The 144,179-nt window shown below is 35.1% G+C and overlaps 2 protein-coding genes across 5 annotated transcripts; one reads left to right on the top strand and one right to left on the bottom strand.

Annotated features, from left to right (window-relative positions):
• The first annotated feature begins 9,127 nt into the window (after positions 1-9,127).
• Positions 9,128-102,741, top strand: LOC145694666 (zinc finger and BTB domain-containing protein 41-like). Of its 4 annotated transcripts, none has more exons than XM_081771139.1 (3): positions 9,128-12,102; positions 31,263-32,112; positions 101,157-102,741. In XM_081771139.1, the coding sequence occupies exons 1-2, from the start codon at positions 12,032-12,034 to the stop codon at positions 32,059-32,061; spliced, it is 870 nt and encodes a 289-aa protein (XP_081627265.1). In that variant the 5' UTR covers positions 9,128-12,031; the 3' UTR covers positions 32,062-32,112; positions 101,157-102,741. The 4 variants fall into 4 exon arrangements, 3 of the variants coding, with proteins under 3 accessions (XP_081627265.1, XP_081627264.1, XP_081627263.1); XR_014133036.1 differs by lacking the exon at positions 101,157-102,741 and adding an exon at positions 45,202-46,304 and having other exon boundaries at positions 9,129-12,757; XM_081771138.1 differs by lacking the exon at positions 101,157-102,741 and adding an exon at positions 45,202-46,304 and having other exon boundaries at positions 9,129-12,102; positions 31,263-33,507.
• On the bottom strand, positions 67,091-67,651 carry LOC145660813 (uncharacterized). Its single transcript, XM_081726231.1, has one exon. It carries the CDS (start codon positions 67,649-67,651, stop codon positions 67,091-67,093), a length of 561 nt encoding a protein of 186 aa, XP_081582357.1.
• Positions 102,742-144,179: the final 41,438 nt, after the last annotated feature.

The following is a 144,179-nucleotide window of genomic DNA, read 5'->3' on the forward strand; positions in this document are numbered from 1 at the left end:
TTTTTTTTTTTTCATGAATGTTTATTCTATATTAGGGTACTTCAAAACCACAATTATTATTATTATTATTATTATTATTATTATTATTATTATTATTATTATTATTATTATTATTATTTTACAACATCCCATGGCGACACAGCGGGTAACGCCATTTTACGTTTCTTTCGATTTTAGGCGTTTACGTTGTTTTGAATCAACATCTATTTGTCCTACCAAATTGAAAATTGTTGGACGTTTCCAACTCGAGCAGAGCTAAAACTTTGATCTCTTAACATTTTTGGCTGAAACAATTGAAAGAGGTGAAATCAGAGTCTACAGTAGCAACACTTTTGGACATTGAAAACATTTGGGAAGAGGAAACAATTGACGTAGCGGTCTGAATTTGTGGGTGCATGTAGTCCGTTGTCATAAGTAAATACGCAAAAATTTTCAGACATGTAGCTGCTTCCAAACGCCTGAAAAAAGTCTTGAAGTTCGAGAATTAGGCCAATTTATCATTTCACTGTCCAATATCTCCAATGGACCTGGAAAAAAAGTTCTGAAATTTTGGGAATAGTTAGTCCTTTAGTATACCATAACCACTACAAAGCGCGTTTTGTGTTTTTGTGCAGAATGTGGGTCAAAGTATTAAGTAATGACGTCATACTCTAGGAGGTGTTTTGTTCATGAATTCAACTGGAAATTAGTTGTGAAGTAAAATAAAGTAGGATGAATCGTTAGTCCAGTCAAGGTTCTCAAGCTCGTTCCTATCCTCTAGTTGTAACACTGTCTTATCACAACCACAGCAGCACTGGTGAAGAATGCTACTATACGCAGAAGGCGAGGAAAGTCAAAATGCACACTTGACAAAAAAGTCCGTAAGTACTCCTTGCTCTTGCTGCTTGCTAAATGAATGATATTCAATCATGTTTATTCTTGTCTTAATTGTCAAATCATGCAGAAGACTGTTGTCCTTTCGTTTAATCTACATTCCCAAGTCAGTGAACACTTATCCGCTGTAAACAGTGACTGCGGAAACAGTGTCCAAAAGTGATCCTACTGTAGACTCTGATTTCACCTCTTTCAATTGTTTCAGCCAAAAATGTTAAGAGATCAAAGTTTTAGCTCTGCTCGAGTTGGAAACGTCCAACAATTTTCAATTTGGTAGGACAAATAGATGTTGATTCAAAACAACGTAAACGCCTAAAATCGAAAGAAACGTAAAATGTCGTCAGCCGCTGTGTCGCCTTGGGATGTTGTAAAAAAAATAATTAATTGTGGTTTTGAAGTACCCTGTATAGGGAAAACATTTATGAAAAAATTAGATTTTTTCGAAAAGGTCGAGCGGTAATTTTTCTTCTTTCTCGATCACTTCGCATGGATTGATCCTGTTATAGTAAGTATATATTTCAAATTTTAATCTTTGCTTTATATATATATATATATATATATATATAAAGTCTTGATCAGTTTCAGAATTAAAATAAGTATTTATACATTACTCAAAATAAAAGACTGCTATATGCAACCACACAAGGACGACATTTTTAAAATCAAATAGCATCACAGTTACTTTCCGTAATTAAAATGAATGGTTTTACTGTAATATGCTAACGTATTTCAAATGTATTAAAGGTATAATAAATAGGAATAATCAGAACTTTTGATAGTGTGAAAGTAATTAAAGCTAATCTGCCTTTTATTATAACATTTTTACGTTTTATTGAGTTTTCAGCATTTTAAAAGAAATATGAAGTTATTTCAGTTGAAAAAATACAGATAACATTTTATAATATATGACAATTGAAGGGGAAAAAATAATTATATAGGGTTTGCCTTGGTACATCTAATATATACTTCTGTGATGTTGTTCCTTGGATTTTGCCCTCGTAACTACAACCATTTTATACATGAGTTGTGATCTGCATACAAACACGCTAGAAGTTAAGTTTTTCGGTGCTACATTTCCCTAAACATTTCCTCCTCGAATAGAATTCCCTATCTCCAAAGATTAGATAGAATGGGAATTCCCGTTCTGCCTAAAGATAAGATCATTTAAAAGATTTTCCACAAAGTCCTGGAGGGCTTTAGGGAGCGCAAAAATGAATCTTTTTAATATTGCAGCCCTCTAGTTGGGGGAGTGTAAGGAATTTCTTTCCGCGAGGGTGTCTGAAAATTTTTGGGCGGTAATGGTGGGGTGTTAGGGGGTGTAGATAAATCACTGGTAGGAAATCATAATATTAGGCTTTCAACTAATATTGCAGAAAAACGAAACATTTGTCAGTTGAAAGGTTTTCAGTAATTAATTTTGGCGGTACAGTTTGTGAACTCAAACTAATAAGTACTTTTCGCGATGTAATTAAAACAATGAACTAATTGTATGGATGAATTCCTAAAATACTTCAAATAATTGTAGCTTCTTTATATTGTGCTTAATTAAATGTTTAATTACAATTTATGTGTAATTTAAGTACTTCATATTTTGGCTAGTGTGGACTGTGTGGTGGACAAACACCGTGCTTGTGGGCTTTCTCGGGGTTCTCCCGTTTCTTCCCACTTTCTTCATTCCACCATTTTATTCATTTCTTATCATCACCGTCTCCTTTAGCCTAACCGGCATAACCGTGGGACGTAAAACTCGAAGATTTCATTTCATTTTTTTCATATTTTGGCTTTATTATGGTTCTAATTGAAGGCATGAAAATGACAACCAGATAAAGACCAATTTCTCAAAAATGAGATTTTCATATATTCGAAATCTATGTTCAGTGGTCTATCAGTGAGTGTGAAAACAAGAGTTGCATGCTTACCCATTCCCCCACCAGAGAGCTTTTAAACTTAACCGTTTTTTCGTTGACAATGAGAACCAGACAAAGACCGGATCTATCTGGTTTTCGTTCTCAGTTTCTGAATAAATATGTTCTGGCTAGCACTACCATTTTGTGCGTAGTTGCTTTCAGACGAACACGAGTATTGTAGTCCTCGTACCACAAGTACTGCGTTATGATGAAACTAAGCAGCGATAGTTTTGTGGACGATTCAGATGCCTATCCAGATTTTATTTCAAGTGAATGTGATGATCGTGATGTGATACATATACAGCGAAAAAAAAAAAAAAACGTAAGAAAAATGTGAAAAAGTGGAAGCAGAACGTTCGCAAACGTAATCTTAATAGCAGGACACCATATATATCTAAGAAAGGAAAGCCGATGGCAGGACGTGTTTCCAAAGACTGTTCTTGTAAGAATAAGTGCACTCAATAGTTTTCCAGTTCAGCAAAGGATAAGATACTACAAGACTTTAATAATCTGAATGATAAAGTATTGCAAGATACATACCTGTCAGCGCTAATACGATTCTGTGAGATTCAGCGAAGGCGTCCTGACCTCATATTGAAGAGACGGGGTAATCCATCACAAAAGGAGTTTGTAATTCAAGAGAAGAGAAATGTGCCATTTAAATATTATGTAAACGTAGATGGCAAAGAACACCAAGTTTGTAAGAGTGGCTTTTGTAGTTTACATGGCATCAAAAAAAAGTAGGGTTGAAAGGCTTGCCTTATACATAAAGGTCGGTAGCACGTCTCCGATGGATATGAGAGGTAAATATGAGGGTTCCAGGGATAATAAAAAGCCAGAGAATGTTGTGCGTCAAGTAATAGACCACATCAAATCTTTTCCTACCAGGAAATCATACTATTCTCGAAAGAGAAAATGTTTACAACCGGACCTTACTGTTAAAAAAAAAAAAAAAAAAAAAAAAAAAAAAAGCATGAACTTTACTTGGACAAACGTGAACCAGAGGTTTTCCAAAATATTTCTCAAGGGACAAATGTAAGCCAGAAATTCCGTACGAATATTATAATAATGTTTTTAACACCACATTCAATTTAGCTTTTGGTAAACCTCGCAGTGATGTGTGTCCTACTTGTGACGAATTAAAAGTCAAAATTGATAGTACAATAGATGAGGATAAAATGAACTTGCAGTGTGAAAGAGAGGTGCATTTGTTAAAAGCACAAAAATTCTACGATGACTTGAAAGAAAAAAACAAGCAAGGCCAGGAAGATCCATCAGTCGATGTTTTATGTTTAGACTATCAGCAGAACTTCTGTCTCCCTGTTCTACCTGTTGGAGAAATATTCTATAATAGACAAATATGGATTTATAACCAGTGCATTTATTCCACCAAGACAGGAACATAAAAAATGTACATGTATGATGAAACAGTCGCAAAAAAGAGAGCAAATTAAACTATATCTTTCCTTAATCATTACATTGAAAATTTCGTGGACCTTAGTGTAAAAACTCTGTACATTTTTACAGACAACTGTGGAGGACAAAAGAAAAACTTAACTCTTGTCCAGTATTTGTCCTTACTTGCTACTATTAAGAAATTTGAATATATTGTTCATCACTATCCAGAACGGGGACACTCGTTTCTCCCATGTGACAGACAGTTTACACAGATTGAAAAACTCAGACTTCAAAAAGAGTATGTATATATACCGGAGGAATGGTATTTACTTGTTCAGATAGCATCCAAAAAGTTTCGCGTCATAAAAGTTCAGCAAAACATGGTCAAGGACTTTCATAATTTCTTGTCACCTTGGTTCGTTAGGAACATAAGGAATGCGGACAAGGCGTTCAAAATCTCTACTTACAAGGTTTTCCAGTATGAAGGCAAAAACATTTACGTATCCCACGGACACTCTCCGGAAATATAATATGATTGTTTTATCGGAGTCAAGAAGATTGCAGACATTAGTGAAGTAAACCTGAGCAATGCACCTCGAGCTTACTTCAACTCACTTCCAATTAGCGCAAATTGTGTTCCAAATATGTTCCAGACATTTATAAAGGATGGTATGCCAATCTTCACTGTGTAGAAATGTAAAATAACACGAGTGAAACTGATACAGATATGAACAAGTAGCAGACATTTTCAGTGAGTGTGAAAAACAGATATCTCCATTTGCATTTTTGTATTTCTGTAATAATGATCCGTAATAATAAAAAATAAAGATCTTTTTATTGTTAACTACAAGTATATTGTACAGTTAAGAGTTCCACTTAATTCCAACCATGTTGTAGCAATTATATTGGATATACGTAAGTATTCTTTGGTCTTTACCTTGTTATCACTCTCACTGAGTTAATATTTTTATCTGGTTTTGTTTTCTACGTCTCTTGTAAAATTAGCATTTTGGTCTTTATCTGGTTGTCATTTTCATGCCTTCAATTCTTTTTCAAATGTTAGTATAATTTCAATAGGAGAGCAATGTATTTCGTGTTTGCTTATTAGGCTGACTTTCTGAAGACTTCTTTTGTCTATTCCAAAATTTCCAACAGACCAAAATTATAAAATAAAATTTCACAAGATAAAAGCTGGAAATTACTTATTATATCATCATTAAAATGCGCGATTACATCATCTTTATTAGCGTCAAACAACGAATACTACATTAGTTGTACGCGACTCCTCACATGTTTCCAGGAGAAATATGTAATTCCGACAAGTCAGCCGTGAGTAAAAATTTTATGACCTTTACTTACGAATTGTGTATTTTCAGGCCTGAACTTACTAAAGTTTTCATCCTTATGCCTTGCCTCACTGCTCGCTAACGATTAATCGTCTTGGTCTCAAAATGAAAACTTATTCTTTAAAGTATTGGAGTGTTTGACACGGGAGACGCTAGTTCGGATTCTATTTTAAGTTGTATGACCACGTCTCGTAAACCCCCGCTGCTGAAAGGGACATTAAATTTCAATCCAATCAGTCCTAACACTAACATACATGGTAAGAGTTTTTTGGGGTGTTCGAAATGATGTTCTGTAAACTTCAATCTGGCTATGGCTCTAAATGCAAACACCATCTGCTGAGAACTTGCAGTGACCGTATTCTGAAAAATGCCTTTTCTTTTCTGGACAGGATCAATATTGCACAAATGTTAATATTTCTGCGTTTTAGAATGTTAATTTACATCAGACCAGTAAGTAATATCTTTGCTGTGAATCTAAAAGTATTATACCAATATTAATTAATTAATTAATTTTTATTTATTTATTATGTTTTTATATAAACATTCTCTAACAATGTATTAATATAACACAAGATCATGCGTAGATGTCTGCGTATAAATTTGGTAGATACACGATTTAAATTGGTAACCTGTCAGTCTTTGGTCGATAGACATCGAAATTTCAGGAGGCCCGTTTCCAGGCCTTGACAGGAATCACTTCCTTGATACATAAACCTATAGGTATTCAACTTTAACAATTATGAGACTGTGAATAATCCAGGAGGTTCATTTCCAGATCTTGGCAGAAATTCTCCTTTTAAAATATTTACCTAGTCCATATATTTCTGTTTTTACTAGCACATAACACATAAACGTACACAATTTATGATGCAAATCTTTCCTATATTTATAATTACAGTAGTTGGTTCTGCACAGAAGCTTTCGGTTGTGCGTGATCTTCAGTCCACTAAGTTCTCTTAGATGATATTTTAGTCGAATATTGTCCTAATTAAAATACCTCAGTGATTGACACTCTAAACTCTTTGAATGAATCTTTTTAACCAAATATTTTCTTAAACACTATGCTTTTTAACGCCTTATTTCCATTTAGGAATGTTTTTTCTTTTTGACCTTTTTTTTTTTGAATCTATACATATTGTTTCTTTAATTTCGTTTGTAGTATTATTACAAAGTTTTGGAGCAAAAAAAGAATTAGGTTTTGTGATATTGTTTTGTTTACTCTTACTGTTTCAGATTTTTTTGGAGTTATTTTTCTCTTTCCATATCAGTATGTTATTTTATTCCACTGTTTTTCATATTTTTCTACGTATAAAAGTATAGTTTTTGCATATAATTTTTCAACGGTTAAAACTGTAAATTCTGTATACAGAGTGTTTCAAAACAACACCGACAACGTTTGCGAGGTGATTCATGACACCAAGATAAGACAAAAAGTATAGACCAACATTGGTGCACAAATGCTTCCTTTCGGAGTTATATGCTGCCGAAAACATTAAAAAATGAACTTTAAAGGTCCATAGCTCCAAAACTATGGGACTAACGTAGTCGGGTCGACATAACTTAGGAACTAGCATGTGCCCTATCCAAATATCCAAGTTTCAGAATCCTGCGTTTCTTGCGCATCAATTTTTATGGAGGTAGTTGGTGAGTACTGCAAATTATTTGCCTGTAGCCAAACTCCCTCTATAAAAATTGTTGTGTGAGTACCTTAGGATTGCGGGCGCACTTATTAGTTCCTAAGTGGAGTCTTGAACCGACTACGGTAACTCCTATAGTTTTGGAGCTAGACCTTTAAAGTTCATTTTTTCATGTTATCGGCAGCATATAACTCCGAAAGGAAGCATTTGTGCACGCAGGTTCGTTTATACTTGTCTTATCTTGGTGTCAGGAATCACCTCCCAAACGTTGTCGGTGTTGTTTTGAAACATCCTTTATAGGTCTTCCAATTTGTTTTCTTTATTTTTATTTAAACAAATTCTTATTATATTATTTTGCTGAATTTGTAATGGTTTCATATGCGTTTCATAGGCATGTCCCAACTTAAGATACAATATTGTAGACTTGTAGAGTATTCTGAATAAGAGCGTAACACATAAAGCTATCACATTTTTACAGCATGAAATCAAGACTAATGAAAAGAAAACAAGTCTATATATGTCGCTATTTATTGACCTTTACAAATTTTATATTTTTTTATTATCTGGGAGTATTTTGGACTCAATCGCCATAAAATTTTTGTGGGATTTGTCCCTCCGTATCTTTCGTTTTTTTATTTTAGTTTTTAACACTCATTATACACGATAAGTACCATTTATAACGACACATAGTAGAGGGAGAGTAGAGAAGAAGTAAAATGGCTAAATTGTTATTTTGCACTGTTATAATTATAAATCTTAATTTCATTCCTTGATTCTTCAAATGTTGCAAATAATTCATGTCCCTTTCTTAGGTTATCTTCCTCTCCTCTTCGCACAAAAAGAGTTTAATTAATCTTTAAGGTCCTTTCCACTTGCCCTGTTCCGGCCTGAGTCATACACATCTAAAGGCTATAAAACATATTCAATTAAACTTTCGGGTAGAGCCTACTTTGACAGTACCATTCCGATATTTGCTTAGTGGGACATTAACAACTTGGGTGACTGGTAGCTGGATCGAACCTATGATGTGGTACGCGAACGTCCCTTTTGTAGCAGCTAATTTGAACTCCTTTTCACCGAAACTCTCACTTCCAAAAAACGCTGTCAGGGAAGAGTAGGACACTATCACAAACATTTTTGTGCTTTATACTGTTCACATGATGTTTAATGTCTAACCATCCGCCATGAATAATATTGAATGTGAAGAACATCTGTTAGAGGGTACGTCAGTATCAGAAATAGTTCTCTTCAGAAATGGATATTTTTTTCTGGAGGACATCGTTAAAAACACACTTTCGTTTTCTACCATTACTGACACGTCAAATAACTCGGCAATTGTAAGATCCCGATAATTGTCCTACATATCACAGCACGGGTAAATGATAAAACACAGAGAAAAAAAAAGTAGCTCGTTCACAGCGCGAGGCTTCCAATAAAAAGGATGAATTAATTGCCATGGCAGTTATTCCTTTGTTTGCAGTCTTTAAAAAAGTCGGGACACGAGTTAAAAAGAAAGGACTGTCCTGGCTAAATCGGGATGTCTGGCAGCCTTAGTAATACACCATACGTAAAACCTTTAATTTTAAACAGCCTCTTAATCGTACAGATTTATACACTAATTTTCTTAAATTCTTTTGTTACATGTTGAATAATCGATGTCTACTTTCAGTGTTCGTCAATTTTTACAGGTAAATAATTCTGATTCGTAACTTCATTAATTGCATTACAGTAACAATGTATAATATTAACACAATTATAATATCTTAAAAACAAAGTTTTGAGGTTGGCCAATCATTCTTGTTAAATTTGAAACCAAATAATTTTGTTCAAACTATTGATTTACCTTATTTAATGTTATTTTCGGTTTAGTATAAGTTTTTTCTCATTTTTTACCCATAATAGTTATTGTGGTATCATCCGCAAATAATTGAATATAGCCATCGATTTTCAAATTGTACAAATCATTTAGATAAATTATAAACCATGGATACTGATACTGGAAATACTTGGATTATACTGGATTTTAATTTTGATACTGGAAATAATACTGGAACTTTGATCTACATACTGGAAAAGTCATGAAATACACAAATATCATTCTTTATAATCTACCCTGGATTTTTGAACTCCAAAAGTCAAGGGTAATAACAGTCGTTGCATTAAAACTAGAATAGAATAATTACGATTATTTACACAAGTTATAATATAACTTAATAATACATTTAGATAATACAAATAATGCTCTTGGCTCACTGTATCAGCCCTCCGAGCAGGATGTCTACGGGCCTGAAAGTCATGAATTGGAGTTGTCTGTTAAAGGATGCTTAAAGTCGTGAATTTGAGTTTCAGGTCATGAAAAAAGTGATTTTATAGAACAACAATACTTATGTAATATAGTACAGTTACTGAAATAATAAATTGTGATTTTCCCCAATGTTCCGGCGTTAAGACGTGACGCCACATCTCTTGGGGTTGCAGATAGTCACCAACTTCTCCTTTTCTACTAATTCTGCTTTTTTCCTCGTTTCCCCCAATACTTCACGTATAATAATAATGAATACTTTGTATTATATGCAATGCTTCAAGCACAGTATACAGGGCTGCAAACTAGTCAGTAAAGTCAGTAAAAGTATGCCCAATGATGGGAAACTGAGAGCCAGTTTTAATGCTTTGTATGGATGTGGCATATTGCTTATGTAAAGATTTCAGCTCTTTCATAGGCAGCTACATACACATAACAGCACCACTCTTCTTTAATTTCATTTGAAATTTTTTGTTGCAGGTCGCATTAATTATTGATTTTTGAAGAAATATTTTGTGAAGTCAACGAAGTGTTTGTTGAAAGTTTCAGATAGAGTTTCAGTTTTCACAGCTGCTCGGTGGGGAGAAGGTAGCTAATTTTAAAACCAATTAATTATTTGATATATTATAGCCTACTTCATATTTTAAATGAGGATTTGATGTCAGTAATGTCCGGTATTAAGTCAGTAAATTTTACCCGACAGCTAGTTTTCAGCCCTGAGTATATTATATATATAATACATCCATTATTATTTATTTATGTGTGATTATTACCGTTGCACATATCTTTTGAGAGAGAATGAGGAAAATAAGAGGAGAGACTTATTTAAAAACTGAGCGATGGGACTGAACAATAAATTCAGATTTGAATTTTCTTCAGAGGTTGGAAAATGATAAGTATAAAGGGTATTGCTCTTTTGTTTGAACAGTTTTGATATTAGCAACACGAGAGTGTCTTCAGTTCGATCTCATGCCAGAGGCAAAAAGCATATTGAAAGAGTAAATTCTTCAAGTTCGAGCAAAAATACTGTTTCATATGGTATTTGCCAAGGAAGAAACTACAAACTGTTTTTGTGAATGCTGTTCCATCAATTACAAGCTCTGTTCCAGTGAAAGCTGAACTTTGTGAAGTGCGAACTTCAGTTGTAAATAACGCACATACTTGTTTTATTGATAACAAGACCACAACATTCAGTACTTGTATTATGAAATCACTACTTGTATTACAAGTAGTCTTAATAATTTTATTATCAAAGATGAAGTTATTACTGCAAAAATATTGTGGGCTGTTAATCAAGTTATGACCCATTCTTCTGGTAGAAGTTTTGGCATTTGTAGTGATGTTTTTAAAGTGATGTTTCCCGACAGCGAAATTGCGATAAAGTTCAAGATAAACTTGGATACCTAGTTACATATGGACATATTTCCAAAAAGAATTGGCAAACGTTTTTAAAATAGGGTCCTTTCTTCATCAACATAAAATAGGTATGTTGATGAAGAAAGAAAAAAAAAAAACATTAGAAAACTTTGTAAGCATAAAAAGTTTTGTAAGAAATGACGTGCTCACAGCACAGTTGGCATTCATGCGTTCTATTTCTCTTGAACTAGAACAGTATCTCCCCAAATATCAGAGTAATGATCCTCTTCTCCTTTTATGTTCACTGATCTGAGTACTATGCTTCGACACGTGTTGGGAAGAATTATAGAGAATCAGATTTTGGAATCGGCAAATACTAGTAAGAAACTTCTCTCAATTTGAAGAATACAGTAAACCTGAAGACCTTCCGTGCTGTTGACATTGGATTTACATCCTCAGCAGCTTTAAAAGGTAAGGTAATAAAAGATGGGAAAGTTCTTCAGTTCCATGGAGACTGCAGAAAATTCCTTGTTGATATATACAAGAAGATTTTTGTCAAAAGCCCTCTTGCTTTCAAGTGTGTTAGAGGTGCCAGCTACTTCAATCCTGCAATTATGAACAATTCGTCTATTAAGACTTATAGGGTACCTGCTGCACTAGATGTTCTTGTTAAGGTAAATCAATTTGTAACAACCCGTTTAACCGGTTGTTTACATTGCTGCTGTTGATGATAAAGTTGGCCCCCGTATAGTGCTACTGTACCAGTCATGTTGTTCTATTCTCGTTTTATGTTGTTATAGTGTTTGGTAATTATAATTTGTTTTCTTTGTTGCTGGTATGGAGGCATGTCCGTAATATTGGTACAGATGAGATATATCTATTCAACCTAATTTATGATATGAAACACATACCAAAATTTTAATCCAAAAGCGAATATTTCTCTCAAGTCGGTTACTATAGATTTAGTTTAAGTTACGGCATGATGCGTAAGAGTTTTTATTCCTATCGTATACGATATTCTTAAAACGAGCTTAATATCTAATTAAACCTAATTATTTAAAATTTATATTACCTTGCTTATAAACCTACAACTTCCGCTTCGTTGCAGTATGTGCCATTCTTTTGTTAATAGTAGAGGGGTAGTTCTTGCTATTACAGCAAGAGGGCGTTTGAATCGCTATTTGGTGCATACGTAATGCTGGTTTTTGTAAAATGGCATCTAAAAGGGTGATGAAATTTCTTGTTGCTCCGGCAACAAGTAAACATCGACAAGGAGAGAATAGGTGAGTTCTCAATTTTATGCTATACGTTATTTTCAGTAATTAGAAAATTAAATTTAATATATAAAATTACGGTTTAGGCGGCTAGGTTCCTGTACTGCGATATAATTGTTATAAAATTGTCTTAGTTTATAGTCGAGTATATGATATTGAAAACGCGTTTATCAAGGCCTGGTTCCGAGAGAGGGAAGACGCAGCTAATTCTAATGTACTAGTGTGGTTAGACGGTGGCCGTGTCAGTGCTCCAAAAATTTTAGAAATTTCGTAACAAAACATTTATTTCGGACTATAACCTTGGTGAAATCATTGTTTAGACCCAACCTAGTTTACTGTTTTTGAAAAGAAAAAAAAGAAAGAAAAAAAAAAGAGCTTGACTTAAAATTAGTAGATAACCTTCTTTCGGCAGAAGGCCACCGAATATCACCTCCGCCATTATTATAATTATAAAGTAATGAGGCAGGAGGTATATTTGTCGAAATCCGTTGCTTCGGACTACGAGAGCTACTTTCTATAAATCATAGAACGTCAAACTGGTGGCTGAAGAAAGGGAATCCGATGTTTCAATTCAGAGGTTGGACGAATCATAGCCTCTCCTGCATAATCCAAGATTGAGGGAGCCAGTTTGTGTAAACTTCTAGCGAAAGGCGTTGGAGAAGTGGTAATATCAAAATTTCCTTTCTAATTCTAGACAGTATGGTAACTTATGGAATGAAAATCTTCGCAACCAATATGTGCAGATAAGTAAGGGTGCGTCACGCGTCTTCGTAGCTCACCACATTTTTGTCCACTCCTAAGTATATTTGATAAAATCGAAATGTAATCGAATCATTAAACGTGCTACTTTTAATATGTCCGTTTGGTAAAATTGTCTTGTGAAAGTGTGTGTTTTTATTATGTCATAGATTAGGTTGACTTGGTAGAATTTTACTTTGACCGTTCCTATGAATATGTTTTATCTCATTGTAGTTTAGGTATAATTTTACTGTGACCATGTCCCTGAATATGTTTTGTCTCGTTGTAGTTTAGGTACAGTTTTACTTTGACCGTGCCTATGAATATGTTAGTTCGGTATAAAAATTTTCTGTTCGTGATTGCTGAATCGGTTGTATAGGGGATAACGAACTCATATGCGGCATTACTTTAATTCTTACGTGCTTATGTGTATTGTAATATGTTAAGTCGATCCAGGGTAATATTTAAACAGTAAATTTTTAGTGTTTTCTTTTTGGTTATAATATTGTAAATTTTGTCTTGTGTTAGGTTAGATCAATTCGGTTACTCACATATTTCGTAGGTTAGGTTGATTCGTCTTGAATTTTATTTCGATCGCATTAACGCATATTTGTCATGTCGCAGGTTAATATAGGTTAATCTAATGTAACTCAACTTGCCACTCTTCAACTAAAACTATCTATACATATAGGATAGACTGATATTCGTTATGTGGATCCATCACTTTTAATAACGAATTGTGAAGCTGAAATGTTAAAAGTTTTGAGAATGACGTTCTGGTATCATTGACGATATGTAGACCCTGTCACATAGATGTAGTTTTTTTTTCTTTTTTTTTCTTTTCATTGATCATTTGTAAATATTTCATCTTCGCTCCATTAATAGTAGTGCTCGTAGTAGTAGATGTGTTGCTTAACTGATGCATAGGCAAGAGTAGCTTGGTATATGCTACTTACTTACATTCGAATTGAAATGAAAGTATAATAGTAGTGGTACATGCTTATGTCTGTTGTTATATTCGAAATATGAATGACAGGAGTAGTTGTCGGTTAAATCGAACGAACGTCAATTTAATAATAATTTTGTAAAGAAGTAGAGAGGATGGATCACTGATATGTCTGTGTTAATTTTTTTCTTTCCTTGATTTATCATGATTTAACGTGTACTAATGAAGAGTGCTGAAATTTTGAGAATCCAGACAAGAATCTTGTGCTATAATAATGTAACAGCATAATCACATAAAAATATATACTTGAAATACTGCGACATAGGCAAATATTCGGAATAACAATGACTTTGATATTAATTATATATATATTTATTGATTGCTGAATAGAAATTCGAATGTAAAATTTTATTTTTAACTAAGGTTTGACTTTTGGATAAAGGAAAAAAAAAAAATGAAGAGAGACAATTTGTGTCATTCAGCTCCGGACTGATTGTAAGTGCAAACTTCATTATTTCGAATGTCCTCTGTTAAACGAATATTCTTGCTACTTTTTCAAAAAGTTAATATTTGTTACTGTGTAATTATTTATTGATTGGCAAGAATAAATAGTTACAATAATCTGGCTTTATAACTTCGAATAACTGCTCTTAGATTTAAATCCATACAGCTCTAAATGTACATATGTAGGTTTATATATATATATATATATATATATATATATATATATATATATATATATATATATACATAGTGTGAAGTTGTAGTTCAGTAACAGCGTTAGAATTTTCACTCTTGGTTTTGCCGTTGAAACAAGAACTTGAAATCTTTTGATATCTTCCGTTGCGCATATGAATCAAATATTCTATTATAAATTTTGTTAGGTTAAATTAGCCCTAGTAGATAATAATTTCATTTCTGATAAATGTAAATGTATGATACATTTTATAGGTTAGGGACAGTTAGGAAAATCTAAAGCTTATACAACCTGATATTTTTTTTTTTTTACTATACTCTGAAATTGGTATAGCTATAAATTGTCTAGTATGGAACTGATATTGCAAACCGAGACTACTTAGGGCCCTATTAGAGTAGGCCACTGGTTGCGCAACTGGTCGAGCAACCAGTGGACAGAACATGTGGCGGGACATTGAAATATATAGAGCCTATTACACTAGGGCAACTAGTGGTGCCACCAACAAATCGGTGGACGGTTGGTTGCGAGCTCAGCAACTGCCCGGGAACCACTAGTGGCACGGAACACACTTGGGTCATTGTTCTTAACGTAGCGTATTACACTAGGCCACTGATGGTGCCACAGTAGCAGGTTCAAAAGTTGTTTGATCATCGGCGCTCGCTCTGTGACTTATAAGACCGCAATATGTTGTCACTTTTGTAGTGTTTTTTGATTAGAGAGAAATGGCAAGTGACAATGAAGGTGGTGACGGAAATGTAAGGAAGAAAACCAGAGAAGACAAAATGCAGGAATTAGGCAAACTGATAGTCCTTTGAAGTTCTAGTACCTATTTTTAGGTACTGAAGGAGTGTCTTCATTATTCGATTAACCCGCGATCAGTCGTGCCTTATGGAGCAACGCCATCAGTCGCATGTATAGTTTTTCTAACGCACCATTTTACCTTTAATATATTAAGATACTAATTCTGGGCACAGACGTTTTCAGCATTTGTGAAGTGTTGTAGACAGATTGCACAGAAACAACAAAATAGGAGTAGGGGAGGTATTTTAAATGTAACTTCAGTGAAAATAAAGAGAAGTAAAAGTTACAGCGAAAAATGTATTATGGTTAGATTTTTTTCTAACGGCGGGACCAATCGCGGGTTAAAAGAGAACCAATAAAGCTTTTTATTACATTTTTCGTTTGCTTTTTCGATTCTAGAGGCATTGCAAAACACGTTACGTATGGTTTCACGCCTTTCTGCGTCGAGACATAAGAGATGATGATGTCTTAACTTTAATAAAAATACTTTTTGTTAGGCCTGTTTTTATTATTTTTTGGCGGGCTTACTTTGGCACCTACTAGATTGAAATTTTGCACAAACATTCAGTCCACCAAGTAGCATCTATTGGATTTCTTTTAAGATCTCAGTGTTAACGCAGGAGGGTTAAGAGGCGCAAAAATGTAAAGAAAAGGGATATTTAACCAAAAGCTCCACTTTTTCGCGACTTTCCCGCCTCAGGTACATGATGGTGACATGTAAATGATGTAATTTGAAAGGATGTTCTATTCTAAAGAAAATGAGCTCCAAAACATGATCCTAGGATAAATAGGCATGTCTCAGGAAAATTTTACCTGAGGTCAGGGTCTTTTGCGGTAATCTTGGGCATTGTGAGGATTATTGGTAAATATTTTTTCCGCCCTTATTCAAGATAGAAGCTTGAAATTTTGTACACACATTTAGTATACACCTTGGTATTTTAAAGTTAATACTCAGGTGTCTGCGTTAACACGGAGTACAGAGGGCTCAAAATTTAGAATTTTTTCCCAGAGAAAAATCCCGATTTCTCTCAAAATTTCCCACCTCATGGACATGATATGGAAATGTGAATGGTACCGTTTAACCCTAGATTAGGCACGTGGGTGACAGGTCCCCCCAGTGATTTTTGTCTCAAATTTGCATCACTGTGTTTTGGTATTCTGAGTTGTGCCTTTCAGTAGCTGAAGGTTAATTATTGATGTTTATTGTGGTGGCAGTAGTACACTTCTCTTTCCCGTCTACAGTTTGTAAGAAATAAATTCTCTCTGCAACAGCGTATTTGGGTGACAATTGTCAACCGCTCGCCTATATACGTAACGAGTAAAATGTCAGAACGCCGGAAGACAAAGAAAACACAAGATAAGAATGTTGCCCTGCAGTGGCTTGAGGAGAAAGAGGAAAAGTCGGATGTATGTTATGATGAGAGTGATTATGGAATTTATCACGTAATTAAGTGCAAGTGATCACAACACTGAATAGGAACAAAATGATCCATGGTGATATTTTTTGATCTTATAAAGATATGTGCAATTAATGTACTTTGCATCCTGAAATTCAATACAAGTTCACCTCGATTGTCACAAAGAAGTTGTTTTGGAGGATACCACCTGGAAAATGATGAAATTTAAACTTATTTTTAAAAACCCGAAATTTTAAAGGGGTAGACAATAAAGTGAACACTAAGGATTTTATTTGTAGTTATCCGGACAAAGATAGTCGAATAGTATGTAAGATAGACTTTTATCTTACCTTGACATCAATATTGGGTGTACGTACACTTTCTTCTTTTTTCGCCCTCTCTTTTTTATCAAGAGGGCAATGAGAAGCATGCTCTCACTCACTGAAGGCATTTTCTCATGAAAATATTTGTCTTGTTTTGGTTGCACCATTGGTGGACGATACGCAAGAGTTTGGTGGCGCCACCAGTTGCGCAACCAGTGGGCTTATGTAATAGGGCCCTTAGGTTTCTCATCAAAGGAAAAAGTAGTGAAGTGTCTCAACAACTTTCATCCAAAAACTGATCGATTAAACTGTAATCGACTATAATCTAGTCGGGTCGCTGTTCGGGTACCATTTATTTGTAATCAGAGTCTAGTCTCTGTTCGGGCAGCCAGGGAGTATTTTCTTTAGACCTGGACTTAATGATGAGGTGGGCTTTAGGCGCCGAGAGGTTCGGATGTCTCGTCTGGGAAACCTCACGGACGATCAGACGGTCATCCAGGCCATAACGCACGCAAACATCACTCATACACACAAGGAAAACACACTGGATAAATGACACTATACTTATTTATTAGAATACTATTAAAAAGAAAATAGACAAGAGAAACGATCGCAACACCTAACACTGAATATATATAATTATTTCCTTTATTAAAATCACACATTACTTTTTCACTATACTGTAGCCCTTTATCATTTTGATATATATATATATATATATATATATATATATATATATATATATATATATATATATATATATATATAGACGGAAGATTATAATTGAAATTTCACTATAAATGCTTTTCTCACACCATTGACGCACTTGGGGAATTAGCACTGGGGGAAGTGTTGCCGGGATAATCCCACGTAGTAACCTGGTTGCTGCTCCAAACAGTCCTGAAGAGTCGACATGAATCTTCAGCAAAATCATTTAGTCTCCAAAGTGGAATGCTAATGTTGGAGGGCGCGTTTATAACTTTACGCACTAGGTATATGAACCTGGGACTTATTAATTGGCTAACTCTAACTCACTCTATGGCCTATGGAACCCGGGGGTTTAATGCCGCGTTCACAAAAGCTCTCCACTGTCTTCTATCCTTAGCTAACTGCATCCAGTTTATACTTTGTATTCCAACTTATGCGAGATCCATCTTAATATTGTCCTCCCATTTGCGCCTAGGTCTTCCTAATGGTCGTTTTCCGATTGGTCTTCCAGTCAAGACTTTGAAAGCGTTTCTACTTTCTTCCATTCTAGCTACATGACCCGCCCACTCAAGCATCCTAGACTTCACGACCCTAACAATGTTGGGTGAACCATATAAATTATGTATTTCCTCGTTATGAAGTTTCCGCCATTCCCCATTCCCGTTCGTCTTGGGTCCGAATATTCGTCTCAGGATCTTTTTCTCAAATACATTCAGTTTATGTTCTTCCCTCAGAGTAAGTGACCATGTTTCGCACCCATACAGAACAACAGGCATGATTATCGTTTTATATATTTTAAGCTTCAAATTCCTCGACAGAATTCGCGACGACAAGAGATTTTGAACCGAATAGTAACATGAATTTCCTGCTTTTAGTCGACATTTAATTTCTCCGTGAATATGATTTTCCTCTGTTAATATTGATCCTAGATATTTCAAACTATCCACTTTATCAAAAGTATTATTTAATATTTTAACGCATCCATAATTTGCTGTATTCCGGTCCCGCCGCACTTCCATGTATTTAGTTTTCTCTGCATTTACTTCTAAACCCATGTCCCTGCAAGCGTTTAATAAGATCTCTGCATTTCTTTCTATTGTTCTCCTATCATCCCCTATTAAATTTATATCATCAGCATATGCCATAACCTGGTGAATACCGTTCAACTGTAGGCCCTGGTTGCTATCTTTGATTTTCCTTATAGCGTATTCCAGAACGAAGTTAAATAATAATGACGACAACGCATCTCCTTGCTTCAGGCCATTTTCGACGTGAAAGCTCGTAGACAAAATTTTTCTACCCGGACTTTACTTTGGGATTCATTTAGACATATCTTAATTAATCTAATTAGCTCTCTCGGTACTCTAAGTTCTGTAAGAACGTTGTATAATGTTTCTCTCCGAATCGAGTCGTACGCCTTTCTAAAATCAATAAATAGTTGATGTACCGGGGTATTGTATTCCCACTTTTTTTCGAGTATTTGGCGAATGGTAAATATTTATTTGGTCGATAGTTGATCGATTTCGTCTGAATCCGCGCTGATAATCTCCAATAATTTCATCTGCGTATGGGGTCAGTCTTGCTAATAAAATATTTGAAAGGATTTTATAGGATGTTGACAGAAGAGAAATGCCTCGATAATTATTACAATCAGTTTTGTCGCCTTTCTTGTGAATTGGAACCATGATTGATTCTTTTCACTCTTGTGGCAATTCTTCCTTGTTCGAGATAAGAAGAATGAGTTTGTGTATCTTGTTCCACAATTTTTCGCCTCCAGCTAAAATTAACTCAGCCGGAATTTCATCTACACCCTGAGATTTGTGTTTCTTTAGTTTCTTTATAGCGGTTTCTACTTCTATTCGGCTGGGTTCTGGAATATACAGTTCTGCGGTGTGTATCTCCTTCTCTCCACGCACACTAGTTTTTGGTTGCGTGTTAAGCAAATCGTCAAAGAAATATTTCCATCTATTTAAGATGCTATCCGTGTCAGTGAGAACTGTACCGTCAGATTTCTTTAATATATAAGCACGAGGTTGATAGCCTTTCTTAAATTCGTTGATTCCCTTATACATGTCCAAGATCTTTTTATTTTTACTATTATCTTCAAGTTCCTTTAGCTTTCAGAAAATCGCGTTTCTTTGTTCTAAAAGTTTTGGAAGTTTCCCGCCTGATATCTGCGAAATTTTGTGTAGTTATTTCATTCGGGTTTTGTAGCCAGCGTAATTTTGCCTGTTTTCTCTTCTCTGCTAGTTTTATGCATTCCTGGTCGAACCATGGTTTGTTCCTACGTATTTCCGCGTGTCCCAATTTTTCTTTTGCTGAAATTTTAATGCTATCTCTAATTTCAATCCAGGTATCCTCAACACTAGTGCACTCCGAATCTTCTAAAGCCGAGAATCTATTCGAAACTTCAATCTGGTATTTCTCTCTTACCTGGCTCTCTTCTAATTTCTTTAAATTGAATCTCTCCGTTTTCGGACAATGAATATTACCTTTATTCAACGATAACCTCTCTCGTATTATCGCTGCTACCAGGTAGTGGTCAGTGTCACAATCAGCCCCTCTAAACGATCGGACATCAATTATGCTAGATTGCCTTCTTCTATCTACTAAAACGTGATCAATTTGATTATGTGTTTTCCCGTCTGGTGATGTCTAAGTGTATTTATGAACGTCGCGATGTGGGAATTTTGTACTCTTCACGATTAGGTTTTTTAATGTTGCAAAGTTCACGAGTCTAACACCGTTGTCATTACTTTCCTTATGCAGGCTTTCCCTATAATCGGTTTGAAAATATCCTCTCGTCCTACCTTCGCTTTGAAATCCCCTAATAAAATTTTAATATGGTATCGCGGGAGTTGGTCAAATATCCGTTCCACTTCTTCGTAAAAACTGTCTTTTATATCGTCATCCTTATCTTCAGTTGGGGCATGTACATTTAAAACAATAATATCACACCACCGTCCCTTAAGAGTAATAAAAGAAAGCCTGTCAGTAACAAATTCAACCCGTTTAATTGCTGGTAATATACGTTTATGAACGAAAAACCCTGTTCCTGACTGGTGATTTTTATTTCCTTTCCCGTAAAAGAACGTAAATTTTCCGGAATTCATAGATCCATTTCCTTTCCACTTAACTTCCTGAACCCCTACTACTTCCATCCTGTATTTCTCTAACTCACTCGTTACGGATTTTAACGCGCCTGCCCTATAAAGACTCCTAATATTCCATGTTCCAAATCTCATGTCCATTTTCTTTTGCTGATGTCGTGCCAAGTTATCAGTCCTTGTCCGAGGCTTTTGTGAATATTTCTGAACAAGTGCTTTTTTTTTTTTTTTTTTTTTTTTTTTTTTTTTTTTTTTTTACAGGATGAGGTTGTTAGCCCTACCCAAACCCCCAAGCTGGAGGACCATTCCTAGTCGGCTATCCGCGACTGCTTATTCCGTATATTCGCAGCTAACCTCTATATCTAGAAGCGTCTCCTCGATCCGCAACCTGAGGACGCGCCATGCCGTGGTTGGTGCTAGTAATAAAAACAACGCCCTTCACCGGCTAATAGCTTATGTCCCTTAGCAGAATGTTATACTTGATGCTTGACGCGACGTGCGTGGTTGCTGCCTTGAAACCTGGAATAACACTCCCGGAACGCAAAGGTTCAAGATACGAGCTGCAATGGTTTATGGATCAATGTTGGCAGTTCATTCTCAAAAACACTCAGGTTAAATCACCTGAGTGTAGATACATGCAAATAGAATACAAAAAAAATGTTAATTTTAGTCTCGACTGGCCACGACGCGCGAGACATTGCGATAACTCGAGCGTGTGAACGTACATATAACAAAATGCTAAAGCGATATGGCTGGCGACGATCAGACTTGGCCACCTTGTCTACTCTGATCTGCTCCAATCTACTGCAATATTTCCATGAACGATTAAAGAAAGCACTTAATTCAGTTCCAAATAACTGTAGAATATATACTGTGCATATTAATAAGTCAGGGAGAAACACTGAGAAGGTTCGTTGCTTACTGAAACGTTCTCACCACAAAGCAATGTTTTAAATATATATATGGAAAAACGATAAAACACTTCTTTGTCCAGTTGCGTGGGAAAGAAGCAATTCCCACCGAAGAAAAAACTTATTGGCGTCGCAGAATAAAGTATAAATCGAAAAAATAATCACTGTCTATACGAAATATATAGAGCGTCAACAAAAAATACTTCTCTAACCTGGTGGCGGTTATAGGACTATTTCTATGGACCGCCTATTTCCAACGCAATATTTCCAAAGAAGTGCTCCAGTTCACACAAAAAGTACTGGTTTTGTTTCACGGCAACGCTGCTACTAAAATAGGTTTTCCCATAAACAAAGAATGCCTAGTAAACAATTTTCATAAAAATAGCTTGATTGCACAGCGTGTGGTGTATAATGCAGTATATGCAGCTTGTGTGGTATTAGGTGTTAGTGTTTCGAAGATGATGATCAATGCGTCCAAAAATACATCAACATTGAGAAATGAAGCTTTAGAAGAGAATCTGAAGAGTGTAGATAACAATGCAGCCAAAAGAAAGTTAGCAGCAGAAGAAATAGAATTGAATTAGAATTAGAATTGAAGGAACGATGTGCTAAGGAAGAAACAGGAGAACTGAAAAAAATACTTTCTTAAATGCGAGTACCTTTTCAGTGTAAGGTATAATTATTGGGAATTAAAAATTAATAATTCACGAATTTGTTTTAAAATGTATACTGTAAACTATATATCACAGTACATAAAGTTTTGTATTACATACTTTATAAAGTACTATGTACAGGCTAATAATGTACTAGTTTCTTCTGTGTTGCGTATAAAAGTGGTTGATTTCATATATGTCTGCGTATGACTTATTATTTTGAGCAAGATTTTACTTAGAATAAGCCTGGTACAGAATATTTTATGTAAAACTGGTTATTTGTCAACAAATACTTTTTTTTTTTTGTAATTGTTTTAATAGCCTTAGAAACAATGTTGTATTCATTGAGATTGTAAATTTTTCCAAAGCAAGAGTTTTATACATTTGTAATTAGACATTTAAAACAATGGGTGGTGAGGGGAGTGGGAAGCCCTTTAAAAATCTTCAAAAATAATTTGTATTTCAAAAAATCAAGGCAAACTAAATTTATTACAAATAAGGTATTCTTTTGATGGTAAAACAATTACAAACTTGAAATAATCAAATGTGTGATTATTCGTAAAGAACTGTAAAAAATCATTGTATTAGGTACTGGAATTTTGCTGATAGCTATACTGAATATACTGGAATTTTGAAAGTGAAACTCAGTAGACAAAATTAGGCTTAATATTGTTCTTTGTTTTACTTCATACCTAACTTTTATAAATTCACTCGTGAAATTTCCAATTTTGACAACTTGAAATATGTTACTTAAGTAACTATAGATAACCCCAAGGAAATGGGCGGGTTGCGCGCCGAACAAAAAGTGGACGTAGGGAGCAACAGCCAACGAGCATCCTACACACTTGAGACATTAACATTTGTCTCGCTCAATTACTGTCAAGATTTCATGTTTCGTGCGCGTTTTGAAGTTTGGTACATTTAGATTACTTCATATTTTAATTTCTGTGATTTGTGATGCTTGTGCCTTTCATTTGTATTTACTTTATTTCCATTAATGTGTAAGTATTAATGTTTTTTGTTTAGTGTTACTTGAAATACATTATGGATTAACTTCCCGGTCTATCAACTGAGTGTGTAACGCTTAATAAATAAATAAATAAACCTGATCATCGAGAATTCTCGAAGAAAATTGTAGACAATGTTTACGATTTTTTGAAGAAGTTACCTGACGAAAATGTAAGAAGAAATATTGATTGGTGAATATGTCAAGAACTGGCTGCTAAAGCCTGTTCAACGAATAAATTGTGAAATTATACTTAATGGACACTTTCATTCTATTAAGAAAAGAAAATGCAAGTCGAACAAACCCCGCTACAGAGCGAACGATGACTATGAAAGGATGTCGTGACACGAACTGTTCTCGAAGTGTACGATAGAAGTGAGTTTCCTACCGCAGACAAGCTTCGTATTCGCCTTAACAAAAGATAAATTTTTCAGGGTCGTTGGCATCTATATACCGAGTATTGCACAAGTTGAGGTTTAGGTATAAGAAATGCAACGATGGTCGACGTTTCCTAATGGAAAGAAGTGATATTGTGGCACACAAGGCTAGTTTTCTTTTCAAGATCTTCGTCAAAATCAAGACACAAGACCAAGGATTTATTTAGACGAGACATGGATTAACCAGAAACATACCAAAGCTTACATTTCGCCAACAAGTGACAGCATAGGTGGACTTAAAGTCCCAGGTGGAAAAGGTGGTGGGCTAGTTATTAGTCACGCTGGAGGAGCTAAATTTGGATTCATTGATATTTGTAAATTGGTTTCTAGGAGCAGAAAGGGAGGTAATGGAGATCACCACAGCGTGATGAACAAGACAATATTTAAGGCGTAGTTTTTTTCAACTATTGAATAGTCTAGAAGAGGGTTGTGTAATTATAATAGACAATTCAAAATACCATTCAGCGTTAACTGAAAAAAATCCTTACACCTCAGCTAACGAACCAGAGATCATCCAGTGGCTAAAAACACGAAGCATTTCCCACTTAGGTAGAGAAACAAAGGCCGAGCTATTGTTAAAAAAGCATATGAGCTCGACGGAATCGCTCTCCAGCATGGTTACGAAGTTATCAGACTCCTTTCCTTCCACTGTCAATACAACCCTGTTGAGCTGATCTGGGCAAAAGTGAATGGAGAAATAGCTGAGCGTTAAAAGACATTTAAATTAGCTGACATACAGAGGTTAACTTAAGACGTTTTGGATTCGATGAGAAGATCTATTAGGAGAAACGCGTAGCCCCTGCGGAAAAGCTGCAAGAGAACGATTATCTACGTGAATGTTCAAGGGATAGGATTCTTCATCCAGTTGTTATCAACTTGAATGAAGATAGCAATAACGATGATGACAGCTCCTCTTACTTTGACCATGGAGAAAACGAGATAAGTGACTTTGAGGTTGAAGAATTTGGTTAGTTTAACTTTTAATATTTTAAAATTCTTTGTTTTGAATTCCTTCGTTAAAGTGGACTACGCAGTGTTCACGGTGTGTTACCAAAAGAAAGATGAAAAACTTTCGTCAGAATGACCGATCCGGAGTTTAAACTGAAGACCAATGAATTGCAAGCCAAACAGTCTTCTGCGCTCGATTATTCAACACATTTGCACTGATAGTGTAATGCCGCAAATTATCTCATCACCTATGTGAACCTGAATAAAGTTCTTTCTTTGGAGATAAGAAAAAAATAACGAATACCTTTTTAATTTATGCAAGGTTTGAATATGAAATGTCACTGTACACTTAGATGTATATAATGTTGAAGCTTGGTTACAACAGAGCGTGGGCTTTAAGCTGTGGCTCGCTAATGTGTTGTTGTCTACTTATTCCTCCAACAGGAGGGGGAAGAAAGTGACACATGAGAAGGGAGGATTGACAACAGCAAGCTGTATGGTGCGTGGTCCCTGGTTCGATCCCAGCTCGCGCCGTGTGGACTTTGTGGTGGACAAACACCGTGCTCGTAGGTTTTCTCGGGGTTCTACCGTTGCCTTCCACTTTCTTCATTCCACCCTTTCACTCATCTCTCATCATTACTGTCTCCTTTAGCCTAACCGGCATACGCGTGGGACGTAAAACTGAGATTTCATTTTTTCACTAGTGCTATTTTCAGATTTTCGGGCAAAGTGCCTGTTTTTAAATTCATTATATATATATATATATATATATATATATATATATATATATATATATATATATATATATATATATACACTACCGGCTAAGAGTGCGACCGATAACTGGTATTCAACGAAGTCATCTTTGGCCTTCGGAAAATGGCGAAGTTTAATGGCAGTAACGGGTCATCATGAACTAACTTTATGCTTCCCCCAAAATCGAACTTCTGCAATTCAAAGTGTAGATTTAAGAAATGTGCAAAAAGGAACTTTTGTTACATACATATATGTATGATATGATCTCGAGTGCGTAGCAGAGTGGTGCGTAGCAGAAATATTATGAATAAATCATGAATTACGTGAAGTTGACGTGCTGTTTATGCTTCCACATGGACCTTCAGCATTTGTGATTATCGACAATGTGCTACGCAGGGGCGGATCCAGTACGGACTTCTGGAAGGGGCTGGTGGTGGTAGTAATACTGCTACTTAGAGCTACTTTTAAGAGCTCCAAACTCTGAGATCGGTTTTATTTATATAGAAAATAAAAGTTTCTTCCCTCTAGATCCACTCCTGGACGAGTTGTAAGTGAGCCAACACCTATTGGAGCACCTGCACGCTTACATGCTATTATCGAAGAAGACACCAACCAAGCAAATGATTGGTCCATGTGAAGAAAGAAAAAAAAGTGAAATTTTTTTTCCGAAGACCAATTTAAGTGAGTGAACTTGAAATATGTGCGTTTCGTAATCGTTATTTCCACCTCACATTGTTTCAGTTTAAGAAAACGGAGGAGTAGGGGGAGGCTCATTTTACGTTTTCAGAAAGCCTCCTTGATCAAAATAATAAAAAAAAAAAGTCTAGAAAATATTTTATTCTTCATTTAATGAATGTGAACCACAAACATCATCAAATAATTGCCCTTTTATTGTTCGCAGTGTTGCTAACTGTGACATCAAAGTTAACGAAACTTCCCTAACTTTAAAAGGCTGCAGTTAATTCATGAAGCATTGGTCAAGAATGGTATTTGGTGTGTTTATTATTCATATAAAGCTGAACCATCTGACAAAATTTCAAATTTTAAAAGATGGTGTTTTCGAGAAAATGGCGCCCAAAATTGGCGATTTTTCAAAATTTTACAATTTCTCGAATTTTTTGCGACAAAATGGTTGCACACAGAAGCGATACAATTTTTTCCCGGAAAGCTGGTAGCTTCGTCTTACGAACCGCGAAAACCGTAAAATTCGTACCGGAAGTGCTCAAAAAAAAAAAAATCGCGAAGTTCGACTTTTCAGATAAATTGACGTCCATTTGTTAATTTATGTACAAAAAAGATGCGCATGCGCAAACCAAACTATAATAAAATATAATTTATTTATATCCCTATGTACATACTGTACCGTAAGTCAGAAATTAAAATATTAAAGAAATCAAAATCAAAATAAATTGTATCAAATCATAAACTAAAGGAACAGTAAATTCTTAAATCAAATTAAGAGTGCAATTAAACGAATGATTGCAATCTCTTATTGTCACAAATGACAATATTTTATTGATGAAACAACTGACTTACAATTGGTAGTATTGTGGATATTTTTGTAACAATATAAATTATTTAACAGTGAGCTTCCAAGAGTACTGAATTCATGACCAGACATAGTATGTCAGATTAATTGTATAACAGATCATTATAATTTTTCTCAATGCTTAACCAAACGGAAATAAGCTAAATATTTAAACATTCAGATCTGCCTGTCACTTTCAGAGACCTCCTAATTTCATGTCACATGCAAAATAGACAGTTAAAGTTCTCTGTAGTCATACTTTACCTCATTGCATATTTCGCTTGGTCTTGACCGGACAATGGTCTTTCTTGCGGCATTTGTAATTTCGTATAGACCATTCCATTGCGATTCTGGATACAGGACCCAGAATGCAGAATGCAGAATGCCTTTTTTAGTTGCAAACTTGGTCATTTTATATGGACTATTGTCCTTGTTTGCCTTAATTATTTTTCCTTTTAACTTTGCCAAAAGCCAACATAAAAATTTACAAAATCTTAGGAAAGTCCTAATTACATTTCCTGACAAAATATTGTTGTTATCTAATGATGTACAAGTAAGTATTTTTGAATTTTAATTTACCCTGAGGTTTGCTTTCATCTTTTTCGTGATTTTATCCGAATTGTTAATTACTACTGACAAGCAATGTTATTTGACTACAGGTGATTCTTGACTATTTTGCTTCTGCTTCCAACGATTTCTTGATTACAAGTACTGCCCTTGTGATTTTAAAAATAATGTTATGCGCGTATCCAAAAGCTGAAATATTACAAAAACTTCGTTCCATTTTCACCTACCAAATTGCCATCATAATTTTTTTTATGAAAAAATGATTTTTTAAAATTCTTAGTTCTTAGTTTCATTACATTACCCCACCAACTGGAAGAAAAATTTCCGAACAGTACCTTTAGTGTATGTCATTAGTTTTTAAATTCTTAGTTCGAATAAACATTGAATAAACTGACAAACACTAAACACTGTGAAAAACACTTGGGGGTGAACATAATGTCCACTTGAATGATTGTGGTCTCACTTCAAACACTGGGAGGTGAAAAACGGGGTATTCTAATTGTCCTCATCGTGGCCATCGATAAACGAAGAATGTCCCTAGTCACTCCACAGAGATCGAAGTGAAGACTGAATGAAATGGTAGATGATGTGAACTGCAACTGGGCCTCTGTAAATGCAGTCGCTGAGAGCTGCGACTGACAGTAGGCAACCGATAGTGGTTCCTATAGATGGTCCTCTTCTTGATATGTACTCATGGCCGTAGTGAAGGATGATGAACAGCTACGCATTTGGTGTGACATCTGGGCGTCACGTTTTGCTGGGAGCTGCGAGTTAACGATGTCCTGGCCAAACCAAGGATCCTTGATGACGGATGAAAAACAGCTTGACGTCTCGGTATAGCATCTAATAAAAATTCATTAAAGCTAGGCGGGTTTTCTAGTTGGGTAGACAAATATTTTTTGGCGTATAAATAATGCAAGAGAGATTCCGAGGGTTCCTGAACCCTAGACCTATATGTTTCTGTGGCTGATATAGGTAAGTTGTTAGGACCAAATTGTTTTAAAAATTTGTCTTTAAGTTCTGTCCAGGACAAAGCGTCTAACCCGGCAGTGGTTTGGTACCAGTACAAGGGTACATCTGCTAGACACAACGAAAAAATATTTTTCATCCTATCTTCAGACCAACCAGATATTTTCGCTGTGCGTTCGAAATTAGTTATAAACAAGTCTGCCCTCTCTAAAGGTGTGCCCGCAAATATTGTAAGAGAGTTGGGGTTAACCGAAACGGATGCGGAGCCTAACGTGACAGAGGCTGAAGGTTGGGAAACTGTATGGGAAGGAGTATGAACTACAGGTTCTGAGGTTATAGAATGGGGTGTCGTGCTGTTAGCGTGCAGGTTAATGGAGGTAGCAGGAAGAGTCGTCAAAGACTGCGGGGCTACTACGTGACCGTTTATGTCCATAGTTTGCTCAAGACTACGTGTAATTGGCATTATAGGGAACTAGAATACACTCAAAAATATATTGGGGAACCAAAAACAAAAAAAAAAAAAACAAAAAAAAATAATAATAATAATAATAATTATAGCAAATGCACTGAAAAAACTATACCACTATTGAAAAAACGTCCAAAAGGAAGATAAGAAAAAAAATAAGTCTGGTATAAAGAAAACTGCTGTCATTTAATATAGGGCCCCAGCTGTTTTCTTTCGTCTGGGAGCCATGTTAAAATAATTCGGTAGTTAGTGATCTCTTGCCTGTCAGATGACAATTAACTAATTAATAATTTCCTTTTTCAACAAGCAAGACTTTATTTTACATGAATTAGAGGTTACAATTACAAATTTAGATTATGTTTTCTCGCAGGAGACCATTCGTCCAGCTTAGAGCCTTATATGAATGACAGCAAGTTATGAAAATGAAAAATACAACTTACATTAAGTATGCTGGTATACCACCCATGTTATTGCAGATCCTGGTTGGTTGCTGAGAGATCCGTTGGTTGTTCCGAGATGATCCTTGGACCTCTCCCTTACCTTTTATATTGTATTAATTTCGTCAGCCAGACCCTGAGGTTCTCCGTAACAGCCTTGTTTGTTCACTTAATTACTTCTTACGCTACGTGACTGCCGGAGAACCTCATTAGTCCACGATAAGTGTGACTGTTTATTCCAAAATTCTTTTGTTATCTAACTTAAGTACACATACATTTTATCACTAGAAATTAATGTCAAAAAAATCCTTTTTGATATATTCTTTTTTAAAACCATTGAGCTAACTTCTTTCTTTTCTTTTTTTTTCACTCATATGATAGTTTCATTGCAATACCACAACAAGAATTATAACTCTACCTGTCTCCATAGCCGAATGGTGAGGCTCCGAAGTTGACCATTTTCCATGTCTTCTACAATTCATAAATTGTACTCCCCGTCTTTGATGGCCCATTATTTGGCGGGAAATTTTTTTTCGACAAAACAAAAAAATACGGATCTCTTAAAAACATGTCTAGTTGCTATAAAAAAGTTTCAACAATATCTGAGATGGTGATGGTACAATTTTATATTTTTCTGCTTGAGTTGAAATGGAGGGCACCATACTTATATTTCGTATAACAGCTTGCGGCACATGCACTTGTCAACAAAGACACATACCATCAATGGAATTTCAATGTCACAAAATCATACTTCAAAAAGGTACTCGAGATCATATCCATGAAAGGGGAACAACTTTACGTTTAGCGTGCTGACATTACATTCCTTGCTTGTATAGTAATGTACAAAAGATTCATCACATCTCTTTAGAAATTACTGAAATAGAAATAACTCTCTTCTTATTAGAGAAAATTTAATTTGTCTTCTTGGAAATGTGTAGAAGAAAACAAATTCTTCCAAAAAAAAAAAAAAATCACTATAAAAATAAAAACGAAGCGAATTACAATTTTAAAAATATAAATCTAAATAGAAACAAGCCACAGAATCATCGGGTATTTTGTGTTAGTGATGTAGATATACACTTTTACCAAGTAGTGAAATTTCAACTCATCTTGGTAGAGTAGCTGTTAGCGTATAACTTTTTCTATGATTGTAGGTCCAACCCTTTTTCTATGATTGTGGGTTCAAGTCTCATAATCTCTAAAACTTATTTTCAGGCGTTTTCCAAATGTGAAAGAAAATATTTCAGTTATTCACTTTCATTAATCCTTCGTGCCTTTTAGCCTATTGGTCTTAAACTTCAGATAGTAAATTAAAGATTTCGTTTCAGCATAGTTTGTATGACTGAAATTTATAACTTTATTATATCATCTTCTTGGTTAATTTACGTCTATGTACCCTTACCTATATTTTATTTTCTGTTGTATATAGTATTAACACATTTTTGTTTGTTATGAAACTTATTTAGAACAAAGTTAATCCAAGAAACTCTTAGACTGTTCAATATGCGATAAGATAAACAATATAAGTAATTTGAAATGAAAAAGAGGGTGTAAGTGTCAGTAAAAAAACGAATAAAAAATATTGAGTATTATACAGTTCTAGTAAGTTTGTTTTAAATTTCCAATTGTGATCCGAAACAAGTAAATGTACGGTCTGTTGAAAATAAGATTCTAATAAGGTATTACGTTTAGTGAATAATAGAATAGCTTTATGTATACTTTCTCTCTGTGTTGTAGTAAATATGATTATACACTAGTGTTTATTATTTTTCAGAATTAAGGACCAAAACCCAAAAGTATGTAACAAGACTTGTACTATATGTGGAGAGAAGTTTCAGTATGCTAAATATCGTCGGGATCATATGTTGAAGAAGCATAATGTCGGGGAATATAAGTGTCCGCAATGTCCCAAACAATTCAGCGAATTTAGTTACATGCAACGACATGTAGTAATACATTCTAATGCTCGTTCCAGAGATTGCCCATGCGAAATTTGTGACAAATTGTTTTTCGATAAGAATCAACGAAACATACATATTCGTCTTGTTCATAGAAAGGACGAGAATAGTGTGAACTGTGAATTGTGTAATAAAAAGATACTAAGGATCTGCTTGAAGGACCATATGGAAACACATGCAAAAAATGTAAAGTATAGTTGTCCTGAATGTGATGAGAAGTTTGTTTCAAGAAAAAAATTGTATAGCCATAAAGAAGCTCACAAACAAACTTTCATTTGTTGTAAAGTTTGTGGTAAATTGGTGAAGAAACGAAGTTTTCCAAACCATATGAAGTACCACAATAAATCAGAACAGTGTGAACTTTGTGGTGCACAATTTGCCAGCAGTATGGAACTTAAACTACACATGAGAACCCACACAGGTGAACAACCATTTGTATGTGAGATTTGTGGTCGTAAATTTGCGCGTCACAACAATCTGCGAACGCATTTGAAACTTCATGCTGGAGTGCGTAAATTTGTGTGTGATTTATGTGGGAAGAGATTTGCTCAGAAGTGGAATATGCGAAAACACATGAAGTTATGTGAGAAGAGTTCTGTAGCACGAGCATCTTAATAGTTTAAATACTTTAGAATCGTCAGTTACTATTAGGATACTATGAATGAGGTATAATGTTTGTTTTCTTCGTATTAGTTTTACTAGTTACTGGCACATATAGTAGGGAACAGTGATTTATCCAGAACTTTGAACTTAGGGGAGGTTCAAAAATCTTGGGGCGGGGTAGTCTTGTATTAAGGTCGTATACTATTATCGTCTTTTTAAATAGCGTGTTTTATATATATACAGATGGTGATCAGAAAAAATGGAAACACCTGTAATTGGCAACACGTCAGATGTATGGGTTGGCAGTGGTGTGGCGCCCGCAGCGCCGGACCGCTGGTGGTGGTGTGTTAGGTCGGTCTCCATACTACGTCAGGCGCAGTGGAACAGCAGTGTCCAGTGGCAGCAGCAGATGGAGGTAGTGTAAAATGGAAGACCTCTCAGATTTTCAAAAAGGGCAAATTGTTGGTGCGCGGTTATGTGGAGTGAGTGTGACGGCAGTGGTTACTGTGTTAGGTGTGTCGCGTGAGACAGTGTCGAAGGTGATGACGGCCTACACAACAAACGGGAAAATCACATCGGGTAAGCGGAACAGTGGGCGGAAGAAAATCATGGATGACAGGTCACGCCGGGTATTAAAGCGCATTGCCACGCAGAACCGTCGTGCCACTGCGGAGCAAGTGACGGAGGAATTCAATCAGCACCTCCCCCACCCTGTTTCGACAATCACAGTCCGCCGCGAATTACATGACATGAACTTTTTTACGGGGTCGTGTTGCACGGGCCAAACTACTCATCAGGGACCATAACGCTTTCGCACGCCGCAAATGGTGCCGCGACCATGCAACTTGGACCGTTGAGGACTGGAAACGTGTGATATGGTCGGATGAGTTATCCTTCACCCTTTTCCCAACCACGGGCCGTGTTTATGTGTGGAGAACGCCCAAAGAAGCTTATGATCTGCAGTGTCTCCGCCCAACTGTGAAACATGGCGGCGGCTCGGTGATGCTGTGGGCCGCAATATCATGGTTTTCATTGGATCCTGTGGTCACACTTAGCGGACGAATCACTGCCAACGATTATGTCGCAATTTTAGGAGACCACTTGCATCCTATGGTCCGGATGTTGTTCCCGGACAATGACGCCATCTTCCAGGATGATAATGCACCCATTGACACAGCTGGCGTTGTTGCAGCGTGATTTGAGAAACATCGGGATGAAGTTCAACACCTCCACTGCCCGCCCAATCCCCATATCTCAAGATAATTGAACATCTGTGGTCCGTCTTGGAAACACGACTCCGGCGACGATTTCCACCTCCATCCTCTCTCACAGAACTGGCCCTGCACGAGGAATGGTGTAAAATTCCACTTGCTACCATTCAAGACCTCTATGCCTCCATCCCACGTCGCATCAAGACTGTTCTGAAGGCGAAAGATAGCCCGACACCACATTAATCTGGTAAGTTGCAATTTGGTTCAGGTGTTTCCATTTTTCTGATCACCATTTGTATATATATATATATATATATATATATATATATATATATATATATATATACAAACTTTAAAATTCGGCGATGCAACGATTGCAATGGATTTCCTTCCTTAGCCAGAGCCAATTAGCATCGACTTTCTCATGCTTGGCGTCACGTTGAGATGAAATCGTTGGCTATCGATTGATCGAACGTTATTGTGACGATCACAGCCGTGTAAAGGTTGATATCCATTCAATCTTGCGTTGCGTGCTTTGCTTCAAAATTTATCTTGTCGAAAGTAAGTTGTCATTCTATTGGTACTTAAAAACAAGAATTCAAAATCTTTTAGAAACCAAAATAGCAAGATTTTTAATGGTGTCTTCCCGTTCTGCCTAAAGGCCCTCCATCACTTTGTAGAAAATATTTTTAGACGAGAAATTCTGTCCAGGGAGAGATTTCTTCACGAGAATTTTTCTTTAGTAATTGTAACAGATTCTGTAAGTTTTATTTTAATTTCTTTAAGTTTTATCATAAATTTTAGATGTTATTCTACTTGTTCTTCTCGAAAAAATGACTAAATACAGATCTGTTATTAACAGTGTTAATCACATCTACCTGCAGAGAAATGGAAAATTGATTGACTCAGTTGCAAGAAAGCTGTTTGACATTGTAGGTGAAACGAAGATAAAACAAACTTACTTCAATCTAGTATCAAGTCATTTCACAACAAAATTTTATTCAGTTTTCCAGTAGTTCACCTCAAACATGTAAAGGCGGGCGGCTTTAGGATTATACTTTTGCGTATGGATACATATGCACATTTGATTGATTACTGACAATAAAAAATTCCTTTTACAGTAGTGGTTAATGCTGTTTATTAAATAATTATTTACCATTAATATAAAAAGTTAAAAATATATTTACTCCGTATAGTATCTTTTAGTGTTTATATATATATATATATATATTTTTTCAAAATTGTGGGGTAGGTCCGTGACTACCTGGCCTACCCGCTAAAACCGCCATTGCTCGCAGTATGTAAAACGTGTCACAGTTCAATATTTAAGACATATTTGGCTATATATTAAGCAAACAATGCAAAAGGATGCGTAAGACGGCTCTTATCCCCGATTATCTGACTTTTTGATTTGATTAAAACTACAAAAAAACATACAAGTATTTCAATATTGATATTGATATTTTGTATTGTTGCTATTTACATTGGCAACATAAATATGAAAATAGAAGTATATACGATACTATTGCATATAGTATAGAAATATGTATATGAGACAAATCAGTTGATAAGGTGATGATGAAAAAGGAGTTGTGATTGTACAGAACACTAACATTCTTTCTTAAGAGTCGCCTTATGCATCCTCTTGCATTGTTTACTTAATATATGGCCAAACATGTCTTGAGGATGTGAACTGTGGCACCTTTTACGTACTGCGACTCTTAGCATGTTAGAGATGAACTACTGAAAAAGTTAATAAAAATCTTGATGTGAAATAATTTGATATTATACCAAATTAAGTTTATTTTATGTTCGTTTCAGTTACAATGTCAAACGGCTTTCTTGCAACTGAGTCAATTTTCCATTTGCCCACAGGTATTTAAAAAAAAAAATCGGATTAGTCTTTACCAAAGTAGATGTGAATAACTGCTGATAAAAAAACTGTATGGTCGTCATTTTTCCGAGAAGAAGAAGAATAACATCTAAAATTTATGATTAAACTTGAAGAATAGTTATTCTTCTTAAAGCCTCTGTTAGAATTACCGAACATATTATTACGAATGCAGAACAAAATTCAATAGAACTAACCCCAAGGAAAATTCAGACAAAACAGACTAAATTCAAGGGATAGAAACATAGGCGCAGCCTAATAAAAGGATACTTTTTTCTTCAGCTGTTACGCATCAAAAATGTTATCTAAAATTCTTCACTTTACGGAAATAACATCTTTAAAAAAAATGATGAAAACCCAATAAAAGACGTAAGACTGTTGAGTCAATTCCATTTTAAGTGATTAAGCATGTGCCGCTCGACCATCTCCAAAAAATCTAATTTTTTCATGAATGTTTATCCTATATATATATATATATATATATATTACAACTTCCCATGGCGACACAGCGGCTGACGCCATTTTACGTTTTTTTTCGATTTTAGGTGTTTACATTGTTTTGAATATCAGCATCTATTTGCCCTACCAAATTGAAAATTGTTGGACGTCTCCAACTCGTGCAGAGCTAAAACTTTGATCTCCTAACATTTTTGGCTAAAACCACTTGAAGGGGATGAAATCAGGATCTACAGTAGCAACATTTTTTTTTACATTGAAGACATGTTTGTGAAGATGAAACAACTGACGTAGAGGTCTGAAATTGTGTGTGTACACAAAAGTTTTCAGACCTGTAGCTGCTCCCAAACGCCTGACAAAAATCGTAAAATTGGGGAATTATGCCAATTTGGCATGTTTCACTGTCCAATATCTCCAATGGGCCTGGATGAAAATTCTGAAATTTTGGGAATTGGAGATATTGGACAGTGAAACATGCTAAATTGGCCTAATACCCCAACTTCATGATTTTTTCAAGTGTTTGGAAGCAGCTACAGGTCTGAAAATTTTTGCGTATTTACTAATGACTCCAGACTACATGCACACTCAAATTCAGACCTCTACGTCAGTTGTTTCCTCTTCCCAAACATGTTTTCAATTTCCAAAAGTGTTGCTACTGTAGACTCTGATTTCACCTCCTTCAATTGTTTCAGCCAAAAATGTTAAGAGATCAAAGTTTTAGCTCTGCACGAGTTGGAAACGTCCAACAATTTTCAATTTGGTAGGACAAATAGATGTTGATTCAAAAAAACGTAAACGCCTAAAATCGAAAAAAACGTAAAATGTCGTCAGCCGCTGTGTCGCCTTGGGATGTTGTAAAAAAATAATTAATTGTGGTTTTGAAGTACCCTGATTCATGGTAAACATTCATGAAACTTCAAGATTTAGCACAGAATATTTGCAAGAGTCATAACCAAATTAAATTCTATAGAACATCATTTCGGGACCTAACAACACTCTCATTATCTATGTCGATATTGGAATTGGTTGGATTGAAATGTAACATCCCTTTCAGCAGTGATGCTGTATGAGACGTGGACATACAATTGAAGTTGAATTCGAACTGGAATTTCCAGCGCTAAAGACGCGTGTGCTAACCATATAGCCACGAGAGGGCTCTCACTGTTTGGAGAAATAGAGTGTGGAGAAACGAAAATATACAGAATGTGGTACTTAACTATGTGGCATTTTATTATTATTATTATTATTATTTGGTCTAGGAATTAATTCGTGCGGGTGGACAAGAGATGGCGCAACGAACGGAGCGTCCCACAGTTCCGTGTATCCACACATGTGTTGCAAACCCCTGTCATCGCGTATCGTTCGTAGTATAGGGCAGTGCATTAAAGCGTCAACAACACCAGTTTGTAGTTAAGTGAACATGGCGCAATTTGTGCCTGATAAAGTGTTTTTGCGGGGTGTCCTGCTGCATTACTTTAACATGCAGAAAAGTGCGACTGAAAGTCATCGTATTTTGGTGGAAGTGTATGGTGACCATGCTCTAGCTGAGCGAACGTGTCAGAAGTGGTTTGCACGGTTTAGAAGTGGTGATTTCGGCTTGGCAGACCAAGAGCGAGCTGGACAGCCAAAAAAATTTCAAGACGAAGAATTGACAGCATTGCTCGAGCAGGATTCGTGTCAAACGCAGGAACAACTTGCAGCAGCATTAGGCGTTGATCAAACAACAGTCTCCAAACGCTTGAAAGCCATGGGAATGATTCAAAAGATGTCACATTGGGTTCCACATGAATTGAAAGACAGAGACGTTGAAAGACGAAAAACCATTTGCGAATTGCTGCTTCAACGACAGAGCAGAAAGGGGTTTCTGCATCGAATTATTACGGGTGATGAGAAGTGGATCCATTACGAGAACCCTAAACGAAAAAAGGCCTGAGTGAAACCAGGTGAACCAGGTCCATCACAACCAAAACGAGATATTCACTGTGAAAAGGTTATGCTGTGCATATGGTGGGATATGAAAGGTGTGGTGTACTATGAGCTGCTGCAACCGGGTGAAACTATGAATGGAGAACGTTATCGACGACAATTAATGCGTTTGAAGCAAGCTCTGGCCAGAACACGACCAGAATGGGAGAACAGACATGATAAACTTATTGCTCAACATGATAACGCTCGCCCACATGTCGCAAAACCGGTCAAAACCTATTTAGAAAATGTCGGATGGGAAGTTTTACCCCACCCGCCGTATTCACCAGACGTTGCTCCTTCGGACTACTACTTGTTCGATTGCATGAACAACGATTTGATTGGACAGCGGTTTACTTCTTCAGAAGATATCGAAACATGGGTCTCTGACTGGATCGCTTCCAACAGCAGACTTAAAATTATTAAGCTGCTAATGAACGATATAGATTAGCTGTATAGAAATTCGTTTTTGTTCATTTTCTGGAAGACTACGCACTAGTCCCTTGGACATGTCATTTTGTTTAGTCCGATGTTACCTATCGATTATGTAGTCTTCTCTGTACACAATACATATTATATATTTAAAATAATAGAAGTTTAACCCTTAACGAGTTTTCGTAACCATTTGGCTACACCTTTGTTTGATCTTGTGTATTGCGTTTGAAGAGTATCAGGTATTGTTCGTTATGATTATTTGTGTACTTACTTTCCGCGATGGTAGCAGTTATTGCCCCTGGTGACAACTCAGGTAAATTTTTCGCGGGAAGTTGTCTGTGGATATGTTGTTTTGCAAACAGTACCGGAAGCAGTGAACCGTTAAGGGTTAAGATTTTATCATAAATTTTGAACTTTATCTCATTAACCATACTGTGTAGTTTTATTTTTGCGGGTATCATAATGTAAAAGTTGATTAATTTATTCTTTAATATCAGTTTTATCAGTTTCATCTCAATAGTGGTGTAGCTAACATACAACATGAATTTTTAATTTTATAAGGTAACCAAAACAAAGTTGTATTTTTTGACGTCCCATTAATCATGCACTCAGAGAGAGGAAACCAAATGATGCACGTTCCTGCTAAGTCATCGAGAGTTGATCTCACCATCGACTTTCAGTAAACTAGGAACGTTGCGCAAATTCAGCAGGCATAGTTCATCCAGTGTATGTAGTATGATAAAAAATAATTACCACAAATAAGTAGTATTAATATTAATATAATGGCCAAAATATTATGGGCGAGAGAATGTGGGACTCGTTGTCTAGTACCGCCCTACTATAAAGCCTTTAATTTATCTCTCGCACACCCAGTCTTCTTCTAACTAAATCAAAAAGGCAACATACTACATAAATAAAGATATAATACGAGATTATGTCCAATCAATCCTTCTTTACTGGCTTCTCTCGAAAACTTAAATGCTGGGCGTATGATTCTAAATATTCTTACTCATCCAGTTACAGGGAAATTTTTATTTTAAAGAACGAAACATTATTCTGATCTTTTATATTATTTTATTCAAAAACTAGATATGAGGCAAGACGAAAAACTCTGTGAAATGCAACAAGAGTTCTCATTTAAAACTCAGAAAAGTTTACTCGTAAAGGACCGAAATCAGAACCCATCACTTTCTAACTAGATACAATTATATGCTAAAATATACTCTAAGTTTAGGGGTCCTGTGGCATAAGTTTCTGTGCCCTCACTAGCGGCACAGCTCCACTTAGCCTTCACTTTAAAAGCAGTTCCTTCACTCAAAGAAAATGTATGACCTATCTACACAGGACTCCAGAACTCAAGAGAACCTGTGAAAAAATACCTGACTGAAAAGCACTACAAGGTGATAGGTTATGTTCAGGGGAAAAAAGAAGTCTCTGTAATGAGACTACAAAATGGTCCGTAAAGTGGACCGTGCCCTAACCAAGTCTCTCTGCGAGACTATAAAATGGCCACCAACAACTAGGTCTTGCCCTAATAACGGTTTCGCTCTAAAAGAGACCAGAAACTTATATCTTTTCCAAGAGATAATCACTAATATAGGGTTAGGATCAGGGAAACAAAAAAACAATCAACTTATAACCCAAGAAACTAAGTTCTCAGACAAGAGGGGCCTCGAACCCGAAACCTTCGGAGTTCGAAATAGAAATCCTTAATAAACCTATCCAATAGATTAAAACATATCTCAAAATTTAAAAGCTACTTAATGCATATCCCAGCGTCCTCAGCGGGATTAAAAATCAAGGCCTAACAAATAATAATAATAATAATAAAATAAAACTCTCCAGTAAACGATTCTTTAGTTATCTACCAAACTTCCTATTACCTACCACGGTCATTCCGAATGACCATCTGCCAGCCTTAAACAGCATAGCTTAAAAAAAAAAAAAAAAAAAAAAAAAAAAATGGTTGATCCAACAGACATTAGGACCTTCGGTCGAACATAACCATGTGGTCCAGAGTGTCAGAAGAACCCCGACCGAGCGAAACAGCTCGGTTTATATACGATTCTGCTCATAAGTGGCAGCATCCAAGAATGAAAAAATCCCCAACTAAATAAAGAAAGTTCATTACCAATTTGAGAAAAAACGACGCTACCAACCTCCCCCCTTGAAATTTTCTCAGTTCATCAGCACGTATCCTATTCTTAAACTATAGAAACAAATGAAACAGTGTATCTAGCTAAGAAGTAAAACTTTAAAAGCAATTTCTTTAAGGTTATATGCAATATAGATATAAGAAAATGAAAATTGTTATATAAATAATATACAGATAAATTATACAAATTAAATAAATATTAGAACTCCTTATAAACTATATAAATATATGTGCATTTAAATAATAATCCAGGCCTGGAATTAATGAACCTATGTGTATATTTAACTCAGATATCTTTATACAATTATCATATATCAAGTAAGTGGAATGAAAATGTCCACTTGTCGAATAGGGATGAAAGTATCGAAGCAGCTTGTTCTCGTGTGTTTGTTGAATGACTTTAAAGTGGGCCTGTCAGCTGCCGCATCAGATAGCCGTATATGATAGACATTTGGGGAGAGTACCGTGAACGAACATACCGCCAGACATTGGTTCGTGAAATTCCGTTCGGGAGATGTGAGCCTTTCAGATGAACCACGCAGTGGACGACCACATTATGTGTTGGATGATGAGGCCCTGAAAGCAACCATCGAGAATGACAGGGTTTAACGTGTGATGAACTTGCTGAAAGCTTCCATGTTTCCGCTAAAAAAAAACAGTCAGACTGTACCTGCATGGGATAGGGCAATCATACAAGTTAAGCAAGTGGGTATCGGCAGCCAACAAGGAACGAGTGACAGCATGTTTGTTCTTGCTCATTAGGCACTTGAACACATCTATCTTTATTCGCTTGCTCCTCTTGACGTAAAGTGGGTCCTCTATGACACTCCCAAGCGTATCAGACATTAGTTGTCGACACGTAATCCTGTTCTTCGCATCTGAAGTCCACCTCTGTACCAAGGAAATGTTATGCTTTCTGTATAGTGGAATTGTCGGCAAGTGGTGCATTACGAGCTCCTTCCACCTGGTCAGACTATCACTGCTGACCTCTAATCTCAGTAGTTGCAAAGGGTATACCGTACATTGCGGCAGAAAGTGCCGTCAATGGTGAATCACAAGGGTGAGCTGTTCCTGCAGGACAATGCCAAGCCACATGTAGCAAACAGAACGTCGAGACCCTTCAGCAACTTGACTGGGAGATACATTTCCATGCACCATATTTACTGGATCCTGCGCCAGCAAATTACCACCTGTTCATTCCCTCAGCTACCAACCTCCGTGAGAATTCTTCGCAAATGAGGCAGACATGCGGAACGCACTTCCAGTCTTCTTTGCGTCCACGTCCTCTGAGCTTTATCACCAGGGTATTGTACAGCTGGTGATCTTTAGCAAAAGATGTTGGATGCTGATTAAAATTACTTCGAAACCTAAAGGTACTTACCGTCTACTGTGTTGCTCTTTGTTTATCACTGCTCTAGAACGGCAAGAACTTGTTTTGTTATCTTGTACCTGGAAATTGGATTTTCTCGAAAACTACACAGAAATTTACTCTCTCCCATGTCATTTTTTCCAGTTGAATGTGCTATATTGTTTGTTACGTAACTCAATTTAAAGATATCTTCGTTCGTTCAATGTTAATAATATTCTAGAATTTCTATTGTATGATTGTGCATATTGTTTCTTTGGAATTATTATTAACCGATAAATAAGGAGAATTTTCCAATATAAAAATTTCGTATTCATATTCGGGGTCGACGCCAAGGATTGGGATTTACTCCTCCCCACTCCCCAAATATAAAGCTAGGTCTCTTTTACCAAAGGTACATTAACTTCAGCTAATCCTCCAAACAAATAGGAAATATCTATTCCATATATATATATATATATATATATATATATATATATATATATATATATATATATATATATATATATATATAATCGAACGTACTTTTCCCTCAAATATCTGAAAATGAATTTAAATTGAAATTTTTAATTTAAAGCTGCACAGTGTATCTAGAGTGTACTTTTATACTCGGAATTGTTCCAGAAACGGAAACATGGTGAAAGTTATGGTAGTCTATAATGGATTTATCGATAAGATGTTTACAGAACCATAAAGGAATGACGGTTGACTTAAATATTTCTACCACATCTGCGCTTGAGAAGGTGTAATTTGTGAGAATCAAAACGAATATAATAGACATAAGAATTTTTATTCAGTTAGAAGTTCGTTGTCTTACATAGATTAGTATTAGGCATGGTCAGGAATTGGTGAATGCTAAAGTAAAGTTAAAAATTACATTGGTCCAACGTACTTTAAAGTACCACTCCTTTATTAAATGTTTCGAGTTCAGCCGACTGTTCGCGCAGAAGTTGAGGAAATGTGAAAATGATACGTGGGACATGCACATTGTTATGTGAGGGAATCTCGCTGTATTGTTCGTACAGGGAGGTTCTAAAAAAAATGTTTGCTGAACTAGCAACTTTTTTTTTTTATTTTATTTTTTTATTTTTTTTTTTTTTTACCTATGTGGAGACCTAATAGCAGGTGTGATTGGAAATATTTCACCATTTTAGATAGAAGACCATTATCTTTTCATGTTTTCTTATCTTTATTCATACTGATTGTGTGTGATTCTTTATCATGTGGGATGTTATTCCATTTTATCGTATAAAAACAATAAAATACACAGTTGAAGATACGCAGAAAAACGAAATTGAAATCAACTTGAACTCAAAATTACTATAAATATAGCATCTTTGTTTTGACGTAACACAATCTCTTGTTCGCAAAATAATTCAATTGTTGTGTAATGTCATACAGTTAGTGAAGTTACCACTTCCAGAGAAGTAACATATTCCATCATAGCTATATGGTCGTCGTCGCACATTCTTGTAAGAGGCCTGGGTCGACTCGCGGTGGGAGTTTGTTTTCGAAACCTAAGTTAAACTGCTTCATGCTACTCGCTTGCCTTCCCTTTGCCAACGCTCACACAGTACCCTCTCTAGTTTGAAAACAAATTTTGTGCAAGCATGCCAAGCGAAAGTAAAATGTTACCTATGGATTAAGCGAATTTAAAGAGATTAGAAATCAGTTTTACTCGTAACTCACTCTAGAGCTCCCTTGTGGCTATGTGGAAAGCATACACGCGTTTGGCACGGAAGACTCCTGTTCGATTCCCGGCAGAAGCTCGTTTGGTTCGGATCCCACGTTAAGCTGTAGATCTATGTCTAACCTAGCCTTACTGCCGAAACAGACGCTAAACTCAAATCAAAACAAAATCAGATTATAACTCACTATATTTACAGGTATATTCATGAAATATGGGCGAACGGAACTTCAAAAAGAAACGGATATATTTCTCGAGTACAATTCGATTATTTCTGAACATAATTAGTACTGTCCTGGAGCTGAGGTTTCATGATGTTGCTTTCATAAAAATGCATACGGAAAAAGGGTTCAAAGTTTATGTTCAAAAAAAGGGGGAGGGGCTTAAAACTCTGTTTCCTAATTGATATAAATAGACTCGTATTCCAACTTTTGAAATTTCCACTTTTAAGAAGGGAAGAAGCATTTTTACAACAATTTTCTTCACATTCGTATTAATCATATTGCAAAAACTAAATTATTTGAAATGATTTTTCGAAACCGGACTTAGCTCGAAACGAGCTTTTATCATGTGAGTTTCATTGAAATGTGTATTGAATGGGGCTAGTGAATTCAAAATTTATTGTAAATTAGTTGATTATCTTACAAGTCTCAAATGTTCGGACGATGAAGTTTTTTTTAAAAAAATATAAATGTCTTCTTAAAAATAAGTGGACATAAGCACCAAACTATATGAAAATTCAACTTCTACAGAGGAAAAAGAGCAATTTCCATACTTTTTTCTCAATGTATAAAATTTACATCGACGTTGTTGATCTCAGCACGACAAAAGGGCTGAATTGTTTGAAATGACTTTTGAATAGCAGTTGGGTCGATCTTAGTTTCCAACTGTTTACTGTAATTCAAACGCGTATGCTAACGGATCAAGGGAGTTGAAATAGAACTTCAAATATTTTCCAAATAAACCTACTTTTTCCTTCCCGTACGAGAAAGAAACAGTGATGCTATTATAACTGTGATTTCAAAGTAATTTAAAATGTCGGTACGTTAAAGTACGCTGCGCTTCCTTTCGGCTAATTGATATACTCCTGAAAGAAGTGTAAGCAGCTCAAACACGATTTTGGATGGAAATGCATTTGTTGGGGATTCTACTTTAAGCTGTAGATCCGGGTCTTATATAGACTGGGTACTGCAAGAAGACTAAATTTTCAAGAAGTAATTTATTAATATGCTAAATGATAATATATGAGACTGAGGTAACATAAAAATTAGATACTATGACTATTTTGAATTCTCAGATTAAATTCAGGTAGATGTCTTCAACATAAAATATGTCCAAAGAAACCAAAAGGAAAGAAAGTTATTCCCTTATGCACTGATTACGCCATTTCTCAGTGTAAAATACCTGTTTCCGCCACAAATCAAATTGAATATTAGTAAGTTTGTCTGTAGTGAATGACGCGTATAAACGCGATTCTAAAGACATTTAACCAATTTAATTTTGTGGTAGACACCATGTAGGAAACAGAAGTTTCCTCGTATTACTCTATTAAGACTACAGTGCTAAGCAGTCTCCAGAACACATAGCTACGACGTGAAATTTTGAATTTGCCAGAGTGTGTCACATAGCTAGCGCCTTACTCGCGAAGCGGCTTGTCGTAGTAGCAATGGTAGGCTGAAAATTACAACAAATAAGCAAGAATATAGACTCTTTGAACAATCAAAAAGAAATCAGATTCGCGCCAACTGCTAAAAGCCACATATATACATACTGGGTTAAAACAAATATTAAATATTATCCAATTTTAGAGAATATTTTATTTCTTTTAAATTTCCAGTTGTGTTCCGAGACAATTAAATGTACGGTCTCCCAAAAACAAGATTCTAATAAGGTATTACGTTTAGTGAATAATAGAGTAACTTTATGTATACTTTCTATCTCTGTTGTAGTAAATAAGATTATACACTAGTGTTTATTATTTTTCAGAATTAAGGACCAAAACCCAAAAGTATGTAACAAGACTTGTACTATATGTGGAGAGAAGTTTCAGTATGCTAAATATCGTCGGGATCATATGTTGAAGAAGCATAATGTCGGGGAATATAAGTGCCCACAGTGTCCTAAATTTTTCAGCGAATTTTCTCGTCTGCAATATCATTTAATAATACACTCAAAAACACGTTCTAAAGATTGTCCATGCGAAATTTGTGACAAATTGTTTTTCGATAAGCATCAACGAAACATACATATTAGCCGTGTTCATAAAAAACAAAACAAAAATATTGTGAATTGTAATCTGTGTAATAAGAAAATATCAAGGGTCTCCTTGAAGAACCATATGGAAATACATGCAGGAAATGTAAAATATAGTTGTCCTGAATGTGATAAGAAGTTTGTTTCAACAAAAAATTTCTACAAGCACAAAAAGTCTCATAACCCAACTTTCATCTGTTGTAAAGTTTGTGGTAAATTGATGAAGGAACGAAGTTTGACGCAACATATGAAGAATCACAATAAATCAAAACAGTGTGAAGTTTGTGGTGCAAAGTTTGCCACCAGTGTTGCACTTAAAATTCACATGACAACTCACACAGGTGAACAACCATTTGTATGTGAGATTTGTGGTCGTAAATTTGCGCGTTACAGTAATTTGCAAACGCATTTGAAACTTCATGTAGGTGTGCGTAAATTTGTGTGTGATTTATGTGGGAAGAGATTTGCTCAGAAGTGGAATATGCGAACACACATGAAGTCATGTGAGAACATTTCTTCTGTAACAGAGGCATCTTGATAGTTTTAAACACTTTTGTGATCGGCAGTTAGGTTTAGAACACTGTGTATGAGACATGCTTATTTTGTTTCTTTCAGTTTTACTTCAGGGTGTCCAATATACAATACAACCCGGAGTTTGGGATAGTAGAACTTTTGAACCTGAAGTTATACACGAATAATGGTTATACCAAAATGAAGCCTTGTTCATGCATATATTTTTAAACTAGCAAGCAACGATTGAATTACACTAGGAATCACAGTGTTGCCAGATGTGACCAAAGTTTTTTTTTTTTTTTTTTTTTTTTTTTTTTTTTTTTTTTTTTTTGTTGCAAAACATGTAAATTGACTCATAACTCATACGTATGGAAGTTCTGTCGTTAAGTTTCATTTGTTTAGTTGGAGTAGCTTGGAAACTATGGAATGGAGAAAAGAATTTTTCATTTCCACCGATAACTAATCGGATGAGGCCTGTGTAAGGGGAAGTAGAGAAATCGTAGTTTTCATAAATTAACACCCTGAATTGGCAACTTTGCTGATGTTTCAGTGCATCAAAAGTGTGTTAAGGATCTGTCTACATTACGCAATTCCTGAAAACAATGAAAAACAAACTTTGAAATTATCATGATAAAACGTTTACTTACATGCACCCGGCAACACTGCTACTATCAGAAATGAGTTACCACCTCTACAGCGGATGCTGGGAATGTCCCCTGTTTTGATTCAAACACTCGTTCACACGTTTCACCAGGTTGACAGCAACTTTACGAAGATTAGAAGTGTTAATGTTCTCAATGCCACTGCGAATGTTTGTTTCCAGGTCTTGAATAGTTCAAGAATTGTTCTTGTATGTCTCTTGCTTTAAATAGCCCCATAGAAATGAATAGCAGTGTTACCGGGTGCATGTAAGTAAAAATTTTATCCCAAACTACGGGTTGCACTATATATTGGACACCCTGTAGTTACTGGCACATCTATGATAGGAAAGCATAATGTTAAGTTTCCAACTAATATTGCAGAAAAACGAAACATTTGTCAGTAGAAAGGTTTTCAGTAATTGATTTTTGTAGTGCAATTTCAGAACTTGAACTAATAAGTACTTTTCGCGATGTAATTAAAATAATGAACTAATTGTATGGATCAGTTACTAAAGTGCTTCAAATAATTGTAGTTCTTTTATATTGCGTGTAATGAATTTTGTTAATTAGTATGTATGTGTAGTTTAAGTACTTCATGGTTTGGCTATATTATTGGCCTGATTCTTTTTCAAAAATTAGTATAATTTCAATTGGAGAATAGTGTATTTTGTATTTGATATTATTATGCTGACTTTTGCGAGACCTCATGTGTCTATTCCAAAATCTCCAGTAGACAAAAATTAAAATAATGGAGAGAATCTGGAAATCGAGATGGAATCTGGAAATTACTTATTATATCATTATTATTGAAGTACACGATAACATCATCTTCATTAGCGTCAAACAACGAATACTACATTAGTTGTACGTGACTCATCATATGTATGCAGGAGAAGTATGTAATTACGAGAAATTAGCCCTGAGTAAAAATTATGACCTGTACATAGGAATTGTGAATTTTCAGGCCTGTACTTACTAAAGTTTTCATCCTTATGCTTTGCCTCACTGCTCGCTAACGATTAGCCGTCTTGGTCTTAAAATGGAAACTTAATCCATAAAGTATTGGAATGTTTGACACGTTAGACCCGTGTCGGATAATATTTTAGGTCATATGCCCACGTCTCGAATAGCCTCGCTGCTGAAACGGACGTTAAATTTCAATCCAACCAGTCCTAACACTAACATACATGTGAGTATTTTGGGGTCCCGAAATGATGTTCTATAGACTTCAGTCTGGCTATGGCTCTAAGTTCAAATATCATGTGCTCAGTGCTTGCAGTGATCTTGTTTTGAAAAATCTTTTCTTGTCTCGACAAGATCAATATTGCACAAATGTTAATCTTCAGCATTTCAGAATGTTAATTTACATCAGACCAGTAAGTAATATCTTTGCCGTGAATCTAAAGTATGTGCCAACATTAATTAATTAATTTAGTTTTGCTTTTTATGTATTTTTATTTATTTATTTTGTTTTTATTTAAACATTCCCTAACAGTGCATTGACACAAAAATATAAATGCATATAACTTTTGTAGATATATGATTTAAATTAAAAACCTGTCAGTCTATGGTCGAAAGACATCCAGTATTTCAGGAGGCTCGTTTCCAGGCCTTCACAGGAATCACTTCCTTTATACATAATCTTATAGGTATTAAGTTTTAACAATTATGAGACAAAACACAGAAATATATTAAAACACACATACTCATAATCAATTATCCTTTTATTGTAGTTACAATTATTAATTAGCATCTTGCCAATCTACGGACATCGACTTCCTGTAATCCAGGAGGTTCATTTCCAGATCTTGTCAGAAATTCTCCTTTTAAAATATTTACCTAGTACATATATTTCTGGTTTTACTAACACAACACATAAACGTACACAATTTACCATGCAAATCTTTCTCATATTTATAATTATCGTAAGTGGTTGTGCACAGAGGCTTTCGATTGTGCGTTAGCTTCAGCCCACTAAGTTTTCTTAGATGATATTTTAGTCGAGTATTTTAATAATTAAAACTCCTCAGTGATTGGCACTATAAATTTTTTGAATGATATTTTAGCCAAATATTTTCTTAAACATTATGCTTTCTAACCTCTTTATTTCCATTTATTTTTTCTTTTAGTCTATGCATATTTCTTCTTCTTTAGTTTCTTTTGTAGTATTATTACAAAGTTTTGGAGCAAAAAATAAGTTAGGTTTTGTGATATTGATTTGTTTACTCTTACTATTTCAAAATTATAATTTCATTAGTTTCATGTTTTTTTCTACGTATAAAAGTATAGCTTTTATATATTTTTCAACGGTTAAAACTGCAAGTTCTCTATATAGGTCTTCCAATTTGTTTTCTTAATTTTTATTTAAACAAATTCTTATTATATTATTTTGCTGAATTTATGATGGTTTCATATTTGTTTCATAGGCATCTCCGAACTTAAGATTCAATATTGTAGACTAGTAGAGTATTTTGAATAAGTCCGTAATACATAAAGCTACCATGTTCTCACAGCATGAAATCTAGACTTTTTTTTCGAGATTGCTCAGATTAGTTAGGTAGCTTAACGTCAATATAATGCCGAATCGTGCAAAATGTGATACCAACATGCCACTTTCAGGGGTGATGTGTTCTTATGTAAGGACAAAATATGGATATAGACCCAAACTTCTGGGGGTTGGTTTGCCTGGTATGACGTCATCAACATGGCCGACACCTGAATTAATTTCCTTAAATTAACAAATAATATCTTGGCTACCGTTCAACACAGAAACTTCGTTCGTGCTTTATTTGTTAGAACATGCTCCAGATCTTGAATTATGTAGAAAATATCTTATATATATATATATGGCCGCCATTTTTAAATATGGCGTCTCAAAGTGAAAGGAGAGCATTACTCGAAAAGAATTCTTGCGTTTTATGGTGAATAACTATGAAACGAGTACGAATTCACAAACACACTTTGAAATAATCGAAATCCCGCGTTTCAAGAGCTTTTAAACGGCACCTATATCATTGCTTTATCTTTAAAACTAACGGAGATATTTCATTTTTGGTAATGATAAGTAGAATACTATAAAAATAACAGATTGTCAAAAGATACCAGATTCCAGGTAGATGACTCTCAGAATCCTGCAAAATATGTTACCAACATGCCGCTTTCAGGAATAAAGGTTACTTATGTAAGAGAAAAAACTTAATTTGCAGCTATTACAATAATTATTGAGTCTTCAGCACTTCAACAGTATTCTTTTTTGGTAAGAACATTGACCATCACAAGCACAATTAAATATCAGATTTGCACATTTACACGAATGGGTCCATAGTGTTTTACAACCACATTTCACAAGCTCCTGGCAGTGCTTTGATGCATCTGGCAGCTGAGTCCAAAGAAGTTCATACTCATCATTCATTTCTCTCCAGCTCCAATGTTGAGGATCTGGAATAATGGTAACTGGTTTTCACCACTGCGACCATATCTAACCAGCTTGTAAAACTGCACGTTTGGTGTCTTCAAAAAGTGCTGCTTCAGCAGGAGGCACACTCTCAATAGTTCGGCTCTTCTTTGTCACTAGAAATTTCCTACATTCATTTACAGTTTGGGTGGTGCTATTATGGTCATACCAAAGAACCGTAAATTGTTGAACTTTCTCGAAAGCAGATGGCAAAATACTAGGTGGACAAGAAGACAACTCCATAAATGCTTTATTAATGTCAGGATTTTTTCCGCCAGACATCCCATGCGGTTTTCTTCCCACATCCTGCAAAGGCTGAGGTGTTATCGCAATCAGTGAATGCGTGTAAGAAAATAAGGCCAATACACATATTTATTCCAAGATTATCCATGTACTGATGGATGGGAAGGTACCTGCGATTTTTCCCGACACCGTACTCGATCCACAGACTCTGTGGCTTTAGTTCATTAAATACATGAACGGCAGTTACCACAACATCAGAATCGACCGTTCGGATCATAATCGAGCTATGGCCTTGCTAACTGACATGTCTTGCATGCAGTAACATGCGTATGTCAGCTTCCTCATGTTCACAGGGAGAACGAAAAGAGAGATCAAGACTGGAATTATAAGATAACCCACAGCCATTGGAGAAAATAATGGTCTTCTCTTGTAGTATTTCAATTTCACTCACACTACTAACAAGATATCTGAAAAGGTCTTATTTATTCTCGGCGTTTTGTAGGAAAATAGGCCTGTTCCTAGGAATACGTGCTGATCCGCTTATCTTGACTCGTGGTGCACTACCACGCTTTCTCCACTCGCTCAATTTTAAGCTACGCTGCAAGTAAACGTCGAAGATAACATTTACTCTTTCAAACTTGGATAACATCGCTGCAATATAGGAATAAAATATTATGTCTCGGTATTCTTCGAATGTCTGCTGGGGGATCGGTTTCAGCATATGGACGATCGCCGGTCCATCCACAATTATGCATGTAGCGATTGGCTCCACTGTGCTGAGAATCTCCACAATTTTCTAAGCATGTGATGATGTCACATTTTTTGGCTTTGTGAAGAGTTACATCATCTGATAGTGATGAAGGAAACTCAAGGTTTTCATGTGTGAAAAAGTCAGAGAGGTCGCTTTCTCGTGTCTGACATGCTATAAATAGGCGGCTAAATAGAGCACAGTCATTTTTTAGGATTGTCACTTTCTGCTGTTCTTTTGTTACTTTGTGTACAGGTTGATCAAATGGAAGAAGGTTGTTCCTGGGAATTTTATCATAAATTAACTTCTTACGTTCCACAAGGCGATCCTTTACGTAATTTTGGTATTGTTCTTTGTCGAGCATACAAAGTCGATCGGGTTCAGCAATGCAAATACAACGTACTGCGTCATCATCGGCTACAATTCCATTCGATAGAGAGAAAAACACATTATCTTCTTGAGTGAATGGATTTCGATCATCTCGCTGGAATACGTCCATTAGCTTGTTAACGTCTTTGAAAAATCGCTTGTTAACGTCTGGCGTGTCTTCATGGTGGACTTCGATGTCGTTATTTATGGTGCTGTATATACTACTGTCATTCTCAAACTGATGAGTCAGGTTCATGATAACGGGTCCAGAAAGTAACCACTTCAACAGAGCTCCAGGATTGTCAAACAACCCAACGGCGCCTCCATCACCCTTAAGATCTTTATTACACTGTTCGTGCATGTGATCATGCGATATACGTGTAGAGACGTCCACTTGTGGAACCAACAAATCCGCCCTGCCGAAACTCCCCGTAAATAGATAGATGTTTTGTCTTTAACTCTTCCAAAGTGTTGATGAAAACTGGCATCCACCTTGCATAATGTGTATGATCAATAGAAAACATTCATGGGCACAACAACTTTAGTGAAAGGATGAACTTCTCAAAATTTGTTGCCCGAATGCTGTGGAGAAGAAGGAACAGTAAAGGCTTCAGCTGAAACACTGTGTACCCGTGTTTGAACTGGTAGGATTCGTTCAGACGAATTGTAATCCCCTCCTCAAAATTCGGTTGCTTATCAATCTTTGTAGACAAATTATTTTGATATGCTTGTCTTAGAAGTAGATACAGTGTTGCGTATGTAACCTTGTGTGCATATCTTGTTCTTTTAACATGAATACCTCGAATACACTGCTCAGCTTTACCAGAAGTGAGGACCTTTGATTCTGAAAGAAGTTCTGCCCATCCACTCTCTGTGAGCCGGTCCCCTAGCACTTTCAGCACAGCCATTTCCATGTGAAATGCATTCATCTTTACAACTACCTTGTCTTCTCCATACAGATCTCTCATGGACCACACCACCTGTTTCGCAATAGCATACACTGGTTGATCACACGTAATCACAGGTATCTGGCCTGAATTTAACGACAGCAGTGCTTGCTTAATGATATCAAAGCAATGACGAACGACTGCTGGTGATGTTATCGAATCATACAATACGGGTAGCAATACATATGCACTCTTTGATGGAGGAGGAATGCCAGCATCTGTAGAATAGAAAAGCACTCCGCGCAATATGCTGAATGGTTTCAGAACTTTCGAGATCAATTTCTTCCACCATTTGCAGCCACTTGTCACAAAAATGATTGTGTTCTGCACTAAACGTTAAAATTTCATTTTCAAATGCAGTGATTTCAGCAGTTTTCCTCACTGATGTTGTAGGGATGCAAGTGTACTAATCAGGGAATGAGCTAGTGATCTTCTTTGTCCATTCCTTATCACTTACCAACAAATGGGGAGCACTGTCATCGTCGGACACTTTTTGAATTAATGATACAGCAGTACCATGAAACGCTTCCTGGGAAGTGTTCGAAGGTGGATTATGATCGATATTATCTATAGCAGCACAGATAAATCTATTTGGAACCAGACCAGGAGGATACACGGCATTCTGGTCCTTAATATAATGACAAAGTTTATTGGTTAGTGTTGCTGATAATTCGCGAATTCGATCGTATAATACACATAATCCAAGTTTGTTTAGTTGTTCTATAAAGCCTTTCTTCCGTGTTTTCGTGTGAATAACCAAGCCTATGTACAGTGGTAAGGTAGTTTCATTTTCCAGGGAATAACGGGTTTTCACTTGACACTTATTATTTCGTCTCCGCTTTACGCAGTTGAAGTTAATTAGTTGAAATAGTGATAATGCTGCTGTATTCGCATCCACACATTCCTCATTTGAAATGTTTGGCCCTTCGTGAACCATTCTCATAAACATTGTCAGCACTACAGGAACGGACTCCATTTGGCTCTTGCTGGTGAAATGTCCATTAAATTTTGGGGTAGATTTGAAAATGTGGGTCCTTAGAATAGATGCTGCTCTAGCTAAGGACATTCCATCCTGTTCAGTTATACATACATGCACTGTGAACAGCATCTCCCACATTAGACTGATTAATAAGAAGAATATATTTCCCTTTCATTACTTCTGTTAGCTCAGGTATATAGGTTAGAGTTCTCTCCCGAAGCCTTGAGCTGTGTACCGTCTTCTCTGCGTCAGCAACACCAAGTTTGGTCAGGCGACGAATTACATTTTTTTTTTTTTTTTTTTTTTTTTTTAAATGTCAGCTACTTTGAACACTGGGAGGCTTTCTGTCTGCAGCGCATCGTGAAGATGAGAAATCACTTCCGATAGCACCATCCCAGATATTAATGCATAATTTTCTTCAGTGCTCTTCCTGTTACTTGCTACTTTACGTACACGATTGTATAACTGAGCCAAAGACTTTTTATGATATTTAGCTTCCGTAGCGACGATATCACCGCTGCTAAGTTTTGCCAATACCTTAGTGTCACACCAAGTAACAGCCGCATCACGAACTCGGTTACTTAATTCAAGAGTACGAACGTTGACCAGTACATTAAATGTGGCGTCTGCATCACAGAAGAAACATGTGTACTTGACGTCACCTGCGTGGAACGTTGAACGAGTAGATGGGGCACTATCAAAGATTCAATCTGTATTTTCGCTTTTTTGTTATTATCCTCTGAAGTTTGCTTCGGTCGAATCTGTTTCTGCACGTCTTATGAAATTTACCCTCATTTCTGGTTCTGGTTACCTCGAGTCCACTTCCGTCATCAAGTAATTCAAGACGGATGTTAGATGGAAGCCCATTGTTTTCTTGATATGATAGTAAATCATTACACAAAGTCCTGTATCCGACACCAACATCTGATCTTTTGGTTTTTGCTGGACACACGAGTTTTTCAGATGAATGTTCTTGACACAAAATACATAGGTTCCAGTTAATGTTGTTTTCAGGTCTGCCACTCACTACACGTTGCAAATCTTGGTCAGGACTGATTAATTGAGACTTCGACATTGTTTCTCTGTGAAATGTGTTCCAGACAAATCCCAAGCAGAAGTTAACTCAAGGGCGAACCTTGAAAAACACAAAAACAAATAAAACTATTAATTTTGTAATTGTTAATGACACTGATACAACAATGATAAATGTGCTGTTTGAAAGCTTTTGAAACGCGGGATTTTGATTCAAAGTGTTTTTGTGAATTCGTTTCATAGTTATTCACAGTTAAACGCAAGAATTGTTTTCGAGTAATGCTTTCTTTTCACTTTGAGACTCCATATTTAAAAATGGAGGCCATATATATAAGATATTTTCTACACAATTCAAGATCTGGAGTATGTTCTCAAAAATAAAGAACGAACGAAGTTTCTATGTTGAACGGTAGCCAAGTTATTTATTTATTTATTTATTTTTTTTTAATTTAAGGAAATTAATTCAGCTGTCAGCCATGTTGATGACGTCATACTAGGCAAACCACGCCCCTAGAAGTTTGGGTCTATATCCATATTTTGTCCTTACATAAGTACACATCACCCCTGAAAGTGGTATCTTGGTATCACATTTTGCACGATTTTTTCACTAAGCTACCTAACTAAGATCGCGACCTTTCAGTTTCGGCATCTGAAAGTTTAACCGAAACAGGGCTATCATCATTGCAATCTTCTTTTGCTTTATTTATTTCATCATTCGTTCATTTTTGTTTGAAGGACAAGGACGAGGGAGGGGATTTTGGGGCGAGACCACAGCACAAACACAAAATTGAATGAATGAAATAATATATATATATATATAAAATAGAAAATCAACAAATACTAGGTATATACTTGTAACTTACCTATCTAACTAGTGTTGTAATGTAAAGCTAACTAACTATACCTATTCTATTTTATTTTCTCGACTCAAGTTAGGTTTTACTCCAGTCTACCATTGTTTCCATCATTCTTTGGTTTTGTGTGTCATACTTATCCTTCCAAGTTTCACTGTATCATCATCTTTTCTACCTTCAGGTTCTCTTTAGATTCAGGTTTCACCTGTATGACATGGCTTTTCACTTGTTTTTAGGTCCCTTTAGGCTGAGACTTCACCTGTATGATATGACTTTTTATCTGTTTGTTGTTTTGGGTCTCTCGCTCATAGAATTTACCATATTCTCCTAATCAAGCACTATGCTTCTACATTCTTACTTAAACACTACTAAACACTTGTACGACACTGACACCTAACATAAGCGCTTTCATACTCCTGTGTGTGGATACACGTCCTAGCACCTAAAACGAAAAACACTACATTCACTACACTACAGTTTTACACATTTCACTGTTTCACTAGTCGTGTAAACTTTAATGTTCCGTATTGACCCCATGTCAAAAGCAAATACTTAATGTTCCTTGGTTGATTTTATGCTTATATTCTCCTCAGTGCAGCGGCTTGAAGTCCAGGACCCATTCGGAGCACTTAGTGCGGGCCCTGGTCAGTTGTGTCGTACAGCCATGCGCTGGGACCGGTGGTGGCACATACGCAACCAAATCGCAAAACGGCCACCATGTTATCAGTTTCCTTGTTTATATCGTTTTGCGTTTATTCCTAAGATCTTGGTGTGCTTATATGTTGAAGTTTACACGATTTCCCGTCACCGATTCACAGTCACCCCCCCCCCCCCCCCCGATACATCAGCAGTTCCTATCCGATTGGATGCCGGGGGATGCATCGAGCTCATGCATTCACACTTTCGTTCTTCCGGAACACGCGGAAATCATTCGTTCCTGGAGAAAAACCTCCGGTCCTGAAAGATTCACATTCGCACACACGTTCGTTCTTTCCAAATATACATAACATTAGGTCCTTTAACAAATTTTCTAATAAGTCTTATCTCTCATTCTTGTTGCCTAATATATAACTGTTTTCTTAACTCTGAATATTCCTTTGTTATTGTACTTAATATTTTATTATAGTCCTCTTCTTTGGCTAGAATTTCTTTTATTTCTTTCATTCTGATAACCAGTCTGAAATCGAGACTTGAAAATCGCTTGGTGAGCCCAAAATGCAAATTTTGTACATCTATCTTGTTTCAGTCTATAAGAAAACAAGTCGTTATTTATTGACCTTTACAAATGTCTTTATATTTTATTATCTGGGAGTATTTGGGGCACAATCCCATAAAATTATTGTGGGACTTGTTCCTCTTTATCTTTCGTTTTATTTTACTTTATTTTATTTTTTTTAACACTCATTATACTTGACAACTACCCTTTATAACGACACATAGTAGAGGAAGCGTAGGGAAGAAATAAAATGTTTAATTGTTGCTTTACACTGTTATAAATCTTAATTTCATTCCTTGATTCTTCATGATGATAATGCTGCAAATAATTCATGTTCCTTTCTTAGGTTATCTTCCTCTCCTCCCCTTACAAAAAGAGTTTAATTAATCTTTAAGGTCCTTTCCACTTCCCTGTCCCGGCCTGAGTCATAGACACCTACAGGGCATAAAATGTATTCAGTTCAATTAAATTTTCGTGTAGAGCCTAATTTGACGGTACCATTCGCATATTTGTCTAGTGGGACAGGAAAAACTTGGGTGGCTGGCGGCTGAGATCGAACCTTCTACCTCCCGAATACTAAGAGCAACCGTTTTAATTTACATTTGATGGTCAATGTAGCATTGAACCATGTCCGCTTAATAATAAAGTTGAAAACTACATGATTTTTTAAAAAATATAATTACCCCTAAAGTCACTACTGAAGAGAACGCGGACTGTCTGCGGAAAACAGAAAAAAATAAAATACGAAATTTCTGGCCAATTTCTAAAGAATTTAAGTATAGAAACAAAGGAAAAATAATTGATTTTTTTTTTTATCCAACTGCAGACTAGTTTCAGCATTTTCTTTCCCATGTTTAAAGTAACTAATTAAAACCAAAAATAGGCTGGAAAGTAATTTTTGAAAATAGCAATTAATACTGGAAAATTAACTTACACAATGCTGGAATATAATTTAATGTTCTAAAAATTCCGCACCCTCAGGAGAGTGCCCCATCCCCCCCCCCTCACACACATACACCATTTCACATATATTTCTGTGAGTCATGGATTCTCTTTAAACAGGTCTTTCTTGGTACATAATTTTATAAAAGTTCAAACAAATGTAACCAAAATTTATTCTTGTAATTAAGATTGATCTTAAAGTTTCGATTGAGAGATTAGACTTTTCACTTGTCCAAAATAATATTTACGATGGAGAACACTCGCTCTGTCGGCGCATTGGTTCCTGACAAACACAGGAGATACTTGCCAAGCTTGATGAAATTTAAATAGGATATTTCGTTACTTTTAAAGTGGGAGATAATTTCCATCCAGCGCTCATCTGATGATATTTTCGCTGACTTCCACTCATCCAATTTATCAAGTGTGACAAACTGTGTTATGCACACAAATTCATCATAATACGCACATTCATCAATCTTGAGTGAAGGTAGAAGGAAGTAGAGGTTCCTATGCAGAGGTATTTAAAGGAAGTTTACAGTCTTTTCTATTTCTTCGCACCTAAGAACAGCTGTAATGTTTACCCAGTTGAAATATTGCAGACTTCTTGTTCAAACAATCTAGTCCAGTTTGATAAAATACATGTACGCGTGTTGGCGAAAACTTGTGAACTTTGGACTGAATTCCTTCTAACTTACCAAGTACTGTTCTTACTGATGGCGAGAGAAAGCAATCTTCAGACTTAGAAAAATGGATGCCTGGTTGTGAACGACAAATAACCAAGTCTATTACAAAGTGTTTTTGAAAAATAACTTCATGATAAATGGTCAGTTATCTTGAGACTGAAAATACGACTTAAATGCCTCAAACACTTTTAGTAGGCGCTCCACAGCGGGAAGAAGGACGACGAGCCATCTTGTTTTGCTGTATCCTAAGATATTTTCGTATTCCTGTTCGACAAATTGACAATATTCCTTTAACTTTTCTACTCACACGGTGTATAAATAAGAATAGACTTTGGAAACGATGCCTTCGATATCAACTGGAAGCATGTCAGCAGCAGTTCGAATTGTGTTATGAATAATGTGATCTGAATGTGATCCCAATACCGAGTACATTATGGCCGAAGTTCTCTTTCAGTTTCTTCAACACATTGTTAACTCCTTTCCTTGAGACTCTTTAAGATAACAGTTGGTGTTACCAGCACAAAGAGCAACAGTTTTCTCACTTTCATGGATATTTTTGAAACATTTAATTAAGTATGTACTCATAATATCAGCTGTTTCCCAGGTAATGATTTAACTTCCAATGGTTTTACCTGTATACCTTTTCCACTGTCAAAATATTTCATTAGCACTGGAAAGATTTTAACGTTTTTATAGTTGATGCATCCGTCATGACTGAGATGAAGTCGGATTCAAGTTCAGATGTAGCATAGGGAGTTACAAGTTCATCACAGTTGCTCGTATTTAGTGCGCGCACTACTAAATTTTGGCTTAAATATACACTGAATTACTTTGGAAATGCAGTCCATAGATATAAAACTATGATTGTGGTTTACAGTGTGGTACGCGAACTTTCCTTCTGTGGCAGATAATTTGAACTCCTTCTTACCGAAACTCTCACTTAAAAAACACCACCATCAAGGAGGAGCTGGACACTTTAGCACTCACAACATTTTTGTGCTTTATACTGTTCACATTATGTTTAATGTCTGGCCTTTCGCCATGAATAATACTGAATGTGAAGAATATCTACTACAGTGTACGTCAGAATCAGAAATATTTCTCTTCAGAATTTGATTTCTTTTTTTTTCTTTTTCTGGAGAACATCGTTAAAAGCACACTTACTTTTTGTTACCATCACTGACACTTCAAATAACTCGGCAGTCGTATGACCCCGATAATTCTCCTACATATCATAGCACGGGTAAATCAAGAAACACAGAGAACATGAAGTAGTTCGTTCACAGCACGAAGCTTCCAATAAAAAAGAGGGATTAATTGTAATTGCAGTTATTCCTTTGTTTGATATTTTCTGATTACCGTATTTGTTTTTGTCCTACAACAATCAACAACATAGTTGCTCACTGACAAAGGACACTTGAAAGCGGTACACAGTTCGGTGTTTGTTTATATGCAAATAATGATTTTTATAATAAAAAGTGGATAGTGTTATTAAAAAGAAGTATTTTTTGTTTCGTTTTGTTCTGATAAGCTTTAAAAATAAAGTTAAAGAAATGAAGGATTCATTTCCAATTTTCAGTATTTTGTTTACGAAGGGCACTTAACATGTTTCAATGAGAATGTTAAATATCCGGGACATTTTTGCGTCCCGATTGTAGTCTGAAAAACGTCAGAACAGGGAATGAAAAGGAAAGACAGTCCCGGCTAAATCGGGACGTCTCATAGCCTTAGTAATGCATCATATGGAAAACATTTAATTCTAAGCAGCTTCTTAATCGTACTAATTTATACAATAATAATAATTATTATTATTATTATTTTTGTTACATTCGAATATTCACCTAAAGTTGAATATTCACCTTTTTCTTATATGTTGAATTTGTTTTTACACCTAGATAATTGCGATTAGTAGGATTGTTAGTTGGATTACAGTTACAATATATAGTACTAACGCAATTATAATATTTTAGAAACCAAGTTTTGAGGTTGTCCAATCATTCTTGTTAAATTTAGAAGCAAAGAATTTATGTTCAGGCTATTGTTTTACCTTATTTAATGTTATTTTCGCTTTTGTATAAGTTTCTTCTCATTTTGTGCCTACAATAGATATTGTGGTAATTGAGTATAGCTATCGATTTTTAAATTGTACAAATCAATTAGATAAATTATAAACAAAATTGAACCTAACAGTGTTCTTTGTAGTACTTCATAGCTAACCCTTCTCAATTGAGTCGTGAAATTTCAATTTTGACAGCTTGTAGTATGTTACTAGGGTGCAGCGTTTTACCACTTTTTTTTTCGGAACGAAATGTAATACCTGGCAAAAGTGGCCCACCCACATGGACATTACAGGTATAGATTTTTTTTCAAATCAGATAATATCTTCTGTGAGAACTATTGCCTCAAAGTTTCAAAATTTCACTGAAAATTACAAAAAATACCAAAATTGTTCATGAATTTTAGTTATGTTAAAATAAACATATTTTTGGATTTATATATGCCAGATGCTATGAAAACTGACATTCAAGTCTCAAAATGCCAGTTATATGCCCCTGAGGTGGGATAGGGGTGCCTCCTCTGGGGCCCGCAAAGGGGGCAAATTCAGTACAATAAAGCGGTTTTGCAGGTCCTCGCTCACCTGGTCATATAGCCTGTTCAAGCGTCTACCACGTGGATGTGGCTGCACCTAAGGCTCCTCCGCCAGCCCTACCCAACCAACCAACCATATATAGGGATGGATGAACTAACCAATTCGTCACTGTCAGGAACAATTTTCACAAATTGGGACTTTGATTGCAATTTAGACACCGCTTGCCTAGAAAGTAAGGTTGACCTGATCATCCCGTCCCTAGCATCATTGCCACATACTCGGGAGGCTGCTTCAGTGACTAATTTCACTATCCGTTCTACTGCCATCGTGCGGGTGGAGGACTATTCTAGCACAGTGTTGTTAGAAAGTGAAAGTTTGTCCATGGGCTATTTGTTTGATACCGTCTTTAGAACTATTGGTACAGTTATTGAAACATCAGTGCTTTCCCAAAAGATCATTTCAGTGTTATCTTTCGCCTCAAAATTCAGTCTGGGAATGATGTTATATCTAATAGTGTTATGAAGATTCTCTGCTTCGTGTTTTCGAGCACTAAGAATCTTATGTAATACATCTTGTCGGACAGCAAGTAGACCATCAGTTATCATGGCGAAAAGAACATTCTCTCGGAGTGCGAGAAATGCATTCGTCTGAATGGATGAACGGATTACAGCCTGGTATTCATTTGGTAAGTATCTAGACCTGTGAAAGTTCTCAAAGACGTGACAAGGACCATTAGCAATGGGAGACTTGAGATAAGTATCACAGGTCTTTACTGAGTTTTCTGAGCTCTTCTGACTATGATGAGGTAAGTCACATTTTATTGGTTTCAGTTACACCATTGGAAGCTTTTCACAGTCAGATAGGTTTGAACCTATGGGACCTGTGTAAGAATAGGGGCTTGAATTAGCGCCAATATTCGTGAACAGAGCTCGGAAAGGCAGTTCATTAAAATGCAAGAAACAAATAGCCTGTTAGTTCCTTTAATTTTCGACGAATACCTCCCTTCCAACCAGTGTTAGTGTTTGTTCCATCACATCCAAGAACCTCAACTTCATCAAAGCCACCTTCGATTTGTTCATGATGTACTCGAAAATAGCCGCGGTCTCGTCATGGCCAAAGCCAGAGGATGGTGTCACGTCACCAACGTATTGAGAGTTAGGTTCAGCCACAAGTGATAAGTGCTCTTCTGTAACGATGCCTGCGTGTGTTTTAGTGTCTTCCCTTTGACCATCAAAGTATAGGCTTTTAATGGGATCAACATTTCTAGAATGTTCTTTTAAATTCCGAGCAACTTTAAGTTTCGCATGCCTTATTTTGCTCCTGTCCACAATAAAAGCAGAGTTATGTTGCTAGATTGTTGAAAAGTTATAATTCCAGTCTTTAAAGCTGACTGAAGCACAGTTGATGTTATATGTGCCGCAGCCCTTTCGTTTACATTGTATCTCTGAGCAATCATAGCAGTTTCAGTCAAATCTAGCTTCGGTTTAGATGTTCTGTCTCTGGGTTTGGTCTCTTCTTCAGAAGAGCTTTCCTCTGCTTTCTCTTCAAGGTCTGCTTCATTGTCACTGAAGTCATTTTTGTGATATAATAAATAAGATTGACTGTCTTAAAAAAGAAATACAGATTTTTCTGTGAAAATAGTGTTTAGCAAACTATTATCTGTAACGGCCAATTCATATAAGCTGAAGGCAACAGTAACCAAATATAGCGCTTGAGAAATGGCGCCCAATTTGAAGCGTATCCGGCTCGTTCCTGATAGTGACGCTGAGTTACGCAGATCGGGACAGAAGGGCGTTGCAGTATTGTGAGGTGGAGGGGTGGGAGTGTCATGGTGAAAAATAACGATGCTCTGCTACCACTATGAACCACCAGTAGAAGGAAAAGGCAAGGACGAAAATAGCTGTAGAAACGCTTGATTGTACTGAATTTGCCCCCTTTTTCGGGCCCCAGAGGAGGCACCCCCATCCCCCCTCTGGGGCATATAACTGGCATTTTGAGACTTGAATGTCAGTTTTCATAGCATCTGGCAGATATAAATCCAAAAATATGTTTACTTTAACATAACTAAAATTCATGAACAACTTTGGTATTTTTTTGTAATTTTCAGTGAAATTTTGAAACTTTGAGGCAATAGTTCTCACAGAAGATATTATCTGATTTGAAAAAAAATCTATACCTGTAATGTCCATGTGGGTGGGCCACTTTTGCCAGGTATTATATTTCGTTCCGAAAAAAAAGTGGCAAAACGACCCACCCTAGTATGTTACTTAAGTAACTATAGATAACCCCAAAATATAAATAGATTGCGCACGCAACAAAAAGTGGGCGGAAAGAGCAATAGTCAACGAGTATCCTACGCACTTGCCACATCAACATTTGTCTCGCTCAGTCACTGTCAAGATTTCATGTTTCGTGCCCGTTTTGAAGTTTGGTACATTTAGATTACTTCATATTTTAATTTCTGTAATTTGTGATTCCCTGTGACTGCTTGTCTTTGATTTGTGTTTACTTTATTACCGTTAATATGTAAGTATTAATGCTTTATGTGTAGTGTTAGTGTTACTTGAAATACATTATGAATGAGCTTCCCGGTTCATCAATTGAGTGTGTAACGCCGAAGAAAGAAAAAAAAATGACGAAGATGTAAGAAGAAATATTGATTTGTCAAAATGTCAAGAACTGACGGATGAAGCCTATGGGATAGATGTTCAACGAATGAATTGTGAAATTAAAAGTGATGGACATTTTCATTCTAATAAGAGAAGAAAATGCAAGTCGAACAAACCCGCTACAAAATTTGATGACTTTGAAAAGCATGTCGTGAAACGAACTGTTCACGAAATGTACGATAGAAGTGTTTCCTACCGCAGAAAAGCTTCGTATTCTCCTTTAACAAAAGATAAACTTTTAATGGTCGTTGACATCTGTATACCGAATTTTGCACAAGTTAGGGTTTAGGTATAAGAAGTGCAACGATGGTCGACTGTTCCTAATGGAAAAAATGGTATTGTGGCACACAAGGATGATGTGTGGATGATTTCTTCGAAAGATGCACAATCTTCGTCGAAAGCAAGACACAAGACCAAGGATTTATTTGGATGAGACATGGAGTAAATAGAATCATACCAAAGTTCACATTTGGCAAACAAGTGACAGCATAGGTGGACTTAAAGTCTCGCTTGGAAAAGGTAAAAGGCTAGTTATTTGTCACGCTAGAGGGACTAAATTTGGATTTATTGATAGTTGTAAATGGATTTTTTTGGTCCAAGAAAGGAGGTAATGGAGACTACCACAGCAAGATGAACACTGCAATATTCAAGGCGTGGTTTGTTCAACTATTGAATAGTCTCGAAGAGGGTTGTATCATTATAATGGACAATGCAAAATACCATTCAGCGCTAACTGATAAAAAAATCCTTGCTACTCAACCAACCAACCAGAGATCATCCAGTGGCTAAAACCACGAAACATCTCCCACTCAGATAGAGAAACAAGGGCGAGCTATTGTTGAAAGTCGTCGAAAATGTGTCAGCGAAAAAATATTTGAGCTCGACGAAATCGCTGTCTGGTATAGTCAGGAAGTTAGACACCTTTCCTTCCACTGTCAATACAGCCCTGTTGAGCTGATCTGGGCAAAAGTGAAGGGAGGAGTAGCTAAACGAAACAAGACATTTAAATTAGCTGACATATAGAGAATAACCCATGACATTTTGGATTCGGTGAGAAGAAGTGATTGGGAGAAACGCATAGCCCATGCGGAAATGCTGCAAGAGAAGGGTTATCTACGTGAATGTTCAAGGGATAGGATTCTTCAACCAGTTGTTATCAACTGAAGTGAGGACTGCAGTAGCAGTGACGACAGCTTCTCTTACTTTGACCATGGAGGAGACGAGATAAGTGATTTAGTTGAGGAATTCGGGTAATTTTGATTTTTAGTATTTTAAAATTCTTTATTTCGAATTGCTTTGTTATGATAAAATGAACTATGCAGTCGTCAGAATGACAGATTCGGAGCTTGAACTGATGACTAATGGATTACAAGGCAAACGGTCATCGGCGCCCAATTATTCAAGATATTTGTACTGATAATTTAATGTCGCAGACTATCTCATCAGCTATGTGAATCTGAATAAAGTACTTTCTCTGAAGATACAAAATAACGAATACCTTTTTAATTTATGGAAGATTTGAGCACGAAATGTCACTGTACACTTAGATTGAATATTATTTTTTATTTTGATCCATGTAGTTTGCTATTTTTTCTGCTAATTAAATTATGCATCAGATGTAGTCCTCTCTTTGCTAAAACCAAGTGATTTGATATGTTATTAGATTCAAGGAAAGAAACTAGTCGTTTTTGATACAATATTTCTAATGTTTTTCAAATTGTACTTAGTAGCGATTTTGGCCTATAATTATTTAAGTGGTTTCTTGACTCTTTGATAAGTAATAGTTTTACTAGTGCTATTTCAAATGATCGGAGAAAGTGTCTGTTTATAAAATCTCTCTCTCTCTCTCTGTATATATATATATATATATATATATATATATATATATATATATAAAATACTGCAATGATTTAGTTATGCTTTCTTTATCATTTTTCAATATATTATCTTTTATTTCGCCCATACCTGGTGCTGTTATTTTTAATTGGTTTACATATAATGATATTTCTTGTTGAGTAATGGATGTGAAGAACATACTATTTTTAATTGTTTATCTGAATTTTGATTTATTTTGGAGTTATTTTTCTCTTTCCATACCCATGTGTTAGTTTATTCCATAGGTTTTCTTGTTTTTCTACGTATAAAAGTACAGTTTTTATAAATAATTTTTCAATGGTTAAAACTGGAAATTCTCTATATTGATTTTCAAATCTGGTTTCTTTAAATAAATTCAAATTATTTTGTTTTGCTGAATTTGAAAGGGTTTCATATGCGTTTCGTAGGCAGCATCCCACTTAAAATACAATTTTTGTAGATTATTGTGAATAAATGCGTAATACACCATATATGAAACCTTTAATTGTAAACAGCCTCTTAGTTGTACAAATTTGTTCAATAGTTTTGTCAATGTTTTACTTCCGTGTTGAATATTCGATGTTCACTTTAAGTGTTCATTAATTGTTACATCTAAATAACTCTGATTAGTAACTTGTTAATTGGATTACAGTTACAATGCATAGTATTAATACAATTATAATATTTAAAAAAAAAGACAAGTTTTGAGGTTGGCTAATTAACGCAATAGAATTAGTTTTTATTAAATTTAGAACCAAAGGATTTTGATGAAGTCATAGTTTTACCATATTGAAAGTTATTTTCACATTTGTGTAAATTTCTACACGTCCAATATTTATGATGGTATCATCCGCAAATGATAAAAGTATAGCCATTGATTTTTAAATTGTACAAATCATTTAGGTAAATTATAAAGAAAATTGTGCCTAATACAGTTCCTTCTGTACTTTAAAGCTAACCTTTCTAAATTCACTCGTGAAATTTCAAATTTTGACAGCTTGTAAAATGTTACTTAAGTAAGTAGTGAACCATGAGAGTACTACACCTCTTCCTCCATTATGATCTAATTTAATTAAGAGAATATTGTGTCTAATGCTTTGGTTCTAAAAATATTGTAATTAAGACAGGATTGAATTTTTCCTGGTGATGTGATTTTAGTAGCTCTTCTCGGACCATCAATTAAGTGAAGATATTGACATACGACGTTTCGAATGCAGACATCGAATTCGTCTTCAGGGATTGTAGTGAAGAGACCGGAGACGTGAGCATATCTATATATAATGCCTATTTAGGGGTAGAGCTACGAGTGGGGGTTTGTGATTGGCTGAGGGAAATGCTGCCTACTGATTGGCTGAAAGATGCTGGCTCCTGATTAACGGTTGTTGTGGCTACAAAAAATGGCTTTGTAGAGTCTGTTTTTTGTTCCTGAGAAGGGCCGACCAAATAGGGCTGAGTTGAAACCCATTGTCTCTATTGAGACTGTTTCTTTGTCTTGAGATAGTTATGGCTTCCAGTAGTTCTGTTTCAAAAAATTGCTGCACTTGGCTACTATGATGGTATTTGTAAAACCAATTCTGTGTCCAAGGCTATGCTTTGCTAGTCCTGACTTTTGGAATTGCTGAAGTCTTATTAGCTGTTGTGTTGTTTGCATCGTTGTTCTATTGTACGTCCAGTCTGTCCTATGTATGCTCTGCCACATTCACATGGTATACGGTATACACCAGGAGTGCGCAGGTGAAGACCGTCTTTCACTGGTTTAAGCAATGATCTGATGTTGGCTGGAGGTTTATGAATCACTTATATACCATATCTGGCAAATAATCTGCTGAAGTTCCCGGAGGCACAGCCGATGAAAGTCAATACGGTAGTAGAGAGATAATGCTCACACTCAACTTTTTTGATTACTTTGTGTTACGAAGTAACGGCCCTTTTTTGGTAGCCATTTGATATCTGTAAGATTGTAGCCATTCTCTTGTAGCGTCGAACGAAGATGGTTAAATTCCTCTTGTAAACTTTCCTGCTCGTTTACAGACATTGCTTCGTGGGTCAGGGTGTTTAGCACTGCAAGACGTTGTGACTTGTGATGGAAGCTGCTTGCGTTCAGATAAAGATCTTTGTGTCGCTTCCTATATACACTGTCTCCTAATGTTCCGTCAGGTTTACGGCGAACAAGAATATCAAGAAAGGGAGGCATCCATTCTGCTCCGTTTCTATGGTGAGTGATTTGAGGGTGATGGCTGTTGAGAAATTCCAGAAAATCTTGTAGTGTTTCAGGATCATGTGGCCAGACAGCGAAAGTATCGTGAACGTATCTACAGAAGCAGGACGGCTTAAGAACCGCTGCATCGAGAGCTTCATGTTCAAACCACTCCGTGTGGAAGTTGGCAATGACAGGAGAGAGAGGAGACCCCATGGCTACTCCATCCGTTTGTTCATAGTAAACATCCATCATACGAAAATAACGTGGAAGTCAGTGTATACTGGAACAAATCCGATAGTGACGGGCAGAAGTGATTTCCTATCAGCTGCATCATATCCTTGACAAGAGCTCTTGTAAACAAACAAACAAACAAACAAAAAAAAAACTACGTCGAAACTGACCAAGAGGACATTTGGATTCACGTTTCCGGTTCTTCAGGATCTTAACGATGTCTGCATTCGAAACGTCGGATGTCAATACCTTTACCTGGTTGATAGCCCATAAAGAGTTACTAACATATTATTATTACTTTTTCTTTCATTTTGATCCATGTAGTTTGATATTTTTCTGTTATCTATTACATCGAATGCATCGGATTTATCCTTGGGTTTATGCCCCAATATTTTTTTCCCGTAGAAAGTAAAAATCACATGTGTGCTTATTTCATGTGCAGTGTCTAGCTGCCAAATTTGATCTCAATCGGCATAGATCACTAAGATGATTCTCCTGGTCAATCATATAATGTGTCTTCCATACAGAATGGCAATGACTTCCATACAGAAATGCTATCTTTGAAAAGTGAAAATTCGGGACACTTAATTTCATCTTTAAAATGCGCTGAATAAAAGGGGCAAAGTTTCTTCTCTGCCGTGCACTCATGTAGTAAATATGAAAGCCCTTTAAAAAAATAAATAAAAATAAATTCTTCCCCCTAGTTGTAATTCCGACTTATGATATCTAGGCGGATGCAGATCGAAATACCAAAGCTATTTAAAAAAAAAAATGTTTCTATAGGTTTGTCATTTGATTTCTAACTCCTTTGTGCTTCGAGCTGTTGTATCTATATACCAGTTTCTTTTCAATTTTGATATAAAAATATTTTCCTCATGTTTGCAGGAAGCCCGGATGTTTATGTGTCTGGAAATTTATTTCCGGTATAACTATGTCGGTAAACCCTCTCTTGAACCAACACAGAGGATTGTTACATCTAAGGCCTACCGCTCACTGGCAACATTTTGTCGGGCAACTATCTTGTTGCTCTGGCTAAATGCATTGAGTCTTATGGGAGTCCGCTCACTGAGGCGACGGCGACAGAAAAGTTGCCGAGGTGTCGCCAAGCAGGGCAACAGCTCGGCGACGGAACAGTTGCGCAACATCTAAAAATGCATTGAGTCTTATGGGAGTCTGCTCACTGAGGCGACGGCGACAGAAAAGTTGCCGAGGTACCTCCAAATAGAAAGGTAAAAAATAAATGTTTTCTACATTTTTTTTTTTTTTTTTCATGTAACAGTTCGTTCCGTGTGTAGCGCGTGAAAAGAAGTGTTCGCAATGGAAACTAATACATTCTTTGATTAGTGACTAGCATGTCTTTAGTGATAAAGACTATGAGAAATTAATTGAAGATATAGAGAAACGCTCAGCGTTAAAGAAGAAATATATATAAAGAAGAAATTATGGAAGGAAATGTGTTTCGCTGTTATAAGAAACTAGAATGAGCTTTCCAGCCAAGAAAAAACAACACAGGTAGGTACATTTTTCGATAATGACATATCGCTGTCATACTACACACTACTACTTTCATTAATTTCCCACAACTAGAAAAAAAAATACAGATAAAATTATCATTTTCAAGTTTCTTTCCATTTCAAATATAAAAAAGAAAAAAAAACTGTACTGTATAAAAATGGCCGATTTTAAAACGTGAAGAATACACGGGAAGAACGAAGAAAGCCAATTTTTATTTTATGGCTATACGTAGAACATTAAGAGTACAGTTACTGTACAGTGTTGTCGGATTGCCGCTTTTGTTAGTTTCGTTCTGTTAGTTATTTGCAGTCGTTTTATAATTCCGTTATTCTTGTTATCCTTTGATTCTAATAATTGTTTCCGTTCATATTAGCTTACACAATGCTGTTACTTTTGTCACTCATTGACGTTCAGGAACGTCATTTAGGGGGGGCAGGAGGTGCAATTGCTCCACAAGAGTTTGAAGAATACATATACTTTAATCAATTGTCTACTAATATACTAGTACAAAACGTGAAAGTCTTATGTCGGTGGTGCTCTTGCCCCCTCAAGTGAAGTCTGAAATAACGCCCCTGTTGACGCTACCTTCGAAATTTTATTTAAATTTATTTATTTAACCATTGGAATGGGCGTTTTTTTTTTTTTTTAATGTCCGAAACCAGCGATTATGTGAACTGTTCCGGTAGCCGATTATGTAAATTGTGATATAAAATGCTCGGCAACTTTTGTGTTGCCGTCGCCAGTGAGCGAGGGTATGGCAACAAAACTGTTTTGTCTCCGTGAAGTTGCTGACTGTAGGCGACAGCGACGAGATAGTTGCGCAACTGTTTTGTCGCCAGTGAGCGGTAGGCCTAATGAAGGTTCAGGACATCGCTTCTCCAGATTCGCCATCCCTAACTGTGAATGGTATTTTGTATTACTAGGCGTTGTCTTTAAACATGGCAGGATTATTCGACGTAAGCATAAAGTAAACTGGCCAGGAAGTGTGCAATCACATAATAGAACATCTACATGTACAAGGGCAAACACTAAAATAAGGTCAACAGCGTGATTCATTAAGTGCATCAGATTCAACACCAATCATTATTTTATTCAGTTCGGCATAACATCGGCTCGAACTTGAATTATTATTTATACGTGGAATCCATCTGTAATATCACTAGTCGACTCTCATATATCTCCTTTAGCCATCCAGTACACATTAGGAAATATATACATATATCTACACTACTTCAGGATTCTATAAATCAAAAGAACAACAGCTTCAACGTCAAAACTTGTTTTCCTTATTTGCATTTTATTACACTTGTATATAGATATACCAAAATAATGAGATGATCACATTTTAAGGTGAGGTAAAGAATAATAAGTTGAGGGGACCCGAAGCTGATTTACACAAACATATTGGCAAAACTATTCATTTCACAATAGAATTGCAACACTTTATAACACTAACGATTAATAGAAATGAACAGAATCCTTGCTCATCAAACTATTTCGATTTCAACATTTTCTTAATTACATTTTGTTGTCGTTAACAAACTAGATCCATTTAATTTTACTTCTTCTAATCAACAACAGTATATTTCTTTCCTTCTTTTCTTAGAACAAGTAGGAACATAGCCATAGTCATAACATTATACATAGGTTTACAATCATTAAAAGACAACATTAAATTATACCATATGACAATATTCAAATACATGGAAATATTCATAAGTGAAAAAAGGAAAGAGATTTAATTATAAGTATAATTCTTTAAAAAATGTTAAATATAATCTGAATTAAAGATAAAAATGTTAAAGATAACGGATATATTTATATCCGTTCTGCATATAAAACATCTTTGACACAAAAAAATTATTCTACAAATTCTTTTTTTGTCATCGAACTATCTATTTTAGGAGATAAAAACAATGTTATTTGTTAAAGTATTAAAAACGTCTGTAACTAACAAAATCTAAAATTTTGGTCCGTTACACCGGAACACCGGGACATAGATATCGATTCCTGTACTATCTCTAAAATTCCGGAACGTATAGGAACCTTACTTTCACAGCACGCTGCAATTTTCAGAATGTCACTGTTTACAGCTCACCGTATTAAAACTCCATAGTATAACTTATGAATTGTATGAGCGCACTGATTTTCTATCTAACGCATAGAATCTAAAAATATTACGAGTTCATTATGTTGGGAAGGACTTGTTTGAGAACATTATTTTAAATTCTGAAGCTCTCAGGACCTAAACAGTATAATTCTTTGTAATATTACAATTGTATGATCTCGTTCATGTGTCTGCCAGATGCAAATGTACTGTATGAATTTCTTTAGCACTTGTTTACTAAGATATTCTACTAAGTCGCGTTTCCAGTTCTTTTTACTCAGAAGTGAATAGCGAAAACAGAATTTAACATTATTTAGTAATTTAGCATCAGTTTATTGTATAGTTCATTTAATGAAAAAAATAATAATAATAGGGTTGAAAAATTTCTAGAACAACTAAGACAGAAAAATACAAATTTATAAGAAGTGTATATAAGAGTGAACAAATACAGTGAAACTTCTCAATAAAAGTCAACGATGGAACGTGATTATTTATTCGTAAATGAGAGGTGTCTCTAAAAACAGGTAACACAAATTCACATTACTCAGTCTTGATCTGGTAATGGTATGCAGAATTCATGTATACATTATTTACAAATGTAAGTATAGTCTAATACTGAAATACTGTACTCAGTTTACAATTTATTAGCGAAATGAAAGGGAATTCCTAATAAGACTCCAACTGACCAAAGTAGTGTATATAATCTTGAAATATATATATATGTTGCTTTGGTCAGTTGGAGTTTTATTAGCAACCTTAAATTTTCCAAAGCTGCAATGAATAATTTAGAAGGGAATCCCTAACTCTAAAGAAAGAATAGTTTTCATATAAAATGTGTTTATAGGGCGTATACTGCAAAATTCTTGTGTGATCATTTTATTTTCAAGTAAAAGTCATACGTTTACAACAGACTGACTTTATTAAAACTAAAAATAACTGAATCAGGATGTGCAACATTATTATTAAATAGTAAAAAATGTAGGCAAAACTAAACAATCTTGACGGTTTATGATGTTTTTGGGGGAAACTCTGCAATAGTTGCGTGCCGTGTTATCTTGTGTTGTGCCTAGTTTTGGTGAAATTTGCTTGTAACTGCCAAATCATTTGAAAGGATCAATTGGAAATTTATTTTCATGTTGCAAAAAGTATTTTCTGTGCCAAAGAAATATGAGCTGAGAGATAATGCCTGTCCGCTAAGGAAATACTACTACTATTGGAGGATTGTGAACTGTGAATTGTGTAATAAAAAGATACTAAGGATCAAGTTGAAGGACCATATGGAAGTGCATGCAGAAAATGTAAAGTATAGTTGTCCTGAATGTGATGAGAAGTTTGTTTCAAGAATGAAATTGTACTATCATAAAAAAAATCATAATCCATCTGTTGTAAAGTGAAATGCACCTTGTCACACACACAGGTACATGTTCAATTATATAAAATTTGGAGGTTCGGTGCGCAAATGAAGGAACTCCCACAATGAAGAACGTAGGATCTCTCTCCCCATCAGCCATGCGTAAAAGTGACCATTAAAACTCAAGCTGTGCAGGAACCATCGTTTAATTGTCAACTAGACTATGCAGCATTGAAGAATATATGAATTTTAGATTATATTTTAATAGGAGTCAATTCTAAACTTTTCAACAGCCCTTTTTCCAAATTACATATTATACTTATAACATATTCATTATATATTATCATATTATCATCTTCTTTGTAAACATATATAATTCTCATAGTTCATCATATCATTAAAAGTATTTTCATCTCCTTTTCAAGTTTATAGCGGCTGTATTCAGAATCAGAATTAATATTCTCACTATATTTATAAACATAATCAAAATTATTAATTATCTTTCGTTCTGTTTTCTATAAAGCTGCACATCATCTGTGAACAAATAACAATATATCTGCAACAACTTGAACTGATTTGATATTTCTAGGCATTAAATATAAATACATACATGATTTTACAGATGGCTTAGCTTTTGACGAACGATCCGAGGTTTTTTCTTATTACAGCTTCATATTTTTAAGCTGAAATGGTAGTGACAAAATACAAACTCATACTGTGTAAACTATTTATAAAATTTAATTTCTAACTTACTTTTAAATTCGATTCGAAAAAATTATTCTTTAAATTTTAATCTTAATATCACAAGATGCGGACCAGACACCCCATCACCAAATGAATTTTATGTAATGCGCTTCGGGACAGCTAGATAATAGCGGCGCATTACAAAAGTTTGTGGTAAATTGGTAAAGAAACGAAGTTTTCCAAACCATATAAAGAGCCACAATACATCAGAACAGTGTGAACTTTGTGGTGCACAATTTGCCAGCAGTATTACACTTAAACTACACATGACAACCCACACAGGTGAACAACCATTTGTATGTGAGATTTGTGGTCGTAAATTTGCGCGCCACAACAATCTGCGAACGCATTTGAAACTTCATGCTGGAGTGCGTAAATTTGTGCGTGACTTATGTGGGAAGAGATTTGCTCAGAAGTGGAATATGCGAACCCACATGAAGTCATGTGAGAAGAATTCTTCTGTAGCACAGACGTCTTTATAGTTTAAACAGTTTTCTAATCGTCAGTTACGTTTAGAACACTGTATATGACAGATGTTTATTTTGTTTCTTTCAGTTTTACTAGATACTGGCACAAGTACGGTAGGGAAGCATAATATTAGGTTTTCAATTAATATTACAGAAAAACGAAACATTTGTCAGTAGAAAGGTTTTCAGTAATTGTTTTTGGTGGTACAGTTTCGGAACTTAAACTAATAATTACTTTTTGCGATGTTATTAAAAGAATGAAATAGTTGTATGGATCAGTTCCTAAAATACTTCAAATAATTGTAGTTTCTTTATATTGTGCTTAATTAAATTTTTAATTACAATTTATGTATAATTTAAGTACTTCATATTTTGACTATATTATAGTCCTAATTCTTTATCAAATGTTAGTGTAATTTCAATTCGAAAGCAGTGTATTTGCTTATTAGGCTGACTTTCGGAAGACCTGTTGTGTCTATTCCAAAATCTCCAATAGACAAGAAATAAAATAAAATTGCACGAGATAGAAGCTGGAAATTACTTATTATATCATCATCATTAAAATACGCGGTTACATTATCTTTTTATTAGCGTCAAACAACAAACACTATATTAGTTGTACGTGACTCATCACATGTTTCCAGGAGAAATACGTAATTACCAGAAATTAGCAGTGAGTGACCTCTACATACAGGGTGTCTATCGGTCACGAAAGTCATGAAAAATTCACAAAATCGGAAAACGGTCATGAAAGTAAAAAAAAAGTGACGAAATTTAGCTTTTGAGTAATGTTTTTTTTTCTGTACAAATATAAGTATGGACTGAAAAATTTTGTTCTAAAAAACGTCAAAATTCACCACTAAAAATATGTATGGTTGGCTTTAGACGCTACCAAATCGCAAAGTACTTTTCTTTCGCATGCATGAAAATACGGCTTAATTCGCATCCAAATTTTCTCTTGAAAATATGAAATTTTATTGTTTGGTTTTGATAACTAAAAAATCATGAAATTTTATTTTGGAATTATAGTAGACATCCTATCATAGGAATTGTGATTTTTCAGGCCTGAACTTACTAAAGTTTTTGTGCTTAAACGTTGCCTCGCTGCTCGCTATCGACTAGCCGTCTTGGACTCAAAATGGAAACATATTCTTTGAAGTGTTGGAGTGTTTGACACGGGAGACCCGAGTTTGGATTCTATTTTAAGTTAAACCCCCGCTGCTGAAAGGAACATTAAATTTCAATCCAATCGGTCCTAACACTAACATATATGGTAAGAGATTTTTTGGGGGGAGTTTCGAAATGATATTCTGTAAACTTCAATCTGGCTATGGCTCTAAGTGCAAACATTATCTGCTGAGAACTTGCAGTGATCTTGTTTTGAAAAATCCTGTTTTCTTGTCTGGACAAGATCAGTATTGAGGAAGTGTTAATATTTCAGCGTTTCAAAATGTTAATTTACATCAGACCATTAAGTAATATCTTTGCTGAAATCTAATGTATATGCCAATATTAATTAATTAATTAATTTATTTATTTTGTTTTTATATAAACATTCCCTAACAATGAATTAACATAACACAAGAAGATAGACGTCTGTGTATAAATTTTGTAGATATACGATTTAAATTGGAAACTTGTCAGTCTTTGGTCGATAGACATCCGGAATTTCATGAGGTCCGTTTCCAGGTCTTGACAGGAATCACTTCCCTTATACATAATCCTATAGGTATTCAATTTTAACAATTATGAGGCAAAACACAGAAACACACATTAAAACACACATACTCATAATCATTTATTTTTTTATTGTAGTTACAATTAATCAGCGTCTTGCCAATCTATGGCCAGCGACTTCCTGTAATCCAGGAGGTTCATTTCCAGATCTTGTCAGAAATTCTCCTTTTAAATTATTTACCTAGTCCATATATTTCTGTTTTTACTAACACATAACACATAAACGTACACAATTTACCATGCAAATCTTTCCCATATTTATAATTATCGTAGGTGGTTCTGTACAGAAGCTTTCGATTGGTGCGTGAGCTTCAGCCCACTAAGTTTTCTTAGATGATATTTTAGTCGAATATTTTAATAATTAAAACTCCTCAGTGATTGGCACTATAAATTTTTTGAATGATATTTTATCCAAATATTTTCTGAAACATTATGCTTTCTAACCTCTTTTTATTTCCATTTAGGAATTAGTTATTTTTTCTTTTCTTTTTTCTTTTAATCTATGCATATTTTTTTCTTTAGTTTCTTTTATAGTATTATTACAAAGTGTTGAAGCAAAAAATAAGTTAGGTTTTGTGATATTGTTTTGTTTACTCTTACTGTTTCAAAATTTTGGGAGTTATTTTTCTTTCCATATCAGTATGTTATTTTATTTCATTGTTTTTCTTGTTTTTCTGCGCATAAAAGTATAGTTTTTATATATAATTTTTCAAAGGTTAAAACTGACTATATAGGTCTTCCAATTTGTTTTCTTTAAACAAATTCTTATTATATCATTTTGCTGAGTTTGTAATGGTTGCATATGTCTTTTATAGGCATGTCCCAACTTAAGATACAATATTGTAGACTTGTAGAGTATTCTGAATAAGTGCGTAATACATAAAGCTATCACGTTTTCACAGCATGAAATCAAGACTTTAGAAAACCGCTTGGTGAACCCAAAATGCAAATTTTGTACATCTATCTTGTTTCAATCCTTAAGCAAACAAGTCTGTATTGGTCGTTATTTATTGACCTTTACAAATTTCTTTATATTTTTTTATTATCTGGGAGTATGTTGGGGCACAATCTTCATAAAGTTATTGTGGGACTTGTCCCTCCTTATCTTTCGTTTTTATTTTATTTTATTATTTATTTTTTTTTTTAACAATCATTATCCTTGATAACTGCCATTTATAACGACACATAGTAGAGGGAGCGCAGGGAAGAAGTAAAATGGCTAGATCGTTGCTTTACACTGTTATAATTACATCGTAATTACATCGTAAATTAAATCGTAATTTTATTTCTTGGTTCTTCATGATTATAATGCTGCATATAATTCATGTCCCTTTCTTAGATTATCTTCCTCTTCTCCCCACACAAAGAAACATTTTCATTAATCTTTAATGTCCTTTCCACTTGCCCTGTCCTGGCCTGAGTTATACACACCTAAAGAAAAGAAAATATATTCAATTAAACTTTCAGGTAGAGCCTATTTTGACGGTACCATTGGCTAGTGGGAGAGGAAAAACTTAGGTGGCTGGCAGCTGGGATCGTACCTTTTACCTCCCGAATACTAAGCCAACACTCTGCCATTTTTTAAAATTTGGCAGTTTTTAAAATTTGGTCTTTGGTGTTCAGTGTAGGATCGAACCATGTCCGCTTTGTAATAAAGTTGAAAAATTACATTTTTTTTATTTTTTTTTAATTTTATTTTTTATTTATTTATTTATTTATTTATTTATTTATTTTTGAATATAATTATTCCTAAAGCCACTACCGAAAAGAACGCGGGGCAGCCTGTGGTAAACAGAAAAATATAATACGAAATTTCTGGCCAATTTCTAAAGAATTTATGTGTGGAAACAAAGAAAAAAAAGTTGAGTTGTTTTAATCCAACTGCAAACTAGTTTCATCCTTTTCTTTTCCATGTTTAAAGTAACTAATTAAAACCAAAAACAGGCTAGAAAGTAATTTTTGAAAATAGCAATTAATACTGGAAAATTAACTTACATAATGATGGAGTATAATTCAATGTTCTAAATATTCCGCACCATCAGAACAGTCTCCCTCGCCCCCCACCCCCACAACATCATTTCATATATATTTCTGTGAGTCATGGATTGTCTTTAACAAGTCTTTCTTGGTACATAACATTTTATAAAAGTTCACACAAGTGTAATCAAAGTTTATTCTTGAAATTAAGACAGATCTTAAAGTTTCGATTGAGAGATTAGACTTTTCACTTGTCCAAAATAATATTCACGATGGAGAACACTCGCTCTGTCGGCGCATTGGTTCCGGACAAATACAGGAGAAACTCGCCGAGTTTGATGAAATTTGAGTAGAATATTTCGTTACTTTTAAAGTGGGAGATAATTTCCATCCAGCGCTCATCTGATGATGTTTTCGCTGACTTCCACTCATCCAATTTATCAAGTGTGACAAACTGTGTTATGCACACAAATTCATCATAATACGCACATTCATCAATCTTGAGTGAAGGTAGAAGGAAGTAGAGGTTCCTATGCAGAGGTATTTAAAGGAAGTTTACAGTCTTTTCTATTTCTTCGCACCTAAGAACAGCTGTAATGTTTACCCAGTTGAAATATTGCAGACTTCTTGTTCAAACAATCTAGTCCAGTTTGATAAAATACATGTACGCGTGTTGGCGAAAACTTGTGAACTTTGGACTGAATTCCTTCTAACTTACCAAGTACTGTTCTTACTGATGGCGAGAGAAAGCAATCTTCAGACTTAGAAAAATGGATGCCTGGTTGTGAACGACAAATAACCAAGTCTATTACAAAGTGTTTTTGAAAAATAACTTCATGATAAATGGACAGTTATCTTGAGACTGAAAATACGACTTAAATGCCTCAAACACTTTTAGTAGGCGCTCCACAGCGGGAAGAAGGACGACGAGCCATCTTGTTTTGCTGTATCCTAAGATATTTTCGTATTCCTGTTCGACAAATTGACAATATTCCTTTAACTTTTCTACTCACACGGTGTATAAATAAGAATAGACTTTGGAAACGATGCCTTCGATATCAACTGGAAGCATGTCAGCAGCAGTTCGAATTGTGTTATGAATAATGTGATCCCAATACCGAGTACATTATGGCCCAAATTCTCTTTCAGTTTCTTCAACACATTCTTAACTCCTTTCCTTGAGACGTCTTTAAGATAACAGTTGGTTACCAGCACAAAGAGCAACAGTTTTCTCACTTTCATGGATATTTTTGAAACATTTGATTAAGTATGTACTCATAATATCAGCTGTTTCCCAGGTAATGATTTAACTTCCAATGGTTTTACCTATATACCTTTTCCACTGTCAAAATATTTCATTAGTACTGGAAAGATTTTAATGTTTTTATGGTTTGATGCATCCGTCAGGACTGAGGTGAAGTTCAATTTTTGTATGTTGGATTCAAGTTTAGATATAGCACAGGGTGTTAACAAATTCATCACAATTGCCTCGATTTTAATCTTTTAGTTATCGATAGTTATTGTGGTATCATCAGCAAATAATTGAGTATAGCCATTGATTTTTAAATTGTACAAATAATTTAGATAAATTATAAAGAAAAATAGGCTCAATATTGCTCTTTGTGGTACTTCGTAGCTAACCTTTATAACTTCAGTCGTGAAATTTCCAATTTTGACAGTTTGTAATATGTTACTTAAATAACTATAAATAACCCCAAGAAAATAGGCGGGTTACGCGCTCAACAAGAAGTGGGCGTAGGGAGCAACAGCCAACGAGCATCCTACGCCCTTGCCACATTAACATTTGTCTCGCTCAGTCACTGTCATGGTTTCATGTTTCGTGCACGTTTTGAAGTTTGCTACATTTAGATTACTTCATATTTTAATTTCTGAGATTTGTGATCCACTCTGACTGCTTGTGTTTTTGATTTGTGTTTACTTTATTTCCATTTATGTGCAAGTATTAATGCTTTTTTCTTGTGTCGTGGTAGTAGTTACTTGAAATATATTATGGATGAGCTTCCCAATCCGTCAACTGGGTGTGTAACGCCGAAGAATGAAAGAAGGAAAGAAAGATGAAAAAACTGACGAAAATGTAAGAAGAAATATTGATTGGTTAATATGTCAAGAACTGACGGATGAAGCCTGTGGGATAGGTGTTTAACGAATAAATTGTGAAATTAAAAATGATGGAACATTTCCATTCTAATGAGAAAAGAAAATGCAAGTCGAACAAAACCGCTGTAATAAGAAAAGAAAATGCAAATCGAACAAAACCGTTACAAAGTTTGATGACTTTGAAAAGGATGTCGTTAGACGAACTGTTCACGAAATGTACGATAGAAGTGAGTTTCCTTCCGCAGAAAAGCTTCGTAATCGCTTTCAACAAAAGATAAACTTTTCAGGGTCGTTCACATCTATATACCGAATTTTGCACAAGTTAGGGTTTAGATATAAGAAGTGCAGCTACACTTAACGTTTCCTAATGAAAAAAAGTGATATTGTGGCACACAAGGCTAGATTTCTTCGAAAGATGCACGATCTTCGTCAAAACAAAGACACAAGACCAAATATTTATTTGGATGAAACAGTGATTAACCAGAATCATACCAAAGCTCACATTTGGCAAGCATGAGTGGACTTAATGTCTCGCTTGGAAAAGTTGGTAGGCTAGTTATTTCTCACGCTGAAGAGACTAAATTTGAATTTACTGATAGCTGTAAATTGATTTTTAGGTCCAAGAAAGGAGGTAATGGAGATTACCACAGCTATGTGAACACGGCAATATTTAAGGCGTGGTTTATTCAACTACTGAATAGTCTCGAAGATGGTTATATCATTATAATGGATAATGCAAAATATCTTTCAGCGCTAACTGAAAAAAATCCTTAGACATCAACTGACAAACCAGAGATCATCCAGGGCTAGTGCCAGCGGAAAAAACGTTTGAGCTCGACGAAATCGCTCTCTGGTATGGTCAGGAAGTTAGAGACTCCTTTCCTTCAACTGTCAATACAGCCCTGTTGAGCTGATCTGGGCAAAAGTGAAGGGAGGAGTAGCTAAACGAAACAAGACATTTAAATTAACTGACATAGAGAAAATAACCCATGACGTTTTGGATTCGGTGAGAAGAAGTGATTGGGAGAAACGCATAGCCCATGCGGAAATGCTGCAAGAGAAAGGTTATCTACGTGAATGTTCAAGGGATAGGATTCTTCAACCAGTTGTTATCAACTGGAATGAGGACTGCAGTAGCAGTGACAACAGCTCCTCGCACTTTGACCATGGAGGAGACGAGATAAGTGACTTTGAGGATTGAGAAATTCGGTTAGTTTTAAGTTTTAATATTTTAAAATTCTTTATTTCGAGTTGCTCCGTTATGATAAAATGAACTGTCTATTAGTTAGAATGACAGATTCGGAGCTTGAACTGAAGACCAATGGATTGCAAGGCAAACGGTCTTCTGCGCTCGATTATTCAACGTATTTGTACTGATAATTTAATGTCGCAAACTATCTCATCAGCTATGTGAATCTGAATAAAGTACTTTCTATGAAGATAAAAATTAACGAATTCCTTTTTAATTTATGGAAGATTTGAGCATGAAGTGTCACTGTACACTAGACTGATTTACATAATGTTGAAACTTGGTTACGGCAGACCGTGGGCTTTGAGCTGTGGCTAGCTAAAGTGTTGTCGTCTGCTTACTGCTCCAACAGGAGCGTGGGAAGGAGGTGATACATGAGAAGGGAGGCTTGACAACAGCGAGCTGTAAAATACGCACACACACACCTATTTTTGTGGAATGTACTTTAGTGAACCATGAGAGTGCTACATCTCTTACTTTATGATGTTCTAATTTAGTTAACAGAATATTATGCCGAATGCTTTGGTTAAGTCTGAAGATATTGTTATTACTTTTTTTTACTTTGATCCATGTAGTTGGTATTTTTTCTGCTAATTAAATGATGCGTCATCGTAGTTCTCATTTTTTCAAAACCAAACTGATTTTGTAAAAGTATGTTATTAGAATCAAGGAAAGAAAGTAGTCGTTTTTGATACAATATTTCTAATTTCACTTAGTAGCGATATTAGCCTATAATTATTTAAATATTTTCTTGACCCTTTCATAAATAATCGTTTTACTAGTGCTATTTTCAAATGATCGGAGAAAGTGCCTATTTCTAAACTCATTGTATATATGTATATGTATGTAGTGGAATGATTTAGTTATGCTTTCTTTATTATTTTTCAATATATTAGCTGTTTTTTCGTCCATATCTAGTGTTGCTTTTAATTTTTGATTGGTTTATATATAATGATATATCTTGTTGAGTAATGGATGTGAAGGACATACCACTTTTAATTGTTACCTAATTTTGATTTCTTTTCAAGCTATTTTTCTCGTTCCATACCCATGTGTTAGTTTATTCCATAGCTTTCTTGTTTTTTGTACATATAAAAGTACAGTTTTTATAAATAATTTTTCATTGGTTAAAACTGGAAATTCTCTATATTTATCTTCAATTTGGTTTCTTTATTTTTATTTAAAGAAATTCTAATTATATTGTTTTGCTGAATTTGTAGTTTCACATGCGTTTCGTAGGCAGCATTCCAACTTATAATATTATTTTTGTAGATTATTCTGAATAACTGCGTAATACACCATATATGAAACCTTTAATTGTAAAGCTCTTAGTTGTATAAATTTATACAATAAATTTGTCAATGAGAAAAAGCAGTAAGGCTATTATTCACCGCAAAAAATATATGTAGCAGAATTTTATTTTACATGCAACAAATAATTACTTTATTAGCGCTTTCGGAAAATGCAGCTTCTTTCATCAGCCTGTGGTAGACTCAAAAGGATTTTAAAAAACGTGAAGGAAAGTTATAAAATAGTTAAGAGGTTAGGATATGTAAAAAAAAAAAAAAAAGTCAAATATTAGTTCCTTCGTAAATTTTATTCTAGGGTAAATTTGATTAAGCTCATTTTATTTAATTCTTTAGGGTCCTTGTTCAAAATCAAAGTATCATCAGCATATCGAGATATCTAATACAAGGAAATTTAGGAAGAATATTTGTTTCAAACATATCCAGTACCAAACTAAAAAGTATTGTCACGAAGAAGAAACTTGAAGAAAATGGTGCTTTTAACTTTCTTGACATAACCATTAAAAGACATAACAATAAATTTGTTACTTCGGTATACCGCTAACCTTCTGCTTGTACAAAATATATCAACTTTAAATCATCACATTCATGGCTTAAAAAAATTAAATGTTTGGAAAAACTTTGGAGAGCTCTTTTACTTTCAGACCTCTCTGAGGATCTCAACAAGGAAATAAAGTATTTATTACCAATTGGACAGGAAAATGTTTTCCAAAAATCTTTATTGTTAAAATGGTACAAACAGGTACAACATGAAATCATCGGCACCCACCATCAACCAACAACAGATACCGTAACTGACAGATGTATTGGTGTCCCTTTGAACACAACATCAAAAGTTCAGAAGTTCCTCGAAAATATATATATATAAATACATAACCAATTTTAAAGCATTTTTTACTGATCCTTTACAAAGCAGTCGTGTCTGTCGGGTGAAATGTCATTGTGATAAAGTGTATATAGATCAGACAAAATGGAACATTTCTACTAGAATAATTGAGCACGTTCGTACCTCGACATCTCGGAATCCGCAACAGTTATCCGGTCTAGTAACACATCTTAGAGATTATAACCATCATATCGTGGAATCATGTTTAATTGAAAAAGCAAAAACAGCAACGGAACGAAAAATTAAAGAATCATATTATATTCACAAAGAAAGTTCCTCACTTAACCTGGATAGAGGAGAAATAAATATAATTGGGAATAATCTTTTCACTACATACTTTCACCATTTGGAAAGCAAGAACAGAAAACAGTGAACAGCATTGTACAATGTCAGTGAGTTTCTATTCCCGTGTGTTTTAATGTTTGACAAAAGATTTGCTTTTTAGATATCCTAACCTTTTAACCAGTTTTTTTAACTTTCTTTCATGTTTTTTTATCCTTTTTCGACTCTACCACAGGCTGAAGAAGGAAGGTGTATCTTCCGAAAGCGCTACCTGTTGCATGGAGAAGAAAATTCTGTTAGATATATTTTTTGCGGCGAGTAATAGTCTTTCCGCTTTTTCTCAATGAATATAATCACCGCTCGCAATATTGTGATGATTTTATTAATGTTTTAGTTCCGTGTTCAATATTCGATGTCCATTTTGTTTTACACCTAACAAACTCTGATTAATAACTTGTTAATTGAATTACCATTACAATGTATAGTATGAACACAATTATATTCTAAAAACTAAGTTTTGAGGTTCGCCAATTATTGTAGGGGAAAACGCGTTTTTGTTAAATTTAGAACCAAAAAATTTTGATGAAATCATCGTTTTACTATATTTAATGTTATTTTCGCATTTGTGTAAATTTCTTCCAATTTTTTACGTTCAATATTTATTGTGGTATCATCCACAAATGATAAAGTATACACATTGATTTTTAAATTGTACAAATCATTTTGGTAATATATATATATATATATATATATATATATATATATATATATATATATATATATATATATATATATATATATATATATATATATATATATATATATAATGTGCCTAATACAGTTCCTTCTGGTACTTTATAGCTAACCTTTCTAAATTCACTCGTGAAATTTCCAATTCTGACAGCTTCTAAAATGTTACTTACCGTGAGAGTACTACACCTCTTCCTCCATAATGTTCTAATCTAATGAAGAGAATATTGTGTAGAATGCTTTGGTTCTAAAAGTATTGTTATTAAGAAAGAATTAAATTTTTCCTGGTGACGTGATTTTAGTAGCTCTTCTCGAGCTATCAACTAAGTGAAGATATTGACATACGACGTTTCGAATGCAAATATCGAATTCGTCTGTAGGGATTGTAATACCATGTCTGGCAAGTAATCTGCTGAGTTTCCCGGAGAAAGTTAATACGGTAGTAGAGAGATAATCCAGTAGAATACAAACCTCACTACGAACGCATCCTCCCCCCCCCCCCTGACTGCTTATAACTTCTAGCACACCCGCCACCACAGTGCTTTGACTAATACTATTTAGCACAGAAGGATTACATAACTACAATGATAAAGTGCTCTGCACTTAAAAAGTTAAATATATGGTGCCTATAACTCCTAATTAAATTTATGTTATTGCAGTGCTCTTTTTGATTCGATAAACTGTTTCTGTTGCATTCAAATCGGCTCACAGATGGCTGTGCAATGAGATGAAGTTTTAGACTGAATAGACACACACACACTAATGCAAACTTACACAGTTAACTGCTCTTATCTGACTCATATATCTATTCAATTTTATTGTTACATATATATGTATACATGTTCTTGCGTTCATTTTTCCTCAAGACAAAGAGAAAAAATAATACGTGACTTGCATTACATTCATTCTTCCTCAAGGCAAAGAGAAAAAAAGTATGTTAGCTGAATTGCTTCTTGTATAATACCAGTGAACATATTTTCTTCCTTAGCAACGGACAAGTTATTTTTGGACTGCAGCCAAATCTATCTAACTTATCTCTTCCTATCAGTTTGAGAAAAAAATTCTCCTTCAACTTTCTCTGGCGGAACGTCTGGCTGATAATTCTTGTTTGACGATCTTCGATCATGGAAATTTTAAAACGAACAAGTGCAGCTATGTAATGAACTCACCACACAAGCATCAGTGAGGAACTGGTTATAGAAACTTCCGCCAGATGTCAGCTATAGTCAATCAGCTATAGTTGAAAGAAAGATGTTTACCTCTAGATGGTTCTAGTTGTAGAGCAGTGTTGGAAGTTCATATAATTATCGTCCTTCCCAGTTCCACTTGAAGCCTAAGAAATATATTCGAGCTAGTTTTAACGAGTGAATTTATGTATATACGAGGGTAGGTTAATAAGTTAATTTTTGATATAATGCTTAAAAACTCGAAAAATGTTAATCACAAGTATGACAATGTATATATATATTTGAGCAACATTTAACGAGATGTATCTATATACGAGAAGCTTTTATGACGACCATAAAATTTACTTCCTAAATTGTATGTGTATTATGTTTACATGATTACAAGTTTGCATACTAATAGTGAAATCTCCTGCTTATCCCATTCTCTATAGGAAACAGTGACTTCTTAAACTCAGTCCATTGATCATAGTTCAAAGAAAATAGACAGCCATTTACCTCAAAAACGATTTTAGTATGGTCCTGAACATTTTTGAAGATTGCATTGAATGTGTTGGTAAGAATAAACTTCTCAGGTTCCATATTAACGTCTCACTTCTCGTTAGTAAATTTTTATGAACTTCATTTTTGTTTTTAATAGTTTCGACTTACGTTAAGTATATCATTGATTCTATTAACAATAGCCTTTACATTTTCATCTGCTAATTCACCGTTCATTAACGTTATTACATTAAGCTCATGTTTAAACAACTCAATTTGATTCACCATATTTATAATACTCTTTCTTCGTAGCTATATTAAATCGTGTTGAGTCCGGTAATAAAAGCAGACCCGGAAGGAAAAGCAGTTGTAATAATTGAATACACAGTAACAGGAATAAACACATTAATAAACCCTGTAGAAGCTGATAGTAGGATGGGTAAGGTAATAAGAATAGTATATACACATTTTATTCTCTTGAACTTACTTTTGTTTCTTGTTAATAGTTTCTCAATAGTTAATATAGTATCCTCAATTAACGCAATAAGATTCTCTCGTGGAATGTTATCTGGTATTCATTTTATTAAATTATTTTTTTATATTCTCATAAAAAACACAAACTAAACAAATCTAATAAACATGTAATTGGTTACATTTTCGCTATCTTTCCTTCTGTAGGTCGTATTCAAAATTCTTATTACGAATCATAACAACATAACAAATCGTTTTCTCTGGAACATCGCTTTCAAGATTAACATTCAATTTCAAATTAGTTCTACCACTTACAGTTACTGATTTATGTTTGCTTTTATTAATTACAAGCATTGGTCTATTGTCTAAGAACTCTCTTGGGTAGTAATACTTCTCAGTGTTTCCAATGGTAGCTCTCTTATATATGGTGTACATGTCGTAAGCTTTAAGATATTTATGTTTTTTGAAACCCAAATTCAGACTCTAAGGGAAACGAATCATTTCTAGAATTACGAAAATGGATATTCTGGACTTTACAGCGATTGAATTTGCTTGAATCTTTTTCTTGATTATCATTTCTATCAGTTTGAAAGAAGGCAATTACGAACTAAGGCGTATCAAATTCACTCACGTTTAATTGTGTGGTTAAATCAAATTCTAAACATTTGCCTGTAACTGTCTTCTGTAAACATTGATATGTGTTGAAGGAAATAGGAATCTTATCCTCTTTTAACATGCTAGATCTTAGCAAGGTAGCAAGGTAGCATAGTTCGGTTCATAACTAACAACAGGCATTATCAACTCCATATTTGTAATCTTACTTTACCTGGATGTGGTTGATCATTCATCTTTAACATCAATATCAAACTCAATAGATATATTTGGTTTAATCACATTATCGATTGTCTTTTGATTAGGCTTAAAGGATTGTAGTTCATACGACTCTATTTTATCCATATTTATTATAAAGAAAAGAATAATTTACGAATTAAACTACAAGTTAAATAGACTTTCTCCAAACATCTTTATTTCTATTTAGTTCGTTAATAATATTTGAAAAACTATATTCATATGTAAACAGTTTGAACACTAATACATAAATGTCCACAGATTACCTCGCTAAAATCTTGTATACGATTGCTCCTGTATTCTATATTATTATGACATATTTTATGAGTGTTTTGGGGGGATTACCTCCGAATAAATCAAACACAGTTTCTATTTCCTTCTTTCCAATAACAAATCCTATATTTTTAGACCTATCAAACTTAACATTACCACAATTATTCTTCTTTGCCACTTTAGGTAATTCATCACTCATGAATACACCTCTAAAGATTCTTATCTTAAGCTGGTTAACAAGAAGTATTAGATCCAAATTACTTAAAGATTTAATTTTTTCTTTACTCCTTTGGGCTTTACGTTTTTTGGAAGCTTACCACCTTGTTTCTCTTCCGTAGTTATATCTCTTTTGTTCTAATTTCTCTTCTTTTTATTCTGGGGGCCACGGTGGCTCAGTGGTAGAGCGTTCGCCTCTGGTGCTTGGGGTAACGGGTTCGATCCCAGCTCCCGCCAAGTGAACTTTGTGGTGGACAAACACCGTGTGCGTGGGTTTTCTCGGGGTTCTCCCGTTTCCTCCCACTTTCTTCATTCCACCATTTCATTCATTACTCATCATCACCGTCTCCTTTAGCCTAACCGGCATAACCGTGGGACGTAAAACTGAAAGATTTCATTTCATTTTTTCTTTTTATTCTTTTTCATATTATCTACCGTTTTGTTTATAGCAGCAGAACCAAGAGCACCTATTAAAACTAAAATGGTTGGAATAGTAAATATAAAACCTCCGTAATGTACTTTATTATTATTTGTCTTCATTTCTTTGTTTATTTTCTTAACTTGTGGTATAGAAAGAGATAAAGGCATACACTGTCCTTTACTTAGTTTCGCTTCTTTTTGTTTGATTTGTTTCTTGGTTAAAATGTGATCAATATTTAACTCCTTAAATTTCTCGTGAGGAATTATAACTGTAAAACTACTCAACTTCATACTTATATTTATTATAAAAGTAAAAAATATATATATATTTCCATAAAAAATAAACACAATGCATACTTACAAACTAAACCTAAACACACTACACACGTATAAACCTAAACCAAACCTTACTTCCGTATTTATAGCCAAAGCAATACTTAAAGCTGGTAAACGTTCTGTTATCAAGTTTGCATCTTTAGTAAAAGCTCCTTCCCAAGCTTTATTTTCTAGTTCTTTGTCTGCAATATGTCTAGAAGCTGTATCTATTATCTCTGTAGTAGATATCATGTTCTCTACAAGCTTCATCTAATGGGTGATACCTTTATCTCCTCTTTCTAACCTTTCTTGTAGCTTTGTCCCCGGGCCGCAGTAACTATCCTGCAATATGTAATTCAAATGGAAGTTTATTAAGCATGTCATTTAGTAATCCTTTTCCATACTTCTGACTATTCCAAAATTTTGGTGGCAACGTATTCAATATCTTTATCAAATAATCTATACCCTTTGAATCATTCGGAATAAATTGTGAGAGTTCGGAATTAATCATATCCCTAATACCCACTTTCTCATAAGTTATTATTTACAGCTCTTTCTTCTCCATCGATAACAATCGATCAATTAGTTTTCTCACATCTTCCATCCATATGTATTCTTTTGGTAATTCGTTATATATATATATATATATATATATATATATATATATATATATATATATATATATATATATATATATATATATATATTGATTTCCTCTCCTGTTTTCTTTTTTGTTGGTGTTGGGGCAAAAGTTAGTTTTATATATTTATCCCAGATAGGTTTGATAATTTCTTTATATTTTTACTAGACCGTTGTGTTCATTGTTATGAAATGCAACATTAGAATCGATGACTGTGTATATTTTTTAGATCATCATCATTATAGTTTGTTGGATTATGTTTTGTTAGTAATTCCCATAAACCTTCTGTTCCTGTGTAATGTCGATTATTAATGACTAAATCATCACCATTAATTTTAACTTCTGTATCTCCTATCATCTGTATGATTTTCCCACCTTTATCATATGGTTGAATTCCAAAACTTCTATCATCTGTAGTTCCATATCTTGAGGCAATCTTACCAAAATGAGTAGTTGCTAAAGGATCTATTCCTTCTACTTTATACTTAATTTGTTTTTTCGTTTGTGTTATTTCTTCTGTTATAGATTTATCACTTTCACTTCTAGGACTGTCGTACATAAGAGATGTCACTAATAAGCTTGAGTCTACTCGCACTTTTATGTACAACTGGAACTAACTCTTAGATTTTTATTTTCTTCTGCTACTTTTGATATATCTTGTCCTAAATCTTTAATTGCATCGATAACAGGCTGATCTTGTTCTTTATATTTCTCGTATTTTCTTCGATTAGCCTGATTGATTTCCTTAAATCTTTTAACAAATTCTCTTAACTTTATATATTTCTTAGCTTTATTAACATGCATTTATTATTTAAAGAAAAATAAAAACACAACGTAACACAACATACACGTTCACCTACGTTCATACACTTTTAGAAACTCTTTAATTTTATTTCTATATTTAGCATTATTCGTTTTCCTACTAACATCTATTGTTAAGAAACCATGCTCTTCTCTCCCAACACTTATTGCATAAAGATTGTAATTTTTCGAAAGACATCAGATCCAACAAATTCATCATATGTGTTTTAGATTCGCATTGTCCTATCTAAAGATACAAAGAAAGTTTATCTCTGATTAATTGTTTGGGAATTTTAGAATAGGTTTTTCAGAGATAGAAACAGTTTAAACCTTTATGATGACCAAAAGTAAAGTATTTTCTTACATTGTTTTGTTCTAAAATGAAATCATCAAACACTACCACAGAATCCTTCTCACATTCATCTAGTGGAATAATCTCTTCGTTGTTTGCTCTTACTATTGCAACTGTATCTTTAATATCACGTTCTATATCTCGAAAAAGTTGTATTAGTTGTTGATATTTAGGTTGATTGAGAGTTTTAGGATAGATACAAACATTTCCATATTTTAACCAGTCCGGTGCTGACAAGAAATTATCTGTCATTCTACGTCGTCCTACCATACCCACCAGGCCCCAGTATTAAACATCTTATATCATCGGGAAGTAATACATCATTCCTCTTTCTCTTCGTTGTTTGTTCTGTTAAACTTACTTTAATATCCTAAGTATCTATTTTAATTTTATTATATAATAAATGAAAGTATTTAGTTTAAATGTTTATTCCTCTTTACTAAGTATGTCTCTAGATTATCCATTTGAAAACAAATTTACCGAAGACAGAAAGAAAAATAGAGTTAAAGTAGTCAGCGAAGCTTCTGACATAACCTTAGATACCACTAATACTGTATTAGGTTTTAGTGAGAAGAATTTACCTCTGGAAAAAGAACATGTTGGAGATAAGCCACCAAAGCTTCATCCATTTGATACTATAAATATTCACTGTGATTTAGCAGAAGGTATGATTTTAAAACATAATGGCACAACACACAATGAAACAAATTTAATAGCGACATTTAGAACAAATGCAGAGTTTAGAAAACCAATCATATATGAGCCCAAAGAAAAGATATTCTCCCAATACACCACAATAAATTTAACAGCATTAAAGTGTCAATTCGAGATGAGAATGATGATTTAATTGATTTTGGTGGAGCTCGTATCACTGCTCTACTTGCTGTTAAATAATCTGAAATTTTATATATAATAAATATAAATATCTTTGGTAATTCTAAAAGTAAGACTTCAGATATTACATCAGTGAAGAGCAAATAGAACTATTAAAGAATTTAAGTATAAAAGAAGAGCTTAAAGTTTTCTAGTGATCTATTTAAAGTTTTTACATCAAATAATATGACGGGTTGATTTTAAAACCAAGACTTGTTAATGTAGCTAGTGCGATTGATCAATAAGATGTAGTACAACTTGAGCCAATAAATACTCAATTAGAAAGTGATAGAAAGAAGTTTGAAAATGTATTAAAAACATTACAAGACACATACTTAAAGAAAGATGAATTAGATATAGAATCAGAATTAACAAAATTAAATATTTGGATAAATGATAGATATGTACTCATATGACATAAACGATTAGGTCTTTTACTTGATGCACTTACAAATGATGATTCTGTAACATTAGGCCAGCTTAAGTCAATGTTAGATAAATTTGGTACAAAAATTTCCAAACATCAAAGAAGCAAATATGTTCATTATGAAGAAAGAAACCACACATTTATTATGTCGATTGAGAACTAAAAATGTTAAAAATCCGATCTTTAGAATATTTAATCTATCTAATGGTTATACATTTCTCTATAATGGAAAAATAATGCACATGGAATTAAGATTGGATAAATACTTTCTACATATATTTTTGAACGATACTCTAGTTGAAACTTTTCCTTTAGAAGTTAAAAGGGTGATATAATTACTTATCAAGCAGATAAAAATTCAGCTTTTGAAGGACAATTGCTATTTTTTATTATGTACATAGAAAGAGAACTTAAATGGTTTTCTATATAATAAACAGGATGTATTTTGTTAAGTGTAAGAAGTCAAAGGTACAAAGGAAGATACCATTAGAATAGAGCGAACAAAGAATGGAAGATATATTAAGAAAGGTGTTTGTTTTGTATGTGGTGTTACTAAATCTCAATTCGTTAGAAAGAAAGATTGACTAGAAGAAGGGAAGGTATTAGAGAAGATATTATAGAACAAATTCACAAACCTGCAAGAAAAAACTATCCTAGACTATGTGTTGTTATAAAAGGTATAGATGATCCTTGGCAAGCTGATCTTGTAGAAATGGATAGTGGGGTATTAAAAGGTGTTTCCAAATTAAACAAAGGTTATAAGTATTTACTAACGATTATTGATGTGTTCTCGAAATATGCGTTTGCTGTTCCTGTTAAAGATAAGAACGGTAAGAATGCTACAGAAGCGTTTTAATCAGTATTAAAAATTAGAAAACCTAGTACTTTCCAGCTGATCAAGGTAAAGAGTTTTATAACAAAGACTTTAGAGAGTTGATGAAGGAATATAATATTAATCATTACTCAACTTATACTGGTAAAAAGACTTCCACCGTAGAACTCTTAAACAAAACATGTGGAAGAAGTTTACTACGCAAGGAAATTATAAATGGACAGAGATATTACCAACATTAGTTAGTGAGTGTAATACTATAGTACATAGAACAATTGGTATAAAGCTTGTAGAAGTTAATAAAAAGAATGAGTAAATAATATTAGAGAAAGTGTATAGGAAAGAATATAAGCGTGTTAAACCTAAATATAAAATTAATGATTACGTTCGTATAAGTAAATCTAAAGGTTTGTTTGGATATACATCTAACTGGTCAATAGAAGTATTTGTTGTTAAAGAGGTTATTCCATCCAATCCACCAACATACAGAATAAAAGATTTGGATAACGAGGATGTACGAGCAAGAATAACAAATAACTAAGTACAAAGATGAGTACGTTGTTGAAAAAGTATTACGTAAGAAAGGTAATAAAGTATATGTCAAGTGGCTATTGTGTTTTTCAGATGTAAAGCATCACGGGCAGTAGCCAATGCTGTGCGATATTCCGCGCGGTGTTGCCGGATTTCGGACTCCCCTTTCCCTTCTCGCTCTTCCTCTAGTTGAGATTATTACACATACATTGGCAACATTATTCACAATGTAAATATACTATTCCAGCAAACTCAAAGATTTTGGCTGTGTATCCTAGAAGTATATATAGCAACTGAATAACCTACCTATTAACTTATTCCAGTGGAACTGCTAAACGTTCGTCTTCAACACTACTTTCACTATCGTCTATGTCAATTAATATTTCGCCATTGTCTGAATCTGACTCTTGTAAATTTTTTATTATGAGTTCCAAAAATTGTAAACACAAAAAATAATTCTTCGAGCTTCACTTCGTAGCACTTTTTTTTTTTTTAAAGAAAATTCCGCACTTGTACTCGGTTTCCTTAAAGACATTGTCAACTATAATTTTGGAGAACAAATGAACTACCACGAAAGAAAGCAACCTAGACACTGATGAATTCTGTTTATGCTAGAAGAAGAGAAGTTGCGTTCCTACACACACAATCAGCTCCTTTGCTTCCATGTCTGTTCCTATAATAACATACTCTTATACTTGATGTAGGTCTCACAACAACAATCCATCTGATTCGTAAGCAACACGATATGGTCGAGTTTGTTTTGGGTTACAATAATTTATGACACCACTCAGACGCCTGGTGCTTTTGCATCCCTGCTAGAGGAGTAAAGAAGGAATACGTAATTGGCCACACATACGTAAGGTATTGAAACGAAGAAAAAAAAAATCATACTGCGTTTCTTCTGTCGAATAAGGAAGAATCTTGCATGAAGACAATTTCAAAACAATATTACGAATGTCCCATACCTTCTGTTCTTCCACATGAGCTCCCGCCGGGAATCGAATATATATATATATATATGAATCAAATTGCAGAGGCGTGTTATTTAATTCGATCGCTTACTATTCTCAAGGGTGTAGAAACGGGGGAAAAGAGGGCCTTGAAAATGAAATGAAATCTTTAAGTTTTACGACCCACGGTTATGCCGGTTGGGCTAAAGGAGACGGTGATGATGAGTAATGAATGAAATGGTGGAATGAAGAAAGTGGGAGGAAACGGGAGAACCCCGAGAAAACCCACGCACACGGTGTTTGTCCACCACAAAGTTCACTTGGCGGGGGCTGGGATCGAACCCGGGACCCCAAGCACCAGAGGTGAACGCTCTACCACTGAGCCACCGCGGCCCCAAGAGGGCCTTGACTTTCCAAACTATTTCCAGCCCTGAAATGAGGTTCATCTAGTATATGTTTAGTAAACTTATTTAATAGTTAATGCAAATTAGGAACGTTTATAATAAAATAAGATTTTTAAAAAAAGAAAAAAGAAAACATCATCAATACAGTTTCTGTACCTAATTACAAGGACGCTGATTTCTCTGTAAATTGGGGGGGGGGGTGCATTCAGATGCAGAAAGCATATATGATGATTTTAAGACAAACTGCGTTCAAATTGTGCCTAATATTGCACATTTACAAATAAAATGAGGGGCCCTGGCTCCCTCAGTCCCCCCAGGATCTCTCACTACTATATTATTGCATAATAATATCTGAGTTGATATTTTTTCGAGTTTTTTCCTTTTAGTATTTTAACCTACATAAACACAAAGTCGGATAAACAGACTGCTAGAAACAGCATTTGTTTTCTTATGAATAGCTTATTGATTTATCTCTTACAATCCGCTTTTCAACTTCAGTACTGTCAAGATCCGTCTTTTGTTAAGGTAGCATCGAGAAAACATAATATGTGTATAGTATACATGGTGAGTTAAAATGCTTTCATATTCTGAAAGAGGTCATTTGTTCTGTTTTTAATGTGTGAAAAGCTTTCCTCCCCCTGAAAGTAATGTTCCCCTAGAACAACCTGTTGGTTACACCACTGATTATCCTTTAATAAAAGTTGAGTTCCATTTCCAAATCGAAGAAAAATCCACTGGAAATTAGACGGGACTCAACGCTCGTTTTACTAATTGTTTTATATGGAAACCTTTCAAAGCGTGTATCATGACAACCAGTTGTCATAAAAAGATGTAGTTTTCACGTATGTGTTCGTAATTCTTTTCTCTACTTCGTAAAGTGAGCAGTTAATGTGCTAATACAATATTTCTAATAAGCGCCTCTGCTATTGTCAAGATTCGCAGTAGCGCAAGAAGTCAGCGTGCAGAACTGCTTGTCGCGAATTGTCAACACCGCTCAAAGCCAATTGGACGCCGCGTAAAGCCAACTCAAGGCCATGTCGCTTCTCATCTGAAATCATTTGTAGGGTTTGATGATTCCCATAGTAGTTGGATAGATAGAGATAATGTTGTAATTTAAGTTTAGTATGTTTTATCTTTTTATGATTATTACTGATATTATTACTGATAAAAGGTTTCTAGCATTGGAAAACCAAAGGTGAAAATGATCAAGATTTTTTCATTGGCAATCTAAAGAGCTTATAATGAATATATGAGATCCTACCCATAAAAATGAAATAAAACTATTGTCTTCATGAAAAGATATGAGTACTATGTATAACTCTCCTAGTTTAAATGACATTTGCTACGAACAGATTAAAGATAACTATTGGTATGGTTTGTTTGGTGATTTCAAGTTGATCATAGATAAGGAGACAGAATACTCCAACGCTACTAAGTTATGCGAAGATTGTGATAAGAGATTTGATCATTGGTTTCAGAATAAAGAATCACAGAAGTTGTTACAGTATTATGAAAAGTATTTAGCTTCCTGTGATTCCGGGGGGCTACAAAAACCATCCTACTATGTAAAACCAATGGGAAGATCAGAAATAACCAACATGATCTCTGGAACTTATATGTATAAAAAAGTATTTCTCGCAATTTTGGATATCTGAAGAGTTTTATAATGGGTGTTATGATATTATTGAAGGCTATTTCGCTCGAGACTTTAAACAATGTCACGATAATAGAAGGCTACAATCACGAATAGAAGAGATCGAACAATCAATGGAGAAATTAAGGATTCAAAACAATACTTTAAAAGAAGTATCCGCACCATATACTAATGATAGTTCAAAAGGTAACTGTTTAATCATATACGAAAAAAACAAACTAGATGATCCCTTTCCGTATTAGTCTATCCGGTGTCAGAAGAGGAGTTTATACAAACCTCTTAATAAAGCGCACGAGAAATATCCTAATCATGAGATCATTTACAAAAAGTTTAGTGATTCCAACAGTGTTAAGCTGTTTAACCTAATGCAACAAGAACTAGATATTCGTAAAGCTAAAGGTAATGTGTTGGACACCACTATCAGAAGAAGAACTGTTGAAAGAAATTGATTATTTGTATGATTGGTTAGTGTTTGTTTAGTTGAAAAATAAAAATGAAACCTTTTTATGAGTTATCTCATAAAAGTATCACATTATGTCTCTCAAAGTTGTCTGTCTAAATGGATATAATGTTGTTCCTAGAGTCATGGTAAATGGTTCTGCTGGCTATGATCTCTCTTCATCTGAAACTAAGAATAAAACCTGGGCATACTCATCTACTTAAAACTGGAGTTAAGATAGACATATCGAAAGAATACTTTGGAAAAATCTTTTCTAGATCAAGTTTGAGTTTAAAAGAAGATATAGATGTGTGTACAGGTGTTATAGACAGTGGGTATCATGGAGAAGTTATGGTAGTAATTAAGAAAGGAACATCGATATTATGGTCGATCTGTGAACTATTTGCAGTTAACACAAGCTTAGATATTTTAACTTCCTTCCTTATGGTCAAACTGTTCTTCAAAGATTTTAGAGGATTGCATAGTTAGTTTTAATAAAACATGAGCCATTATCAATTGAAGTAGTTACAGAATTTGATAACGAAAGCGAAAGAGGTTTCGGATCATCAGGTACTCTCTAATCGAAATTATGTGTATATAGAAATAGAAGCTCGTTAGGTATCTTATCTCTAAATTCTAAAACAAAAGCTTTTGATAAACGTTGTCTCGTTGAAATCCCTATCCAACATACTCTATCAGCAAACTGTCTAATAACATCTTCTGATAAACGTGAACATGAGCTAAGTTTGTCCCAATCAACCTTATCAGCATACTTTCTTATAAAACCTACAGATAATTTTCTGTTTGATATAATCCCCCAATCAATCTTATCAGCAAACTGTTATGGTAAGTCATTGCATGTTATAGTCAGCCAGTTAACTCGATCTGCAAACTCTTATGAAATCTTCTCTAACTTTTTCACTAAAATGCTGCTTATCTGTTAGTGTATCTAATGTTTCATCTGACAAGTTCATAATATACTTCTGAATAATATTTTGTAAAGGCGTTCGTTGTCTTCCGTAACAGCTTTTTTAAATAAATGATCCAACATACCAATAGCAATGCTAAAATTAATCACATCAGGATTAATTCTTTCATCATCATCATCTAGACTATCATATTCATCTGGGTTACAATAAATATCATCTGTATCATACTCCACATTCATTAAAAGATCATCATCATCATCATCTAAGTAATAAGACACACGATTGAATATAGGTGTAAGAGATAATACTTGTTTAGCAAGTGGCATGTTCGATTACGACTTTCTGTATATAAATATGAGTAACTTCATTTTTGTAAAGCTCTATAAAAATGAAATTATTTTTTAGAATTATACAAGCTTTTTCGAAAACCATGAAAACTACATCACAATTGAAACGTTTAAGAAAAGATGACCTGATAGAAAAAGTAATATGCTTAGCATATAAATCACAACTCAGCGAAGAAAACAAAAGCTACAAATTTATGGCTTAAACTTCTCATTGTCACGTTCGTAAGTTTAATTGAATAAGCACATTGAATACAACACATTGATAAATTATATATATAGAAAATATGATACTGATTAGAAAGATACACCGTAAGATAAGGTATGCCTGTAAATGTAACGTTAATGATGACAACTCAATGAATACAAATATGAAGAGAGAAATGGCCTAATGTGAACCCAAATGATGAAGTATTATATTGAAGCATAGCCAGTAGGGTGGAGCGTTTTGCACTTTTGTTGGAAATTCGATGACGGCTAGTGTGGAAAAGGTGCCATTAGTGGCACCGACCTTACTGATTTTTTTTATATTTTTTGTGCAACCTCTTACCGTGTTCCAACGAAATAATAATTTTTAAGTGTTTGGTTAGGCAACACGCACAACACCAATGACAAAAAAGCTACTTGTGGCCGTTTTTAGAGTTACCTGATGGCTATAATACAATTATTTTATTAAAAGAAACTTGTAGCAATGCCAATAAATAATTTTAAAATGTTTATGAGTCAAAGTACAGCCATATTAACTCAGTTTTTGGAATTAATGTCAAGATTTTGTATGGAATGCCACGTTAATTATGATTATAGGCATAGCTCTTGATATAACACGATTTGTTTTTGTCAACTCTTCGCATGTTATGTACACTGACAGCAAATGTCATCTAGCGGCAGGCTACACAACTTCGTGGTTGCTTACTTTAGCCACGCTCTTCGAGCGTCGTCGCAACGTCCGGCTCCGTCCAGAAGCTTCGCGCATCTCCCGGTCGCCTCGTTGGCTCCAGAACCTACGCGAAGTTTCTAGAAAATTCTCGCTCGAAGTTCGTCGGTGGTATAAATATTGCGTACTTCGGCCAACCAATCCAACCGGCCAGTTTATTGCAGATTAAGCGTTAACGGTTTTAGTTTGCTGCTGTTTCTGTTAAGGCAGATAGTGTGAATTGTACCTAAAGTTACAGTCTTCTTAGTGCGATACGATTCAGAGACACTGTGTATACTTTGGTTTCCAAATTCGGAAGCAATGGAAAGCAAGATGAAGAAAAAGCCTCATAGCAGAGCAACGCGGGAAAGTGTGAAACGAGGCTTTTTGGCACTCCAAGTGAAATGAGTGAAGTGGAGTTACCCACGTACGCTGACGTTATGTCGAAGTGGGTTTTGTGGCGACGAAAGTACAACTAAATTACCAGTGACTGACATTTGTAAACTAGTTGGACAAAAAGTTGTACATATTTGGCGTAAAGCAAGCATTCCTGTGGTTTCAGAAAAGAGAGTTTTTGACATGCTGAAAACGTTTTATAATAAATGTCGCACCAAGGAAAAACATTTCAGTCGACAAGAACAAGAAGCAACACTTCGTGCAGGTTTTCTTGCACACGCGGAAATGTCTCTTTTTGATATTGCGTCTTGCAAATGTAGAACCGCCGAATATTGCAACTGTGAGAGGACACGCAAGATTCGAAAACGAGAATTCAAGTTTCTTTTGGAACAGAGAACATCACGGAAAATGAGCATTGGTAACATTGACGTCCGAACAAGCAAATCTCTGTCAAAGCTTTTTTCCCGTAATGTGAGCAGATTTAAGGGGCAAAGAACCAAGGAAGACGCTGGAAGTGTTGAAGCAAGTCCATCAACTAGTGGGATTAGGCATAGGCACAGGTCAAAGATCGTCGTCAGGGGAATCCAGCGAAGCTGCTGAATCGGGAAGCACGTCGGGATCTGACTTCGAAGCGCGACCAAGAAGGAAACATAGCCTAAAGCACATCTATCTTCAAAATACAGCAGGCAGCGTTTAGAACTGGAGCTTCAGACAGACAGGTTGCTTTGATCGCTTCTGCCGTACTTTAGGACGCGAGACTTATAACGCTAGAGGACAAAAATCTTGTTGACAGATCTAAGGTACTAAGAGGAAAAGATAAACTGGGTGAGAAGATCCAGGAAGAAAAGGCTCACATAGGCCAGGCGATTACACGTGTCTACATCGACGGAAAAATGATACAACTCTTGTGCAAGAAAAAATTAACGGCAAACTACCAAACATCAAGACGAGAGGTTACAGAAAAGCATATCACACTTCTATCGGAGCCCGGTTCAGAATACTTGGGTCATGCCACACCTAAGTCAGGCACTGGCAAGGATATTGCCGACTCTATATTAGAGCTTTTAGAGAAGAACCAGTACGACGTGTCAAGTCTTAAGGCAGTCGGCAGTCATGCAGTGCAACATTATTATTAAATAGTAAAAATGTAAGCAAAATTAAACAATCATGACGGTTTATGATGATTATGGGAAAAATCTGCAATAGTTGTCTGCGGTATTATCTTATGGGCACTAGTTTTGACCAAATTTGCTTGTAACTGCTGATTCATTTGAAGAGATCAAATGAAAATATATTTTCAGGTTGCAGAATGTATTTTTTGTACTAAATAGGTATAAGCTAACAAATAATGCCTGCCCGTTATAAAACGATTAGTAAAACGTTGGGGTCGAAGAAGACTGTCCAGCTTCATGTCTGAGTGTCTGTAAAAAGTATGGTTCTCACCCATAATACGTAATACAAATATTTTTGCCGTAACAAGAAAGAAAAAAAAAAAAAGAAAAAAGTCCTTATTATGGAGGTGTCCGCTATTGAGAAGTATCCGTTAAGAGTAGTTTTACTGTACAAAAAATAAATAAATAAAACTGAAGTGAGAGTTTTATTCCATTATTCACCATTAATAATATCTATATTATGTTCAATACTTTAACCGACAGTGTGTGTGAGGGGAAGGGGGTGTGCATATTGGTAGAGTGACACAGATAGAGCTCTACTTTTCCTAGTTCGATCCTGACCATCAGAGGTTGTGGTGGATAACATTGCTCACCCTGGATTTTCTCTTAGTTTTCCCGTTTCATCCCACATTTTCAGCTCACCAAATGCATTTAATAAGCATCCACTTTCATTAATCATTCGTCTCTTATGGTCTAATGTCTTAAATGTGAGATGTTAAAGATTTTATTTCAGCGTAGCATTCATAATGTATATTTTAATTTCATTGTTTTCTGTAGTTAATTCACGTCACTGTACCTTTATCTAGAGTTTCCATAGTATAATAGTAGTAACACATTTTTATGTTTGCTATGTTACTTAATACACTGTACTGTTGTATTAGCAAAGTTAATACAACAAGCTCAAGACTGCACAAAAAACAAAAAGATAAACAATATAAATAATTTAAAATAGCAGAGAGAGTGTCAGCCAAGATTAAAATATATTGAATATATAATTTTTAGTACTTTTTTTTAATTTTCAGGTATGTTCCGAGACAATTCAATGACGCTCTGTTGAAGACAAGATTCTAAGATATTACGTTTATTGAATAATAGAGTAAGCTTTATATATACTTTCTTTCTCTGTTGTAATTAATATAATTATACACTAGTATTTCTTATCTTTCAGAATTAAAGACCGAAACCCAACAATGTGTAACAAGACTTGTACTATATGTGGAGAGAAGTTTACGTATGCTAAATATCGTCGAGATCACATGTTGAAGAAGCATAATGTCGGGGAATATAAGTGTCCGCAATGTCCCAAACAATTCAGCGAATTTAGTTACATGCAACGACATGTAGTAATACACTCTAATGCTCGTTCCAGAGATTGCCCATGCGAAATTTGTGACAAATTGTTTTTCGATAAGAATCTACGAAACATACATATTAGCCGTGTTCATAAAAAGGACGAGAATAGTGTGAACTGTGAATTGTGTAATAAAAAGATATTAAGAATCAACTTGAAGGACCATATGGAAATGCATGCAGGAAAAGTAAAGTATAGCTGTCCAGAATGTGATCAGAAGTTTGTTTCAAGAATGAAATTTTATAGCCATAAAAAAGCTCACAAACAGACTTTCATTTGTTGTAAAGTTTGTGGGAAAGTGGTGAAGAAACGATCAATTACACAACATATGAAGAGCCACAATGAATCAGAACAATGTGAAGTTTGTGGTGCAAAGCTTTCCAACAGTGCTACACTTAAACTCCACATGTCAACCCACACAGGTGAACAACCATTTGTATGTGAGATTTGTGGTCGTAAATTTGCGCGTTACAATAATCTGCAAACACATTTGAAACTTCATGCCGGAGTCCGTAAATTTGTGTGTGATTTATGCGGGAAGAGATTTGCTCAGAAGTGGAATTTGCAATCACACTTGAAGACATGTGAGAAGAATTCTTCTGTAGCATCTTCGTAGTTTAAATACTTCTGTAATCGTTTGCTACGTTTAAAATACTATATATGAAACATATTTTTTTTTTTTTTTTTTTTTTAATTTTAAGCACATGTATAGTTGGAAAGCGGAATATTAGAATTAATCTTGCAGAAAAATGAAGCATCTTTTAGTAGAATAGTTTTCAGTAATTAATTTTAAAGGTACAATGTCAGAACTCTAACTAGTGGGACTTTCGAGGTCTAATGAAAGCAATGAGTTGTTTGTATGGATCAGTTACTAAAGTTCTATAACTAAATAATTGTAATTTCTTTTTATTGTGTTTGATTTAATTTGTAATTGCCATTTATATATAGTTTAAGTACTTCATATTTTGGCTAAATTGAAGGCCTAATTCTTTTCCAAAAAAATGTATAATTTCAATTAGAAAGCAGTGTATTTCGTATATGTTTATTATGCAGACTTTCGTAAGACGTCTGTGTCTATTCTAAAGTTTCCAATATACAGGAAATAAACCAAGATTGCACGAGTTGGAAGCTGGAAATTACTTATCATCATCATCATTAACGTAGAGGGAAGCAAAAAACGAGAGTACATAATCTTTATTAGCGTGAAACAACAAACACTACGTTAGTTGTGTGTAACTCACTTTATGTTTCTAGGAGAAATATGTAAATACGAGAAATTAGTCATAAGTAAAAATTATGATGGTCTGTGCATAGAAAATAAAATTTTCAGCCTTAATTTTACTAAAGTTCAGTGTAAATCAGTGCTATTTTATTAAATTTTTCCCGTTTATACTTCACCTCACTGCCCGCCAATGACTAACTGTCTTGTACTCAAATTGGATACTTATTCTTTAGAGTATTGAAATCTTTGTCGCAGTAGACCAGGGTTCGGATTCCATTTTAAATCGTATGTATACGTCTCGTATTGCCTCGCTGCTGAAAGAGATGTTAAATTTCAATCCAACCAATTCTAATACTTGCAGTGGCTTTCTTTCGGAAAACGTTGTTTTCCAGTCTCGACAAGATTTCTATCGCAGAAGTGTTAATCTTAAGCTTTTCAGAGTGATACTTTACATCAAGCCAGTAAGTAGTAATATGCTCTGAATCTAAAATATACCCCAATATTTATTTTTCAATTTGTGTAATTGTTTCATTTTTGCATATTTCTACGTAAATACACACAAAAAATATATTGGAAATAGCAGAACAACATAAATGTCTACATATTTTATAGATATACGGTTTAAATTGGAAACCTGCCAATCCATGGCCGGTGAGCCTCCGGAATTCCTAGAGGTCTATCTCCACGCCTCGGCAAGAACCATTTCCCTCATACGTAATCATATGTGTTCAACTATAACAATTATGATTATATATATATATATACAGGTGCGGATCCAAGGGAACTATAGGGGTTATAGCCCCCCTTGACGCTCAGGTATACATTGGATAAATGAGTTTCAATCCTGCTTTACACTGGATAAAGCAGCAAACTATATGGTTTATCCCCTTCCTTGATCATATCCTGGATCCGCCACTGTATATATATATATATATATATATATATATATATATATATATATATATATATATATATATATATATATTCATTCATTCATTCATTTATTTGCCTGTTTCATTAGCTTACAAAGCATGAGAAATTCTCATGTAAGCATTACAGTTGTCAGAAAGAAAAAAAACATACAATATTGTCAAGTACCAGAGGTATACATCATGCCTCTTTCTAAAACATAAAACCACATAAATAGGATACACTAAGTATAAAAACATGACAATTTACATCTAATTAGGTAACTGTTTGTACCACACCGGGCATGTACTCACGGGTAAGTATCTGTTACCGACTCTTCAGTTAATGAGTCATTTAAATATTCTTTAATTGTATAATAGCACTTTTCAGTGAGTAGATTATATAAAGTCTTACCAAGAATGGAAACATTGGTCATATTTTTCAAGTACAGAGGAAGTTTATTATACAATCTGACACAATTCATGTACACGGTTTTGCTTATATTAGCATATTTTTGATGCATCACAAATATGTCACTACCTTGTCTTGTACTATGGCTATGAACATTTTTGTTAAAGATAAAAAGATGCTTGTTTTTCACAGTAAAAAGAATAGATTTATAGATATATAAGCTGGGGAGTGTTAAAATTTTTGCTTCTCTGAAAACCTTTTTACATGTCGATTTTATGGGTAACCCAAAAATTATTCTAATCGCTTTCTTTTGCAATCGGAAAGTGCTTAAACTATTTTCAGCAGATCCCCAGTGTATTATGCCGAAGTTAATTAATGAATTAAACTTGGCGTAGTAAAAGCTAAGAAGTGCTTCTCTCGATACAGTACCTTGAAGTTTGTATAAGGCAAAACACAGGCTACTTAGTTTCTTGTTTAAAGTGCAGATATGAGCAGACCATGAAAGATCATCACTTATGATTACACCTAAAAGCTTTGTTATGCAAGAATATTGGAGTAAGTTAGAAGATATTTTTACTCTAGGTGATATACGCGGTTTTCCTGGAAAATGAAAATGTAAGAGAATCGACTTATCATGATTTATAATTAACCTATTCGCTGTTAACCATTTTACTAATTTGTCCGTAAACATGTCAGATTTCCTCTCAACTTCTTCTATTGATTTTCCTGATATTATCATACTGATGTCATCAGCATATAGAATACATTTTGCTGGATGCATAAATTCTAACAAGTCATTTATATATATCAGGAAGAGAATAGGACCCAAAATGGAACCTTGAGGAACACCTCTGATTACAGTTGATAAAGACGAACAAGTTGTTTGAAACCCATCTGCAGCTAATTTTGATATTTGTACCGCTTGTTGCCTACTGGATAAATAAGAGAGAAACCAGTTGTGAGCTACTCCTCTAATACCATAAGCATACAACTTACTTAAAAGAATAACATGATCAATTGTATCAAAAGCTTTGGATAAGTCGATGAATAGACCAACAACATATTTACTGTTTTTTAATTCAAGAGCTATATTGGACATGTAATCAAACAAGGCTGTTTCAATACTTTTCTTATTTTGGAATCCATGTTGTGATGGTGATAGTAAGTTACATGACTTCAAAAAATTGCAGAGTCATGACTTCATCACATATTCAAAAATTTTTGAAAACGTGGAAAGAATGGAGACTGGGCGATAGTTTCTTACATCATGCATACTCCCCTTTTTATGGAGAGGAATTACTTTTGCCACTTTTAACACTGATGGAAAATATCCTTTCTCAAGAGATAGGTTTACTAAATAACAGAGATGATTTACAATGAAAGGAAAACAAAATTTAATAACAGTCACTGGAACTTCATCAAAACCTGAAGATCCCGAATTAGACATCCTACTCAATATTTTCCATAACTCCTCTACTGTTGCTGGAGTTAAAAAAATCGTATGTGAATGCATTGGAAATTTCATCGAGTCGTCATAACTCGCTTGTATGGGATCAGGTAATGGTACACTATCTAGAAAATAATAATTGAAGACATCTGCAATCCGCTTAGGTTCTTTAATAATTTCGTCCCCAACTTTAACATACTCAAAGTCGCTCTTTTTGTTGTTTGTTCCACCATTTAAGATTTTCCACATAGTTTTAGCTTTATTAGTAGAATTAAGTATTGTAGAGCTATTTGATAGTAATTTAGCTCTTTTAATTACTCTTCTGTATATTTTCCTGTACTTAAAAATATAATTTCGAACCCTGTGAGGAAGTGATGTATTTATTTTGAGTAATCTGTTATATCTAAATAGGTTACTTTTAGAAATTTTAATGCCTTTAGTTAACCACGATTTAGTGGACGACGTCCGGATTTTACGAGTAACTTTTGGAAACGCCATATTGAAGTAATGTAAGAAAGTTTCAAAGAAGTATCTAAACTTACATTGAGTGTCAGACGTATTATATATGCTATTCCAAGACTCGTGAGAAAGCAAGAAATTTAGATATTCCATATTATGACTGGAGAAAATTCTCTTTGTAACTGTGTATACTTTAGACTTAAAAACAGTGGTATTGTTTAAAGTGATTTTTAAAATAATCGCATCATGATCAGAGAAACCGGGATCAAATACTTCAAGGTTATAGGCAAATTGGTTTTTACTAATGATGAACTGATCTAGCGCACTTTTATTATGACGTGTCGGTACATCTACTAGCGCTTGGAGATTGTACACATTCAGCAGATCTCGTAGATCGGATTTCTTTTTTGCTTCCACTATCCAATTTACATTAATATCACCACAGATGATCATTTTTTCAAAGTCTTTTCGTATGAAGTGCAAAAGACTTTCGAGTTTATTTAAGAAAACAGTAAATATGCCGGATGGCGACCTATAAATGCATATAATACAAATGTTAACACTTGGTAATTTAATGGCTACAGCTTCAAAGTCAAATTCACAGGTGAATTTTGTAATATCTATTTCAGAAGCTTTTAGACTGTTGTGAACAAAGATGCATACACCTCCACGTTCGTGTGAAACACGAGAGAATTTAGTGATAAGATTAAAGTTTTCAAAATTGACCTCCTTAATAAGTGTATCATTTAGCCAATGTTCACCAAGACAAATAACCTTACATTCTTTCAAATCATCATCTAAAAGTACATCAAAGTATTCGAGTTTATTCTGGATCCCTTGTACATTCTGATGAAAAATACTTATTGTATTAGCTATCTTGGGTTCGGATTTTTCATCTGGCGTGCTAAAAAAGTTACATTTTGTACGTTATTTTGTCCGGCTGCTAACGATACTGTATTATCATTGCTAAGACCTATACGGGGGAAAGTAAGAGGAATGGGATCCCTGTTCCTGTTCTGAGCCTTAATCATATTACTTAAATTTTCACATACATGACGCTTTCCTAGATTATTCAAATGTAAACCATGATGGGTATGAAATTCTCGTGGCAGACTACTTACATCTAATACCTGTACATTTTTAAATCGACTACAAACTTTACCAATGATGCTATTTGTTTTATGTACTTCTGAGTTAACACAAGAACTCTTCGATAGATCATGCCGGTGTGGCAGATTAACTACTATTACATTTGTATGAGTAAGAGTGCTGAGTGTAGTCTTCAAAACACGGACAGCATCTTCAGACTCATTTTTTGACACATCATTAGTGCCTCCTATAAGTACAACAGTATCAGTATCTGAGAATGATTTCTGGTCCACACATGAATTTACAACGTTATTTAGTTTTGCACCAGGCTTAACAATACCTACTACGTTCATATCATCACACTCCTGCATTAATCTGGAAGCAAGACCACGACCGTGACTATCTCCTACAATGAACACTTTCCCTTGCACTTTTTTTACCCGATTTACTGAAATTGAGTTTCCATTTTCAACACCAAAACATGACTTACTGCTTGAATCCTGTGACGGAAATCTTGGTCGATTCTGCTGGTTTAAACGATCTACACGTCGCACTTGAATAGGCCTATTTCCTAGGCTAACTTGCTTTACACTATCACACTGGCCACTTAACTCACTGAATCTGTTTTTTGTTTCAATATGATAATCGTATTGTAGACCTGACACTTTATTACCCAGTAGTTTACCCTTAGTATTTGAGTTGCACACAGTGTCGTGTCTTTGTGCAGCTTTGACACTCCATTGGCAATTTGCTCTTGCACTTGCGTTGTGGATAGGGCTACAAATGATTTTCGGAGGGCTAGTATTTCTGCTATATTGTGATTTCCAACTGGAAAAAGATATATATATATACAGATTGATGGATACACTTATTTGTGCAATCATCAATTTATACAACTATTTGTCTTTTTCTTTTAGTTACAAGTATTAATTAGCATCGTGCCAATCAATGTCCGGTGACCTCCAGATACCAAGGAACTTCATTTCCAGGCCTTGGTACAGATTCTCCTTTTAATATATTTACCAAGTTTATATATTTCTGTTTTTACTAACTCATAACATATAAACATACACAATACACAATTCCTCATGCAAATTTTAAATATACAGTCATGGTAGGTTTTTCTACACAGAAACTTTTGCTTATAGATGAGCTCCATTTGACGCCAAGTATTTTTAAGTATTTTAGCCCAATATTTTCCTAATTAAAACACCGCAGTGATTGGCATTACGCATTTTTTGTATGATATTTTAGCCAAATATTTTTTTAAACGTTATGGTTTTTAACTCATCTCTTCTTATTTCCATTAACCAATTTATTTATTTTTTGAATCTATACATATTGTTTTCATCCTTAAGTTTGTTTGGCTTATTATTGTAAGGTTTCGGATCCAAAAAATAAGTTTGGTTTTGTGATACTCATTTGTTTACTCTTATTGTTTCAAAATTTTTTGAAGTAATTTTTCTCATTCAATACCCGTATGTTATTTTATCCCATTGGTTTTCATGTGTTTTTATATATAAAAATACATTTTTTTACATATAAGTTTTCAACGGTTAAAACCGGAAATTTCTCTATATAGATCTACCAATCTGTTTTTTTTTTTTAATTCTTTTTATTTAAACAAATTCTGATTATATTGATACTAGCACTCTCAAAAATTTCAATTTTAAGGATGGAAAGCAAATAAATTTCTATAGTATTTTAATTTATATTTTCTGTTCATAAAGTAGCCGGATGGGAGAAATGGTCAAACCGTTATAATCAGTTCCTGACTTACGTTTTTGTTCTTTCACCTTGATTCATATACGTGTCCCATGACGGGAGGGGAAGAGAAGAGCGTTGAAATATATCATTTAAACAGTAGCGTACCCAGGAATTTATTTCGGGGGGGTCCAAACTAAATATGAAGGTATTTTATAATAAAATTCCTAAAATTGCCCCTAAAATTAGGCTAAATTTTAAAAAACTCGAAATTTCGGGGGGGTCCGGACCCCCATGATCCCCCTCCCTTGCGTACGTCCCTGCATTTAAATATTTTCCATAAACCTAACTTTACACCAAGAACTGGCATTTCAATTAGTATATTACAAAAGTGAAGTCGACTTTGTCTGCATCATCGTAACGAGAAAGAGAAAGAAAAAAAAATTCTGGGCCGTAAGAATTCTTTAACATTGTTCTTGACCTGGATTTTTTTTTTTTTTTTTTTTTACTTTCATTAAAACGCGTATACTTAAGGGGGAAATGAGAGTTCAAAATTCATGTCATAAGTAGCGTACCTTATAGCCTCTAACCCGATATAAATATTTCTAATTAAAAATGAGTTGTATATCTTAGTGTTTTCGAAAGTTCTACTTTTAAGAAGGGGAAGAAAGAACTTCTGTTATTATTATTATTATTATTATTATTATTATTATTATTATTATTATTATTATTATTATTATTAAATTCAAATCAACTTTTTCTGTCTCATCATGGGAAATCTGTGAAGTGTTTAAAATTTATTTTAATATAATTAGCGATGTTCTTCAGTTAACTTTTTATCATATTACTTTCGTTAAAAATGCATACGGAAAGGTGGTCTAAAGTTTATGCCCCAAACAAACAAAAACGTATCTCATGATATTTTTAAGTTACTGATATGAAACTTGGATTCCTAATTTGAAATAAATAGACACGTATTCCAGCGTTTGAAAATTCCACTTTTAAGGGGAAAAAGAAGCATTTTCTACAATGATTTTTTTCACATTCGAATTAATCATGATGGAAAAACTTACGAATTGTCTGAAATGAGCTTCGAATTAGCACGTAGCTCAAACTGCTCTTTTGTCGTGTGAGTTTCATTGAAATGTGTATTGAGTGAGGCTAACGGATTCAAAATCTATGCCAAAGAAATTGAGGATAACTCAAACCTCTAGTGTATCATGAGTACTGCATATAGCAAAAGAAATTGACGTGCTAACCAAGCTCGGGAATCGAACATGGAATCCGTCCAGCACCCGTGCATTGACAGCTTCACTAATGGCAATCTGAATCCATACCAATGCTGTTTCAACACAAGTTGTGATATAATTCAAGCAAAACGTGGTTTTGTTCTAACCTTACCACAAACAACTGCAATAAACCGTAATATCAAGAATTATACAGGAAGCAGTAACTTCAGCAATACGAGTTCACTGTAGCAAACATAATATAAAATCTAATATAGGCAGATTATGCACATAACGTGTCCCGAGGAAAATATTGAAAAGAAATTAGATATTAAACGTGAATAAAGAGCCCATTGTAACATAAAATGAGAGAAAATGCAGAAATGGAAAGTAAATGCACTTTTTAAGTCCATTGTACAGAATAAAATGAATGTTCTAAAAATTGGTTCATAATAAAGATCACTATAAATGTTCGAATGATGAAGTTTGGTATATGTACTTCTTAAAAATAAGTTTACACATGCTTCAGAGCATACGAAAATTCCACTTCTAAGAGAGAAAGATAGCAATTCCTATATTTTTTTCTCAAAATGTAAACTGACATCGACATTGTCTTATCTTGCCAAGGGAAAACGACTGAATTGTTTGAGATACGAGCTTAGTTTTTATCAGTTTACTGCGATTCGAATGCGTATCCAAACAGATGAAGGAGGTTCAAATATTTTCCAAATAAACCTACTCATTCCTTGCGAAGAAGCGACATTTCTGCTATTGTAACCTTGTGATTTAAAATGTTCTGCGTTACCTTTCGTCTAATTGGTATACTAGTGAAAGAAGCTCGATCATCACGAATAGGATTCTTGATGGAAGTGCATTTGTTGTGAATTCCACGTTAAGCTGTAGATCCAGGTCTTATGTAGCCTTGGTGCTACAAGGAGACTTTAAGCTTCTAACAAGTAATTTATTAATATGCTAGATGATCATATATGAGACTGAGGTAATAAACAAATTAGGTGCTTTTATTTTAAGCTCTCAAAGGAGATTCAGGTAGAGATGTTCAACATCAAATGTCCAAAGTGACCAAAGATAGACTCTATTCCCTTGTGTACTGAATACGCCAATTCTCTGTGTAAAACACCTGCTTTCGCCACCAATCAAAATTGAATATCAATTTTATTTATTTTATTTATTTATTTAGTCGTATTTTACATGGCGAAGTTAAGGCTTCTGCCTTGTCTCCCACTTGACCATGCAATACAATAGTATCATAATTAGTAACACAATAATAATAATAAAATATATAAAACACTCCCAATCATACGTACACACACACACACACACGCGCGCGCGCGCGCGCATCACATCACATCACATACACACATAGATTACTTAGATTACTTCAAATAACCACATAATATAATCATATACATTTAGCGAACAAAAGAAATAAAAGGTAGGAAGTATAAAAACCAGCATTTTTTCAGATATTAGTAAGTCTCTGCTTAGTAGACTTATGGAGAATCTGCTCAACCGACTTCTTAAATAGGTTGATTGACTGAGATTGTCTTGTGTTGGATGGAAGGTCATTCCACGCACGGATAGTGGATGCAAAGAACGCATTCGAGTAGAATTTTGACGAATGTGGGGGAAGAGAAAGTAGTTTATTTATACCTGATCTTGTATTATGGTCGTGGTGAGCATTTAGTGGTTGCAATCCTTGAAAGAAGTAGGAATGTTGTTGAAAGCTTAAAGTCTTAAAGAGAAGTGTGAGTCGATGCAAATCACGTCTGTCGGCAAGTTTCAAAAGGCCCAGCTTTCTATAATATGGAGTTAAATGATTTGATCGTTTGAGATTATAGGCAGACCGTATGCAGGCATTTTGGATACGTTGCAAACGTTACGCAAATTCTTCATGTAAGTCTGATAGAGCTACATCACAATATTCAAGGTGAGGGAATATTAGAGATTTTACAAGTAGTAGTAAGTAGTATGTGTGTAGTGAGTAACGCGTATAAACACAACTTCTCTAAAGGCATTCAACTATACTTGATTCGTGTGGTGGACACCATGCAGGAAGCAAACGTTCCTTCATTTTAGTCTATTAATTATAACTGCAGTACTAAGCTAGCTGCGGAGCACATAGGCATGGCGTAAAATTTCGAATTAGCCAGAAGGTGCTATGCAGAAAACACCTTAGTGGCGAAGTGGCCTGTCGTAGTAGTGGCGGTAGACGGAGAATTCCAACAAGTAAGCAACAACGTGAACTCTTTGAACAAGTCAGAGAAATACTACATTCAAATTCACGTCAACTGCATCACATGATTGTATATAGTCCGATCCCAATAACTTGATGTCTGAGAATATAAATCATTAGAAATTATTCAAATGAAAAATGGAACTTTTGTTTAGTTATAACATTTCAAGAGTATGCCCTTTAAGCTAAACGTGATTTATTAAGAAGGATGATTTACGAAAGTGAAATTCTTGTGCTCTCCCAGCTGAAATCTATTCCGGAACCAGGGCACATGCAGAAGGCGTGCACAAAGAGAAACGTGCTAGCTACCAGAACAGCGGAAGGGTTTGGAAAATAATAATTTACATGAAAATACAATGTTGCATTTATTTGCAAAAGTTTATTAGAAAAAATAACTTTCTGTCTACTTTCTTCATTTATCTGTATAAAAATTTATAATATTACTTTTTAACTTCAGTTTCGTACTCAATCTAATATCAAGCCAATGTCATTGTATTATGCATAATGCGTATTTTGTTTATTTATTAAAGAAATTTTAGATGCAGTAAAAATGTAATTTTACACTGAAACATTTTAACAACAAAGAAACTTTCAAGAGAAGTTTGACAAGTCTTATATATTAAACGTATTCTGGTATTCGCTTGATGGAACTGAGATATCTCTGTCAGGATGCTTGGTATCGAAATCCGAAGCCGGTGACTCCCGATTACGAAGCTCCAACGCTAACCACTATCGTACTTTAGCTAAGTAAATGTGATCAAATTATTTTTCAGCAAACATTTTTCTGAAGTGTTTAGTTGCATGAAACAAAGGGTGAATTTTGTACTTGTGTTCAAAACTATCCCTACTATACTTTAAAGTCACAATTGATATAGCCTACGTTTATTTGCTGTCCATTTTCTGCATATTATTTACAAAGGCTATTCGGTGTAAATATTTTGTTATGTTTTATTTTAGTGAAGTTTCGTTCACGTTTGGTCACATGTTAAAGTTACAAATATTAAAAGTTACCCATTTCAGATTACAACAACAGTGACTAGATATGAAGTTTATTGCTTTTGTAAATTCTCTGATAATTTTAACAATTTCAAAGACGTAATTCTGAATTATTTGCAGATATTCAAGTAAATTAGATTAAAGTGAATATTATTAAGAAACATTTCTGAAACAAAAAAGATTACTGTTTAGTGAAATGACAGTAACAAGATTTAAGAAAAAAAAAAGTTTATTACGGACTCTGACACTTGTACTGATAATTATCGAAAAAGTGATATAACACAACGTTACATGTTAACCAATTACATTACGAAGGGAAGTTGAAATTTTTCTATTTGATGTAAGTATATATCGAAACCGATACACAAAATGCCTGATACCTCCTATTTTGTGGCTTATTTCTATTTAGTCATTTGTTTACGCGTAAAATAATTAACTACTAAGTATATAATTCCTATATAGATGCGACAAAACTTTTGGACATGAGGGTACATTTTGCTTTCAAAGGTTCTATAAGTAAACGACACGTTACCTTGTTTTAGCTACGTTATGTATGTGTATCGTAAAGCTTTTCCTCTTGGCGCTGCCGCGATTTCCTGGATGACTCATGCCCTCAAGATGTTTTCTCGTGAGAAATAAGAAACACATATACGTAATTTGTCCAGTATATTTGGTTTCAATTATTTTCAGAGCGTGCATGTGCTTGTGGTACTTCTATTCTGGAGTCTTTTCTACTTTCAAATTTTCTTATGTTTGAATTTTGGTGGCGCCTCATTCCCTTTACTGCCGTTATATGTCAGCAGTTTTACTCCTTCCTTTGCTGGTATTAGTTAGCGTTTATCCTTGGGTTTATGCCGCAGTAATATCTTTACCGTAGAAAGTAGAAGCCACATGTGTGCTTATTTCATGTGTATGTAGTATTTAGCTGCCAAATTTGATCTCAGTCGGCGTAGATCACTAAGATTCTCCTGGTCAATCATATAGTCTGTCTTCCATACAGAGTGGCAATGATTTCCATACACAGGGTGTCTACTAGTTAGGGAAAGTCAGGGAATTTGTAAGGTCGGGAAAGTCAGGGAATTTCATTATGTGTCAGGGAAAAATCTTTCCCAGGACCTCTATAATGGGATCTAGTCTAAAGCTAGCTGGGGCTTTGCCCCAAGACCTTCGCGCTAGTTCGGGATACGGTCTCGCATCTCATAATCCTACCAGCATGCCAAATTTCGTCATTATGGTCCTATCGGAAGTACCAAACATTTTGGGGTGCAGAATATGTGCCACTTTAATAACATGGGAAAGGTTTTTCAGTTTCCCATAAAACCCACTTAGATTTTTTTTTTTTTTTGTTACTTAGATAACGCTATCAGAAACCCAGGCCTCCCAGCTGTCCTATTTTCCTATTTCTTCCTATATTTTGGAAATTTGTGTGTTTGTCCTATATTTTAATTTTGTTCTTTATTTCCTGTATTTTTCAGTCATTGAATTGTTAAAAATACAAGTCAAGGGCAGTTCCAGTGATGATTTAAGTTGCTACATATTAACAATATGCTAAATGTCTTAACATTTGTATTTTCTGAGGACTAGTCACTAATTCTCACTATTATTATTATTATTTTAATTTGCTTTTTCCTATCCTCCCATGTCCACTCTTTTTTTCTTTGTTTACTATGTGCTTGTTCTTACATAGCAAAGCTTAACTGAGAAACCTTGCCATGCTCCAGTTTCTCATAACGCAAGCTGTATCAGCGTTTTCTTTCAGCAGTGTTTGCAGCAGTATTGGCTGGTCATTAAGGTGTGTTGGTATTCACCAACACTCCCAGCGCCCTCCAATATTACTGTACATTATATGCAGGGTTCCCACGCGTCCTGGAAAACCTGGAAATAAAAGTGTGTTGTGAAAACGTCCGGGAAAGGTCATGGAAAGCAGAAAAAAGGTGAAAATCCTGGAAATTATTTATGAACTGGAAAAGGCCTGAAATTTATATTGAATAACAGTTGTTAAAAGTGTATATATAATTTGCAGAGCTATGATGAATAAAATTCTTTTACATTGTTTATTTGAGAGGTAAATACGTTGATCATTTTTCTTTAATTAATAAATCAAGTCATTTATTTCAATCAGTTTCTTTTTCCCAAAACAATACTGAAGGTTTTAAGTTTAAAAACCAAAAGGTTATATATACTCTTATTCTGTATTAATGTAAATCTTGTTTCCAGTTGCCTATTGGGGTGAAGGGTGGCCTTTTCTTAGAATACATTTTTTATTTTATTTTTATTTATTTATTTATTTATTTATTTGTGCTTCGGATCATAATGTTCTATTGTATAAACCAAACTGTCCTATATTTTTTTCAATATGCTGCTGGTAGGCCTGGAAACTTACAAGCATACCGAATTTCAAGTTTTTAAAATTCCAATTGTATTTATTTAAAACATGAGATTGTATGTCAAAAGGAAAATGAAATAACCTGAGGATTTTTTCATTGTCTCTTTTCACAAGTTTCACTCCGAAAGCATGCCAAATTTCAACTCTCCATGTCAGCCGGAGGTTTCCGTTGTGTCAGTTCGTGCAGTGATAGGTGCGAGTTTCTTTTCTGGCTTTGAGTCCCTTTTTTCATGAGCTTGTCTTTAAAAGTCTCTTTTTTGAGGATTTTTTTTTTCATATACATTTTTTTTTACTATGTCCAGTGATAAAAGTAATAAGTTTCAAGATGTAATTATTTCATTTCTTGGTATCGTCAGTTGTGTCTTTAGTCATTTTATCTCGCTAGAGAGTTAAACCTTTCCACTGTTCTCATGCATGTTTCTTTACCTTCAGTTTGAGTATTTGATCGTACCGAAGATGTGGAAGAAGTGTCATTTCAATGAGTTGTGGCTGGAGGACCTTCAGTTCAAACCTTGGCTTGCTAAAGTAGATGGAGATCAGTATAAGGGCAAATGTGTTTATTGCAATAAAACATTTGATTTCAGCAACTTGGGTCGTCGTGCAATACATAATCACTCTGCAAGTAAAGGACACCAGGAGATTTCTGCCACAGTACGTACTGAGTCACAACCAAAGATATTCGAGGCTTTTCGTGGACAGCCACAGTCAGTTTCAGAAACTACAACTCTCCACAAAGTATAGAAATCACCCATCCTGAACAAGTGAAGTTGCCAGGAAGTAATTCTATCCAAGTGGCCAATAACTCATCAGAAGCATCAACATCACAGAATCCATCTCTGAAGGCCAAATCCCCGTATTTTGATTCAACAGAAAGCACAAAAAGCAGAGATACTGTGGGCTCTACAAGTTGTTATGAGTCACTTTTCATTGCGATCGGTGGACAATTGTTCTGAGTAGTTTAAGAAAAGGAATGTTCTCTGACAGCCAAATAGCTAGCAAATTCGAAATGAAGAAAGATAAATTTTCTTATACTATTGTGCATGGTCTTACACCATTCTTCAAGGATCAGTTAACAGAATCTGTGAGGCGTGTTAATGAATATGTTGTACGTTTCGATGAGTCTTTGAACAAAGTAGTTGAACGTGGTCAAATGGATGTGCATCTCCGTTTCTGGAATGATAAAACAGACACAGTTGAGACAAAATACTTGAATTCAGTTTTCTTTAATCATGCGAGTGCTGAACACTTGCTGAATGGTTTCAAGAAGTCCATTTGTGAGTTAGATATGCATCAGGTGCCCCAAATTTCTATGGATGGTCCTAATGTTAACTTCAAGTTCCTGGAGCTGCTACAGGAAGACATGAAGAATTATGAATGCATGTTATACATGGAGCATTTCGTTTTGCATTCAAGAAAGTGAAATGGGAAACAGAAGAGTTCTTATTTGCACTGTACAACCTCGTCAAGGATTCACCTGCAAGAAGAGGAGACTATGGTAACTGTTCTGGTTCAAATATTTTTCCTAAGAAGTTTTTCAGGACACGCTGGCTGGAAAGTGTATCTGCAGCCAGTCGAGCACTTTAAATATTACCTAACATTAGAAAATATTCCAGCTAGTGCAAGTCAACATGTAACAGCTACAAAATTGTAACACTTGTCTTGGAATCACGATTTCTTGAAGCAAGGTTGGACTTCTTTATTTCGGTGGCTGCACAGTTGGAACCTTTGTTGGTTTCTCTTCAGACAGACAAACAAGTAGTACCTATTTTATATACAGACCTGACGTGTGTGATGAAGAATGATGAGGTTCCTGTTATCAATGAACCAGTGGTAAAAATAGATGTGTTGAAAAAAGAAAACCAGCTTTTTTTACCATGAGTGTGATACTGGATTTGCTGCAAAAGCTGTCCTGAAGAAAGCGAAAGTCGGGAACATTTAGAATGTGGCACCATTTTGGCAGCTCTGGTTGGTAAGATAAAGGATCGTATTCCCCTGTAATATCCGTTAGCCAAAGGACTTACTGCTTTAACCCTGAAATTATCGTTACCCAACCAACATTGCCAGTACCAAGATTGTCTGTTGCTCTGAAAGTTTTCGTTTCAAAAAAGCAAATTACAGCAGATGAAGTAAAGAGGTAATACACATCTTTCGTAGAGTCCCCAAGTCCATAACCTTGAAAGTTAATTTGGAGTCCTTTTCAAGAATAGCAGACAGATCAGTTATACTCACAACTACTGAAAGGCAAAGAGGTATACAAACAACTGTATCATTTTGTGAAGAAATGCCTCATTATATCTTACGAAAACGCCTCTGTTAAGTCTGGCTTCTCAGTAAACAAAGATATTATCTTATCTTCAAGAAGTGTCATTTATTGCACAACGTCTAGTGTATGATAGTGTTTTTAAATTGGGAGGCATTCTGAACATCGAAATTACAAAGCCCATGATACATTATGTGCGGAATACATCATAAAAAAGAAAGGAAGCATTAGCAGAAAGTCATCTTCAGAAGCAACAATTGAAGGACGAACAATCAAAGCGAAAACGAACGGCTCAAAAAATCAAAGAACTTGAAGCTAAGAAAGCCAGACTTCAAGAAAACACTGACCAGGAGATTGCTAAATTAGACAACCAGATATAAGTGTTGCAGAAATTGTAAAGAATCTGACTAACGTTGTGAAGTGCATGTAAATACAGTTTTAAGGTTGTATATTTGTTCGTGAACATTTAATACTACTCAGTGAGAGTTATGTATGCAGGGTGGGAAAAAAATCATGATTTTTTAAAAATCATTTTTGTTGATTTTTTTTATTTAAATCAAATTTTTCTCTTGGTACAATACAAGTCGTAAACTGAAGAAAAAACATTAGGGATTAGTATTAAATGTTAATTATGCCATTTAAGTAAAAGTATTGGAGTTTAATTTTGAATTAATCCCCAAGCGTTAACCTATTTCAATCCCAAACAATGTTTCTCGAACATTAAGGAAAAAACTTACAGCAACGTTTATCAACATGACACTTTTCTTTTCATGAAAGTTACTGATATTTGGCAGTGGCATATTTTTAAAAATCGGAACTAGCTAGCGGCACGAAGTACATATAAAGTACATAAATTTCGCCTAAAATTAACTAACTAACTCTATGGCCTATGGAACCCGGAGGTTCAATGCCGCGATCACAAAAGCTCTCCATTCACTTCTTAGCCAACTGGATCCAGTTTCTACTTTGTATTCCTATTTCTGCGAGATCATCTTAATATTGCCCTCCCATCTGCGCCTAGGTCTTCCTAATGGTCGTTTTCCGATTGGTCTTCCAGTTAAGACTTTGAAAGCGTTCCTACTTTATTCCATCCTGGCTACATGACCTGCCCACGTGAGTCTCCTTGACTTGATGACCCTAACAATGTTGGGTAAACCGAATAAATTATGTAGTTCCTCGTTATAAAGTTTCTGCCATTCCCGTTCCTCTTGGGTCCGAATATTCGTTTCGGGATCGTGTCCTCAAATATTTTCCGTCTATGCTCTTCCCTCATAGTAAGCGACATGTTTCGCAACCATACAAAACAACAGGCATGATTATCGTTTTATATATTTTAAGCATAAATTCCTCGACAGAATTCGCGACGACAAGAGATTTTGAACTGAATAATAACACGAATTCCCTGCTTTTAGTCTACATTTAATTTATTCGTGAAAATCGTTTTCGTCTATTAATATTGATCCTAGATGTTTGAAAGTATCCAGTTTATCAAAAGTATTATTCGATATTTTAACGCAACCAAATTTTGCCGCATTACGATCCCGAGGAACTTCTATGTATTTAGTACATAAATTTTGCCTGAAGTTTTAAAATCTCATTTTGTTTTGTTTCGGGGAGGGGATCTGGCCCATCTCAATACGCCCCTATTATCTGGAAAGAAACAAATAGACGTGGACACAAAAGAATATTCGTCTTAAATGTCCATGGTGATTTCTCCGTTGGAATAGTTAACGATTTAAAAACCTTATGTTACGAAGAGAAGAAAACAGGATCCACCGTTCGAAACGGGATTTTCCCTAATATCCTCTGCATGATACTCGTTTTCATACTGTGCTTACATACATTTGAATCTCATTGTATTACGATGATTATCTTCCATAATCGAAATAACAGAACAGAAAAGCGATTTTACTTATTTTCACTTTAAATTAATTTATTTCGGAATTTGATTTAAATCAACGATTTTTATTTTAAAAAATCAAGTGATTTAAATCTTGATTAAAATCGTGATTTAAATCAGACTGATTTAAATCAATCCACCCTGTATGTATGTGGAAAATTGAATAACTCTGTGATAATGGTCCCATTTGATCGTCTGTGTAAGCAAGGAAGTCATTGTATAGTAAAAAACTATTTCCAAAAGTTGGTAAATGCATGTAATGTTTGTTGAAATGTATGTAAATACAGTTTTAAGGTTGTATATTTGTTCGTGAACATTTAATACTGGTACTGCTCAGTGTAAGTTATGTATGTATGTGGAAAATTGTATAACGTCTGTGATAATGGTCTAAGTTAACCATCTATGTAAACAAGAAAGTTATTGTATAGGAAACCCCATTTTCAAAAGTTTTTGCATTTAAATTTTATTATTGTGTGATAACTAAATAAGAAATATAAATAGAAGTGGAAAAGGTGGCTGTGAAAGGTGAAGGGAGGCCACTAAAATAGTCATAAATTACAGATAAATGAATTGGTTCGTTTGTACGTTTGTAGAATATTGTTTAAGCGTATAAACAATGATGAAAACGTACAGTTCACTTTACATATGAGTTATACTAAGAAAAAAGATAGCGACAGAGAACAGGGAAAATTATAATTTTGTCAGGAAGTCAGGGAATTTGATTATGCTTGCTAGGTAGACACCCTGAACAGAAATGCTATCTTTGAAAAGTGAAAATTCGGGACACTATAAATTCGTCTTTAAAATGCGCTAAATAAAAGGGGCAAAGTTTCTTCTCTGCCTTGCACTGATGTAGTAAATATAAAAGCTCTTTTTTTTAAAAAAAAAAAATATTAAATTCTTCCCCCAAATTGTAATTCCCACTTCTGATAGCTAGAAGGATTCAGAGAGAAATACCACTATTAGAATAAATGTTGCTATGGGTTTGTCACTTTATTTTTAACTCCTTTATGCTTCGAGCTGTAGTATCCATGTACTATTTTTTTTTTTCAAGTTTGATATATATATGTAAAAAGTATTTTTCTCATGTTCGCAGAAAATCCGAACTTTTATGTGTCTGGAAATTTAATTTCGGAACGCCGGGACATTGAGATCGATTACGGTACAATCCCTAAAATTGCGAAACGTATAGGAACTCTACTTTCATAGCACGCTGCAATTTTCAGAACGTCACTGTCTACAGCTCACCGTATTAAAACTCCATAGTATAACTTATGAACAGTATGAGCGCACTGATTTTCTATCTAGCGCGTAGAATCTAAAAATATTACGGGTTCATTACGTTGGGAAGGAATGGTTTGAGAACATTATTGTAAATTCTGAAGCCCTCAGGACCTAAACAGTATAATTGTTTGTAATAACACAATTGTATGATCTCTTACACGTGTCGGCCATCTCAACCGCCAGATGCAAATGCACTCTATGAATTTCTTTAGCACTTGTTTACAAAGAAACTGTAACTCGACTTTCCCATTCTTCCCACTGAGAAATGAATAGCCAAAACAGAATTTAACATTATTTAGTAATTTAGCAAGAATTTATTGTATAATTCATTTAATGAAAAAAATAATCAATAAAGTAGAATTGAAAAACTGCAACAAGTAAGACAGAAAAATACAAATTTATAAGAACTGTATATAAGAGTGAACAAATACAGTAAAACCTCTCAATAAGAATCTGCAATAGGACATGATTATTGGTTCGTAAATGAGAGGTGTTTCTAAAAAGAGATTTCACAAATTTACATTACTCACTCTTGATGTGGTAATTCGATACAGTATTCATGTATACATTATTTACAAATATAAAAATAGCCTAATACTGAAATACTGTACTCAGTTTTTATTGGGGAAATGAAGGGAAATCCCTCACTCTAAAGATAGGAAAGTATCCATCCATGCAGATTGTATTTATAAAGACGTATATTACAGAATTCTTGTGTGATCATTTTATTTCCAAGTCATACGCCTACAAGTTCACAGTAATTCGCTGACTGGCTCTATTTAAACTAAAAGTAACTGAATTAGAATATGCAACATGATTATTAAATACTAAAAATGTATGCAAAACTTAACAATCATGACGTTTCATGATGTTTTGGGGGAAAAGTCTGCAATAGTAACCTACCGTATTATCTTGTTGGCCCTAGTTTTGATCAAATTTGCTTAAAACTGCCGAATCATTTGAAGGGATCAATTGGAAATTTATTTTCAGGTTGCAGAAAGTATTTTCTGTGCCAAGTAAGTATGAGCTGACAGATAATTCCTGTCCGTCATGAAAAGATTAGTAAACATGGGTCGAATAATATTTTGCGTGTCTGTCTGAGTGTATATAGAAAGTAGAGTTCTCTCCCGTAATAATACTTGTATTTTTGCCGTTACAAAATAAACTTTTATTAATATGGAAATATCCGCTATTGAGAAGTATCCGTTAAGAGTGGTTATACAGTATTAAAAAGGATAATACTGAAATAACTTACTTTTATTCAATTATTCACATTGCATTGTATCTGTATTGCGTTCACTACTTTAACCGTCAATGTTATGTAGGACACAATAATAGATTGACACTGATAAAGTGGTGATCGTCCATCGTGAATTTTCCCATTCTGTCCACATTTTCAGCTCACCAAATATATTTCACTGTTATCCACTTTCATTAATCATTCGTGTCTTTTGGCCTAGAGGTCTTAAACGTGAATGTTAAATATTTTTTTTCAACATAGTACGCATGACTCTCAAATATATATTTTTATTTTCTCGTTTTCTGTAGTTAATTTACGTCATTGTACCGTTATCTATTTCCGTTGTATACAGTATTAACACATTTTTGTGTTTATTATGAAACTTTCTTAGAAGAAAGCTAATACAAGAAACTCTTAAGACTATTCAATACGCGATAAGACAAACAATATAAGTAATTTGAAATGGAGGAAAGGGCTGTAAGTGTCAGCGAAAAATCGAATAAACAATATTAAATAATATATAGCTGTAGTACGTTTGTTTTAAATTTCCAATTTTGTTCCGCAACAACTAAATCTACGGTCTGTTAAAAACAAGATTCTAATAATGTATTACCTTTAGTAAATAACAGAAAACTTTATGTATACTTTCTCTCTGTGTTGTAATTAATATGATTGTACACTAGTGTTTCTTATTGCCTTTCAGAGTTAAAGACCAAAACCCAAGAGTATGTAACAAGACTTGTACTATATGTGGAGAGAAGTTTCAGTATGCTAAATATCGTCGGCATCATATGTTGAAGAAGCATAATGTCGGGGAATATAAGTGCCCGCAATGCCCTAAACAATTCAGCAAATTTGCGAACATGCAACAACATGTACTAATACACTCTAATGCACGTTCCAAAGATTGCCCATGCGAAATTTGTGACAAATTGTTTTTCGATAAGCATCAACGAAACATACATATTCGTGTTGTTCATAAAAAGGATGAGAATAGTGTGAACTGTGAATTGTGTAATAAAAAGATATTAAGGATCAGGTTGAAGGACCATATGGAAACACATGCAAAAAATGTAAAGTATAGTTGTCCTGAATGTGATAAGAAGTTTGTTTCAAGAAGAAAATTATACCATCATAAAAAAGCTCACAAAAGTCACAAGGACACTTTCATTTGTTGTAAAGTTTGTGGTAAATTGGTGAAGAAACTAAGTTTTACACAACATACGCAGAATCACAATAAATCAAAACAGTGTGAAGTTTGTGGTGCAAAGTTTGCCACCAGTGTTACACTTAAACTTCACATGAGAACTCACACAGGTGAACAACCATTTGTATGTGAGATTTGTGGTCGTAAATTTGCGCGTCACAACAATCTGCGAACGCATTTGAAACTTCATGCTGGAGTCCGTAAATTTGTGTGTGATTTATGTGGGAAGAGATTTGCTCAGAAGTGGAATATGCGAACCCACATGAAGTCATGTGAGAAGAATTCTTCTGTAGCACAGACGTCTTGATAAACTTCTGTAATCGTCAGTTACGTTTAGAATACTGTGAGTGAGACAAAGTATTTATTTTCTTCCTTTTTAGTTTTATTAGTTACTGGCACATGTATTGTAGGAAAGCATAATATTAAGTTTCCAATTAATATTGCAGAAAGATGAAACACTTGTCAGTAGAAAGATTTTGAGTAATCGATTTTGGTAGTACAATGTCAGAACTTGTTCTAATAAGCACTTGTAATTAAAACAATAAGCCATTTTTATGGATCAATTACTAAAGTACTTCAGATAATTGTAGTTTGTTTATATTGTGTTTAATTAAATTTTTCATTACAATTTATGTGTAGTTTAAGTATATTTTGGGTATTCTGTTTCAAAAATTACTATAATTCCAGTTAAAGAGCAGTGTATTTTTTTATATGCTTATTAGGCTGACTTTCACAAGACCTTTTGTCGTGTCTTTTTTAAAGTCTCCAATAGGCAAGAAATAAACCAAAATTGCACCAGTTGGAAGCTGGAAATTACTTATCATCATCATCATTAACGTAGAGGGAAGCAAAAAACGAGAGTACGTAATCTTTATTAGCGTGGAACAACGAACACTACGTTAGTTGTATGCAACATACTAGAAATTAGGCATATGTAAAAGTTATGATGGTCTGCGCATAGCAAGTCAATTTTTCAACCCGGATTTTACTAATGTTCTCCCGTTTACACCTTGCCTCACTGTCCGCTAAGGGTTAACCGTCTTGGACTGAAATAGGAAACTTACTCTTTAAAGTAAGGAAGCCTTTGGCGCAGTAAATCAGGGTTCAGATTCTATTTTAACTTGTATGTTCACGTCTTGTATCGCCTCACTGTTGAAAGAGATGTTAAATTTCAATCCAATCATTTCTAATACCTCCAGTGGCTTCCTTTCGTATATTTGCAGCGTCTACGTATAAATTTTATAGATAATACGATTTAAATTGGAAACCTTCAGGTTATAGGAACATAGGTTTTAAAAACATGTGTGGAATACATTACACAATATAAAATGACACATATCAAAGTTTCGTAAACCATGTGCGTAGGACAAAGAACTGCGACGAGATAATTTAATTAAGTCACAAGCAATAACAGAAATGTATGGAAAAATGTCATATTATCATGCCTTTACATACTTTAATGAGTCACAGCAATATTAACGATAAATATTGTATAATATTTGTTAACGCACAAATAGACTTGAGAAATATACTAGCTATAATTGTTGTGCAGCAATTCTTCATTACTTCTTGCCAGGCCCGTAGTCAGGGGGGGCTAGGGCGGGCTCAGCCCCCCCTAAATTTTTTGCAGCCCCCCTAACTAAAATCATAGTTCGAATTAACGGGGGATGCCGGGAAATTCCCCTTCGGTAAATATTTAAGTCCGGCTCGTATCACAGAAGTAACATAACATCCCTGTCTGTGATAAATTTTCGCCTTCTACATTTACAGCAACAATACATAATCATCCCCCTCTCGTTCGAAAGTTTAATTCGTACACTGACTGAAATGTTGGAAGAAATTGTATTTCCAAATGTACTTTAGAGTGCTAAATTAAAATTTACTTTTATTATCCTCATTTAAAGTATTGGCCTATTTATGCGCTACGCTTCTTCGAATTGCTAATATTTCTTTGAGCGTGAGACTTTTTTTTTTTAATGCTTTATGTGCAAACGAACCTCGCTGCAGGAGAAAAATAATTTATGGTTATTCTATCGGCAATCATGCATTTGTGTTCAGAAACAACATACTTTTACCTTAATCTTACCTTTAAGAGTTTACTTCTTCCTGTCCTTTTTTGGAATTTGCAACTGAAAACATCCATTTGCTGTGAGTCATTGGCTTTCGGTCAGTATGCGAGAGATTGAAAAGACAGCATCCCTCAACAGGGGGTCGCAACTGTTTCGCTCTAAATCACACAGGGGTATGGGTTTGTTTTGTGTATATTGGACATGGAGAGAGGGGGGGGATTTTGACTACGTTTTATGTTACGTGATAACGGAGTAAGAAAAGTATCCTTTTCTGAATTGTATTTACTCTTGTTGTGTTGTGAGTTGAACATTGTTGTAATTGAAAGTTGATCGATGGTGGTTTCTGAAGATGCACCGAAGTTGACTTGAAGAATGAGAATTGTAGTGTAGCAGCAACTTGACTATTCGTTAAATAACTTGGAATAAGTAAGCAATATTGTTAATATATCTTTAAACTAAAGATAAGTTCGATTCACTTAATCTTTATCGGGGATGAATTATTAGATACTTATATTAAAATAATTTAATAATTGTTGTCAATCTTTGGTGCCAGAATCAAATGTTCATGCATATCATCAGACGTAAGCCTAATCATCCAAAGTTACTATTTTGTAAAAGGATACCTTACAATTTTCTGGTATGTAAACAAAAAATGCAGCGGACTAAACGGAGGTAGTAGTTGCACTTATAGGAAAAACAGAATTTTCAATTAAAAATTGAACCTTATTGGATGATAATATATATATAATGCTTTATAAATTTGAAATTTGACCTTTGACTTAAAACAGGGTGCGTCGGGGAGTTTAGCGTCTCTCTTCAGCAGGGAGGCTAATAGACACGGGACCTATAGCTTAAAGTAACATCCAAATCACTATCGGTTTGAATCCGAGGACTCCCAGTACGGTTTGAACCCGAAACCAGACGCGCCGAAGGCGAGCGCTGTACCCATGAGGCTACGGGGTAGCCCACAAAAGTAACAATTTGTTAATGTAGTTTCATTTTGAAGAAGAGATATCTTCAATAGAAATAAGTAAATAGCTGTTTAAATCATTAGTTCTTAACTTAAACTTTTCTAGTACCTACGAAAGCAACTGATCTCGAATTCTTATTTGTACAATGTAAAGAAGAATTTCATGTATACTTTGATATGAACTGTACTATACAAAGAAAATTTAATGAACTGTTACTTCTCTTATCAATTTCGTTTCGAGTAAGAAGGTAACTGCGCTAGAACAGGGAACATTTTTTTTTGGAGGTATTTTCTTATTTGAATACTCGAGTACCAAAACATAACAGATTATTTTTACTTAAACATGACTTTAGTAGCAATCGTCCTAAATGATTGTTGATAGTATGTTCCAAAGAGTCTAGAGCAGTGGCTCTCAAACTGGAGTCCGCGGACACCCGGGGGTCCGCGTGACCTGGCTATGGGGTCCGCGACGTCTAAAAATTGAAATGTGTTGTGATAAAATGGAACTCACAGCTGTTATGCCAAAAGTATTTTTTCAGTTACTAAAAAGAAAGCAATTAGAAATTATATCTACGTTTGTAAATTTGAATATTTTCTTTACTAAATTTCTGCCCTGAAGCCGGTCAACCGTTATATAGGACTACTTCAGGTGAGAGGAATTCCTTCTCTGTTAGGGCATTTTTTTTTTTTCAAAAGGAGTTGTAGATTAACTGCGCCGTGCCGATCTTGTTTTGTTGAGTTACAACAAGGACATCACCAGAAACCTCGATCTGGACACAATTGTTCTAAGATTGGCAACATCCAAAACAAGGAGACTTATACTGTGATTGTGTTGTTAGTGATTGTTCAAATGTTCAACTTGTTTCTACTATAGTGTGCTAACATGAGGAATGTATATATGCGTGTTGTGTTTGTGTTTCTTAATCTTATGAAATTTATAAATTTGTAGATAGCAAAAACCCATAAACATATCATTATTTCTTTCGAACATCACCATAAAAAACTGCTCAAAAAATGTTTAGAAGTACAAGTGTAAAATAAAGCGCGTGATATCTGAAGAAATATAAAGTTTCACATCTAAGGTAATGTAAATAATAATACAGGTAAGATGTTAATTTCATTTTTTTCAATATGCATATATTTGTTTAGGCCATATGTATTTCAAAATATTGATTTAAGATTTTGAGACCCTTCTCTGTAGAATCTCTTTGAAGATAGTAGTAAATCTCATTACTCTCTAGATGTTTTCAAGTTTCACAAATATTTTTTCAGTCGATCAAAAATTAAAACACGTATTTCCTGTACTAATTCTTTGGAAGTTTTAATGATTGGTTCGTTCGACCAACTATTATTTTTAAAAAAATATTTTGTTATTTCCTTGAAGATGAGAAAACGGAAGAAATATTTTGTTGCCATAACAAATAAATAAAACGGAAAAACATAGTATTCTAGCTTTCAGGTACAGTTGTACTAACGCTATAGGGGAAAATTTTAATAATAATTCCTTCACGCTGTAGTTTTAGTTTTAAGAGCATAAGAAATTACTCATCATCACACACGGAGACAGACATTATATATATATATATATATATATATATATAATGTCTGTCTCTGTGTGTGTGTATGCTCATCCTAATTTACATTTAGCCCCCCCCCCTAAATTTGGAGGCTGGCTACGGGCCTGCTTCTTGCCAGTGTCGGAGGCTCCCCCTCTACATGGGCAGCGATTAGGGGGGAAGTTGAAATGACCCATTGATGTACTCGTATATAGTTTCATTTGGAAATGTGAGGTTATTGTATGTATTACTGGTTCATAGAAAAAAATGATGACATATAATATTTGCCGTTGCGTGAGTCAGGCACGTAGCCAAGGGGTGGGTCCGGACCCCCCCCCCCCCTTCGGAACCAGAAATGTAAAAGATTAAGGAAGGATGAAACAAAAAGAAACGAGAAAAAGAAGAATCAGCATTAAAAATTTGAAGCTACAGCAAGCGTTTGGTTACTCTTTCTTATGAGGTGCTTTGTGTGGGGGAAACGGGGGTCAAGTTGAAAATGGATATTATTGTAACGGAGCATTCCGAATTCCATCTAGCTCTATCCTAATCCTATGGAGTACAAATGATGATCGATATTCCGGTCCGTGTAACGTGGGTTCCTGTCACCACGGCATGGCGCGTCCTCAGGTTGCGGATCGAGGAGAAGGCCTCTAGATATAGAGGTTAGCTGCGAATATACTGAATAAGCAGTCGCGGACAGACGACTAGGAGTGGTCCTCCAGCTTGGGGGTTTGGGTAAGGCTAACACCCTCATCCTGTAAAAAAAAGGTACTTGTTCAGAAACATTCACAAAAGCCTCGGACAAGGACTGATAACTTGGCACGACATCAGCAAAAGAAAATGGACATGAGATTTGGAACATGGAATATTAGAAGTCTTTATAGGGCAGGCGCGTTAAAATCTGTAACGAGTGAGTTAGAGAAATACAGGATGGACTTAGTAGGAGTTCAGGAAGTTAGGTGGGAAGGAAAGGGATCTGAGAATTCCGGAAATTTTACGTTCTTTTACGGGGAAGGAAATAAAAATCACCAGTTAGGAACAGGGTTTTTCGTTCACAAACGAATATTACCAGCAATTAAACGGGTTGAATTTGTTACTGACAGACTTTCTTTTATTACTCTTAAGGGACGGTGGTGTGATATTATTGTTTTAAATGTACATGCTCCAACTGAAGATAAGGGTGACGATATAAAAGATAGTTTTTACGAAGAAGTGGAACGGATATTTGACCAACTCCCGCGATACCATATGAAGATTCTATTAGGGGATTTCAATGCGAAGGTAGGACGAGAGGATATTTTCAAACCGATTATAGGGAACGAAAGTTTTCATAAGGAAAGTAATGACAACGGTATTAGACTCGTGAACTTTGCAACATCCAAAAACCTAATCGTGAAGAGTACAAAATTCCCACATCGCGACGTTCATAAATACACTTGGACATCACCAGACGGAAAAACACATAATCAAATTGATCACGTTTTAGTAGATAGAAGAAGACAATCTAGCATAATTGACGTCCGGTCGTTTAGAGGGGCTGATTGTGACACTGATCACTACCTGGTAGCAGCGATAATACGGGAGAGATTATCGTTGAATAAAGGTAATACTCAATGTCCGAAAACGGAGAGATTTAATTTAAAGAAATTAGAAGAGAGCCAGGTAAGAGAGGAATACCAGATTGAAGTTTCGAATAGATTCTCGGTTTTAGAAGACTCGGAATGCAGTAGTGTTGAGGATACTTGGATTGAAATTAGAGATAGCATTAAAAGTTCAGCAATAGAAAAACTGGGACACGCGGAAATACGTAGGAACAAACCATGGTTCGACCAAGAATGCATTAAACTAGTAGAGAAGAGAAAACAGGCAAAATTACGGTGGCTACTAAATCCGAATGAAATAACTTCACAAAATTTCGCAGATATCAGGCGGGAAACTTCCAAAACTTTTAGAACAAAGAAACGGGATTTTTTGAAAGCTAAAATTAAGGAACTTGAAGATAATAGTAAAAATAAAAATATTCGGGACATGTATAAGGGGATCAGCGAATTTAAGAAAGGCTATCAACCTCGTGCTTATATATTAAAGAAATCTGACGGAACAGTTCTCACTGATACGGATAGCCTCTTAAATAGATGGAAAGATTTCTTTGACGATTTGCTGAACACGCAGCCAAAAACTAATGTGCGTGGAGGAAAGGAGATACACACCGCAGAACCGTATATTCCAAAACCCAATCGAATAGAAGTGGAAGCCGCTATAAAGAAATTAAAGAAACACAAATCTCCGGGTGTAGATGAAATTCCGACTGAGTTAATTTTAGCTGGAGGCGAAAAATTGTGGAACAAGATACACAAACTCATTCTCCTTATCTGGAACAAGGAAGAATTGCCACAAGAGTGGAAAGAGTCAATCATTGTTCCAATTCACAAGAAAGGCGACAAAACTGACTGTAATAATTATCGAGGCATTTCTCTTCTGTCAACATCCTATAAAATCCTTTCAAATATTCTGTTAGCAAGATTGACCCCATACGCAGATGAAATTATTGGAGATTATCAGTGCGGATTTAGACGAAATTGATCAACTATCGACCAAATATTTACCATTCGCCAAATACTCGAAAAGAAGTGGAAATACAATACCCCGGTACATCAACTATTTATTGATTTTAGAAAGGCTTACGACTCGGTTAGGAGAGAAACATTATACAACGTTCTTACAGAGCTTGGAATACCGAGAAAGCTAATTAGATTAATTAAGATATGTTTAAGTGAATCCCAAAGTAAAGTCCGGGTAGGAAAATTTTTGTCCACGAGCTTCCACGTCGAAAATGGCCTGAAACAAGGAGATGCGTTGTCGCCATTATTATTTAACTTTGTGCTGGAATACGCCATAAGGAAAATCAAAGATAGCAACCAGGGCCTAGAGTTGAACGGCATTCACCAGGTTATGGCATATGCTGATGATGTAAATTTAATAGGGGATGATAGGAGAACAGTAGAAATAAATGCAGAGATATTATTAAACGCTTGCAGGGACATGGGTTTAGAAGTAAATGCAGAGAAAACTAAATACATGGAAGTGCGTCGGGACCGTAATACGGCAAATTGTGGAGGCGTTAAAATATTAAATAATACTTTTGATAAAGTGGATACTTTCAAATATTTAGGATCAATATTAACAGACGAAAATCATATTCACGAAGAAATTAAATGTCGACTAAAAGCAGGGAATTCGTGTTACTATTCGGTTCAAAATCAGTTGTCGCGAATTCTGTCAAAGAATTTGAAGCTTAAAATATACGAAACGATAATCATGCCTGTTGTTCTGTATGGTTGCGAAACATGGTCACTTACTCTGAGGGAAGAACATAGACTGAAAGTATTTGAGAACAGGATCCTGAGACGAATATTTGGACCCAAGAGGAACGGAAATGGGGAATGGCGGAAACTTCATAACGAGGAACTACATAATTTATACGGTTTACCCAACATTGTTAGAGTCGTCAAGTCTAGGAGGCTTAGGTGGGCAGGTCATGTAGCTAGAATGGAAGAAAGTAGAAACGCTTTCAAAGTCTTGACTGGTAGACCCATAGGAAAACGACCATTAGGAAGACCTAGGCGCAGATGGGAGGATAATATTAAGATGGATCTCGCAGAGATAGGAATACAAAGTAGAAACTGGATCCAATTAGCTAAGGATAGAAGTCAGTGGAGGGCTTTTGTGAACGCGGCACTGAACCTCCGGGTTCCATAGGCCATAGAGGTAGTTAGTTAGTTAGTTATTCCGGTTCGATCAGATAGACTCTCAGAACTTAAGAAACTCGGAAGATTATAACTTTTTCAATACTTTTTGTTATATTCTTTTACTCGAGATTCTTCATAGTTTGTTATTGAAATACTATTAGAATACCTATATTGGTTTGTTAGGCCAATAAAATGAGAATATTGTCGAAACAAACCAATATAGGTATGTTGCCAGTAAAATAGTTTAGATTGATCGAGCCCCTGGTATGTAATCAGAGGGTTTCATGTCATTACCCCCCCCCCCCCCATTACAAAATCCTGGCTAAACTAACCAATATAGGCTCTATGTTTCCAGTACAATAATTTAGAATGATCGAGCCCCTAGTGTGATAACCGCAGTATTTCGTCACGGACCCCCCCCCCCCATTACGAAATCCTGGCTACGTGCCTGCGTGAGTACGTATCGGTTGTTTTTCCGTGGAGTTAAGAAAGCTACAGGAATTGCGTATTAATTGCTACGGAAAATAGCCCAAAACTTAACCTGTGGAGCAACAATTTTAGCTACTTTCATTTCTTCGTAGTAGGGCTCGATATGTTAGTTAGCCGCTTTGAAACTAATAGAGATAACATTTTGGAAAAAAAAAATCACAAGTTATTCTTTAATTGCACAAAAATTGACAGTTCCTACAATGTATTTTCTTCTTTCTAATGGTAAGGAATATTAATTAAAAAGAGAGTAATAAGAAACAACTATCTTTTCCATTGTTTTGCAGTGTAATATACGATTGAAGTGATGTGTTTAGAGGTGTAGGCTACGATTGTATACAATTAAATTTAGTGAATTCAACATAATTCTAGGTTTTAGGATTATTTTGTATAACTGGAATGTGTATGATTCTAAGTATTGTTGAGTTTTGGTGTATTCCAAGAAAGTACACCTAGTGGCAACAAACATGTTTTGGGAAGCTACAAAAATAAGTATTTCTGTAAATGTCGTAGCATATGTTTGTAGTATTTATTGTCTTTCTAAGAATAATAATATACATTTAATCACCTGTGTGAAATTAAAAATATAAATTGTTTATTAATCCTCACTTTCAATGTATCTTCCAAAACAAGCCTTATTATTCATTACTATGATAAATATTATCCTTTGTATTTATGTTTTGCAAATTTGTTATTAGATAATCTAATCAGACAATTTTCCAGACAGATTTTTAAGATGTTCATGAGCAAGGAATCAAATCTCTTCTTACACCTTCGTTGTTTAAGAGTACAAAGAGCTAGTACCTACTTCCGTTGCTCTTGTCAATTTACTTAATATATTAAATACAACATAGGCCTACAGTATTTTAACTTAAAAAGGAAGTAGACCTCTTACTAGGGATGATTCCATATCGGGACCAAGTACCTGGGGAAAAACCTATATATCGTCTGAAAGTCCTTGCCATGCTTTTCAAATCACGGGCAAACCCGCAAACTGACCCTATAAGGGGCATATTTGTTCGTGATCGTAACCCTATGTATGGCATATACGACAGAAGTAAAAATCAATGTTATGATGCATCTCGCATAAGCGCCTGAGCCCATCACGTTCCTTTTTGGCTCATTCCTAGAACGCGAATCGGGCAAGGGTTTGATAATATCATTTTGTACCCAGACGTACCCATTTGGTCAGTGTTTCCAACGAACTATAAATACAGTGTGGCAGATGGTTTCTGTACAGTTAGGTGTATATCCATGAAATGTGGCATAAACATCATTCGTCACTAGAGAAATTATACTGAGCGCTTATTCCTCACCCAAGGACCCCAGTTTGTCAGTGTTGCCAACCAATTGTGAAAATAACAAGTTGTAAAACAGGTTCCGTACGATGAGACGTTTATACACCAAGCTTGGCAGAAACATCACACGATACTATAGCAAAAAGACGTTGAGTGTGTCCGCCTCCCAACCAGTCTAGTTTGTCAGTGTTGCCAACCTATTTTAAACATCACAATGTTGTGAATGGCGTGCGTGCCATTGAACGAATATATAACAAATGTGACAGAAGCAGCATTGGATAATGGAAAACATAGTATGAATGTCCGTCTCCCAAGCACTCCAGTTTGGCAGTGTTGCCAACCAACGTCAACATTCAAGATTTTCGCATGAACTCTATAGTGTTGGCGGGCATAATTATACTGTGAACCATACTAGGTTTCTAGTATGTTATTGTAAACGCTCAGGCACGTATGTTGTCAGTGTTTCCAATCATTCTAAAATACGTTTTCTCGAAATGTTGCCTGACCATTACATGCATAAAGTTAAGACTTGGTATAAACATCATTCGATACAACAGCAAACGTACCGTGGTTGGTACCAAGTTTTGTCTCTATGCATGCAATGGTGACAAAATCATGTTTTTTTGTATTGAACAAATATGTAGTACAAAACAGATTGCAAAACAAGCTGCAATAATACTGAGACAGTCAAACTTAGTCGTGAAGTTACGTCAGTTACTGTGACAGTTTTTGTCCTTGATCCGACCCCCACAGTTGAGGTGTACGCATGAGACAACAGGTGAAAACGAATAAGCTCAAGGGGCTTTTGCCAAGCACAAGTTTTATTGGCTCACGGAACCGTACTGATATGAGCAAAGGGGGCACGAAAAGACTTCTTTCGGAAAGACTAACTTAGACGTCCGCAAACTCAAAGAAGACATTTGCGATCGCGAAAACTCGACCAAGGCCTACAGGTCCTCAGCCTCGTGATCCACGTGGGGCCAAGTAGCCAACATGACCAGTCCGGCACTGCTTCTTGCTGCTAGGCTGCTTCCAGCGCGAAGAATGAGTCGCACCAACGTCACCTTCCTTTTCCATGCCACTTGGCGTTCTCACGTAATGCTCTCCCACTCAGGGAACGTAACTACCGGTGGAAACTGTCATTTTCTGGTGGTTGCTAGGTAACGAACTTGGTTGCTAAGCACGAGCGTCTATGCAGCGAAGCAAGCAGCAGTGCTATGAGATGCTAAACAGAACAGTTTTTAATCTTCGTAGTATATAGCAGCCTTTTAAAACAACAATTAAACTTCTTGAATGTGTAATATATGTAGAAGTAATGCAGGAAAAGTTTATCACACGTGACACTCAACAGGCCACAGGTAAGGTTTTGAGGAGAAACGATTACCTAGAGAACCCTGGAGTTACGTATAATAAACACCAACTTTAAATTGTCCAGAATGTAAATTTGCTGAGTCACAGTCCATACGAAGAGTTAACACTATATTCACCAAAATAATAGTAATAAAAAAATATCTAGTTCAAAGTTATATGAGATATATATGAATATGATATTCACTCAAATAATCAACACATAATAAAACATGACATACTAGAAATAATTCGACATAACACATAAGTGATAATAATAGAACGTTCAAACTAATACGAGGGTAAGTCAACTGAAAACCATAAAAGTAGAAATAAAAATCCGCATATGGCGCCAGTGAGCTGTAAGTTGGCATGCCTGTTTACGATAGTATGCCGGATGTCTCCTAGGTGGCAGCAGCCGGCAGATGCACAAACACCGGCGCAACAACAGTTCCAAAATGGCAGCCCCACTAGCCACATGCACCAGCGAGGAGCAGCGTTCTGTGATTCGGTTTTTGCGAAGTGAAGGTGTGAAACCGATTGACATTTTTAGGCGAATGAAGGTTCAGTATGGAGATGCGTGTTTGTCACAGCCACAAATCTATGAATGGTGCCGGAAATTTGCAAATGGTGTTACGTCTGTGGACGATGCTCCACGCCCCGGCCAGGCTCGGCGCGTAGTGACTCGAGACCATTGCAGCCGTTGAAGCCATCGTTTTGGAAAACCGCCGTGTGACAATAGACGAAATTGCAGCATGAGTACACATGAGTCATGGATCGGCACATCATATTGTGAATGATGTTCTCCAGTTTCATAAGGTGTCTGCAAGATGGGTGCCCCGACAACTGACGCCTGACCTGAAACCTGCTGACCCTCTTTTGGGACGAAAAGGGCATCATCTTGGAACACTACACGCCACGAGAAACCTCTGTGACGAGTGCTACGTACTCTGACCTCCTAAAAAATCATCTCCGGCCTGCCATCAAAACGAAACGACTTGGATTGCTGTCAGCCGGTGCCCAGAAGCAATGGGCGGCAGGAAGTTCCACTCCGATGAAGAGGTACGCAATACGGTGCACGAGTGGTTGCGCCGTCGCCCAAAAGACTTTTTTTGTGCAGCTATTCAGGCTCTTCCGAAGCGCTGGCAGACTTGCATTAACGAGGAGGGGACTATGTTGAAAAGTGATTTACTTCTGTACCCTGTGTGATCAACAAATAATATTTAAAAAAAATAATTATGGTTTTCATTTGACTCCCCCTCGTAAACTAAAAGAACTTTAAACTAAAATATATGTAGATAAACACTCTAATTGTTATTTAAATAAGTTTGATTATTTAAGTATTTTCTGGCATTTTAGTTTATTTGCTAGTAACAAAACGCTGTCCACATGAAGAATGTCATCAAATATTGCAGGGAATCCTCTTCGTTCGTTCTCTTCCCATTGAGTGAACACTCGATTACTTATCTTCTGCACTTATTCTCTTTCCTAACGAATAAGGCTAGGTGCAACGGTGGAAGTTCTGGAAGTTCCTAGCAACATTCCAGTATATAGCAGCTAAGCATTGTTGCTGTTGAAATTGCATGTTAAACATGCAGTGTATCTAACATTTGTTTAACTTTTTGCATCACAGAACTTCTTTTTAAAACATTTTTACCTTTGACTTTCACGTAATATACAGAATATAAGGGATTAGCTTAATGTCCTTCGTATGCTGACTACTCGTATAACGTTTATAACTTTTTTTTTTTTTTTTTTTTATCTCTGCTGCTGCATCAATGTTATTTGGAATGTGAATGAAGTGTGGTCTTCTTTTGGTTTGGACTTGCATGTGTTCTTTGTAATGTATTCTTCGTCTATGTATAGCAAATGCATGTTTACGTGTTACGTGGAATATCGATGAAGTAATAAAGGTAAAATTTACTTAATCGTGGTTAAAGAAGAGGAAGTTGACTTAGGTTTTAATTTACGAAAAAGATTATAAGTATTTCTCTAACTGTTACATTTTTTCAATACATGACAGTTGCGATAGTCGTTGCTTAAACTTCTCATTATCATGTTCGTAAGTTTAGTTGAATAAGCACATGGAATACAACACATCTATATATCATATACAATGCGTTCTATGAATAACACTAAGGCCCGTCTCCTGAAGAAACCAAGGCAGATAGAAACATGAAACCTTTTGTAACCTTCAAGGGCTATAAAACGCAACATTATACTGACAAGGAGAATTACCAAGAGAGGGAGCTAAGGGAGTTACGGGGGGTAACTATAAAATTTTAAATAGCAACCCCCACCGTGTCGTACTTCGTTTGAAAGCTAATGACGTGTAGAGACTAGTTCTGGAAACTGCTTGTCGCTATCATGTCTCTACCCATCATGTCGGCCATCCGTAAGTACTGTCGAAGTGCTCGAAGTTACCCCTCGTAATCCGCTTAGGCCCCCCTCATAAGGGATTTTCCTTATAAGTATAATGTTGTCCATCTTATCCCTTCAAGGTTACAAAAGGTTTCATGCTTCTATCTGCCTTTGTTTCTTCAGGAGACGGGCCTTAGTGTTATGCGTAGAACGTATTTGGACCGTGCGTACGGATGGCCGCCATGTTGGATAGAGACACGCTAGCAACAAGTAGTTTCCAAAACTGGTCTCTACACGTGATTACCTTTCAAACGAAGTACCACATGGTGGGGGTTGCTATTTAAAATATTGTAGTTACCTCCCGTAACTCCCTTAGGCCCTCCTCTTGGGGGATTCTCCTTATCAGTATAATGTCTTTTATCTCCCTTGAAGGTTACAAAAGGTTTCATGTTTCTATCTGCCTTGGTTTCCTCAGGAGATGGGCCTTAGTGTTATTCGTGGAATGCACTGTATATAGAAAATATGATGTTGATTAGAAAGATACGCCGTAAGATAAGGTATACCTGTAAGTGTAACGTTAATGATGATAACTCAATGAATACAAATATGAAGAGAGAAATGGACCAATATAAACTCGAATAATGGAGTATTATATTGAAGCACTGCCAGATGTCTACAGATACCAATCTGTATCTACAGGGATAGTCTGACGACTAAGTTTTGAAGAGCCAACCCACAAAAGACAAATATACCTACCCACTAAAAGTATAACCACGAAGACACAGAAGATGTAGTTAAACAAAAATAAATTATTCCAAGGAAAACCGTAAAATGCTATAGCAAAAAGAAAAAAAAAAGAAAAAGCAATTGGACATGGAATCCATGGCGAAACGTGGTCCTAGGTCTTCAACGTAAAGTTCCGAGTTATCCCTCTAACAACAAAACATTATTCTAATCTCTGTTTCACCTTATGAAGAATATAAAACGGAAATGACGTTCAACGAGCGCGACGTTGCCACTTATAATGAGTATGAGGAGGCCGATTTGAGAGAAAGAGAGAGAGAAAAAAACAAGAACATAAACCAAACAGCGCAGCGGTAAGCGACTCAATAATAATAATAATAATAATAATAATAATAATAATAATAATAATAATAATAATAATAAAAGAAGAAGAAGTTTAAGTACTTACCATACGTAATTTACTCTCGGAGGCAAGAAACACCCAAATCGTCTTCATCCAGGTCCATGTCCTGATCTTCATTAAAACTGTTGGCTGCTTCTTCGTCACTTTCACTTTCTGAATCACTATTTAAATCTAATGAGTCTGTCATGTACAATTTCGATCAGTCCATCTGCATCCCACATTTCCTTCTCAATTTTTTTTAATGTGTTCAAAATAGTTTTTACAGTCTTCTGAACTATTTTTTTTTTAAATCCCTTCCTCGAGCAAAATCTGAACGTCAGACAATTTAAATGTTTTATTTTCTGAAGCAACATGGCCCTGAACTTTACTCCACACAAGTTAAGTAGGAGAGAGTTCACAATGATAAGGGGGCAGACGAAGTACTTCATGTCCGGCTTCCTTTGCAATACGATCTATTCTATAGGAGACTTCTATATTAGAAGCAACCTTATTTAACATTTCTATTACTTCAAATTTGTTCCAGTTTGAATCACATTCAACACCTTTAGTTTTTAACCACTCCACAATTTCTTTTTTACTACATGATTTCATTGGGGTTTTTTCGTCCTTTACTGAGTGTGTGGGAGCATTGTCAATTACAATCACGGAATTTGGTGGTACATTCGGAAGGAGTTTTTCTTGGAAATATTGTTCATATTTTGCTGAATCTAATTCTTTGTGATAATCACCTGTTTTTGTGCCGTGAAAAACGAGGTCAGCTCCAGGAATTAACCCACTCTCAGTCATTGCATGAATAACTATTACCCTCCCCCCTTTCCAGAAGGTGCCTTGACGCCTGAGGACAGACCTTCTCTCCAAGCTTGGTTAGCTGTTTTGATAGTAATATCATGCCATGCCTTTGACTTTGTGTGACCAGCTTTGACCCAGGTTTCGTCAGTATAAACAATGCACTTACCTTCTTGCCTCCGTTGCTTAATATTCTTCAAATATCGATGCCTCCATGCGATAATGTCCTCTCTCTCAATCAACAGAGATCGGCACTTACGAGACATAAAGCTGAATCCCATGTCAAGTAGAAGGCGATGCAACGTCGATAATGATAAAGTAGGCAGGTCGTCGTCCTCTGCAATAATGCGATGAATTTTCCGCAAAGAAGAAAGCTCATTGTCCCTATACATTTTATGAATTTTGCGGCGTATTGCTGCTTGGGTAAAAGAGTCATATTTCTTCAGCCTTGTATTTTTATTGTCGCTTGGTCTTTTCTTGCGTGGAGTAGAAATTTTTCCTTTAGTGCGATGGAATTCCTGACGCACTTTCGATATAGTTGTGATTCCCACTAATGTGCTTCAGAGGTCTTCCTCATTGCTTCTGAAACAGTTTCAATACCCCCCTTCACTGCCTGGTTTCGAAAATATGAATACACGTTTAATAACATTGTTTTCTCACCAGTAGAAAGAGGTTTCCCTTTCTTTCTTTGTTTCTTATAACAATGTGGGGAATTTTCAGTCATTCTCTCAAAAAAAAAAAAAAAAAAAAAAGCACTATAGGAGTTAAACACAAAATTAACTACTAACAACACTAATAATAAAATAGATAACACACGAAGTAACTATAACAAGAAAAATATACAAAATAAAACAAAACAGAAGATACGCGCACCAAAAATTCGCTGAACTAGCACAGATCAAAGTGAATCAAAACTATCATGCGTAGCGCTTCCGACGACCAGCTACGTGGCAACAACTGAGCTCATGTTGCCAAACTTACCCTATCGTAAGAAGTTTAACTGATAAAGAATGAGTTTGCATACCTCTATTGTTATTCTAACAATCAGTCTTACTTTCTTCGTTTATCTGCTGCAAAAGTTTCTACATTTTAAAAAGTTTTTTGATACTCTGATATTTAAGTGAGAGTAAATTTGACCATCATACTTGCGTCATGCTTTTTCTTTTGTCATCGGCTACAGTTAGGGTTGCAAGTACTTATATTATTGTGCTAGCTGAACACTCGAACAATTTATAAACTGCCACGCGAGTCAACTCTACAGTTTAATTTATTTTTACCACAATCTTGGAAAACGTTTTAAATTCTGTCACTAACTGAATCCACCAAAACCATTTTTGGTTTTAAACCGGCTCGTTTTTCTACTAATAAATAAGCAAACCTAACACTTTTAATAAACATATGATACCAGGGCCGTAACTTGTGAAGGGGGGCAGGAGAGGCAACTGCCCTCCCAGGGAAGCTCCCCACCGTTTGAAGGGGGCCCATTTTAAGACAAAATTTTCTTACTAGATATACGATATGAACATGAAATTATAAATGAAGCATCAAACAAGTTCACTACATTACATAAACAAAACAGCACATAAAAGATAAATAAAGTAAGTCGTGGGCTCATTTCAGTAAAAAAATGTCTACTATTGGGTGTCCTAGAAATAATACTTATTCGTATAGCTTTGAGGTTTGTCAATATTGTCCCCTTAATTAAATTGTCATGTATGGAATTGTCTAACGGCCCAGCAGACCTTGCAGTACGGGAGTACCCTCAGGCTCCGGGGGGGGGGGGGGCATAAAGTGTAAGATAAAGATGGAAAGAGTGAGCCCAAGAAAAAACCTAAGTTACGGCGCTGTATGATACTGATTGATAGAATTGGATTTGAAGATAGAATTGCATTCCTTTTCTATCAAGGAGTGTGTAAGAAAATTGAATGTTAGAAGGGTGTAGAATCTGAAGGGAATTATAAACAACTAAAATTGCAAGGCTATCTGCTTATTAAAAGAAAAAAGAAAAGAAAAGGCGAATTTCAGCTTTCTAAGTTGAGTGGCTAGTGAAATACTCTTTTTTTTTCTTTCTTGGTATAGTGTCATAATCAAAGTAATATGATAACAATCTCAATTGACATTGAGGTCTAATACAAACCGAAAATCTTTTCATTCTGCTTTGCCGTTTGGCCATACAGAAAATTGTATTACACACACTATTAAGTTATTTAATTAAAGATACTGTTATAAATATCTACATAAAGTGACTTGTGTCATTCACTTCCCACTTCTTCCACGAATAGAGGCAACCGTAACCTTATTGTACGAGACTATATGCACATGTTTTTAATCTTTTCTGACAGAAAAGTACACTTTTTGCTATTGGCTACACTGGTTTGACGCGTCTGACATATTTCCGTTTTATATTCTTCATAAGGTGAAACAGAGAATAATAAAATATCTCTATACTCTAAGTTCTAACTTGAACAGCTCTTTATCTGCAAACTCATAAAAATCCATAATAATCTGGCAACAAATCAGCTCATTCAGCTTTCACTATTGGTAATGTATCTCTAGTAAAGTAAACAATCGTCGCTCATCTAAGTAGCCATGATGTAAGTATCACAAAACACCATCGTCGACGAAAGTACAATGAACTTTCGTTTCACATTCTTCACCTTCTACGATGCACAATTCGTCCCTCTCGAGACAAAGAGGCGTATCTCATTTTCTTAACTTTTCCAGGAGACAAGTTTAAACCTTTTCTCATTGTTTATTCTATCGTCTTCTTTTAAAATTTAATTTGACCTCGTGTTATATACCTGAACGAAGGATATCAAACGGAATTTTAAAAGAAGACGATATAATAAATAATGAGAAAAGGTTTAAAGTCGTCTCCTGGAAAAATTACGAAAATGAGATACACCCTTTGTCTCAAGAGGAACAAATTGTTCGTCATCTTCACTTTCTTCTTTTTTCGCTTGCTTTCTTTCCAGCTTTCTGTAGAATAGCACTAAACTGTTCTTCGTTCATGTGTTTCTTCAGGAGTTCAAGCCATTTCTTACTAGTGGCAGGCGTTGGCCTCCATAACTTCATTCTCAAAACGTTCTGAAATCCGAGGTATTTACCATTTTGTGGATCTATTACTTCAAAGACATTCTTACCAATTCTTTTCCACAATAGGTATGGACTACGGTAGACCTTGCAAAACTTCGCTATGCATTTATCCACTAGGCTACTAATGTTATACTGGCGTAAGAAAACTAAATCACCTTCACACAGTGTTCTTCGTTCTCCTTGAGGATTATTTAACCTTTCGTTTCGTTGATTGATGATCTTCCTTCGTCGTAAATCGGCCATAGTTAATTTTCCACTCCAATCTATGCCTTCCAATATATCACTTTTCTCGTTATTCAGCACAATACAAAGATGAGATAATGTAAACTCTTCCGGTTTGATGTTAAGGTGTAGTTCTACTGGTGCTATTCCCAAACTGGCACTATTGGTATAATTTAGGAACAAACACACTTGCACAACATATTCTAGTCAAGAAGAATGAAAATCGTAGCATAACACACACAGAATCCATTCTAAATCGACATGGAATCTCTCAGTCACATTTCCTTACGTATGGTAAGGCGCAGTATAGTGTATCTTGATACTGTAAGATTCCATGGCTTGCACAAATTATTTGCCGATGAATTGAGGTCCATTATTCACGAAGATGGTCAGAGACATTCTCTGACCATCTATTACTTCATTAGTTTATTACTTCAGAGACATTCTCACCAATTCTTTTCCATACTAGATATGGACCACGGTAGACTTCACAAATCTTCGCTATTCGCTTATCCACTAGGTTACTAATGTTACTGAACTGTACATGCTTCACCTTGGAATTTTCATGACCATCTTCGTGAATAATGGACCTCAATTCATTGGCAAAGAATTTGTGCAAGCCATGGAATCTTACAGTATTAAGATACGCTATACTGCGCCTTACCACACGTATGGAAATGTGACTGAGAGATTCCATGTCGATTTAGAATGGATTCTGTGTGTGTTATGCTACGATTTTCATTCTTCTTGACTAGAATATGTTGTGCAAGTGCTTTTGTTCCTGAATTATACCAATAGTGCCAGTTTTGGAATAGCGCCACCAGAACTACACCTTAAAATCAAACCGGAAGAGTTTGCATTATCTCATTTTGGTATTGTGCTGAATAATGAGGAAAGTGATGCATTGGAAGGCATAGATTGGAGTGGAAAATTAATCATGGACGATTTACGACGAAGGAAGGATTTTTCATAATCAAGAAACGAAATGAAAAGTTAAATGGTCCTCAATAAGTAAAAAGAACATTGTGTGAAGGCGATTTAGTTTTCTTACGCCAGTATAACGTTAGTAGCCTAGTGGATGAGGCATAGCGAAGATTTGTGAAGTCTTCCGTGGTCCATACCTTTTGTGGAAAAGAATTGGTAAGAATGTATCTGAAGTAATATATCCACAAAATGATAAATACCTCGGATTTCAGAACGTTTCGTGAATGAAGTTGTGGAGACCCAACGCCAGCCACTACGAAGAAATGGCTTGAACTCTTGAAGAAACACGTGAACGAAGAACAGTTTAGTGATATTTTAAAGAAAGCTGGAAAGGAAGCAAACGAAAATTGCATGTTGCAAGCGGAAGAGGAAGAAAGTGAAGATGAACAATTGTTTAGCGTAAAAGGTGAAGAAATTGAAGTGAATGTTCATTCTACTTTCTTCGATGGTGTTTTGTGGTATTTGTGATTTTGTGGTCATTGTTACTTAGATCCTCGACGATTTTGCTTTTCTAGAGATATATTACCAGTAGTGAGGGTTGAAAGATTGAAGGAGCTGACTTGTCTGATTATGGAATTCTAAGATTATTGCTCTACCGATGTGGAGCATGCATACTCCTGAGAGATGTAGCGATGGTTTCCCATGGGCTTTCACCGGTTAGGACTGTGCTATTTTGCTGATACTTTGCAAGATTTCGCAGTTTCCATAGTCTGTCACAAAAAAGCACCACTTTGAAAAAAACTGTTATATTGTTAATTCCAGCCCTATTTTGCAC

Source organism: Thermobia domestica, chromosome 9, assembly GCF_964235325.1.
Source record: "Thermobia domestica chromosome 9, izTheDome1.hap1.1, whole genome shotgun sequence".
NCBI lineage: Eukaryota > Metazoa > Arthropoda > Insecta > Zygentoma > Lepismatidae > Thermobia > Thermobia domestica.

Bases quoted from the DNA above. Each gene is read 5' to 3' on its own strand.
- LOC145694666 (XM_081771139.1), top strand. From the start codon at position 12,032: ATGGCATCTAAAAGGGTGATGAAATTTCTTGTTGCTCCGGCAACAAGT. The intron at 12,103-31,262 runs GTGAGTTCTCAA...ATTATTTTTCAG, and splicing joins CATCGACAAGGAGAGAATAG to AATTAAGGACCAAAACCCAA.
- LOC145660813 (XM_081726231.1), bottom strand. From the start codon at position 67,651: ATGGATGTTTACTATGAACAAACGGATGGAGTAGCCATGGGGTCTCCT.